The 141358-nt window shown below is 38.9% G+C and overlaps 4 protein-coding genes, 2 non-coding genes and 1 pseudogene across 7 annotated transcripts; 4 read left to right on the forward strand and 3 right to left on the reverse strand.

The window, feature by feature from the left end:
* LOC122357509 overlaps positions 1-2791 on the reverse strand; it is an 11451-nt pseudogene extending 8660 nt beyond the window's left edge.
* trnaa-agc lies at positions 1955-2027 on the forward strand. Its single transcript has one exon. It is a non-coding gene; the product is annotated as a tRNA-Ala (tRNA).
* Positions 2792-2863: 72 nt separating the features above from the next.
* On the forward strand, positions 2864-2936 carry trnaa-agc. Its single transcript has one exon. It is a non-coding gene; the product is annotated as a tRNA-Ala (tRNA).
* A 44401-nt stretch (positions 2937-47337) lies between these two features.
* Positions 47338-75720, reverse strand: gfra3 (GDNF family receptor alpha 3). Its single transcript, XM_043257360.1, has 8 exons — positions 75182-75720; positions 67669-67953; positions 63681-63773; positions 62491-62839; positions 60343-60452; positions 59800-59934; positions 57468-57598; positions 47338-53880 (listed from the first exon to the last, which is right to left on the reverse strand). The coding sequence occupies exons 1-8, from the start codon at positions 75222-75224 to the stop codon at positions 53653-53655; spliced, it is 1374 nt and encodes a 457-aa protein (XP_043113295.1). The 5' UTR covers positions 75225-75720; the 3' UTR covers positions 47338-53652.
* A 16792-nt stretch (positions 75721-92512) lies between these two features.
* dnd1 (DND microRNA-mediated repression inhibitor 1) lies at positions 92513-97740 on the forward strand. The gene is made up of 4 exons (XM_043257364.1): positions 92513-92697; positions 92878-92983; positions 95301-95762; positions 96752-97740. The coding sequence occupies exons 1-4, from the start codon at positions 92674-92676 to the stop codon at positions 97279-97281; spliced, it is 1122 nt and encodes a 373-aa protein (XP_043113299.1). The 5' UTR covers positions 92513-92673; the 3' UTR covers positions 97282-97740.
* A 228-nt stretch (positions 97741-97968) lies between these two features.
* Positions 97969-106089, reverse strand: hars (histidyl-tRNA synthetase). 2 transcript variants are annotated; one of them, XM_043257353.1, is made up of 14 exons: positions 105931-106069; positions 104698-104979; positions 103733-103822; positions 103525-103644; positions 103343-103438; positions 102867-102992; positions 101805-101912; positions 101170-101268; positions 100040-100133; positions 99800-99927; positions 99094-99366; positions 98578-98694; positions 98345-98491; positions 97969-98182 (listed from the first exon to the last, which is right to left on the reverse strand). In XM_043257353.1, the coding sequence occupies exons 2-14, from the start codon at positions 104806-104808 to the stop codon at positions 98129-98131; spliced, it is 1563 nt and encodes a 520-aa protein (XP_043113288.1). In that variant the 5' UTR covers positions 104809-104979; positions 105931-106069; the 3' UTR covers positions 97969-98128. The 2 variants fall into 2 exon arrangements, with proteins under 2 accessions (XP_043113288.1, XP_043113289.1); XM_043257354.1 differs by lacking the exon at positions 104698-104979 and having other exon boundaries at positions 105931-106089.
* Positions 106090-106707: 618 nt separating this feature from the next.
* Positions 106708-119715, forward strand: trappc11 (trafficking protein particle complex subunit 11). Its single transcript, XM_043257349.1, has 30 exons — positions 106708-106831; positions 107256-107479; positions 107612-107781; positions 108274-108344; positions 108432-108546; positions 108747-108846; positions 109133-109206; positions 109287-109383; positions 109757-109890; positions 111992-112139; positions 112229-112322; positions 112671-112750; positions 113014-113092; positions 113174-113228; positions 113334-113479; positions 113561-113622; positions 113740-113872; positions 114159-114289; positions 114381-114536; positions 114639-114826; positions 115006-115154; positions 115715-115836; positions 115925-116044; positions 116234-116299; positions 116497-116653; positions 116750-116861; positions 117052-117143; positions 117834-117967; positions 118603-118770; positions 118927-119715. The coding sequence occupies exons 2-30, from the start codon at positions 107276-107278 to the stop codon at positions 118966-118968; spliced, it is 3399 nt and encodes a 1132-aa protein (XP_043113284.1). The 5' UTR covers positions 106708-106831; positions 107256-107275; the 3' UTR covers positions 118969-119715.
* The last annotated feature ends 21643 nt before the right edge of the window (positions 119716-141358 follow it).

The following is a 141358-nucleotide window of genomic DNA, read 5'->3' on the forward strand; positions in this document are numbered from 1 at the left end:
AGATCAATAACATAAATGACAGACAAATGCAAAACCGGTACAGAATTGTCTTACAGCTCTAGATCGGCCCACAGCTCCTCCAGTTTAGGGTCCAGATGGCCTGCCTGGATCAAATCCACCTCTTTCTTCAGTTTCCTAAAGGGACAGAGCACATTTATCACATACGTGTGAAAGATACAGACAGCGAGAGGGAGATCTAGGTGAAGATGTACCTGTATTTCTCCTGTGTGTCTTTGATCAGCCTCTTGAGCTCCTCGATCCTCTCTGTTGTCAATCTACGTACGATCACATCCTCAATGGTCTCGACCACCTCCCCTTTCTCACCCCGTTTACGTCTGTAGGGAGTGCATAAGTCAAACTTACCAATAAACTTGTGAATATGCACAGAGATGGACGAATCATTCACACTTTATATTAAGTGGCCTTAACTACTATGTACTTGCATCAAAAAATAACTGCAATGTACTTATTGTTTATATATTGTATTGCAAAACACTTCTGCTGCTATTGAGGTGGGATTCAGGCGAAGTTAGGGACAGGTTTGGTGGTATGGGTCGGGTTGGTTTAAGGGATGCTAACGCGTAAGGGATGGGTCAACAGTGTAATTATAAATGTAATTACAGAAATACATTACAAATGTAATTAAACATACGTATTTAAAAAAAATATGTAAGTACAATGTAAAAACATGTATGTGCATAATAAATTAATTGTATCAAATGATTCATTTAATCGTACGTACATAGTAGTTCAGGCCACCTAATACAAAGTGGGACCAACAAAACTACTACAACAATCTAACTGGTAAAATAATACACAATGTCATAAATCATAAAATGCCTTTTCACGCATTTACTGCTTTCCGTGCACAAACATAAAGTTTCACTTCTATGCTGATTATTAGTTTTCATTGTATACACAGACTAGGTCGAAAATGTAACTCTGTTGGGTTTTGAGAGAACAACGGTAATAATAAATAAAGACGCTGAGAACAAATGTTTTGAGAATGAGAGAGATTTGCTTACTTTGGGGCCTCTGTGGTTTCCAGCAGCTCGGAATATTGGGAGGCACAATGCTGCAAGTATCATATTGACATGTTAAAACATGAATCACTAAGCAACTCACTAATACTAATAAACTCTCCTTTAAAATGACCTTCTGGGAGAACCAGTCCGGGGGTCGTCCAGGCTCTGAGAAGGGCTTGATGGCTCTGCTTACAGACACCCTGACAAAAATATACAACAGCGCGTTATACATATTTAACAGCAATTTATAAATAACGACATACACTTAAGAAAATGTAATGTAGAAACAATATTCAGTCGTAAATTGTCAGTAAACTTCACAATTATAACAATAAGACATTGAATTAAATTAGTGCTGTCAAACTATTAATCAAAGATTAAATGCATCTAAAAAATAAATCTTTCAGTTTATGTAATAAATGTGTATGTACTGTGTATATTTATTATGCATGTACAAATACACACACATGCATGTACTTATTTGAGAAAACAATTGTTTACATATTAAATATTATATACATTATTCATGTAAATATATATATAAATATTTTTTTAAATATATAGTTTATGTCTGTGTATTAACATAAATATACACCACACATTTATGTAAACAAAAGCAAAAATTAAAAATAGTGTTGTCCTGTAAAATGTACTGGAGAAGCCCTTTAATAGTTTAGACAAGCTCTCCAGAAAACAAATGAAAATTAAAAACACTTCATATTTAATGACACTTCATTATTTGATTGCATTTTTACATGATCATACTTTCAAGAAAACCTTTTTCGCACGATTTGGGTCTAAGTCTTAGCTGCACGTGCGGTTTCGGCCGGCAGGCGTCACCAGAGTGTGGTGTTCCCAGCACTTCCAAAAGGTTTGTTTGTCCCATCACTACCCCTCCTGTCACCAAATCTCACCCTACCCTTCCAGGAGGGGGATTAGCTCAAATGGTAGAGCGCTCGCTTAGCATGCGAGAGGTAGCGGGATCGATGCCCGCATCCTCCACTTTTTAATCTTTCTAATTACAGCTACTTAAGCGTAACCGCTCTCCAAACGAAGTCCGTTTTAAATCCACATTTGATTCATTAAGGGTGATTAACAACGTCCTCGTGCATCATTTAACACGCTTCAATCTTATCAGCATCATCACGAGCGTTAACGATTTATTCTTACCAGTTCTGATCTCCGCTTCTCATCACCGAGGAGGCGAGACAGAGTTTCTCCCGAACCGACCAAGGCTCAGTCGGACCCAGAGACAGCATCTTGTGTTCTAGTTAGGTGTTCAAAACATGAGTTTTATTTGAAGCTGTTCGTTGCACAAAACCGTGAAGGGAAATTACGGTGACAAAAAAAAGACTGATCATAATGTAGTATGACGTTAGGTGCTTCTTTACAACAACATTTGTTTAACACAGAACCTCGTATCAAACACAAAATTATTTATATTGCATATACAGAATGTAAACGATCAAAAATTGCTCAAGAACAGAGAGAAATTAGTGTTGACAATGTAAACATTGATCGTCTTTGTTGTCATGTAGCCTGCTAACGTTAGCGCAACAATTAAATCGCTCGCCCCGGCCTTACTAAGAGCGTTAGCTGCTTCGTTTAAACGGGATAAAATACGTCGGAATCAAATTTACAAAGTGGTTTGATTTTAGACTGTGTCGTAAATGTGTTGAAGAAACAAAATAACACTTACTTCCCACCCCGGTCGACATTTTCGTTTATCTGTAAGAGGCCGCGCGACTGGTTCTACTCACTTCCGCCGGAACTATTGTAGTGTAACACAACGCTATAATGTGTCGCACAAATATCTTTGCGACAGTTTGGATCACAGAGGGGGATTAGCTCAAATGGTAGAGCGCTCGCTTAGCATGCGAGAGGTAGCGGGATCGATGCCCGCATCCTCCACTTTTGCCACTAAATTTAGTAGTTTACTTTATTTACAACACAGAAAACGCCCAGAGGCAACTGTCGATTATTCAGATTTTACTTAATACCCATGTCGTTGCTATTCCCTTACAGTTAATAGTTTCTTAGATATTTTAACAATGAAACATTTGATATGTGCAGAAAAGAAAATTACTACGTGTGTCAATTAAAAGATATTGTCATATATTTTGCTATATCTTTTGCACGGCAGAAATAGTGAAAAGTATGTATTTTCTTCAGTTTAAACTAGAAAAAGAAAACCTTAAAAAAAGGCAAAGAAAACAACTTTTCAGCCACGAGACATGGAACAGGAACAACGAGGTAAAAACTCTGCGTTATTTAAAGTATTTAATGTCTATGTTTTCGTTTCATTTACAGTCAAGCTGTAGTTTTGTCAAATCACACAGAGCATGTGAAAGTACTTATTTGTGCGTATTTAGGATATGACACGACACACTAGTCTTGGGTAGTAGAACAATCAAACATTTTATTGGATTTTTAAATACAATATGCATAAGCATACACCACAGTGCCAAAAATGACCAAAGTAAAGAAACCCCAATGGCTCAGTGCCTTAATTTTAAGCCCTTCTCTGCTTTTCCACAGCGTCGCCGTCCATTACATTAAATATGTATTTACTTTTTGACGTGGGTGCAATGAGCCAAATACCATAAAATACGTATGACTCATGTCACTGTATATAGAGCTCAAATGAATCGTGTAGTCTCCTTCGCAGCCACCAGGGGACAACAGCACACTGCAGCATTAAGGATTTGAACGCATCCATCATTCACACTTAAGAGGGCCCTGAAGAGATGCCTGCCTCAAAACCCTATTTATGAGAAACTCATACGCATTTTATGGTTAAGATATGTATTACTGAATTATAATATACATACATATATATATATATATACATATATATATATATATATATATATATATATATATATATATATATATATATATATATATATATATATATATATATATATATATATATATATATATATATATATATATATATATATATATATAGTGTATTACATCACAGCTCCCACCTGTTTGTTCAGAGACTTTATTGTATATTTAGAAGCCCAAAAGCGAAATCTTTATAGTAATAAGTTGTGGCTATCAGAGCTACCGCTCTTCTTAAGCAGTAAGGGCATGACAGCAAACTATGCATCAAAAAATAAATCATTCTGAAATGATCAAGCCACCCAGGATCTACCAATAATTTAAGCAGGCAAACTTGTCTGAGAAAATGTGCTTATTTGTCAGGATGAGTAACTGTTAACATTACAGTACGAACATTTTGTTAGCAGATTATATTTAGAGGATCAGGATGTACCATAGTAAATGTGTCTTTGTCATGAAGAAACTACCTATATAACCCTAACACTAGGCCTAAACTGGCAGGCAGAGCAACAGTTGCAGTGGACGGTTAGTTATATTTGTGGTAACAACTGACAATCGTGTTTTCAATTGATGAAATTATTTTGCTAACTGACTATTTTTAGAAGAAACAATGGCATGAAGGTCCACCACAAATCTAGCTGTCACTGAGCTGTAAACAGATTGTAGACTGTTTAACTTAAAATGTAAATTTGCTAAAAAAATATACTCACCCTCAGGCAATCCAATCCAAGTTTGTTTCTTCGTTGGAAAAGATTTGATAAAATTTAGTACGTAATGCTACTTGTTCACCAGTGGATCCTCTGCCGTGAATGGGTGCGAGAATGAGTCAATTAGCTGATAAAACCATGAAACAGTGCTTGATGTTTGCATATTTCTTTCCTCATTCAGACAAGATGACTTTTTTTCAGCAATATTTGGGATAAAGGGCTCTAATGTTTTAGTTGGAAGAAACTATTTGAAGTTCTTTGATTCTTATAAACATGCAGCGTTTTTCGCTGCACAAAATGTTAATTGACGCAACTGGAGTCACGCGGGTTACTTGCAAATGGCATTTTAAATGTAAAAACTATTTCTGATGGCGCCCATTCACTGCAGAGGATCCACATAACTGTAAATATGTGGTTATGTAATGCTGCATTTCTCCGTTTCTTTGTCAGTGAAGAAGCAAACTCATCCTGGATTGCCTGAGGGCGAGTGAATTTTCCACAAATTTTTATTTTTCGGCGAACCATTTCTTTAACGTGAATGATCCACCAATTCTCCGACATGTAAATTGCCTTGAGTGTTGCATTCTCTAAAGCCTGGCGTGGATAATATCCTTCTAGGTTCTCTTTTTCAGGACACCTGCCAAATATGCCAATCAGACACAGCAATTGTCCAAAACAATACTGATATTCAGATCAGGCCGAATTATGACTAATTAATATAATCCCTGAATAGCTGCATTTTCACAGTTTGCGCTACTGAGCTGTAAGTTTATTCGTCAGCAGTATCAGACTAACAGATCCGTGTTGAATTTCTGAGCACTCCACCAGAGAACCCGCTCTGCCTGTGTTCTACAGCAAATATTAATGAGCGATCGGCATAATCGATGTCCTCGGGGCGTCTCCACGGTTATAACACCATTCACTTGAATCAATATCTCTGTTGCATTTAATTGATGGGCTCATCTTATTCAGCGAAGGGCTGAGAAAGGCCCGGGGCGAAAGAAGAATGTGAGGTGAATGTGTGAGGATAAGTGTCTGGGTTTCGTTGAGGAGAACCTTACTGATGTATATGCTGTAATCACATTGATGTGTCGGTCAGATGGGACCGCACAACGGTCCAGGCGCCCAGCCTTGTAGTGTGGGTTGAGTTCGATGCGTTCACTTCTCTTGCCCGTAGGGGAGTTTGAGAGCAGCTACACAACAACAGCTGTTGCTAGCGAGGGAGAGGAGGTCATATTGAGACCAAAAGAGGGGAGTGACAGATAAAGAAATAGGATGTTTGGAGACCAACAGCTCAGAGGCGTAAACACAAGACCTGTTTTCAGTCGCTAATGAAACTACGGCTGAATATTGACCCATTTTCCCCTTTCAGTGCAGCAATACAATTGAATCGGACTTTAAAAGTCTCTCGCTCGCTAAGGTGACTAGATTTCTGAAATGAAAACCAGGGACATTTGTAGTTCAGCGATCAATTTACATTTACAATTATATAAGCTATGAATTAAATAAGTCGGAGGGGAACAGTTCTGGTTTTATGCGCTTTGACTGCGAGTCACAGTATTTCCAGGATACAGGACGTTTAGTTTTTAATTCTTAATTTTTTCACCTGAGATTGTGTGAACGGTTGAAATTACACTGCTGCGGTGATAAAAAAGGTCCAATGTTTTGCATGCAATATCTGGCTCATTACATATAATTGTAACTTTTTAAGCCGTAGACACACGAGGCAGCTCCAGACGGGGACCAAACAAATGAACCCCAGAAAACTGGAATGCCTGGTCACTGTGGAAGGCTAGTGGTTAGTTAGACATGAGCCGAAATGATTTTGTTTGGTCCTGCAGTGTTATTAATACAAGCCATTAATGCATCATACTTTCAATAACTCTCTCTCTCTCTATCTCTCTCTCTGTTCATCTCCGCTGTCTTTTCTGCCCACCGAGTCCATTAAGCACAGAAAGCTGAAACGGTGTACAGGCTGATGATAGTTTCTCTCTCAGCCTCTGGCCCTCTCCACTCCATCAACCTCTTTCTCTTTTTATCTGTCCCCCCCTCTCTTTCTCTATCTCTACATTTTCTGTCTTTGCTTTCATAAACTCGACCCCTTTTTCTGTTAGCTGAGGTTAGAAACCTCAGTGAAGTATGTGTGTGTGTGTGTGTGTGTGTGTGTGTGTGTGTGCGTGTGTTCTTCATGTGTCCTCTGGGCCAAATTGTGTTGGTATTCCTGGCTGAAATCAGGGCATGCATCATGATGGCCTCAATTGGCTCATTAGGGCAGAAACCCACCTGAGCCCCAGAATTACACACACAAACAGAGTTAACTACAGAGTTAAAGCAAGATATCTTCATTAGTGGCACTTACTAAGGCACATATAACTATTACTTTTATTGCACATACTTAAAGTTAGTAACAATGCACTTTGTGCTACAGACATGAATATGATGTTGAGCAGTTTTACAGGTTTGGGAAGTAAACATGGACACTCATTTAAACGATAATTTATACTGTAAATATTTAAATTGATAGTTGGAAAATTATGGTGTCATTTATTCCATCTAATGTTGGTCCAAACCTGTATGACCGACCAAAGGAAGATACTTTGATCAATCTTGGTAATCGAATGGTCAAATTGACTTATACAGTATGGACAAAAATACAGATTTTAACGTCACTCACAATTCTTAATGAGATTCTAGTTCTTCTCCTCAATAAATCAGGGACACAATCTTGTACCTTTGTCTTTTTGTATGATTTCCAATACCTTAATGCATCAAATCGAAGTTTGTAAATTGATTCACTTTACAACTGGTTGGTTTGGTTCACAGAACCAAATAATAATTCCAGGAAATGAGGCTGCTAAAAAAAGACCCTCCTTTTTACACTCTATTATATTATAGTGACTGAACTATTATAGTGATGCTTGCCTTTCCATGCACCACAAAAAAATTATGGCAGCATCCACCTTTTCCTGACATAAAAATTTTTAAGGGTATAGCTTTAAAATAGTTTTGCTGCTTGATATAGAAAATTGGTGTCTTATCATGTTATTTTAATAACGTATTATATTAATCATGAACACACTGGTTTGTAGTGCAAACAATTTCACTGCACATTGTTGTTATCCTCCTTATTTACTTATAGCATCTAACGAACCGGAAGCCTGACCCATAGGCTTACTTCCATGTGGAGGAAAAAGATGCATATAGTGCACGGTAAGCAGCACAGCGGATGGCATTCCAGGTGGCACGTCTCTGTCCTCACCTTCCCCTCCCGCCCCTCTTCTCAGGGGGATTCTATGATGTCATGTCTCTGTGTCACCCCCCTCTGCCCCGCCTCTCTCCCTCGGGACATTAGCCAATTTGCCAAAGTGCCTGGGCCCCCCCCCCCAACACCCTCTCACTCACACTCGACCTTTGACCTCACCATTATCAGTGCGGTGTGACACCACAGCGTGACACTTCGCTGAGGCAATGGGCCCGCACGTGCTCGTAACAGCTACAAATCACCAACGCAGCCTCTTGTGTGTGTGGGAGTGGGTGTGAACGAACCAAGGGGGGGGGGTCGTGTGGGTTCGAATGTGTGTAAAATTCTGATATATGGAACACGGGCGCACTAGCAGTGTGTGTGAGTCTGACTAATGTTAGCACATATGTGTGTGGGGTGTACAAAAGATTTAACCTCAGTCAGCAGGGACTTCGCCATCTGAGAATTGTTCTCTGATGATAAGCTGTTTTGCGCGGCTGGTTTTACACACATGCGCCTGCACAAACACTCGCAGAAACTGTCCGTGCTAACTCACTGTACAGATGGACCTGACGGAGTGACACACACACACACACACACATACACACACTTCTTAGAGTGACGCCATCCTCAGCCTTCAGCTGGTGATAAATCATACTACTCTTCCACACTCCATCACGCAAGAGAGAGAGAGAGAGAGTAGAGATAGGAAAAAGGAGAGATGTCACTGGGCAGTCCATCACCTTTTTGTGAAAGAGTCCAAAGGTAGAAAGATGGTGAGGGGGAAACAGAAAAACCGCTAGAGAGACGTTCCATCAGCTCTTTCCAAGGACAGGTGTGCAATCTTGTGAATGTCATAATTGAAAGCTGTTTTTTTCTTTAAGCTGAGCCAGATCGAATTCTTTTCTACAGCCGAGCGTTTCCTGAAAATACCCACGTTGCACTGCTCTGCAGGAGCGCTGTATTATTTGAAAAATTCCCCAAGATAAATATAGGGTTATGTACGGTGTAAGTGGATAGGCAAAGTGCTCAAGAAAAGGATTGTAAAGAAACACATCATAACAAGAGCAAACTACCATGGTGACTTTTCAGTCTGTGGGTTTACCTATAGACATGCCTAGGCAGAATCGGTTTATTTCTAAAAAACAACTTTCTTTGATGCTTTTTAAGAAAAACTGCAAAATGGATTTCAACATGGTAAAATATGTTTATTAATATTTATATTACGGTAAAATTAATATTATGTTCCAGTTTATTCATTCACATGTTGTTCCAAACCTGAAGGATTTCTTTGCTGAACAAATACATTTTTTTAGCAGAATGTTCATGCTAATTGGGTGATGTTAAGCTGTAAAAACAGCTAAATTAGATAACGAAAAAGAATTCATTAAAGACAGAGTTCACTCTAAAATCAACATTTTGTCATCATTTACTCACCCACATGAGTACAACCCAGATGAGATCCAAACCTTTATGAATTTCCTGTTAGCCATCGACTTCCATAGAATTGGTAACCGTAATTGAATTAGTTAACAGGATTCTTCAAAAAATAATTTTTTTATTACTCAGTCTTCAGTGTCACACAATCCTTTAGAAATCATTTCAATAACATTTATTATTATGATCAGTCTTTACCGATCTATATTTTTGTGGAATTTTTTTTTCAGAGATTCTTTGATTAATAGAAAGTTCCAAAGACCAACATTTATTTAATCTTTTGGAACATTATAAAGGTCATTGCTGTCACTTTTTATCACATCAATACATCCTTGTTAAATAAAAGCATTCATTTAAAAAAAGATTCTTTCTGTCTCCTAATTTTGAAAGATTGTGTACATTCAAATACGGCGCGTTTGATGTATCCATGATGCCAAACATCATACGTTTCATCACTGATCACATAACCCAGTAGACGTGAATATATCCAGTGAATGAACAGAGCAGAGAAACCCTACGTTCTTATTGGCATCTGAAAGCATTATCAAATTAGCCCAAATATTTAATAAACAAAGCCTCAAGGGGAACTCTGTGAATAGCGAGCGTTCCAATTCAGATTAGTTATCTGCAGCGATTTCTCTGGATACAGATTCCATGTGGGCCAGTTCGTTGCATAAAACGAGGCATTGAGATCTGACCTCAGAATGCCTCAGAACGGGTGGCATTACCTTTGACCCCGTGCCCTCTGCCACATTGATCTCTGTGCTGATTGGAGCAGGGGTGGGGGGAGAGTTTGTGGCTAAGTGGCAGAAATGAATGGGGTTTTGTTCTGAAAAAAAAGAGAGGAAGGTTTTGGCCTGACTGAGCCTTTGTTCAAGTGCTGCGGTTGTTTTCCCTCATAATTCTATAATGACATCATAATGCTCATAACGATGTCATAATGATAAAAGCCGCCCACTTTCGAATGCGTTCAGAATGCTGCTATTCATCCCAGGTGTCAGTCATATTTCTCCGTTCCTGTTGCTATGCCTCTTCGTTCTCCGTTTTTTGTTTTTTTGCATCTCTCTTTCTCAGTCCTTCTCTGAGTCAGGTAGAAGGGACAGCGGAGAGGGACGAGTGTATGTGTGTTTGTGTGTGCGCTGACAGTTGATTGGATTAGAGAGGGATGCGTTTGTAATCGGGGGGTATTATCTCTGTTCGTCTTGTGCATTAGGGAGCATTAGCTCTCTTGGGATGGGGTGGAAGGGGGGAGGTACTGCTGCGGGGGTACTGTACACGTTACCTGCCCTCCTGCTATCTATCTCCCTCCATCCTCCCCCGGGGGACCTGCAGATAGCACCCATTACTGTCAGCCTCGCCTGCCTCTAATTGGTCCAGATAGGAGCCCGTCGCCGCTGAGGGAGGGGTTTTAGATTCGATTAAGAGTTTTGATATGCCGTTTCTAAATTTTTAATGACCAGTAACTGAAAAACAATGCAGCACATTAAATGCAGCGGGCAACCCAAGATGACCGAGCTGAAACAAAAACCTATAGACATACGAGGCTGGGACGACTGGATGTACAGGATGTTTATGGCCCCCCGGTGCAAATCAGGAGTGTTTTAACAGAAATGTTATGATCACGATGGGAGTTCGCCGAACCCGTAAACTCTTTACTGAAACTAGTGAGCTGCCTTGCTGTCTGCTGCATGCACAGACAGCTTCTTAACTGAAATTGACTGATAATAAGTGACTTGACTTCGTTTTGCATCTACACAGGCCCAAAAAGCTTTGCTGCACAGGAGATTTGAGTTTGGTGGTAGAACGTGGCTAAGCTTAAAAATAACAATAACAATATTGAGAAATATTCAGTCATAAAGTACCCTTCAGTTAGTAAGCATATTTTATTTGCTATTGTTATTATTATTTTAATTGATTTTATTATTATTATTATTATTATTTAGTATTTATTATTATAAGCAAAGCCTGGAACTCAGAACAATCGGAATAATAGTAAAACAAAGAGAATAATGATAATAAAAATAAATAAGAGCAAAAAGATACAAGAAAAATAAATGTTTTTCCAGTCTTTTTATTTTAAAATGTTTAATTTTTTTTTTTAAAGAAATTCTATATATCAGTGCTGTCAAACGATTAATTCCATATTTTGTTTACATAATTTTGGATGTGATCAATCACGATTAATTGTTTAACAGCACTAATATACAGTATATGGATTAATCAATCAGATTCAGATTTTTTTACTGGTCTTATAGCATTTCATTCTGAGATTGGCTTATCTGTGAAAGATGCATGTATTGTTTCCTTTGAACACGGACAGACTGATCTTAAAATGCTTAATTTCGCTGCCTACCATTTTTGCTGGCTGACATTAAAATGCTGTAGAAAGCAGACGGTAAAGTTGGCCTGACCGGAATATGGTTCACTAAGTTTCACACTGAGCTGTCTGTTATTCTACCTCTAACTTTGGACTTTTCCTGTACACTAAAACTCCACGACTAATACTACGGTTTACTCTGAACTCAGTCAGCAGTGTGAACTCCGTACAGTAAAGAACAGGCACAAAGCGAGAACGAGATGTGGTAACAAGGAGAGAGAGAGTCTTTTCAGAAGACGTTTTCTTTAAAGCTTTATTTGTTCCAGCCTAGAAAATGAAATAATGTTCAATCAGCGCTGCGTTCTGTTCTGCGTCTGGGGTCTTTCACTCGTTCGCATTTCCCAGTAGATTCAGACTTTATTTATTCAACAAAGCTCCGGCGCTCTCTGCGGATCGCGAAGCCAATACGCTAACAATGTGCAAAAGAGCTACAACATCTCTTAAATAATGTACAACCTTCAGAGCATCTGAAGCTAATATTCTTCATCTCACGCCTGCTCTCGAGACCCGTGTTCACTTGTCTTTCCGTCCTCATTTATGTTTGCTTTTCCCGGTGCATTTCAACCAAGTGTGTCTGTGTTTGTTTGTGTACATGTGTTTGAATGAGTCTTGCATGTGCTTGTCGGAGTGTGTGTGTGTGTGTGTGTAAATGATGAGTGTGTCAGCGTCTATGTACGGTGGCATGTCATAATACAGCTGATACTCAGGCTATTAACTTGTTGACACTTTGGGGTCAGTTTGACAGAGGCCTAATGCTCAGTGTGACAGAGTGGAACCTCTTCATTATCCCCAATGTAATGGTCTCATCGCTGAGGGCTTTCTTCTCCTCTCTCTCCGTCTCCGTCTCTCTCTCCCTCGCGTTCCCCTCATTCCTAATTTGCAGCCTGGTTCAGTTCGGCAACATTCTCCTTATTTCCTTCACCTATATCCTTCCTTTCCGCTCTCGCTCATCTCTCATTCATGTCTGGTTCTCTTGCTCAGCATCCTGTCCTGGTCCTCTGGCCTTCATTATTCACCCTCCATCTTTCATTTCTCTCCTTTGGTTCATCACTTCATCTTTTACTCTCTTTCTTCCTCATGTTCTTTCTCTCTCTCTCTCTCAGTTGTTCATACATTCACCACCGCATTTTCTCCTTCTTTGCTCATCTATTCTTCATTCCATCTGCAATATCTGAGAGAATCTCACAAAACCGTCAAGAACAAGTCAGAGTCCTATTTCACCCCAAAAAACAGAGGCGATTACAGGCCTTTTGCTAACTTCTGCTAGTTTAACCACTGAACTGCAACCACACAACCTCTCCAAAAACTCATGTGTATGATTTATTAATTAGTAAAACCTTATAAACTAGTAGTTGTCATGGAGAAGGTTCCTGTGGTTTTCGCTAAAATAAAATTTAATTGTTTGATGTTTGAAAATACTAAATAATACTAGATATTATTATTATTATTATTATTATTATTCCTAAATGCTCTATTATTTTTAAGAGATCTGTTAAAAATAGTAATGTTTAGTTGTTTTTAGTGCTGTCGAATTATTAATCGTGATTAATTGCATCCTAAATAAAAGTTTTTGCTTACATAGTATATGTGTGTACTGTGTTTATTTATTATGTATACATAAATGAAAATACTTACGTAAAATATTATATTATACATTAAATATTTGTATATGTCATGTAAATGATATGATTATAATTATAATGTATACTAGTGCTGTCAAATGATTGTGTAGATGCTGTCAGTTTCATCTAATAAAAGTTTTTGTTTTATAATATAAGTATATGTACACATACAATATAGATTTTAAAAATATTTACATGTATATATTTATATTCATATAGTTTCTATTATATTTAAATATATTTAAGATACTAACATAATTTACATCTAATTTATATTTAATCATTTATATGTGCATAATAAACACACACAAATATATTATGTGTAAAGAAAAACGTTTATTTTGGATCCGATTAATCAGTATTAACTGTTTGACAGCACTAATACAAACATATTTTCATATTCATTTACATTCTAGTGTTTGCATTTATATACAGTAAATATACACAGTAGGATATATTATGTAAATAAAGAAATATTTTAGATGTGATTAATCACGAATAATTGTTTGACAGCACTAGGTTTGGTACTATTTATTTCTAATTATTAATATTTTATTTTTAGGCAGACAGTTGGAGAGTTTTTTCTGATTGGTTTAAAAATGATGGGCGGCTCCCTATCACTTTGTTTGGGAAATATTGGTTTTACTGCTTTCAAATTATAGTGATTTGCATAAAAACATTGTATCACAGTAATGATTTATTCTAATGATATAATCTAATGGGTAACAATTTTGAGAGTTCAAAAAATCAAAAGTAAAATGTCTGTATCCATTACGGTAATGGGATTTTTGTGGGAAAATGTGTTTAATTGCCATGAAAATAATGGCTTAAAAATCTTAATGGTCCTTAAAAATCGGCTTGATTTTTCTTTATTCAAAATGTATTTTGCATTTTTTTTCTTTTGCTTTTGGGCCAAAATGTAATCTGGATATGTTTTTGTGAAATCTCCTGCTCATTTTCTCTCTCTCTGTGTGTCTGCAATTTTGACCCGCCTCCGTTTCCACCTTCTTTTCCCTTTCAATTTGTATTCCTCCTCTCCACCTCCCTCCTCTTCTCTAATTCTCTCTTCTCTCCCCTCCCTCTATTTTTTCCACTTTATTACTTTCTTCGATTATCCACTCCTATCTTCCCCACTCAATACTTTCATTTCATGCTCCTCTCCTCTAATCTTTCACCCAATTTCTCCCTCGTTTGCTCTTGTCTTCCTGTTTTCTCTGTTTTAAGAGGGTGTCCCATGCTTGCCTCACTCTGTCTGCTTCTCTTTCACAGTCTTCTCAGGTTTTCTCACCTTATTCTTATGTTTTCTCTCTCTTTGGGAGCTCCAGTCAGCTGAAAAGCTCCTCTGTGTTCACCGACTTTACAGGTGAATTTCTCACATATCTGGGTCATATTTCATCCCAATATTGAAAGAATAAAATAAGATAAAACTAATATTTTGCAAGAAGCTTAATGAAAATTAAGCCTGTTAAGCACTATTAAGTTTTTTTGATGGGGACCTGAAATAGAAATAAATAAATATATGAAAAAAAAGTTCGGATTTTGGGTGCAATTTGACCTTGATCACAATTCTACACACACACACACACACACACACACACACACAAGTATTACTGTCAAAACGATTAACCATGATTAATCACATCCAAAATAAAAGTTTTTGTTTACATAATGAATGTGTGTACTGTGTATATGATATAGTATATATTAATACAAATGCATGCTTATATTTAAGATAAATATTTTATGTTTATGTATAATGTAAAATATAGGAACATAAATATATAAATGCATCTACATGTAAATATTTTCAAGATATATAATTTATGCTTTTGTAGTTATGTATACGTAATAAATATGCAAAGAAAAACTGTTATTTTTGATGCGATGAATCATTTGACAGCACAAATAAATATATACGTTTATTTATAACTATTAATCGCATCCAAAATAATATAAGTGTGTGCACTGTGCATATTTATTATGCATACACATAAAGTATATATCTATATGTATGTACTTCTTAGTTTTGGGTAAGCATGGTATTTTTTTTTCTGAATGAATAAATTCTAAGTAAAAAGTTTAACAGAACACCATTTTTTTTATTATTTGCTTTCTAACATTATAAAGGTTTTTACTTTTTATCAGTTTAATGCTTTTGGATAAAACAAATAATTTCTTTCCTTTTTCTTCAAAACTATTAAACGACACTACTTATTTCCAAATTTGATCATAATATAATAATAATAATAATAATAATTTTAAATGTTTAATAAAATAATAATAAACAATCACGTTTCGCAGTATTACTCAAATGAATGCAGCTTTATAAGAGACATCTCTTTAAAACAATAAAAAATCTTAAAAGGCGATCACAGATTGTGCTTCATGCCGTCTTGAACAGTTTTTGTAAGATTCTCTCGACCATTTCTGCTTTACTGCAATCCCCAGTTTCCCAGGGGAAAAACTGAACCCAGTCTGCTGAACTGACCGGGAAAGGCTTTTAACTTGGGAAACCTTTTCACATGCCACAACATGCACACTTAAGAAAAAAAATGATGGCATAAACAATTGAAAACATGCTGTCTTGGCACAGCTCATACACTCACACACACACACTTGATCTCTTTTCATCTGTGCTCTATCATTCTGTCATAGCATCCCTCCATCTCTGCAGGAGTGTATTTGCTGATGCCTGCAGACGTAATTTACTACGCCTCATTCCCACATGCCGGCTGACTCACAACTTACTCACCGCAAACTTACCTTCATAAACGCTGCCCTGTGCGTGTGCGATGGCAATCACTTAAAAGGACGTTCAGTGTGAGCCCACTGGGTTCTCTGTGTTATTTTACTTTATACATGGTTATCCAAATAGTAGTGAACGTAACAATACCTGACATGCAGTAACAGTGGAGAGAAGAACGGAAAAAAATTTATTTTTTAATTTTTTTTTTACAAATATTAAAATAATATTGAATTAGGACACATCTACTAATCTAAAGAAAATTATTTAGAGGCCCAATTATTTTAAGGTCCAATTCCCTCTATTAACAAACCATTAACTATCACTTTGCCTCAGTAAACCTCTAATTGGCTGTTATTTATAGTTAATACGGTAGTTGTTAAGTTTAGGTATTGGGTAGGATTTAGGATGGTGCTTTATAAGTACTAATAAAAATTTGAATAATAGGCAATAATAAGCAACAATTTAGTAATGAGTAATAGTCCCTTTATACTAACATGTTATTGAATTGAGTTTATATATATATATATATATATATATATATATGTGTGTGTGTGTGTGTGTGTGTGTGTGTGTGTGTGTGTGTGTGTGTTTTATAGTTTTTGCACTTTAGAGCTCATAGAGATCTTGCAGTTCCATTAGTTTGAGACATTCTCTTCTGAACAAGGAGAACTAACTAAAAGTCTCTTTTTCAATTCATTTGATCTCAGTGCTGTCTAGCTGAATCAAATTAGATACAGTTTCAAAGATAACTCCTTTTTGTTTGAGTTTATTTGTGCATTTTACCACAAATAAACACGCACATATGCTCAGACATCATGTACAGCTGCACAGATGGCTACATTATCCCAATATGATCACATGACTTTGACAGACCACACCAGCGAGTTAGTAGACGATGTTTTCATTGACCAATCAGATGGCCTGACTTCCCTCCTGCTCCCCAACCTCTCTGACGCCTGTACAGCCCTGTCACCCCCTCCCCATACATCATGTGGCGGTCCGTCTGGCCGTCCTGCATGCGCGAGTCATAAATGTAAAGATCAGAATGGGTGACAGTCTCACGGCCCTGCGGTAAAAACCTTGCGGCAGTGATGGATGTGGACTCCTAAGAGAACATCAGCCAGCAGCTATCAATCAAAAGCCCAACAGGAAACAGCAGTTCTGCTTGACATGGGCTTTTGTGCTACAAGACTCTAATTATAGGATGAGAAACAGGAGAAATCAGATCACTCCCAACCAAAGATCAGCAGTTTTCTATAGGTGGTGAGTTTATATATATATATATATATATATATATATATATATATATATATATATATATATATATATATATATATACTGGGAGGAAGAAACATTTTAGTTTATCATGCATATTACAAGCATAGTAGCTGTTTATAAGTATTTATAAAACACATGAGTTTTATTGCTTTGTTCTATGACTATATTATAGATTCCTTAATCCACCCCATACCTACTTACTATTAACTATTAATGAGTAGCCAATTTGTTTAATGAGATAAAAATTGTAGTTAATAGTGAGAACTGGTTTCCAAACTCCAGTGAGACTTTTTGAAAGTAGTATTATAAGGCTGCATTTATTTGATCGAAAATGCAGTAAAACTAGTAATATTGTGAAATATTATTGTTGTTGTTGTTGTTGTTGTTATTATTATTGTTTTATTTTTTAGATATATTTTAAAATGTTTTTTCATCAGTTCTCCAGTCTTCAGTGTCACATGATCCTTCTAAATTCATTTTTATATGCTGATTTGCTGCTCAAGAAATATTTGTTATTATCTCTGATAAATTGAAAGTTCAAATGTATTTGAACTTTGTATGTAATTTAAAATTTAAAATAGAAATCTTGGTAACACTTCACAATAGGGAACACTTATTAAATATTAACTATGACTTTTCCCACAATACATTCATAATTGGCTGCTTATTAATATCAGATGTAGAATAAGGTATTAGTATGTGCTTAAGTACTACTACAAATGGCTGTAGTATTCTAGCAATATGCATGCTAATAAGCAACTACTTAAGAGACTTAAAATTTTTTATAACATTATGCATGACTTTTGAACAAATGAATGAATTGTGGCAAAAAAACCTAAATCAACAAATTAATTAATTAGTTAATAAATTAATTAAATGATCCCATATGTTTTGCAAAAAATGATATATGCGTGATTTCTGTGCCACTAGCATCAATCACCTAACAGAGTTGCATGAATAATAAAAGTTTTCTGACAGGTTTCTTCCCATTGGCTGGACAAAAAATAATAAATCTAGGTGTGCATAAAATTGTTTATGAATAATTGTCTACTTGAAGTCCTGGTCCAAAAAATGTGCAAAAAACTGCAAAAATCGGTTATATTTATGATAAAAAGGACAACTATTGCCAAAACTTTACAGAAAAAAAAATATTGTAACATTTTAGGTATTATAGATTCAGCTTACATGTACAAAAATAAATAAAAATGAATAAATAAAAATCATATATTAACCGATGTAATGATAATGCAGAGTTTGCAAGTTAAAAAAGGATATTAATTTACCCTTCCACAAATTAAGGCCAGGAAATAGTCCTACATTGGAGCAGAAAGTTATTAAATGTTGAAAAGTTATTGCCTTGTTTTGTATATATATATATATATATATATATACACACAAATATCTAATGTTTAAATCAAGATATATACCATGAGATAACATTATATAATATGAAAATTAAACAAAAAAACTAATATCTGCCAACTGGGAAAAAATAACTTAAGTAAGTTTAATTTAAGTTTTTTTTGAAAAGGTCATTTTTCTGACCTCATTGGCAGATATTTGTTTCATTTGTCCATCCTTCCATTTTTGTTACTTTGTCTCATAAAGGCTTTAAAATGTCTTGCGTTTACCATCACAAAACCCGCGGAAAGCGTGCAATGATTATGTCAGAAAAATGAGACTGTATTCACAATTCGGTATGTCCAATCCGACACAGTTTTGCTTCTCAAGTAAATATGTCTTGTTGTAAGGGTGTTCAGATGCATTACTGTAAAACAAGACAAAAATACTGATTAAGAAAATGCTGTTTCACAGCGCAAACGAACAGAGACGGCGCATTGATATGCTTCCTATGTGTGTTTATGCCCGCTGTACAGCGCCAGCCATATGTCAGCATTCTGTGGTCACATCTGTCGAAGGGGGCACTCACAGATTGGGAGTGTGTGAATGTGTGTGCATAAGAGAGAAAGAGAAATAGAGAGAGAGAGAGAGATTTCCGAGCCCTATACGCCTGCCATATCTCATATTCATGTCTCTTTCTGTCACCTGTTCATTTGTATGGCTGTGACAGATCTCATTATGGCTTTGGCACCGCTTCAGCCCGTCTTGCCAATGCAGCATTCCGGGATGGAATTTTGAACGTGTGCACTTGTTCTGCATCGCGTGCGCACGCACACACACACACTCCCGCCCGCTTCACCAATTACCGCCGTTGTCCGCTGCTACAAACATGACAGAAACAATAGCATTAATTATCTGTACACAGATAGCGCGGCTTGAGCGTGTCGACGGAGACGGCGTCAGTTGCTGAGAGTGTTTTAATTGTCGATTAGCTAACGAGGGCCTAATTAACGGGAAAGAACTATTAGTACCATCTGTCATGCGAATGTCAGGGATATTGTCATGCCGCAAGATGTTGATTAGTAACAATGTGCTTTTGACCCGCAGGCTGCAACACCTCCAGGTAGGGTTAGTCTTAATGACAAGGTTAACCTGCTAACAGAATGTCATTGTTTGGAGTGGGTTTAATGGCACTATCTAAACATAATATGGGTACAGTGATTGTAGGGCAAAGGTCATTGCAGGGGCTTGAGCAATATTCTTGTTTACGTAATGATTTTTGAACTTTACAGAATTTCCCATTGAAATGTTTGTGAATGGTGTGGGAAAATGGATAAAAACAGAAATGGATAGTTAGCACTAGGAAGTTTATTTTCATTAAGTTGCGTTTTGTAATATTTATTTAGTATTTATTTATTTAATTTTTTTCCATGAATTCATTAATTAATTCATTTCTTAATTTATTTTTCATTAACTTTATTTATTTTCATTTTTAAAATGTATTAAGTTTGTCATTAGTTAAACTTTATTTGTTTTACTAACTTAATTAATCTAATTGCTATTGTCCATTTTTCCATAGTAATTAATTCATGTTTTTCTTTATTATGTTTGCTTTTATTAATGAATATTTTTAAATGATTTTATTCTAATTTATTGTTATGAATTAATTAACATTTATTTTCTATTTTCATTATTTTTCATTCATAATTTTATCATTTTCTATTAGTTACTTTAAAGAATAGTTCACCCAAAAAATTTAAATTCTGTCATCATTTACTCTCCCTCGAGTAGTTCCAAACCAGTATGAATTTCTTTGTTCTGCCGAACACAAAGGAAGATATTTAAAAAAAAAAATTGTAAGTTTGTAACCAGACTGTTTTGAGTCAAAAAAATACTATGCAATGCACACACACACACACACACACACACACACACACAAATATGTGTGTGCATTTATTAGGTGATTAATTGAACTCCTTTTTTTTTGCTGGGTTCAAAAACTACTGTTAAGTATCCTTAAAGCTTATGTTATGCAGATCAGTGCATTAACTAAATGAAAAAGAAGTGTTGCTGTTGTTTGGTGTATTTAAGTATATGGTTAGGACCAATTATCCTTCACATACTAAAAGAATCGTTAATGGAATCATTAAGGAGCTGTAACTGTTCAGTGGATTCAGAACCAGAATCGTTAAATTCTTCACGATTTCCCATCCCTAATGGCAGCGCTGGTTAAAAATCATCTCTGACTTGCTTTTTTGGGAAATGTTGTGAAGTGCAGCGTCTGGTAATGTGTGTTAAGGTAATGGCTGTTAACGCAGCGTTCTGCATTGTGAAGAGCGCATTTGATAACGTCAGACGGATAATGTATGAAGTGTCAGGGAAGATGATTTGCTCTCTTCTCATCTCTCCGTGCTGCATATGGCCCTTATTGATTAAGATTAAACCCTCATCCTTTCTGCTTATTAAAATATTGATCAGGGAGCAAAGAGCGGCCGACGGGGGAGTCCAAAATGGAACTGTGCGTGCGTGCGTGCGTGTGTGTGTGTGTGTGTGTGTGTGTGTGTGTGTTTGTGCGCATGAGTGTGTGAGTGAGAACGAAAGAGATTTTTGAGCAAGTATCTGCATGTAATGTTGTTGTCAGCTCCTTTTTTGTTGTAGGACAATAAAATGACACTTATTAAAATGGTGTTATTAATTATACAGCGAAAGCTAAACAGATGGGGATGACAGTGATAAACAATGCAGCGTGTGTGTGTGTGTGTGTGTGTGTCTAGAGAAGTGTGAGAAAGTGTGAATGTGTTATTGTGTGTCTGAAGTGTGATTGGGTGTTTAATGTATATGTGTTTGTGTGTCAGACACTTACGAATCAGTACAGTGGTATTACCATCATTTTTAGGACCTTTGATGATATGATTTTCAGATATGCATCATCATAATTCCATAGATTTTCAGACATAAAACCATGGATATTCCTTGTTTTTTTAATTTGTTACCATAGTATTTTTTAATAGCATCATTTTTTAGATACATATCATGTTATATTAATGGTCCCTTAATTCAAAATATTACCATGTTTTTGTGCGTAATAATATATTTATCAAATATTACCCAAATATTATATTTATATATCTATAATCTATTTTTTATTCAACAAGAGCGCATTAAATTAATCAAGATGTTTATTAATTGTTTATTTCAAATAAATGCTGTTCTTTTAAACTTTCTTTTCTGGAATTCTAAAACCTTATATTCTGCCATCCCGAAAAAAGCATGTTGGAATGACACATGACAGAATGAAGGATCATGTGACACGGAAGACTCTGGAAAGTTCTGATTTGGCTCACAGAAACAAATAACATTCTAAAATAGTTTATTTAAATTGTAATCATTTTAGAATATGCCTGTATTTTTTTTTAAATCAAATGAATGCAGCCTTGGCGAACATAAGAGACTTATTTTAAGAAGTTTATAAATCTTTTGAATGCTTTTACCTTGGAGTACTATAAACACCATGGTACATGAAACAGGAAATTGCTTTACCACCTGATAGCATCCCTGTAGTGGGGTACCACCACAGCACTTATTTCTAAAGACTCTGTGACAGTGTGTTTATGGTTTATGTGTGTGTGTGTGTGTGTGGTCTGTAGGAAACATAAGGAGCTATTGTTTTGTGACCTGCGAGACCTCAGTTCTCTCTCTATAGTCCTCTAGAGACCCCACTGCTCCCTATTTACCTCTGTTGCTCTTTATCACTCTCTCTCTCTCTCTCTTACACACACACACACATTCTCGTGTTAACCTTTATCTTCCATGCATCCTGTATTTTACACACACAAACTCTTTCACAGAAGGACGTTGGTCAAAATATGTCTTTGTAGAACAAATCACAAATGCACAAACTATTCCGTCTTTCTCCTCTCTATTCATCCTTATCGACCACACAGCATCTCTGTGTCTCTCTCTCAGCCTCCACCTTTTATTCTGTCTCCAGACGTACCCAGAATGCAACAGCTCTTCTCTGCTGGATGACAGTAGAACACTGCCATTGAAGGGATTTCAGAGGGTGAAACAGTGAAAATGTCACGTCCCACACACATACACAAGCTTTCTTTTGCGCTTGTGTACCTTTGGTGATGTCATCAGCGATGTCAGTTTTCGGTCGTGTTACTCCCTTTGGGAGGTGTGTGTGGGGTAGAGACGGTTTGTGAATGTGTGTGTGTGTGTGTGTGTGTGTTTATGAGATATGTGCGGGGTTGTTGGATTTAGAGAGATGTGTTTACGCGTGATAGGGAAGGTTTTTATTTATTTGGGAAGTTTTGCGTTTGTGAGCTACTCTGTGTTAGTTTAGTGTGTTTGCTTGCGTGTGTTCCGGATAGAAAGGTGTGCTTATTTGTGAGAAGCAGGGAAATGTTTTGCATTATGCTGTACTCCCCTACAGAGGCAGTAACTGCGCATTTCATGTACTTATGTGAATTATGAATGAAAATGTGTCTCTTAGACTAGGGTTTTTCAAAATTGGGATTGCAAAAGAATGCTGTGGGTCCATTGTGAAGTTGAAGGAAATCAAATAAACGCTACTGCTGTTGCAATGATAATAATGTTAAAAATGTACTGTATATGACATTGTTACTATTTGATTCCTCTTTCTAAAGAGCAGAACCTGAGATCATCAGATTAATCACAGTTGTTTTATTCCGTGACATTATTATTTCATGTTTCCCTTCAGGTTTTTATGTAATAAGTAATTTAATGGAAAGTAGAAAAACAGCACCACTTTTATAGAAACTACATATTGAGGCATCTGAATGTTTCTAAAGCTTTTGTGTTCTGTCCTGTAATGGTCAGATTTGACTCAGATGCTCAGAATGCAAAAAAAGTGCAAATTAATATAAATTTAATCAAAAATTATGTTGTAGTGTGGCATAATTACAGTGTCCTGGCTTTTTGGGGAAAAAGTCTTATGAAACCTCACTTTGGGAACATCTTAATTAAGAAAAACAATTCATAAGTAAAGCATGTTCATATTTATATAAAAATAGCATTTTTGGTCATTTTGGGTCAGTACAATTTTTCTTTTTGTAATTAACGCTCATATTCCTCAAGGATGAATTAATTTGACAATAATAAAGACATTTACAATGTTAGAAAAGTTTAGAAAGATTAAATTCTGTTCCTTTGAGCTTCCTTTTCATCAAAGAATCTTGAAAAAATGTATCACTATTACTACACAATTATTAAGCAGCAAAAACATTTTCTGCAGTCATAATAATAAGAAATGTTCCTTGAGCAGCAAATCAGCATATTAGAATGATTTCTAAAGTCACGTGACTCTAAAAACTGTAATAATGATGCTGAAAATTTTAATCTGACAAATAATGAAATAAATAAAATGTTCAAATATATTAAAATAGTAAATATCTATATATCAGTTTCACAATATGACAATTTTTTAAGCAATGAGCATCAAAAGCATAAGAGGCTAACCTCAAGCATTCGAATGGGTGTGTAATTTAATAAATAACCTGATTATGTTTTCTTTTTAAAGCCAGCGTGTTATATTAGCTTTATATAAAAGCAAAAAAGTCTAAGTAAACATTTGTTCGCCACGCGTTTTTGTTTGAAGTAGGGATATGTGGTGCTACAGTGCTAGTGTGTGTGTGTGACTTAGGAGGGTGTTTTTGCTGACTGTGTGTGTGTGTGTGTGTGTGTTTGTGTGTGTAGTGGGGAGGTGTTTTGTGCTCAGACAGGTGTGTAATAGGTGGATGAAAGCATCATGTTACACACACCTTTACACACGATCAATGCTGACCTCAAAGAGCGAGAGCGAGAGAGAGAGAGAATACATATCACACATTGAGCAGTAGTGAAGGAGGGAGGAGCAGATGCGCTGATAGAGAGATGCTCTTAGTAGAATTGTTATTTCAGATTGATGTGTTGAATAAATAAAGTGCTTCATCCTTCCCTCTCTCGCTCGTTCCATCCAGCCGATGAGTGGTATCAATCTCTTCCCCAGCGTAATGAAATACCCTCTCCCATCATTTCACACACACACACATACACACACGTCTCTTTTGGTTCAAGTTCAATCTGATTATGGTCTGTCTAAATATTTTCCCCCCACAAAGATATTATACGAAGATGTCTGTCCTGAGGAGCCATAGAGAGAAAGAGAGAGCATGAAGAACGGAGGAGTAATGATGCTCGGTGAGTGATAAAAAGAGACTCAACGTTCCCCCTGAGGACCACACACACACACACTCACACACACATATATTGACTTTTACTATCTAACACAAAAATGTACACAAAAACATTATTGTCGCAAGCCTCACAGCAATAACAGTTCAAATTCTCACTTGCATACCCACTCTTTAGGGTGTAGTTGTTGTGGAGATGATAAGGATATGATAATGTTATTGAGCGATCGGTATAGATGGGGGCACACAGCAGGGAACCGGAAGTTAAAAAAAGCCATTCATTTTCTTTATAGAGAAATTGATTTTTGTGATAACATATAAACCTTTTCAGAAAGACCTACCATGAGCTCCAAGGTTATTAATCGATGGTGTACATCCCTGAAGAAGCCACATCAGTGTTATTTGAACTTCATTTTTCAAATAAATATGCTATTCCCAATCTCTATAGACCTAAAGAGATATCGACCAATCAGAGACATTGTTGTTGCTGTGGTAAATAAGCGTCTGACTGCAGTGACTGTTTGCTCCAACGTGGCTCAGTGAATGATATGTATTTGAATACATTTTAAGATTTATTTATTTATGACTTATAGTCAATAGTTACGTGATGTAAAAACATCACAATAATCCACAAGTAATCTCCGTGACTACAGACCATCCATCAATGAACATCTTGTGAAGTGAGATGTTTGGATGTTTGTAATAAACAAATCCATCAAGACATGTTTATCTTCAGGTTATTGATTCTGTCCAAAATACAAATATAATTCACATAATTCATGCTAACACTTCCTCCAGTAAAAGTACAAAAAACGTTTTTGCCTGAAATTGAATATTTATTGAAGATATTTTAAAACACTTACAGAGAAAATGAATGGAAAAATAGTGTGGTTGAAAATGTGGCTGGTCCCTGCTACCCTTGAGGAGACCGGTCAGTCACGTCTGTTGTTTTTAATATAAACTGATGCTCAGTTCAACTGGATCAGCACTTCTCAACTTGCTTTGCTTAAGGATGCAGATTTTATGTTAGACACAAAGAACAGGGTTGAGAACTACTAATTAGACACTAGATAATTAGACATGGCATAATGATGCCTTGGGACATGGTGCAAAATCTGTTTTTTGATGTATTTTTTTCTAATTACATTTTAATTTTAAAATTAAAAAAATTTAAACGTATTACCACCATAAATCAATATGTGAATATATGAACATACAAATAATCACGTTGAGGAAAGTTACTTTTACAATTAGTGCGTTACAAGGATAAAAGTGTTTCTTAACATAAATAATTATTGCAAATTTGTGTCATATTTGGAGTTTGTATTTCGAGGGTTACTCCACTCCAAAATGAATACTTTGAATTATGTTGTTCCAAATCTGTGAAAGCTTCGTTAATCTTTGAAACACTTAATATATTGGATATATATTGGACTTTTGGATATTTTGGATGGAAATCGGCTTGTGACTGCCCCATTGACTGCCAAAGAATGAGCACTGTCAATGCTCAGAAAAGTATGAAAGACATTGTCAAAATAGTCCATCTGCCATTAGCAGTTCAATCTGAATTTTATGAAGCATCGAGAATATCTTTTGTAGGCAAAGAAAATAAAAACAAATACTTTATTCAACAATTCGTCTCGTCCTCGTCCCATCTGCTGTGGAGGGAGTACCATGACACATACGCTTGCTTCCGCCTCATGTAAACAGAGTCATGTGAAAACGAGTGCCTTTGCATCGTTTACGTGAAGCGAAGCAAGCGAATGCATCGTGATACTCTCTCCACTGTCTATGTCTATGTAAGCGGATTTCATCAAAAATACCATAATTTGAGTTCCAAAGAGAAACAAAGGTCTTACGGTATTTGGAAGAACCTGAGAGTGAGTAATTATTGAAAAAAATTTCCATTATTGGATATACTATCCCTTTAAGGTTTTCAAATGTAACATTTCATAATTAAATGTTACTTGCCATTTCTTTGTATTTGACAAATTTGCTAGCATTTGCCAAGTAAATCCTATCCAACATTTTTTTTAGTGTGGTAGATGTTTTCCCCTTTATTGTAAGCGTTAATAAGTGCATTTATTTTCCTAAATATGCTTGGTTATATAATTTGCTATGATTATTTCGCTTACTTTTTTTATATATATATATATATATATATAAAAGTGACCTGCAAACCTTTTTTCATTTTTCTCAATTGTTCTGAGGCCGTTTTCAGAAGTTTCACGCCTACAGGAAAACCAAAAGCACACATTCGACACCGCAGGATCCTGGCATCATTAATTTCTCTCATTAAGCCTCATTGTATCTAATGAGAGTCTTGGTGTCAACATCCCTGCTGTGTTAGAATGGCCCTCTGCAGACACTTACCATATCACAACAAGCCTCTCGTTCATAATCGCATAAATGTCACCGGCATAAACAGAAACAGACTGAAGTTCGTCTTCAGAGCTCGTCAAACTCTCCGACTCGATCTGTCTGAGACGTGGCAGGATTGAGGTTGACGTTGAGCGATTGTCCAGTAACTGCCACCTGCCTGGAGCTCTGAACCTAATTCACATCTGCGTGAGTCTTTTTTTCTCTTCATGTCACCCTCTAATGAGACTGCTAATGACCAACACCTGTCTAACAGTCCATCGCGATCTGAGATCGGTTTCTTTTGCTCTGCGTCTGATCCCGTCACTAATGAAGAGCCTCCATCGGTGGATCTCAGATCAGCACTTGCTATTTTTCTCATTCGATAGCAGCATGAGCTCAGGTTCGTGTTCCAGCTGATTAAACTCTCTTTCAGACGTGTGAGAATGTGCTTTAATGGAAATGGCTTGGAATAAAAGGCGGTGTTTTGTTGCAGACAGTTGTGCTGCGGTTTGGCGTGGAGTTCACAGCGTTGACGGAGGCCCAGGGGAAGCGCTCTATTCACAGCGAAGCGAGATGGACACTGTTGTGCTGGATGAGGGAACAGCAGGAGGACTGAACTCAGAAGCTGTGTGAACGCTTGCCAGGCCAAAGTTTAGCGCTGGTGTTTTGCAGAGTGAATGTGAGTTTTGGGTGAGTATCAATGTGTTTTAGCTCTGTGTCTGAAAACCTAAAAAATGCTGTCTTTGTAGAGGTAGGAAGCAACGAGTCCAATTTTAATGTTTGCTCAACGTCCTATTTACTAAGATTCCTGCATCTGGTTGGATTCTGATATTTGCCTGTGATATCCCACAATCCTTTCTGTGTGGTTTTCAGTGATAACGGCGTTATTTTTTTCATGAGTAATGAAACAAATGACTGTTTCCCCAGTTACAACGCTGTTACCGTTACTGATAATAATATGCAACGTTACTATAAATTATTATAGGTTAATATTATTTTTCAGGTGATCTGAATGGATGCACGGTGTGACGTACTTCTATATGATGCACAGTAAACTAGTGTGAATATGCACGGATCATGCCAGATTAATACATCTGTAAACAATCTAGTCTTCAATAAACAGTAATGATATGTATTATAGGCCTATTTATAATAGTTTTTTTACAGATTGATGCAGATATGAATTCATTAACCCATCAGCATCAGCGTTATGATCAGCATCTAAAGACTGAATTATTTAAACACGTATCAGGCATAAAATTGACTTAAGTTAAGCTGATTATCTTGGCAGAATGTTGAGTAACAAAACTAATGAGCTGTTCTGGAAGTTTTGGTGATGCCACAAAATTATCCACACAGGAATCGTAACCCGGATAAAGTTGCAGTTTTTTTTTTGCCTTTCTTAGCACTGACATGATTTTCGCTCTCGTTAATTTATATTACGGTCTGTTTGTACTTTTAATGATAGAAGATACGTTCTGAATCAATTGATATGAGATTCAGTGTTTCTGCACCTGAAGTAAACTCAAAGATGATTCAAATTTTGAATTTAGGAAGCAAACCTCTAGTATTTTCTCACAAAATAATAAAATGTTGTATCAAAAAAGTTATACATTTTAGCATTTACCATGTTAAAAATTGACATTAGAGAACTGTGTCTCGGGCCCTGATATAATCAATCATTTACAGCAATAAACACAAACGTCCTATTTTCACATTTTCTTTATCTCAGAATTAGATTATTGACTTTTGCCAGGGTTTCACATGCAGGTTCACATACATCTCTGGCCACTGGATGAATGACCATATCGTTTCATCGTTTACTCATTGACAAGGTGGTATGGCAAATGGATCTGTAAGATGTATCCCACTCACTAGTATTAATTTTAACTAAAATAATGCATATTCTATAATATATATCTATTTAGTACAATATCTGTTTAATTTTCTTAATGTAAGTGCTAACTCTCCCGGGTTTTCTGCAACTTATGTATTAATATACATGAACCAAGCAGCTCATTAATCCTAGTGTGTTTTATATTGTTATTAATAGAAGAGTTCATAGAAGTTTTATCACAGATCTTCTTTTATTCCACCTTTTTAAAGAAACATTAAATGACAGTTCTTATAATCTTACAATGCTAAATTGTAAACAAAATAATACATATTATATTGCTGTAAAAACTACTATAGCGATTTTATTGCCAAGGTGTCCATAAATAGTTGATAATATTTATAATTTTGAATTTCATATTTGTCTCCCACAGAAACATAAAGTTAGAGAAATGTTATATATTTATTATTTATTCTATTTAGTGTAAACTTCAATTATTTAACATGCAATTATTTACTATATATAGTACTGTGCAAAAGTTTTAGGCAGGTCTGAAAAAATGCTGTAAACAAAGAATGCTTTCAGAAATACACATAATGATTGTTTATTTTTAATTTACAAAATGCAAAGTGAGCGAACAAAAAAAAATCTAAATCAAATCAGTATTTGATCTTACTACCTTCAAACCAGCGTCAGTTCTTATATGAACACTTGCACAAAGTCAGGGATTTTGTAGGATTATAGTCAGGTGTATGATCAACCAGTTATACCAATCAAGTGCTAATGATCATCAATGTCACACGTAGGTTGAAACCCAGTCATGAACTGAAACAGGCTTAAAACTGGATGAGGAACAGCTAAACTGTGCTACCAAGGTGAGGTTGTGAAAGACACAAGGTAGACACAAGAGCACAGCAACAAGACACAAGGGAGTTATACTGCATCAACATGTCTCTCCCAGACAAAGATTTCAGCCTTTTCACATAGTGGAGGTTTCTTGAACGTTTGGACCTGCATTTCTGCAAATGGAGTTAGGATTTGGTCAGGATCAATGGTGTTCTCAATGCTGAGAAATACAGGCATCCATCACACAATACCATCAGGGAGGTGTATGATTGGCCCCGAATTTATTCTGCAGCGGGACAATGACCCCAAACATACAGCCAAAGTCATTAGGAGCTATCTTCAGACGTACTGGAAGTGATGGCATGGCCCTCACAGAGCCCTGATCTCAACATCAGCGAGTGTGTCTGGGATTACATGAAGAGACAGAAGGATGTGAGGAAGCCTACATCCACAGAAGATCTGTGGTTAGTTCTCCAAAATGTTTGAAACAACCCACCAGACGAGTTCCTTCAAAAACTGTGTGCAAGTGTACCTTGAAGAACTGATGCTGTTTTGAAGGCACAGGCTGGTCACACCAAATATAGATTTGATTTAGATTTCTCTTTTGTTCATTCACTGCATTTTCTTCATTTATGAAAATAAATATTTAACACCAAATGTATTTATTTATTTTTATGTTTAAATTTATTTATCATTTCTGTTAACTTATGACTCCATTTATACTAAGAAATAAGCACCAAGGTCACTAAATGTTTACTTGTTTTTGATTAAAGCACACTTGAATTTGTTCTAGATCATTACACATGACATATAATGGTGTCTTGGAACCATTTTGGAACAGTCTAAAACAACTATCAGCCTAAAACTTCCTGATAGGAATGCGTTGAAAAGAGAATACCAATGTATTGCTTACTAATGTGTATGTGTGACTAAATATAAAATATGTTAAAATTATAAAAAAAATTATAATAACGTTATGCATTTTTAGTAAATATAGTAATATATAGTAAATATATATTTTGAGTAAATGTATAAACAAATATAAATAAAAAAATATATAAAAGTTCTAATAATATAATAAAAATTGATCATTGAAAATACAAACTATACATTCTAAATATATATATATATATATATATATATATATATATATATATATATATATATATATATATATATATATATATATATAAATAACATATAAATATATATAAATAGTTTAAAACTAAATCCCACTTGAGGGAATTACCTGTTACACATTCAGACAGGACACACACCTGTAGAAATGCATGCACGCGCACAAACACACACACACACACACACACACAGACACACACACATCAAGAAAGCAAACACACGGCACAGCTGTATCGTCTTCTCTTCCGTCTTCTGCCGCATTCTGAACTTCCCTCAGCCTCGGAGACAAAATGTCCTATAAAATAGAGCAATTTGTGTGTGTTAGATGCGTTTAATGTTTATTTTATCGTCCTCAGGGAAAAATTACATTTGAAGAGTAAAAAAAGAACAAAACCAAGTGATGTGCGCTAGAAATTTAATTAGGCTGAATCTGTGTTTGTGTGGCTTGTGCAGATGTGCAAGTGTGTGTGTGTGTGTGTGTGCGCGCGCGTGTGTGTGAGACACTTGTATAATGGCTAGATCAGACACAGAGACAGGGATTCAATTACTGCGGCCTGTTCTCACTCACACCCCCTGGCGATACACCAGCTCTCATTTAAACACACACACACACACACACACACATTACTCATTACACATTACTCACAGCTCTGTAATATTGCAGGAAAAGTAATATATAGCTTGCTGTACGACAGCATAAGAAAATAAAACAAACAGAGTAAGCGCACAAATAATCTTAAGAGATCAATCGTCAAACCCCGGCGGAAGAGAGTGGATGATCGGTGTATTGGAAAGCAATCTGTGAGCTTTTTGTAATTATGATTATTTATATAGGCCTTTAACTTTGGTATTGTGCCTGACATCAAATGAATATGACAATCGATCGCGTGGATTCCTCTGCAGGGTGCACATTTCTCATGGCCTACATTTCTCCTCATCCTCTTTCTCTGGCTCTTGCTCTTTCTTTAAAGAAAACACACACTCACCCACCACACACACACACACACACACACACACACACACACACACACACACACATCAGTGCAGCTGATGCTATTTTAATGGTAATGTGTATAATTTCTGTTTTACTAGCTTTGCCAAACATAATTGTATGATATTTGGGTTGCACAATATTACTGTGGATATTAGACATTTTTTAATACTGAAAATATATGCATGCTCATTTCTTTCATTTTAGTATTTAGCTGCTCACTTAAAGGTAATCTTCAATAACACTCTTAATTCTTTGAAAATTAATATAAACACTGTACATCATATGTTCTGAGGCATTTAAAATTAATCAAATAATATTTATTAATACATTTTAATATTAATATTTAATATTTGTATCAATATTAATCATATATATTTACATCTTTTATGGTTCAATGTATTTCTTTAAAAAAATTGAAATCTATCTATCTATCTATCTACATCTATCTATCATATATTTCTTGTAATTACTTATAAAATTATAATTAATGTAATTTTATTAACATTTACTTAATATTTTATTTGAACGGAGACACATTTATGTAGAATAATTTTTATTCTAAACATAAAAATGTTCTTTATTTATATTCAGTGCTAGACTTTCTTTTCTTTTTTTTATTTCTGCGATATTTGTTGTTTAATACACATTTACGTGCAGCGTGATTTTAGACCAATTGCATTTGACAGTGGGCGGAGCTTTCCAGTGCGACGCTGCACAAATATAACGGGCCGTTTGCAGCTGATTAGGATAAACTCAGATATAAGAGCACGAGAGTTTTTATTGCTTTTCCCTCTGTAGTGTAGTTCTTTTAAATTGTCACTGTTTTCCTGTCTTGTTCTTCTCACTGGCGCTGTTTTCTGTTTCTGTCTGTCTCTCTCATTTAGTTTTCACTGTGTTTCATATTTCATCCACAGGTCTCACTCGAAATCTCAGCCGCAGGGATAATCCAAAGCAACACGTATGCAAACCCTCCTGAAATCTCAGAAAAAAATCTATACGGCGGTGCAAGCTTGGTCCAAGGACATCTCTCACACACACACACACACACACGCGAGCCTTTCTTGAACCATCGGCTGCTGTTTATCAATCCTCAGTGCTGCAGGTCTGACAGCAGCTACACCTCCATCTAGAGCTGTCAGCTCTAACACACCACACCATCTGATGGAGAGAGGGAAACAGGTGAAGAAGGAGCGGGAGGAAGATAACGTAGTCAGATAGCATGCTAAAGGTCAGCATTGCTGGTGTTGCTTGACATTGTAGGTGTCTGGTATCTCAACATTATCCTATCAGCTGTTTTTGTTCATTCCTTCAGTTTTTTCGAACTAACCCAGAGGAAAATTCAGTTGCTCTGAGGTTGCTTTCGCACGGATAGCTCAGTTTATGAACTCTCTTTCCCGTTTGCTGAATATTGTTCACTTTGCCACAGCTCTTAAATCTCATTTATGTACAAATTTGACATCAACGCCAAAACATTATTGGATCTAGTGCTTCGTATAAAAGATTTAATGAGGATATAATGTTTGTTATCAACTTGGTCTCAGATCTTTCTTCAAAAATGATACACATAATAAGACACAAGTTGAATTTAAATATTGATGCATGACAAAAATGTAAAATGTTACAAATGTAATAATATATAAATATATTTTATTTTTATATATCTTAATCGAATTAAGAACCGTTATTAATCTTAATTTCGGTTCTAATTCTGCTCAGATATGTCACATGAAGATGCCATGATCAGTTTGAAATTAACAACAAAATACTATTTCTTTTCATGACATACAAATATTAGATAGCAAACGTTTTCTAGTTCTATGTATTTCTTAAAAAAATGCAAAGTAGAAGTACAGTTTTAATACTAATGTCTAAAATAAAATGGAAATTCCATTTAAATATAAAACTTTGTTTAATTATATGTATATTTTTAGATAATCTTATTTCCACTCCAATATGTCACATAAAGATACCAAAATACTATTGGTTCTCATATGACAAAATATTTAATGATGAAAAAATATTTTTGCGTGAATTAAGAATAAACTCAGATGTTTCTTATAAAATAAAAAATATAAGGATCATTTTAATATACTGTAGTTGACTGAATAAATGTTTATAAAATACCAATAATCATATAAAAGATGCAAATGTTATTGTCATGGTCGTGGTTTCGCGGGAGAGAGCACTCAAGAAAAACAAAAAACCCACGTAAAGACCTCGTATGGACATTGACGTTCGGACAAACTGAATACAAACACACAGGACTTAAATACACAAGGTAATTAACTAAATTAACAAGACACGGCTGAAGACAATAATACAATTAACATGGAGGGAAGGTTGGGCACAGAGAGCACATGGCACGACACAAAAACAATAACAAAAGAGACGTGACAGTTATTTGAATGTAATCATAAATATTAAGTCTTGTTTCTGATGAAATATGTTGCATAAAGATGTATCGTGGTCAGTTTGAAATAAACACCAAAACTCTATTGGTTCTTGTATGTCATATAAAAGTTCTGATGTTGAAATAAAAAATTTTTGCTGTGAAAAAAGGTTCTTGAGATTATAAAAATGTAAGAAAGAGATTAGATGGAATGGTTATTTGTGGAACCAAAAATGGTTCTATAGCATGGCTGTGAAGAACCTTTTAAGCACATTTATTTTTAAGAGTGTATCAACTTGACCTAAGGAGCTTCTTCACAAATTTTAATGTTGGTGGTGAAATGTTTATACAATTTTCTATATGATTAAAATTTGAATGATTAAATAATAATTGTCATGCAGTAAAATATAAAGCTGTAAACTGAACGTAGACAGTGCAGCTCAGATAATATGGTCTTGAGACAATTTGACAAGAAATATCGGAGTTCAGATTGAGATCTTTGGTTTGTGATTGCAGACTTCTGGTGTCTTAGCAAATCTGAGGGGAATCTCTAAAAGAGACCCATGTGAGATTACTGGGACCTTTTCCCCAGGAGAAATAGTCCTCATGTGCTCTCCTAATCTAACCAAGAGAAGCCACTGAGATATTAAGGCGTTTTTCATCTCAGCAAGGAGAAATCAAAGATAGAAAGAAACTAAAGCAGAAGTGATCAAATGGATTTGGTTATAGTAGAATGAAGAGGAAGGGCAGGATTCGGCAGCATTTCTGTTCAGATAAGAGCAGAAGTTTGAAGTGTAGATGAGAGAGTGATGAAGTAGAATCGTGACCTTGAGAGAGAGAGAGATGCATCAATTATTCACCTCAGTAAAAACACACAGAGAGATTTGCTGTACGTTAGCTGCTCTCAGTATCGACCTCTAACCCCTGCGGTGTGCGTCAGGACGACTTACGGGTAAACTCGTCCGGTGTGTGAGCGTGTGTGTGTGCTGTGGGAACACATGCGTTTGTGTTTGTGTCCATGAAAAAATCTCATGAATATAATCAGGTGATGCTCATTTCAAAACCTTTTTTGTACACTGAAAAAAACGATTCTCTGAATTCACTCAAATAAACGCAAAGGTAAGTGGTTGACATTTATTTTAGCTACATTTAAATAAACTAATTAAGTTGACTAACTTTCAGCATTACTTTATAGTGTATATGGACATCATTTTAAAGTTAATTGATTATGCCAAATAAATGAGTAATGTTAAATAAAAATGTTAATAATAATAATAAACAATAATATCCCTATAGTGAAAAATAAAAATACTACAATGTCTTTGAAATACAATAATTTTACATTTAATGTTAAATCTACATATTTAGGTAATATAACAATGACTTAAAAATGAACTAATTTTCTACTTAATGCACTTTAATCGGACTGAAGACCAAGTAAAGATGCACTAAAGAATATCCGACTGTGCTAGAATGGAACTACTGCAAGTACACTTTAAAAAAAAAAAATGTTATAAGATCTTACAGTCCTCACCAGTTAGTGACATTAAAACACATTTTAGGCTTAATATTAAGAAATTTGCATTGTGCACAAACTAGTAATCCCAACAAAGTTTACTTATAATTTTTATGTAGGTAAGCCTTGAGGAGCATGTCAGTAGATATGTTAATATATATACTTGTGAAACTTTTTTTGTGATATGATAGTGATATATAGTATAACATTAATGTAAAAGATTAAATATTTACAAAAATTAAAACTAATTTAAAACATAGGGTGAAATATGAGCTGGTCATTTTCTTGACGGGGTTGGTGAGATTCTGACGAGAGGAATGGTTTGCTGGGTACGTGATGTGTACGTGGCCACAAATTTTATGGTTATATAAAGTCTCATCTCCTCAATGATCAGGCTTATATGAGCAAAAGTGACGACAAGAGAGAGAGACGGAGATAGAAACTGATGGAGAATTTCCGAACATGAGAGATGGATAATGTGTTTTATTCAGAAGTCCATGATTGACAGTCCATTTACCTCTTAAAGTACTTGAGAACAGTGAACGTCTCCGTCCTGATTGTTTCTCGGGAGAGGTATCTAAGGAGAGCCGTGTTCCTCCATTTCTCTCTCAGCTTCCATCTTTTCACTTAAAGTTTCACAGAGGCCTGGAGATTGACTCCTGTTGTGTCAGAGTGAAAAGCATGTTCTCCGAAAAGCTCATCACCCCATCCGGGAATTATGTGAGTCATCCTCAGGTTCTTGAACACAGCGCTTCCGATTGCATTCACTCCTTTAAAAGATTACATCGAAAATTTCAAACTGTCCCGGATTGTGTAAAAATGGCTGGAAAAATAATTGGCTGCAGCTTGCAATGCGCTTTTCTCAGAAAAGCTAAAAATATTCCGGTTTTTATTGTATTCTAGCGAAGATCATTACACACCTTACACACCTGCTTTATAAGTTCTACGTTACTGGAATTGCTTGAAAAGTACAGTGACATGATTTTTCATCCAATCTGCAAATAGACAAAACGAAAACTTCAGACTTTCTACATTTTTTGTTTTACTTATTCAATTAATTAAATTGCATGCAGGATTTCCAACTGCATATATATAATATGCAAAATCTCCAAATGCACTTGACGTATTGCTAAAAATAGATTTGTAAGGATTTTGACCAACAAACTGCTTCTGCAAGTCAAAACAGTTCAGACGGATACTATATTTAATAGAAAGTGACAGACCACTGCGGTTATGATTTAAATACGTTGAATGTACAGATGAAAAAGCATGTCAGCAGAAATAAGGTAACTATGGTTAAAGTGCCTACATATGAAGTAAAAGCAGCATAGTTCTGTGTATGTATATATATATATATATATATATATATATATATATATATATATATTATCAAACCCCTCCAGGCTGTCCTTCCTCAGTAGAAATGTACTGTGATTTACTGCTTATATGTAAATAATAAAACTCCTCTGTCAGTGACCCTGACTTTGTCAGACTTTGTTATAAAAATGTTCTAAATATGTCATGCTGTTACTTGCATTATACAGCAGGTCTACGAATGAAAAGAAATACGAAAACGCATAATTGGGAAAATTTGAATAGTTTCGGTTTAGTTTTGTTAATCATTTGGTTGGTTTTCGGCTGGTTTTATTGGTCGCTGGGTTGGTTTCTGTTGATCATTGGGGTGTTTTTACTGCACAGATCTGGCAACCATGTTTTTTTGTAAAAGCCAAAAACAGTAGTGAACAATTACTGTGGCATATTATCTAATCGAATCTAAATAAATTAGACTTGCGGCTTGCATGCGACCACCAGCTGCGGCAAAATGACGCAGCCGCGAAAGAAAGCTCACATGTAATGATCCAAACAAATGCCTACAAGAAAAAATGAAAGAAAAGGGAGAGAAAAAAGGCGACAAAGTCGTGACAGAAGTTTTGTGTGTGTGCGTGTATGTGTGAGAACTTCTCATTGTACAGAGGAGGTTTTGAAGTTTCTCTCTCTGCTCTTTCCCCATGAGAACTGGCCTCCCTCTTTCTTCCTGTCAGCCCTCCAGATTGTTCTCTTTTCTCTGCAGCATTCTTTCCCTCTATCCTGCACAAACGAGTGTCGGGTTGCACTCAGCACCTGTTGGGGGTTGAAAGCATGTGGGATTAGACTGTTCACAGCTAACGAGTTCAAGGACTCCATTACTGCATCCACAGAACAAGCCAGACACAGCAGTAGTCGCAGGGCCAGGTGTAGATGTGTGATAGAGAGAGGAACTGCTTTCTGAAGTGTTGGCTGCTCCCTGCATACTCGGATATATCTAGAAGTTCACTAGACAATATAAAACATATGAAAACAATATATATGTGTGTGTGTGTGTGTGTGTGTGTGTGTGGATGGGTCAAAGACGAAAATGTAAAAGTTTTCTGTTTAAATTAGTGTCACGGTTGTTCTTGTTTTTCTGCATTGGCCAGAAATAAACTTCACACATTTTTCCCTGATTCAATAATAAATTTACCTACTGAAATGTCATTCAGTGTAAGTTTTCAGGCATATTTACAACCCACATCTATTTATGACACATTAAAAGATTAATTACTTTCACCCCAAATACTAATTAGTTGTCATTTTACATTTTTTAATTTGCCGCTATCCTACGTTTTACCCATTTGTCAGTAAGATTTTTTACTCATTTAAAATGAGTGTAATGAAGAGTTTGTAAAAACAGATAACTCAGTGTTTTTTTAAAATGGTCAAAAAATCATGTTTTTATTATGTCATGTTTTATTGAGTAAATTATCTGTTTTTTTTTTTGTTTCTTTGTTCTAACCCAATCAAAGTGACCCAGCTGCAGTTTGATTGAGATTAATTGGAATGTACAATGAAAAAACTTTTAAATTAACCCTTCATATATATTAATTACTATTAATAAAATGTTAATACATTTTTATTTGAAATAATATCTCGCATACAAAAAAATGTCAAATCCCCAACTGCTTTTGACATATTGCCAAAAGTACATATATTAATTATAATTTTTTAAATAAATAAAATGTAAAACTTGTGAATATCTTAAATGTGTTTCGGCATTCAGCGCCTTTTCCCCCAAGCATTAAAATTTATATGAAGTTGAGAGCATATGTGCATAAATCAGCTATTTTCATGGCAGACGGTAACCTGTTTGATTTTTCTGCCAACTAAATAGACAAAATGCCCTTTCATACTGTACTCCATGTGAACACCCTGAAAAGAGCACATGACAGGGAATGATACCGGGGCGATTGGAACGCACTCAGAGAGAGAGGTGACCCCCCTGACGGAAAAAAATAAAGAGGAGAAGAGCGAGAGGAAGTGAGAGCGATAGATCCGATGTCATCTTGAATTAATGACAAGGAAAGAGTGAGAAAAATGGATGGAAGCAGTGCACAAACAGAGTGATGGATGGAGCGACGGAGAGATAAAAAGCTCAGATACGCACAAGGTTCTGCAGATGGACGGTGGGGGTGGGAAGGGAAATAAGAGAATGGAACGAAGAGGGGAAATATTAAAAGAGGGTGAGAAAAAGGGGGGAAAAACAGCAAGACAGAATTCTAGAGCCTGAGGTGATGGCATGAGCGAGCATCAGAGAGAGAGAAAGAGAGAGAGAGAGAGAGATGAGACGCTCTGAAGAAGGAGAGAGTGGCCAGACGAGCGTGACTGTGTGGAGCAGGTGTATTAAACATGCTGATGCCTTTAAAACAGACAACAGACTATAAATTACTGCAGCGGCTGTTATTAGTGCAGCACAAGAGCAGTGAAGTATAGAAAGACTTCAGTAACCACCCTACACCCATACTAATGCACCAAGAGAGAACAAGAGTAATTAAACTACAGAAAAGAAAGAAGTGGAGTGGAGAAGTGCTGTTCAGGTGATGGAGGGATGGAGATGGAGAGAGAGAGAGAGGGTGATAAAGAAGTAATGAAGGGGACCGAATATGAGAGTGTGCAAACGGCAAGAGCTTAGTGCTCATTAAAAACACAGGCCCCATTAGAGAGCAAACTACCCGTTTGAAAACACACTCTCACACACACACTCACACACACACACACACACACACACACACACACACACTGAAAGAGTGCAAGAAGCTGAGGAGAAAAGGAGAGAAATCAGATTGCAGGACATTGTCACACTGTTTGGAAACAATGTTTTTTTTTTAACATCCGAACAAATCGTTGTCTCGTATCTGCATTAGCAGACAAGTTTCCCCACAAATGAGATTTCTTTAATATGTCCGTTTTTTTTTCCTCCAGGAAAATAAATATTTTACCCCAGAGTTATTGTTTTGTCATTATTTACACACAAAAAGACTTTCCCTGGCTGTTATTTTTAATATGATAACAGTGAATGAGTTCCAAAATTACCGAAAAGCATCATGAAAGGATCATAAAGCGATTCATATAAATGCACGTGAAAACTTTTTTCTGATAAACAGCCCCAAAAAAATGTGTGCCATATAAGTGAGTTAACCCATTCATGAGTCGCCAGATTTGTGAATGTATAATTTTGTATAAAAGTCAGTTGATTCATTTTCACTTTCGGGTGAACTATTCCTTTAATATCTTAAGACATTTCTAAAGTAAATATATCATGATTGTATGAAAGTTCAGATAATTATGCATTGCATTGTTTATAGTGACTTTGCATTCAATTTAAATCTTTAAAGCTCCTGTCTCAATTCATTACAAGTGCATGAAAAGAAAAGACCAAAGCGCACTTCAAAGTTTTGCTTATGTATCCTGCCTCTCAGAGAGCACGCTGCTACATGGATTTTGTTATTTTTTTCTTCTGATTTTAATTGGTCTACATTTGCAGTTTTTCTGTTTTATATATCAATATTTAATTGGCAGTGCTATGCACTAAGAAATTCCATTGTTCTGGCAAAGCCATTGCAGAACAGTCAAACTAGATCTGAACCCAGACTATTGATGTTGCGCTGTCTCTTAATCAGATGTAGGAAGAGCAGCAGAAACAGACGGAGCCTTCGAGAGACACAGACCGACTGCTGAGCTACTGCTGTAATGAAATAAAGATGTTCTGGAATGATGCCTGGCGCTCTGGACACCAGCGGGGATCTTCACAGAACAAGCCTCTCACAGGCTGGCCTGAGCTAAACCACAGTCTCTCTATAGCATGTCACTCCTCAGCAGCCATCTCAGCTATGCTACGCTATTGTTATGTGAGTGTATGTTTGTATGGTAAAGGCTAAGACCTCCAATCATGCCTGCCCAGCTTACCTAGATTATAATAGATCTTCAGGTCTTAAGTTTGGGAAATGTCTTTTTGCTGTCTTTAATATTTTACCATTCAAAACACACAAATGTTTTATTACACTGCAATTTGTATAATTAATAGTATGATATTATACTGCTAAACTGCTGTTAAATTACTGTTTGTTTTAAAATTGTGAAATGCACTTCTATTTTTCCTTGTTTTACAGCGATGAGTCCTCTGCACAATCTGACTTTGCTGCAGCTTGGAATTAACCTTCTGCTTCATCTGGTCAGAGGAGAACCGACTGAGCCTAGTTTCTCCCAAGTTTTTTTTTCTTCATTTCTGTCAATTTTTGGTTCCTTGCTGCTATCACGTCTGGCTGGCTTCATTGTTATCAATCTGATTGCAAAGGTAACATTTTTAACTGAACTGAATTGGGCTTTTGTATTATTAAACACAATTATTCCTGTTTAATACTGTAAAGCTGATTTAACACAATGTGTATTGTTAAAAGCATTATGTAAATAAAGGTGACGTGACACATTAAATCTGAATACACAAAAAATTGACTTATTTCTATCATATATGGATACTGTAATTCAGTTGGAATATCTATATGCAAATAGCAACCTCCAGCATCAGTCAGCATAAATGCACCTTTAAGGCACCTACAGTTTTGTCAGATCAGCTTTAAATGCTCAAGCTCTTTAAAGGAATAATTTAGTAAAAAAATGCAAATTCACTACCATGTTGTTTCAAAACCGCAAGACCTTCATTCACCTTCAGAACATAAATTAAGATATTTTTGATGAGTTTTCTGACCCTGCATAGACAGCAATGCGACTGACACATTCAAGGCCAAGAAAAATAGTAAGGACCGACACCTGAAAATTATTATAATTGCTTCATAAAAATAAGGCTGAATCACTGATTCACATGTGCAGGATCCGAAAGCTCTCAAGTTTCATCAAAATGTCTTAATTTGTGTTATGAATATGAGCGAAGGTCTTACGGGTTTGAAACAACTATGGCTTTAAAGTTGGTTGATTTCAGGTTTGTCAACGTTAGCCAGTAATAAAATGCTCCGAAAGTGATTCCAAAGATACTGTTCCTCTGTGTCACTATCACTGTCTGTGGCGTAGACTGTTCTCACAGATACAGAATGATTAAAACTTCACCGTTAACGTTAAAGTTATTGTCCTTGGTGTGAACCAACCTTTATACCGTCAATTCACACAGAGCTACAGAAACCTAACAGCCCCGGATGAACCAGGTTATAAAGAACTAAAATGACAAAAGACAAATGGATTCAGTCTGTGACTACAGGTCGATCAGTCTATGACATAGTATTTCTTTGTTCTCATTGTGTTCTGTGAAATGGCTCACTTTGACCCCTGTCAGGAGGAAAATTCTGGATCATTTTCATTGTGTGTGACTCAATTAAGGGTTTTAATACAGAAAGTACCATAAAAGAGCACATTATGACACGCTTCAGTAGACAGTATTGATAACACAACTCTATCTCTCTCTCTCTCTCTCTATCTTTCTGCAGTGCAGTGTTCTGTGTTTCCTGTGACAACCTATCAGTGTACTCAAATCTATGAGCCATGGAGATGCACGGCCGCCTCCAGCCCTGCTCTCAAAAAGCATGACTCAACAATCCCCAGCGTCCTCCCACCCCATAATCCTCTGCCCAAGAGATGGCCACCACTCCAGACCAAAGCCATGTTGCCGAAGGTAAAGCCTTGCTCGAGATAATGGGTACATTTCGCAGAGCTTTGGTTAATGTGATACCTCGCGAAAAATGCGATATGTGGACGCTAATTTCATGGGTTGGAGAAAAAATGCAATGAAAAATTTCCTCTGTAAGCACCAACATCTGAGGCCTTCACCTGAAGCAGGTAAATGGATGACTCCTGCACGAGTTTTATGAGCCTGCTTGACCTCGTGACCCTCAAGGATTCTGATAGACGTGGAACTAATCAGAGTCAATTTCTTACATAAGCCTTTGCCAATTTGTCAGCAAGTCATTTCTGTATCGGCCCCGCTGTTCCGGTTTCAGCATTTTCTAAAAATATCCATTTGTGAAGACGACGTCCTCGGGGAAAAAAATGGAATAAAATGACATATTCAAGAAGAATAATGAGATATTTTTGTGGGTTATTAAGTGGACTTGAGGGGAAAATTGACTTTTTTTCCAGAGTAACAGAAAAGTTTGTCTCGGACAAAAGCGAGTGTCGAATCTAATTGAAAACCTGATTTATTAACACATAAAGTCATATTTGCTTTGTTAAGGAAAGTGTGCTGTGATTGGTGGGTAGACTGCGGATGTGAGCAGTGATTGGTTGGATTGCTGTGAATGAGAAACGTGAGTGCATCATTCATGCAGAAAAACCACCAGCAAAGTAAATAAATTTATGATGTCGACATTTTTTTTAAACCAGAAAGATATTAAGTATTAATATTAATAAAATATTAAGAATCGGCACATTAGAATAATTTCAGAAGGATCATGTGACACTAAAGACTTTATTACTGTTATACTGTGTATTTGATCAAATAAATGCAGCACTGGTGAACGTAAAACACTTCAGCATTAAAAAGACTTACCAACCCCGTGGTGTATATTTCCTTATTTTTAATAATTTATCTTTTGTGGCCTTTAATGAACATTTCGTTTACCAAAATGAATTGCATGTGTTAAATTAATTTCAATCTAGGCATTTCCTCTTTCTGTCTTCGCAACTGAACATCCTGTGAAATCGCTTCTGAATCGAAAAAGAGAAAATATTTAATTTTAAATTTAATCCAACCCTAATGTGAGCAAGCACCGGTCAGTTTCAAAGCGAACGTGAGCAGAGATCAGTCAGTTCCTGTCAGGCCAAAGAAAATTCATTACATAACTGGTTTAATGTATGCAGGCTAACATTAAAGGGGAACTTGGCCCTTTGGGGCCCCGCATTTTGGATCTAAAACTGAATCAGTCTTCAGTCTGAAGTCAAAATTGATACAACTAATGTCAAGTTTGCACTATTGTCTTCCGCAGCATTAGCCCCATGAATGTTTAATACAAACCCAAACATTGTCTGTGCTTAAGCTATTAAATGAATCAGACCATCCCTCCATTAACAGATTAAAAGCTTTACATTGTCTCCTTGTGTTCTCCATCTCTACCTCCCTCCTCCATTTCTCCATTTCTAATTGACTGTAGATAGAGTGGAGCAGAATAAAGCTTCCCCAGGGAACCTGGCTGGTTACAGCGGGAATCTCAGTACTGAATCATCCCGATGTTTACAGGAATACTTCAGCCAAAGACGAAAACTCTGTCATCGTTTACTCACCCTCAAGTTGTTCCAAACCGTATGACTGTCATTAGTTCGTGGAAATTTTTTGATTGATGTAATCTTTGCTCTTTCGCACAATGAACGGGGACTGAATCTTTCAGGTTTCAAAATGGCAAAAGCTCCATAAAAAAAATTGTCTTGACTTGTGCACTCTGTTTCAGATCTATTGAAGCCGTACGTTTACTTTGTGTGAGGAACAAACTGAAATTACAGTCATTATTCACTAATAATCTCACCTCCGGTAAGCTATTAATGGCAATTAAGAAATGGATCAGTTCTTTTTTTGTGAACTGGATCAATCGATTCATTAAAAATGTGACTTAAAAGAATGATTCATTCACAAAAGTCTAATGACTTTCAGTGAATAATGACTGTTCCTCACACAAAGCTATCATATATATTCAATATTATTTTAAACTATTTTTTGTCAGTTTAAATAAAATGAGTGTGTGTGTGTTAATGCTGTCAAACGATTATTCGCATCAAAAATAAATGTGTTTGTTTACATAATATATGTATCTGTACTGTGCAATAATTATTTATATATAAAAACACATAGTATATGTTTTAAAAAAATGTAAACGTATATACTTTTGTATAATCGTATTCCTATATTTTATTTTATATATAAATATATTTTCTTCAATATATACGCACACACACACAGTATACATTTTGCAAAAACTTTAACAACAATATATACCATACATATATATTGTAATATTGTAAATAGAATTATTATTGGACATACCAAAAATTAAAACTTAAATCAAAATAGAACAATAAAAGCTCGTTCAAAAAACTAAAATAAAACTAATAACAGGCCTGAAAGGTTCTCGTGGACTGCTTTTATCAAAGACGTTACAATGAAATTCACTCTATGTTTTCCATGGAAGAAAGTAAGTCAGACATGAGGTTGAGTAGTTAATAACAGTGTTTTCATTTGTGGCTCTCTTTAAAGAAAAACAGAGAGAGAGAGAAAGAGAGAGAGAGAGAGTCTGACTGATGTAGTCGATTGCCTTATTAAATGATAAAACTATCAAGCCTGCCTTCTGGCCAGAGAAGGAGACGCAGCACAATTATAGAGAGAAGCAGAGGAGGGGTGCTGGATTTCTCGAGCCATCAGGCAGAGACAAATCCTCACAAACACAAAACCCAAACATTCCCCGGTGTAAAAGTTGATGTCTCTTTGGAGAGTTATGATCCGAAGTGCTCATCGGAGGGCGGTGGCTCTGGCAGGAGTGTGTTCACGTGTGCTTGTGCTAACAGAGATGTATTCTGGGAGGGGAAAGTCAGAGATCGCAGACTGTGTGATTAAACTCAGTGGGACACAGAGAAATCTGATTAATAAATAAACGCTTTCTCACCGGCTTCCATATGCCAGAGAGACTCCACCAGCACCTCGTCTGCCTTTATCAGAGGTGATGATGCTCTGATTAACCCAGATGCAATTAGAACAATGACACGGCCCAGGGGAGGTCACCGACTGCACAAACTCACTTCAGAGCTGATAATATATGCAAAACATCAAACATTAAACACACACCCATCACGATTAACAAAGAAAGTTCACTCAAAAATGAAAATTCTGTCGTCATTTACTCAAACCTGAATGGCTTGCTTTCTTCTTCATGAATGTGAAAGGAGATCTTTTGAAAGTATGTCAATGAAAGTCAATAATACAGAGACATTTAAAATGTCTTCTTTTGTGTTCCACTTATGAAAATAGGTCTTGATTGTTTATTTCAGTTAATAGCTTTATCTCTTGTTTCTCCTAAGGGCCTAATAAACTAAATGTCTATAGTTTGCCAGCACAATGTTAGAGTGGTTTCCAAGGTGTTGCTAGGTAGTTTCTAACTCAAAAGACTCCACTCATAAATTGCTTTGATGTTCTGATTGATTGCTAGATTTTAATTCAGATTAAAGTCGCTGGGATTGTTTTCAGTTATATAAAGCATCTTTGTTTGCAAGCAAAATGATTTACGATTTATTTTTATACATATAGCCTACCATATACGCCATATACGTTCAGTCGGTACATTTTTTAACTTAAAATAAAAAGATACTTCAATTCAGAAAGAATGCATTAAATAGATCAAAAGTGGCTGTAAAGACATTTATAATGTTATAAAATATTTCTACTGAAAAACCACTGCTGTTCTTTTGAACTTTCTATTCATCAAAGCATCCTGAATCATGGTTTTCAACACTGATAAACAATAATTGAATTATGTATCCTCAGTTATGTCCAAATTTTAATTTAAATTGTAATTATATTTCGCGATCATCATTTTTGAGCGTAAGTGACTTTTAGCGATTATTTAAGTGAAATTAAGAGACTTTTAAAAACTTTAAATATACCAGTATCGAGCTATAAAGTGAATTACTTATTATCAATCATCTCATTATTTATCATTTAAAATGAATGATTACTTTATTTATTTATTTTTTTTAATTAATAAATGAATTATATATTCACAATATTACTGTTTTTACTGTTTAGTTATAAAATATGTAATTTAGTTATTATCAATTATCTAATTATTTATTATTATGTCTATTATTAAAGGAATTATATTTCACAATATTACTGATTAAATAAATTTTAAGCATAACAAGTATATAGATCATTTGAACAGAGTTTAATGAGCTTGAGTTTGTATTTTGATTACAAACTTCATGCAGAGACATGTGAGATTTACTGAGGCTTTCTCTCCAGCGAAAGCCCCGAGAAGCAGCAGACTTATGCAAAAGTCTCAGTTTGAGCTCCATTTGATCTCATTTTCGCACGTTCACGCTGACACACGCGGCGTCTTACGGCTACCGCAGGCAGAGAAGATGACATCTAGACAGGCACGGTTGATTTGTTTTCTTTCTTTTATTTGAGATGGTACATTATCATGGATCACAGAAACAGTGAATTCTCATTTTTACACCTGATAGGAAACAGGGCACATTAACAGAAGATGAGCAGAGGAAAGAATCGGCACAGTAAAACAGGTCCGAAAAGTGACCCAGAGGGCAGTGGTCGAGGAAGGGTTCGGGTGCGTTTGTGTGGAGGAGGTTTATTAAAGGCAAGTCCAACATGGCACAGAGAGACATGCTCGAACCACAGCACACTCCACATCTCCACTCAACCAGTCACCGAATGGCAAGTATTTCAAGTATAATGACTATTTAAAACTTAATCTTGTGTGCTATTTAAGTGTTTTCCCACTTCAGTTCCTTAATGTTTATGAAGTGTCACATGAAGCGTTAAGCATGACTGAGCATGTGCAGTAATGAGGGAGCTCTGATTGGCCGGCTGCATGACTTTGGGTTATGATCGGGGCACAATCATCATTCAACACCAACATTGAGGCAAATAACCAGGCCCAGACGGAATCAGCACACATTTCTGCAGCGGACTGGAGGTAAAAGCGTGGTAAAATGTGTACTTCTATTCAATCCTGATTCTTTTGTTGATTAGTTGATTCAGCCGTTGATGCGGACAAAACTAGTTTTTCGGTAAAATCCGACACCGCAAATGTAGTGAAAAGATTTTTACCAAAAACGTATTGTTTTGCTTGTTTTGTATTCTTCATTTGGATAAAACCGCTTATACAACAAAATTTTCTTAATGGGTATTTTTTAATTGTTTTACGGTATAAATATCTAAATATTCTTAAATCAAGTCTTGCTTTCTGAGATTATAGAAAAAAAAAGTATGTTTATACTTGAAGCAAGAAAACAATCAGTGGGGCGAAAAAAATAAACTTAAAGTGAAGTGCTTTAGTTGCTTAATTTTCATAATTTATTCAGTAAACAATTTTTTATAATTTTACATAATCTCGATTTAAGAATGTTTAGGTATTTACTGAAAAAAACAAAAACTACTTGTTTAGAAAATATTTTTTGCCTTGTAAATCAATACATATAAAATTAAATGTAAAATTATTAGCCTCATATCTCACAATGTAAACAAGCGGTAAGTGCTATAAACTAAAACGGTGTAATAAAGAGTGCTTTTATAAAACTGGAATGTGATAAGTGACCAACGTTCAACAAATAGCTCATTCAGTTTCAATTATCGTTTCGAATCATATCAAATCTTTTAAATTGATTATATTTCAATTTCGAAAAACGTTCCAATTTCAGCTGAATACGCAGAGGCGACTACACGCCAGCAATTTGTAGATTGGCACAAAAAAAAGCCCACTGGAATCCTTCCTCTTCATGAATCCTGGGCAGGACTATCAGTTTCACCGACCAATGACAAAGTCTTCAAGCTACCTGTTTGAAAGCAATTCACGCAATCCATGTGCAAACACGACCGCGTTATAATACGCAAACGCGGTCCAATTCTCCAGAATTCAGCAGCCACCGATTCCATGAGGGCCTGCAACGTTTAAGTAGACCAGAGTGCTCATTGTTGATAGTTTCATTAAAATTAACTGCAAAACAAGACAAAATAAATCCGTCAAGCCGTTATTAAAAGTGAAAATACAGCGCTGTGAAAAAAAAAAAAAAAAAAAGACATAAGTGCACTCCATAAAAGAAGATTAAATACGGACTATTTTGGGCATCTTCATTAGAAAAACATTACCAGTGGTGATTATTTTCATGCAATTGATGGTGCATTGTGGGGTGACAAACAGTGGCACACAGTCCAGTGGGCTCACAATGCAGAGCCAGAGGAGAGAGAGAGAGAGAGAGAGAGAGAGCGAATCAACATCAGTACAACTGAAATGAGTTTCAGTACGGGTGCCTGCAGCCGCCAAATAAATCAGTGTCCGCATACTATAATAATAAAGCTATGAGCCTACAGGGTAAACTCCTCTCTCTCTCTCCTGCAATCTTCCCGCTCCTCTCTTTCTCTCTCCATCACGCTCGCAGCTCTCTCGCCGGGGTGCTTTTTTCTCTAACCCATACTCTCGCTCTCTCTCCTCCACTTTCTCCATCCCTTTATCCCTTATTGTGTGTTTATCTCTTTTCCTGTCCCTTGCTCCCTGCAATCTAGCGCTCGGCGCAGAGGATTCGCCGTGGCAGGTTTCTCTTGTGTACACAGACGCAGATGGGCGCGGAGGAAATGTTAGACTCATATTAAGCAAATCTGTGTACGGGCCAAGTCGTGGTTGTAATGCGGCACACGCAAGCAAACAGCGAAATTGTTATGGTTAATTTAGTGTGGGATCCGTCTCTCTAGCTCTGTTCCAGTTTTGAACGCTGGTTCACGACACGGGTGTTTCCAGGTGGATTAGCTAGTTTAACCAGGCAACATTGTGCTGGTTAACCAGGTTTATTAGCGAAGTCGGGCTGTAAGCACGAAAACTTGACTTGCTTTTTTGAGTTTGATGTTAGCATGTTGCTAAGCTAACAGGATGATATGCCGATACGCATAAAATAGAGTCGTTTAGCCTTGTGTGTGTATATATATATATCCTTGAAACAAGATTAAATTACCTGAGAAGCAGCACAGCATTATTTATTTCTTATTTTTTATGTTGTGAACTGGAGTGAACTAGTAGATTTTTAAGCATAAACGAGTTAAGGGAAATACAGAATACTCTAATATTACATTCACGTCTTTCTATATATGCAGTGTTGCTCAGGTACATTTTTTAAAAAGAATTTTACATATATCTGACTGAAAAACAATAAATGTGGTGGGAAATTTTTTTTCAAAGTTAAACAAAAAGTTTCAAAGTTTTTCAGTTAAAATATCTTGAGACAACAAGACAACCTGAAAAACTGCATGCTAAAAAAATATTAAGACTTTTTTTTAAAGAATACAAGTGTATTTTTACTGGCAAACAATTAAAAAAAGACTAATTAAAAATTCACATTTTACAGCATACTCACAATCATTGACTTGATTTATTTATTTGTCTAGTGCTCCAGTTTGAATTTCCAAACATCCTTGAACAAGATAACCTTACATGAGAGACAACACTGCATAAGATATTAGTATATGATTTCACATAATAATCTTTAATACTCATTAAAAATGCATTTTCTTAAGTTTTAATGTCTTATGTAGTGTTGCCGGAAGGGTTTTTAACATTTTTATGGATAAGCAAGTTAAAAAACACTAATTAAAAACGCATTAAGAAATCGTTTTTGCAGTATATGCACAATAATTAGGTGAAATAGTGATTCTTTAATTCGATTGAGCTATTCTATCAGTTTTTAAAAGTATTTAATTAAACGTATTTATAATCCACATCGTTCACCCGCATCCTGGAAAACCGTAGGGCAGCCCAAAACAAAGTATTATAAATTAGCCTTCAAACGCTGTCTAAGTAGTGAGCTCGCTAGGTCTCGGAACAGGCTAACACTTCTCTTCTGTCTACGCCTCCCAAAACTTTTCTGCAATGTGCATTTATTTAACGCATGGCTTATTTGTTTATTTTTTTGAAATATTGTAATGTGAATCACTGACACCCGTGCCTTTGCTCTCCTCCTCCGATGTCACTCATTCTCTGCCTCCCTCTGTTATGGCTGGGCGGACGACACTGGCCCCCGATAACAATTAAAAAATAACAACAGCCATCATAAAGGCTGCCCGCTATTTCGACAGGCGCATCAATCCAGAGGCGCTCTCGTTTCTTCTCTTAATTAACCCTACTGATTGAGCGGGCTCGCTGCGTGGCTCGCTGACCTTGCCACGGAGGAGAAAACGTTGAGGAGCACGACGTCTGTTCAATCAGTGCGCACCCCTCTATGTTCCTCCGCATAATAGATCAGTTCACAATCTGATTGTTAAGTCATGTCGGTGTAATCGAAGGTGCTTCTTGAGAATGCCAGATGAGATATGAGCACTTTAGCTAAGCTTTAATTTCTTCCAGAGAAGAGGAGGAGGGAGGTGAATGTGTTCAGCAGACCTCGTGCTCTAAAAACCCATCTGGAAAGAAAGCAGACGGAGGCTGCGTCTGAAGCTGCAGTTAGCAGGTAATACGCCATTCAACCGTTCGTGGTCAGTTAGGCTTTTTTTTAACAATAATATTTAAGCCGTTTTTTCCTTCTCAGTGAAAAATGGATTGGCTCACATTGCAGCTACATCCGATTTGTAATTTTAATGTGGCTATTAAAGAGTTGATTTATTTGTAAAAATTAAAAAATCTACTAGTGCAGTAAGACAAAATACATTTGTTTTTGTTTTTTTGAACAAGTCCTAATGTCTTATGCTGTGTTGTTTCATCTTGTTTCAAGGATTTTTTTGATGACGTTTTGAAAGAGGACAGTTTTTTTTATTCATGTCTTAAGTTTTTAATTAGTCTTTTTAACTTGTTTGTTAGTAATAATCCTCTATTCATCAAAGACTTCTGGCAAAAAATGGTGACACTTTAATTAAGGCCTTTTTCTGTAATACATTAGAAAAGGTTATTTAAGACTATCAAGGGTATGCAAAAGGTCATCATTATAACCAAATCTAAAAAGCATAGTGTTATAATGAATTGATAAGTGTTATAATATATCGACCGCGTTACAATTATTTAAGAGATTGCACAATGAATTGTAAGTTGCATTACAAGGCATAGTTAATGCATTTAAACTTCTTTTATAATGTATTATACATAAAGGCTTTAAGTAAGGTGTTACCAAAAGTTGTAATCACAGTAAACCTACATATATGTAGTTTACCAAAAACAATATGCATTCATATCATTTAATTGTTTTCAGACAGAATTCTTAGCAACTTAGAAGAAATTATATTATGTAAAAAACGTTTTACCTGCCATCTAAATAAAAAAAGAAAGCGCATTTTGATTACCCAGACATTGTAATCATGTGTTTTTGCACAGGCATTACAATGGCCTCTTGCGGTCTGAGGGGAATAAGATTCTGTGAGGCACCGAATCTCGTATTTACTGAACATACATCAACGGTGGAGAAGTAAGTTCTCGATTGAATCCAGTACGAGTGCACCCGTGTTCTCTCTCTCACTTCCACGGATGGACATGCACGAGAGCGAGGGAAAGAAACGAGATTGAGAAAAAAGCATCGGTGTCAGCAAAAGATTTATAACAAACAGAAAAAGCATGTGATTCTAGACTGTAGGTTTTTTTTCCCTTCGCTGGAGGGTTTGAGTCTCTCCCCGTCTCCGTCTGTTTCTTCCCTTGATCTCTTTTTTCTATTTCGTTCCCATCACGAGTAATTCGTCCCCGTGAACACACAACAAGATAAACAGTTTGTGTTGTAAGCCATTATCTCTGTGAAAGTAAAACAACAGGCACAGGGAGAGGTACCAGGCGACAGGCGGTTGGAAAATGACTTCCTGTTTCTTCCCCTCGGGTTCTAAACCCAGACCGGACTCCAACACCTGCTGTGCGGCGATATATTTATTTATTTAGCGTGTTTATTTCTTTATTTTCGGCTTTATTACTCATGTTTTTTTTCTGTTCTCGGACGTGTTTTTTTATTTATGCCCCTGGTTAGAGTGCACAGTCTGTGCTGAGTCAAAAAATGAAAGCACATCGCAGATAGAGCAATAAATGAAAAGCGCTTGCATCTGCGCGATCGGCTCTGCAGCAGGGCAGAGGCGTGTGTGTGTGATTAGGTGTGCGGCCTGATTTCAGAGACATGGAGGCGTGAGAAACGGGAAGATTCGGAAATCGTGCTCGACAGGTTTTTTTTGCTCTCGTGTCAAGCGAATCACGTACTTACAAACACATACATTTTGTCTCATTTCATACGACGACATGATCAGCGACAATAAACACGGCGGGTTTTTTCCGAACCCAAGGAAAGCCGGCGCTTTCCTGGTTTGACTCGCTTTTCTGAAGCACACTGACATTATACGATAGATACATGGCAAGACCAAATCATTCGTTCACCGTCGGCTACTTGTCAGTCCGAGGAGTCGCGAATCTTCCGTGTGATTCAAATGATTCAGGCGGAGGGAATCCCGTTGGGAAAGCGATTCCCTAATGAACAAGCAGCTATATCTATAGCAGACCCTCTTCCCGAGAAGGAGAAAAAGAATGAATGAAAGAAGGAAAGAGGGATAGAACAGTTGTCCGCTCGTTTCGCACTTCGATCTGTCGTTCTTGTCGTCCCTCGATGGTAGAGTCTGGATGTGAGCGAGTACTTCAGGAGGAAGTGTGTTTGCGTGTGTTGTGTAAGAGTGTGTTTGTGTCTGTTGGTGAGTGTGTGTGTGTGTGTGTGTGTGTGTGTGAGAAAGAATAAGGGTTTCTACCCCCAGCGGAGGGCACTGAGCAGCAGGGCCGCGAGTAGGAAGTGAGGGATGGAGAGGGTGGAGGCCGAGCTGTGGACTCTTCCGGCCTCAGAGCCCAGGTTAGTGACTGTCGCCTTGTCTGAGAACGGAGGGATGATGTTGAAGCTACCTCCTCCTCCGGTTTGGTCTTCTTCGTCCTCTTCCTCCTCCTCTTCTTCCTCCTCATCTTCTTCGCTTTCAATCACCTTTTGGAAACAGAGAAATGCCTCTTTAAAGGTTACGCAGAGCAGACTTGTGTAAAACAGGCCACGTCACTTCCAGTTCAGCTCTTTATACATATATACATACATGTATATACATATATGAAGAGTTCATTCGCAAAAATGGATTCTCGAAAAGCATGGTTTTTCATTGTGAATTCCAATTAATCTTGACCTTAAATTGCAGTCAGGTTTTTTGGACTAAAAGATCATTTTAAAAAACAGCTAGTTTTACAAGCTAGCTACAATAAAGACTTGAATACGAGTTAAAACAGTGATCTGTTTTTTGAAAAAAAAAGCTACTAAATAAAATCAAAATGGAAAATATACAAATAAATCTAATACAAATATTATTAAATGTCATTATTATTATTAGTAGTAGGTAGTTGTTGAAGTAACAGTAGAATTTATTAATACATATTAAAAACTTAAAAACTAAATACACTGTGAAAACAAACACTAATTCTCGGCTTTTGACTCAATTTCATAAAATAATTTTTGCAAAACACAATACACAGTACTCTATGTAACACAAATGTTGTGAGGTATTTTGCATTTGATGTTTGCAATTCTCGGATTTAAGGGTGAAGTTTGGAAAATGTTTTGAGGGAATGAACTACAATCTCATAAAGCATTGCCATGCTTCGTGGTTGGTGTGCACTGAACTGTACTGTTGGCACAATTTACTTGTTTGTCTTCTCTGATTGGTGGAGATTTGTTTGCAGGACCATGGGAAATGTAGTTTGCAACAATGGTGGAAATTTTAAACACCAGTGTTTAAAATCTAAATTGAAATAATGTTTGCTGATGCGCTCTATAAAAAACATACCACCTATTAACAACCTCATAGCTCACAGTTGAATTGTTTTTTCTCTATGGCATGATTTTGCGGAGTTATTTGTGGTGTACAAACATATGCAGAAAAATAGTATAATGCAATGATTGTTACATGGAGTTTTAATAGAAACATCTGAGACAAAATTAGTTGAATGGTGATACGAGAAATGAAGCACATGAGAAATAAAAACTTAAGAATTACATTTTTAGAAAAGTAGGAGCAATGCGATGGTGAGCGTCAGGGAGAGGGACAGAGAGATTGTGAGGGAGAGGGATTAGGAACGAACGATAAAAGAAAGAGAAAGAGAAAAAGAGAGCTTGAGAGACAGACAGATGGGTACGAATACATTAATATTAATGAAGTTTGACTGATGCACCGCTGCTTGCAAACACCTTTAGCTAATCCGTTCAGAGAGAGAGAGAGAGACAGGCCAAGAAAGTGAGAAGCACATCAAGAGAGACAGATCAGGAAAGACAGGGACATTTGGAGAGGAGAGATTTGCTGGAGAACACAAGTGAGAGAGAGAGTCTAGGAAAGAAATAAATGACAGCAGAAACTGAATTGAATCCTTTTTGTCTGCAGGCCCAGATTATCTCTAAGCTGAATGCTGTGGTCTGTGTGTTCTGAGAACAGAGGATGTGAACGCGGTCCAAAGCGAGGACACGCGAACACAAAGACACACAGATCAGAGCAGCGTTTCTTGATAAAGTCTGTACGCCTATGGACGCCAAGGGATTATTTGCTTTTCTTTTATGTGGGCAGCAAATATACAATCCATTTTACAATACATATCGAGTAAGTGTTGCTATCACAAACGGTGTCATTCCCCGAAGCTCTAAAAGCTGATCTGCTATCAAGAAATTACTTTAGCTGGATATTATGCTATGGCTAATGCTAATAACTTGGCCAGGGGGTCAGGCTTTAGCTGGTTAGCTTTAGTATAACACCATTTTGCTGTCAAAAAGCACCGGAATCCATTCAAAAGTAGCTAACCATATAATTTTTTTGCAAGAAATGTGCAAAACAGAAGTGACTGATTGTGTTGGATGGTGTCACTCCCTGTTGCTCTAGTAGCCTATTTGTCTATCAACAAAAATGGCTATGGCACAGATATTATACTAATGCTAATACCTTGTCTACGGGGGTCAGGGTTTAGCCGGTTAGCTTTAGTATAACACAATTATGCTATCAAAAAGACTCTTGATATCCATTCAAAAGTAGTCAAAAACATGTTTTTGCAAGAAATGTTTTATTTGGATAGTGCTACTCCCTGAAGCTTTAGTAGCTTATCAAGAAAAGACTTTCACACCGATATTATGCAAATGCTAATAGCTTGTCAGTGGGGTCATGGTTTGCTAATGTTAACGGTTATATATACATATATTATTATCAAATCCTCTTTTACCTAATATATTTTATTTGAAGTATACCTGAGATATAAATATGTTTATAATGGAGTTTTGCCTTTTCATGGTTCTCTAATGTTGGTTATTGTCACATAGCATGGAGGTAAACAAACACAACTACATTAATTGTTGTGTAATGTGGAATCAGTAAAAGATTACAGTTATATATAATCCCCATCTCTGGTTGGGATGATCACTGGTTATCGCTGTCTTTGCAAATACTATGCTAATGCTAATAACTTTTCACTGATAGCTGTTTCAAGAAATTGTGGCTCAAGCTGTGCAAAGTATACGGTCACTTTCAGATACAGCATAAAACCAAGGCAACCACAAGACTGAGGAAAATTAAAGATCTGATTCAGTGACGCTGCCTACTAAGTCTCATTGAGTCATTTAAAGTTTGGCGGCTGGCCATAATGAAAGAAAAATAAAGCTGACACCCTCATTCCAAAGCACAATATAATCTGACTAAAGGGAAGAGCAAATCGATATAGATTTAATTCCTTACCATGATTGTGTTCTTGAGGGCCTGTGGGTTGTGTGATTATTTCTGATTGAATTGAAGGTGGCAGTTCAAGCTGTTTGATTCCGACCCCACACTGATCCCTTTAGGTGCATGTGGCATTTGTTTACCATCTTTGTGTATAGACCAAAACCAAGTGAACATATCCATGAAATTACCATTTTAAAGTACGATCGGGTGTTTTAACAAGGTCATGTGCGTAGAGGTCAGAGGTCGAACCTTTAATTCAAAGCAACATGACCTATTGATTAGGTCTAAAAAATGGGTCTCTTTTAAAAGATGCTAAAGAGGCAGAATAACAAAAACTCCTCCATTGCTCTTGTTCCAAAATAAATGCGCCACGGTTGAATCAATACATTAAATTAACAGGGAATGTTAAGAAGCACCCCACGATATACAGAGGAAACCAAATGAAATGCAGAAGGTGGTTTTTCTGAACAAGCGTTTTTGTGCTTACTGTAGCGGCTGCAGGGCGACGGCGTGTGACCGTGTGTTTCTGCAGTGACACGATCAGCCGCGCATAAACGTCTCAGTTCGCTTCTCGGATCCATCAGTATGCTCAAAGCGCAAGGACTGCGGGTTTGTTGGGCCCGGAGTTTTTGCAAATCTCGTGTATCAAAGGCCAGAATCCACCACAAAGCTACGACAAGAATAAGAATCAGGTTCATCCTGATTATACAGAACTCGTACACGTGGGCGGAGCTTTATAAATGGTCCTTCTGTGTAAATTATGTTGAGTTAGCTTTGCAGCTGGAGGAGTTTGATTGTGTGTTGGTCGTTTTACGAAAATGTTCTCACTACTTACTGCATTGGGTTCGGGCAGCGTGTTGATGTTCAGCTCATCGCGCTGGACTTGAGGGGAGGGGCGAGGAGGAGGAAGGGCCGTGCCTTCTACTGGACGAGGAGTGGAGCTTCCCATGTTATCAATGGCATTACCTGTTAGGTAAAGAGACCTGGTGAGTTTTAGGCTTCACTTACTTAAGTCCTATTTGCAGAATAAGAAAAGATATTGATCCAAAGTATAAAACATTTTAATTATAAATATCAAATAAATTAAGAAATTGGAGTTTTGTGGGGTTTAGTTCATGTCTTTTATGCTTATCTATTTTGAAAAATTGACAAAATATACTTAAAGGTGCTATATGTAGGATTGACACAGAGTGGCTGAAATAAGGTATTGCAATCCAAATTCAAAATATTGGAGACTGTTTTTTTCACCTTGCCCCTTCTACTCAGACTTGATGCACACGCAGGTTGCCAGATTCCCGCTCAGACCCCTTTCATTTGCCAGCTTCCATGATCGAAATGAAATACGCTGTGTTTTACGCCAACTGGCAACCCTGGGCTCCGAAACACGATTGGGTAAACTGGCAGTGGGCGGGTTTCACAAACCAAAAAAAGAGGCCGACATTCCTGGCCGGAGAGCACATTTTCAAAGGAGAATAATTGACTGTAGCATTGTTTTTCAGATAAACAAATATGCTAACTTAGAATGTTTCTTAAATATCAGCAAAAACATTATAGTATGCTTTAGTAGAGTCAAAATCCTACATACAGCACCTTTAAAGTTAATATCCATATATAACATTTACAGTCATCTGATAAAATGGATAAAACATTGATATCATCTTCTGTTCAGGGGTGTATATAAATGCATAGCTCAGATCATTTTGTTGAATTGAGAAACGCTTCAGTTCATATTGAAATCTCGACTGCAGAGAAATACATAGCATAGTTTTAGAACATTGTTGACATACTGTATATTCTGATATTTTAGAGAAGACACAAGCTGTTGCTTAAAAGTTTGGGGTTAGTAACATTTTAAAAAGTCTTTTATGCTTAAAAAAGTAGAAACAGTAATACTGTGAAATATTATCATAATTTAAATAACTATTTTATATTTGACTATATTTTAAAATAAAGCAATAAGCCAAGTGAAGCCATGGTTTGCCGTGAATTTATAACAGCTAAAGGACATTATTAGGCATGACGCCAAGCAGAGTGCCTAAAACCCCCTTAGCTGTTATAAATTCACTGTAAACCACAGCTTCACAGGGCTTATTGCTTTCATAAAACAATTATTCCTTATACATAGTAAGGTTACACAAAATAAAGCAGAGCAAATATAGTGTAATTGTGCTAATAAAAACATTATTCTTCCGCCAACCAATGTAGTCCCTCGGAAACGGTGATGCTTCCAACCATAGATATATATATATATACATAGATGCCTTATTAGCAACTGTTTCTATGGGCTACAATATATAAGCCGTCCGCCATGTTGTATCACTCTTGACTTGACATCATTCACCATAGTAATCATTGAATATTCGAAAGATGCCACAATCCTTTACAGAACGGCTCAACAGGCTCTGTGCAAACTTACAGTATGGTGAATAACATTAAAGACTTATTATAGAATACCCAAGACGTGTCACTCCCCAGTTTTGAATGGGGAAAACTGCAACGCTTAACATGGGTGATCAATCGCTGGAAGCCCTGCCTTCTGAATAAAATAGCCAATCGCTGATCAACTAATCAAATAAAAAGCAAAAGCGTAGATGTGGCCGACATCTTGGAACGGTGAACTTGACGTAATTTACCATACTGTAGGTTCAATGGGGAATCTATACATGTCTATGATTCCAATAAAGTAGTTTCCAGTCAACGCACATGTAAATAAAAGTGTATGTTTGTAGAGCGATTTACAACAGCTTCAAACTTGGCTCAACCAATCAGAATCAAGGACCATTTTATAATGTAATTTATTCCTTTGACACAAAGCTGAATTTTCACTACTCAGATCATACTGCTCAAGAAACATTTCTTATTACTATCAATGTTAAAAACAGTTGCCGCTTGATATTTTTGTGCAAGCTGTTTGAAATATTTGCAGTTATAAACGCAGTTGTCACTTCCTTGCTTGAAAATTAACGCTGAATTAGAGCACCTCCGACAAGGACCTACGCCAACTTCCTTTTTCAATAAGAAGCATGTCATACACAAAAGAAAAGTGTGAAAGTTAAACCTTTTAAAGGGGTTTGTAAGAAACAGCAAATCTGTCAGTGCAGTTCCATATTTACACTCCTCTTGGCAAACATTAAGATGATGTGTAAATGATATTCTGGGATACTCACGTAGGCAGGTGTTGCTGTTGAACATGTGCAGGATACGCAGACAGTCCTGCCACTGATTCCCGCTGCCTTCGCAATTACACCACTGCGACACCTCTGTACTGCTGTTACTCACATAGTTTGGTGTCATGATGGTACCTGCAGAGGGAGGGAGAAAGAAAGAGGGGATGAGACACAGCCAGAGGAAAAGATCCCATGCCAATTAGCCCGAAGCCCATCTGGGAGAATCACCAAGCAGTGTAGTCTATCCACCCCCCTCCGGTTTAATTATGTTGCCTTAGGTTGTCCTGCTAATTCAATATAAGTGGCACACTGGGTTAAAGTAAGCCCACGACATGAAGTTGAACCCAAACTGCTCTGACCAGTCATTCCCGATAACGCTTCCCATTTCAGTGAACTCGCTCCAGCGGGACGCAGAAGTGCTCGTCATTAAAAATGCAATATTATTTAAGTACAGAGCGTGCAGTGACGTATCGATTTGCGCGTTTGGTAGTCTTCATTAAGCTTGCGTCCGTTTTTTCAAGGTTATCTGAGGCGGTTTCTCACCGATGAGCCCAGCGTAGGCCTTGAGGCACACGGCTCCACTTTCCCGGAGACAGCCGGAGGAAGAGAGAGGAGACGGCTGACAGTTCTGCTGGAAATCAGCCAGTCTTGACCTGACAGACCGGACAAATTTGAATACGGACACAGGATGATTAGGACATAAATGCATGTCAGATTCTGACAGAGTAAATCTATGCACAGAATGCATGATCAGATTTTTACTGATTTAAACCATGTGCTTTTGTTCTGTGGAGTGCGTACGGTTTTCGTCAGAGGCTTCAGAGCGGTTTGAAAAGTAGGGAAGGACGCGTCATGAACTTTATCTGTGTTGTTCATGAATATTGATTAGGTGATGTAATGTTTGCCTTATAGTTGTAACTGATTTACCATATTGACTGATGACCATATTAGGTTAACTGTTTACTTGCCATTAAACTGACCATGCAACTGCTTATGCTAGTTTTTAACAATTTACATACATTTAAAATGGGAGGGAAAAAAAGATGTTATTGTGTCATAAATGGGATAGCGTTACTTTAGAACTTTAGATTTGTTTTTGATATTTTTTGTTTTATTCTATATTTCTTATTTTATTTTTATATCTTTTGTACCATTCAGTGTTCAGTTGAATTTCATTTTGTAATGTTTTGTGCTTCAGATCATTTTATTACTTTGTATTTTTATCTTAGTTGCTTCCGTCTGTCACGCGTGTGGTTAGCAGGAGAGCACGCAACGAGCATAAAGGTAAATAAAGCGTTTTAATCTACTCAGAGATTAAATAAACAATATCAATACAGGCAGGCAGGCAGGCAGATAGGACAAAATCACAGGCAAATAAAGACGAGATCGGACAAACAGAACTGAAATCACAGGACTTAAATACACCAGGTAAAAAACTAAATTAACTACACACAGCTGAAGACTATAAAGACAATTAACTAAAGTGGGTTAAACGGAACACATCATGTTTAATCATTCGACAGCACTCATTTTAATATTTCAGTAATTTTAGTACATATTTGTTTAAACTATTTCATCTTATATTTAGATATTTTATTTCAGCTTTATTTCAACAATTTGTAAATACATTTATTTGACAACAGCAACGCAAAAGTAGTAGCTATAATAAATTTCTTAATGACCGCCTTTTCTGAGAAAATGCCTTCTGCTGACCAAATTTACCCATTCTGAAGTATAGTTTGCATTCTCCAAACATTTCTCATTTTTATCCTCGTTTAAATACAAGATGCATCTAATCGTATAATATGCGACCTGTTGTCCTTTCTTCCATCCAACTCAGCATGTTCTGTGCTATTAATGATGCTTAGATAAGCATTACTGCCAGAGACATCTGTTTCTAGAGGAAGATAAAAGGGAAGTCTTGTATTTCAAGAAGAAAGGTGGAAATGATCATGCTGCGCTGTTATCAAAGCTGAGGTTAGGTTTGAATGAGGGGAAGAACATCTGATGATGAGCATAATATGTCACAATCAGTTACACAAATTGCTTCTTTCAAACAGTTCTTTTCAAAGAACTAATTTAAAATATTGATTCAGCAGATCTTCACATCATATTTTTTACATAACGGGTGTTTGTTGTTATGTGTCCCAGTTCAGTTTGTTGCAGCCATGAGCTTTGTTAATGTTGAAATAACTCGTTAATGCTCATTAAGGCAACATTTATTTGATGTCAAATACAGTAAAAACTCGCATTCAGAATGCATTGGGGTTTTTTTTGTATCATTATTAGTGTTGAAAAATTGGTGTGTGCGTGTGGAATTTTTTTCTTTGATAAATGTAGAAAGGATCCTTTGAAGAACATGCACAAAAAAACACTATTCATTTAAAATAGAAATATTTTGTAGCATTATAAATGTCTATTTAATGCATTACATTTTTTTTTGTAACGATGTGGGACTTTTTTAAAATAATAGCGTGGGACATTTTCTTACAAGTGTCGGTAAACATATTCATTTATTTATACGTTACTTTTATTTGTTTATACCAAATTTTTTATGGTTTGATTCATTTGTGACTTGAACTGATTACTAAATAAAACATTCACATACGTTTTGCAATCCGGTTTAGAGATTTGAAAGCGTATCTGGATTGTGAATCGGTCATGTCCAGCCGCTAACAGACAGTATCTCACCTGCACAGGTTGTCTTTGAGGCAGTAACTCTCCAGATTGAGGCAGTTAGGCTGTCCGTCTCTCTCCTCGTAGGAACAGGAGGGCACGATGGTTTTTCTCCTTCTCTCCCCACACAGAGTATCCGAACAGGGACAAAATAAGACACCAAAGCTGTACTCCTCTGGAACGCGCTCCAGGAACCTCCGCAGAGCCCGGTGACATTTGTGCCGGTTACAGTGGTTTGTGCCAGGTATGATCTTTGTGCAAGCTAAAGCGTACTCGGAGCGCAGGGAACCGCACTTCTCATACAAGCCACAGTCCTGAGCTGCTTTCAGACACTGGTTCTGATCCGTCAGAGGAAGGGAGGACACTGAGAAAGAGCAAAACACTCTTTCAGTTAAGGGTCTAAATTCTTTTACACTTCAACCATTTGCAATTAAAGGAATAGTTAACCCAAGAATGACAATTTGCTGAAAACTAACTCACCTTAGGGCCTTCCAAGATGTAGTCGAGTTTGTTTCTTCAACGCAACAGATTTAGAGAAATTTAGCAATGCACTTGCTCACAATGGGTGCTGTCAGAAAAACACCAGAAGTAATCCACGCAACTCCGGTCCAACGCTAATGTGTTTTGAAGTGAAAAGCAGCTGTAAACTATGACTCATCATAAGGTTTTTTAACTCTAAACTGTCACTTCTGGCTAAAATGAGTCCATAATGCATAATAACGCTTAATATTACTTTAAAAGGCTGTTGTCACTTGTAAACTGATGAAATGATACGAGAAAGCAATATTATGGTTTGTTAAAAAACAAACCGGCACCCATTCACTGAAGAAGATCCATTGTTGAGCAAATGATGCAATGGTGAATTTCTCCAAATCAGTTCTGATGAACTCATCTACATCTTGGATGGACTGAGGATGGACTATTTTTTGCTTTTGGATAAACTACTCCTTTAATTGAATATGTTGCTGGCCATTTCTTTGTAACTATCTGTTATAGTTACTAGCAATTTCTGAGTGAAAACTGCTTCAAAGTAAAACCTACACCAACTTTTTTTCAGTGTAGAACTACAACTGCTGGACAAGGAAACCATATTAAGCACAAACATACGAACATGCAGCGATACACTGGCGTACATCATCACAGTGCATTCAGCTGTGGAGGAAAACACATTTTGTTCGGTCGAGTCGCTGATGTGGCTGCAGTACCTGAAACTATTGAGGCTAGTTTTGATGTTTCACTGTTTCTCACAAGTTCCAGTTCAATGTCTTCGTATGGAGACGTCTCAATGTCATCGTAACCTGCAATACAAACACACACATAATTTGAGACTAATTAAGCTCTTCAAATGGCACCATTACCTTATCATTACGCCTAATTAACAGCACAGCATATTATCAAATTTCATGTTGTATTTCTGGTAACACCTTATTCTACAGTTAAACCTATTAGCATGCACATTACAGGAATATTAGCCATTTATTAGTGATAATTAAGCAAGGAAATTTTAATGCTGTACATGATCTTATTCTACATCTCTAATAATAACCGATATCTCAACTTAACAACTGCTTTATAAGCTATTCATAAGCAGCAAATTACAAGTTTCTTGAGGGTAAAGTCGTAGTTAATAGTTAACAAGTGTTACTTATTATAAAGTGTTACCGTATTTCTTTATTTATGATGCACAGTATTACAGATTTTAATAAGAAGTCAGGGTTTGAGATATATGTATTGGTAACTGTCACTCCACAGATTGAAGGGTCTGGATCAAGACACAAGTTAAAATAGAGACTAGTCTATTTGTATCACACAACCCTGGGGACACCGCATGCCAACATGAGTGAGTATGAAACCATACACACACACACACACACACACACACACACACACACACACACACACACAAAAGCTTGTATTGTAGTGTTTTCTCATGGGGACTTTTTGTTCATATTTGTTGTATTAAAAAAAAGATCAGGTATTAAAACATCTTGTCCTATACTATTTTTGCAACAAAAACAAATGATATAGTAATTAGAAATAATTCACTTACACTTAAGGAGGGACTGGTAAAGAATTATGTTTACCTGTGCATTTATTAAATACAATGCTGCACAGTTATTAAAATAATTTTTTTTGTTACTTTTTAAGAATTTAAAATATTTTTTATTGTATTTAAGTAGAATTTTTAATAGAACTTGTAATGTCGTATTTCATTTAGATATTATTTTTCATATTATTTATTTTAGGTTTATAGAGTGAAAGATCTATAAAATGTAGATTTTTAAAAATGTATGTCTTTATTATTATCATTTTATTATTTATTTCCCTTTTATTTACTTTATGTATTTTTATTTGTTTTAATTTGCAAATTAAACTTTTATTCCTTTCTTCATTCCTCTTTATTAAATGGTGTAGAATGTGTTGTGTATATTTCTATTTTTATATGACACTATGCACTTGCGTTAATTAACACCGTGTATGAAATGTGCTAAAATATATAAATAAAGCTGCCTTGCATCATCTACTGTATATGTACAGTATGCATATCACAGAGATCAAGCGATGCTCTAGATCCTAATACTAAAGATACTAAAATATTGCCCAATACTGTAAACATAAGTCAGCGGACACCACTCATAATTTCTTCAAAAAGTCACGTTATAATTACTACACTCTTACCCTATACTCCAAAAAGCACATTTTGTCATTTTACACGCCTGTCGACATCCCCAGAAGGAGTTTTAATGTCATGTTGCAATATTCTTTTGGGGACATTTTCAGAAATTTCGGTTATCAAAACCTATGCTCGCACAGACTCTTCAAACAAATGCAAACAGGCAGAATCCCTCCTGTCATCTTGTTCGCACGGCACATTTCAATCTACGGAGGCGCCACATCAAGTGTGCTACATTCACTATTACGTGCCTCGCCGTATCCCGCCGCTGACGGTTTTCATTTGCAGCACGCAGGAGAAGAACACTTGACATTTCCAGTTGATGTGTCTTAAAAGCACTTATTTCTGAGGCTGTCGATCAGGCCGGGCCCTTCTGGCCCCTGCGGCCCCTGCGTCGCTCTCAGACGCCTGACGAGTTCGCTGCCGGAGAAGCCTGGGATTAGTCAGCATTTACAACAGCTCTTGATGAGTCGCTGTGGGAACCCATCTTCCTGTTTCATAAGGTTTAATATTAATAAGCCATATTGGGTGGGAATATGGACTCCGCATCAATTAATTTTGCAGCCGTGCTTTGACGATCCCCCGGACGTCATTCACCAGCATCTCCGTAATCTCTTCTGCTCATGAGCAAACACACGAGCGCGAGACGGAACCAGATGCGGCATATTCCGGTTCCATGTATGCATCCGTCCCGCCGAGCATAATGAACAGATGAGGGAATGGCGAGATTAATCACGATAGCACTGTCAGGGAGCCAGTCGTTTGTTTAGTGTCTGACTGGGTTTTATGCCTCCTTGCCATTTCATACACATTACTGAGCACTCATTAAATGCTATTACTGCCTAAATCTAAATCCTCTGGTAGCTCACTCAACACTCTCATTAAAGCGTTTTGGCATGTCCTGAAAGAACATAACAAACGGCATCCACTGAGATCTGTGAGTTCACTGTTTATGACCGACAGAACAAAGGCAGTCATTTTGAAATTGATTTAACTGAATTCTTTATGCATGACTTTTCTCTGGAGTTACCTACTCCCTTTTTTACTTTCTTATTCTTTTTTTTTTTTAAACCTGCACCTTTCATCATGGCATGCGGTAGTTTGGGAATCGCTGGACACGTGCGGTTCAGTCGGGGAATATGCTAGGGATTCTTATAAAAAAACATGAAACTGCATTAGCAATTTAACTTCTATAATATGATATATATTTGAGTGAACGTGCACATATATATTATATTTCCAGCCCTCAAAAGTTTTTGGTTTTTGATGTTTTTGAAAGATATTTTTTATGCTCACCCAGCCTGCTTTTATTTATTCAAAAATACAGTAAATTATAATACCGTTAAATATTATTATAGCTTAAAATAACGGTTTTATCTTTTAATATACTATGACTCAAAGGTTTTGGAAGAGAGAGATTTTTAATGTTTTTTTAAAGCTCTTTTGCTCACCAAGCCTGCCTTTATTTTATCCAAAATGCAACAAAATCAATACATTATTTTAAACATTTTTTACAATTTAATATAGCTGTTTTCTATTTTTAATATATTTGTTAATGTAATTTATTCATGTGGTTTCAAAGCTGCCTCCTTACTCTAGTCGCGTGAACCTTCAGAAATCATTCTAATATTCTGATTTGCTGCTAAAAAACATTTATCATTATGTTGAAAATAGCTGAGAAGAATGTTTTCAGGTTTCCTTGATGAATAGAAAGTTCAGAAGAACAGCATTTATATAAGAAAGGAAACTTATAAATTAAATATATCAATGATGATAATATTTTTTTTCTTGAACAGCAAATCAGAATATTAGAACGATTTCTGAGGGATGATGTGAAAGAATGACATGAGTAATGAATTCAGATTTGATCACAGGAATAAATTACATTTTCAAATATATTCAACTAGAAAGCAGCTTTTTAAAAGATAAAAAATATCTCACAATTCTACTGCTTTTGCTGTATTTTGGATCAAATAAGTGCAGGCTTTGTGTGCAGAAGAGAATTCTCTAAAATAATAAAATAATCTTATTGTTTAAAAATATAAACTGGTAGTGTATTTTAAAATGTATTTTACTTCTGTGTTGACAAATCAGAATTTTCATCATTACTCCAGAAATGTTTACTGTTTTTGTTGGGTTTTTTGCCTTAATTTTGATATGACTCTATGATAAATAGAAAATTAAAAATAGTTAATATGAAACAAAAGATTTTTTAAAAAGTGAAGCATCCATGCTGAATGAAAGCGTTATTATTATTATTATTATTATTATTATTTATAGGAACTTAAATTTGTGAATGTTAATGTGGTTATATAATGGCATTTTTGATTAGTTTATATTTCACAGTAAATATTGGTCGAAAACTAAAAGCATTTTTTTTCCACAGACTCCTTAGAACTTCCTTTGAAAGAAAACATTTGTAAATGAAACAGGATTTTTAATGTGAAAAAAATAAGACTAAAAGAGAACAGATCCAGGTGGTTGGAGAAGCCATACAAAAAGCAAAGAGTCTCTCTTACCCTGTGGAAAACGGACGGTCCAGTAAATGCTCAGGCACTGTTGTTCCAAGCGAGAGCCTCGCTGACACTTGCATTCCTGCAGGTTCTGATAATGCATGAGGTTGTTCTGAGCGTCGACGCAGGCCTGCCGTCCCTCCAGACTGAGGGGAGTCACCGCCTCCTCGTCCACGCAGTACTCCAGGTGCCGAAACTGACGCTTGCACTCCGGGTCCAGCATACATTCATTTACAGCCTCTATGCAGTCCACAGTCCCGGGGAACACCGGCACCACCGAGGGAACAGTCCCTGGAGGATTGGGAGAAAAGTTCATTTTAAAAATCAATAAACAAAGCTTTTATTATCAGTACGTTTTATCAGTGAGCTAATTGATTTAGCAGACAGCATTTGGCTCCACAGACAGGCATTTGAGCATTTGGGTTCAGATGGAATCAACCTCAACCTTGTGGTGTTTTATACCTATAAGATCTTCATTAAGCTTTCTGACCTTGCATAGAAAGCAATGCAACTGACGCATTTAAGGCCCAAAAAGGTAGTGAGGACATTGTCAAAATAGTCCATGTGACATCAGCAGTTCAACCTTAATTTTATAAGGAATATTCTACTTCCTGCCTTTGTTTTCAAATTCCAATTCAACTTCCTGTTGGGTACGGCCAGTCCAATTCATATCTGATTCACGAATTGGCTGTTGAAAACAGACATATTGGCCAAAAAATCTCAAAAGAGAACACACACACAAATGTGAAAAATGTGTAGAACTTTGTTAACGAATTTCCTGTTGAGTTCTAATTTCCTGTGGACCTGGTTTTGACAAATTGCAGTTTGTGAATATTCATCAGCTTCATTATAATATATCAGAGTTTTAATATCTGCATTCCAGATGCATAGAAAACATTCTGACAGTGACTATGTAAAAAAAACGAAGATCAAAGTCCCTTAACTTGCACTCAAGGGCAGAATTAATAATGTGTAAAATAATTTAAAAGAGACCTCTTCTCTGAAGGGAATTTCCCGGCTCGCTATTGCAGGAGGACAGATAACTCAAACGAGCAGAAAATCTTCATTCACCAACTTCATACTTCAAGAGTTTCAACCCAAGTCCTTGACAACAGACACTTTGTGCTTTGTGTCCGTTCTCGGGCTCAATCCTGACAGACGTCATCAACTCCAGAGACCCTCGCCGTCAGCCGGGTCTCAGGGTGACCTGGGGGGAAACTGTGACAGGGCTGTGTAATTTCATGGCTACGTTTGCTGTTTTTCATTAAGTAGCGACAGAAAAAGCCTTGCACTCCTGTAGAAGCATGAGACATGTGTTTCTCTTTCTTGTATTTCTCCCCCCTGCCCCCCATCCCCCTTTGTGTCTGTTTTCCTTCGCGGCGGCAGGGGCTGTAATTGCGCTAGGCCTCGTTTTAAAGCGTGTGGTGATTGAGAAGCCACGACTGTGGCCGGCAGACTAAGCGTTGGTCATGGCTTAGGACTCCGCTACCACAAAATGGCACCTCCTTCCACAGCTCACAGAGTGATGATCCATGCGTGAAAGACCATCTACTGCGGCGGCCGAAGTTAAACGGACAAGTAAACACACTTTGATCTCGCACATATTTGACAAACAGTTCAATATTGAGATGCTACGTGCTAGTTTGAATTTAAAGACAGGTGTTTGATCTGCCAATGTTTTCATTTTTCTTCTTAAAGGAGAAGCGTGTCGTTGCTGCACCTCTAGTGGCACCAAAAAGAACTGAAAAATGTATGTCTGCTTTCAAACAGGTTTTCAGTCTGCCGTCAGATAACCCCGCCCTAAACTCACGCCATTGGCTGAGTCAATGATGCTGTATTTGATGATTGTCTGATAGGTCAACAGAGCCAACGTGTACCTTTTTCAGTCAACTGCTGAATGTCTTGACACCGTATATTAAGATTAGATACAAGAAAGTGTTTCGTGATGACAGCACGATTAAAGCATTTTTTGGCTAGACAGTTTTTTATTTGTTCATTTTAGATGTATTAATAATGATTTACGTTATAATTGACGTATTAATATTTATTTAAATGAACGAATAATACATTTTAATAAATAAATAATTCATAAAAGGGATATTAATTAAAACTTAGAGTAGGAAAAAAACATAGAAAAACATATTTAACTTGAATTGAAAGTTAACAAAATGAAAATTAAATGTAAATAAAACAATAATTTAAAAAAAAAAATTCTTTGAGCTATTTATATAAAAAATACCAAATTTTTTAAAACATAAAAAAATTATATTTAAAAAAACCGAAACAATTATACTAAAATAACACTGGTTTATGTTAATGTTTATCTTGGTCACACTTTATTTTAAGGATTAATTCTCACTATTAACAAAATGTTAATTATGACTTATCTTAATAGACTCCTAATTTGCTGCTTATTAATAGTTCGTAAGGTAGTTGTTAAGTTTAGGTATTGGGTAGGATTCGGGACGTAGAATATGGTCATGCAGAATATGTGCTTTATTAGTACTAATAAACAGCCAATATAGAACAACTAGTTGATAAGGACAATTGGTGCCTATACTAAAGTGTGATACTTTGTATTAATTTTAGCTGTTACTACTTATAGACAGAACACAGTAGAATAGAACATGTTTCCAAGACATACTTGTGAAAGCTCATGGCATTAGATGCTGAAAAGCAGATAGAGCAGACACAGTGCAATATCATATCCAAACATTAAAAAAAATAGTTCCAAAATACATCCTTGGTGGAAACCCTATCAAGTCTATACCGGACACAATAACAAAAGACGATTGCAAAATTACATTCTATGATATTGATATATAACAAAGAATATATTGACTTTCTGTCTATTCAATAATTTCTCATCTTCCACTTCATGTTCTCCATATATGTGATACATACTTAATTAATCATAAATAATAAAGAAATTAATTCAACTGATCTATAATTATTTTGATTTAAATCTACATTGTACATATTACATTTTACGGACTAACAGTCCACAATAAATATGTTGCAAAAAATGTCTAAAATATCTAATATCTTTTTATAAAACAGGGAACGGTTCTGAGAACGACAAGCGCACAGAAGAGGTGAAAAGTGAGCGAAGGAGTGAGGAAGAAACAGAAAGAAGGAAAGAAAGTAAACAGAATGACAGACAGCAGACGCCTCACACAATAGGAAACCGTCTCAGTATGGAGGCTGATGGCAATCAAACACATGCTGGCCGGGTATTACGAGATATGTGTGTGTGTGTGCTCACTAAAATCACATTTAGCAAGTGACAGTGACACACACACACACACACACACACACACCTTGAGGCTTTAAGTCTCATGCACACACTGAGAGAGAACGACAGACGCGGTTTCTGCAGTGAAGCTCAGCTGTACAGGGAGTGAAAGAAATAAAGAGGTGAGTGAAATAGAGAAAGACAGCACGAGCGCGTACTGTAAATCTAAGTATCCTTGTGTGACCGTATTTATGGCCGGCGACAGCAAACCGGCTCCAGCTGTCGATATTTGCGGGTCTAACGTGATTAACTAATCAATGCGTACAGCCGTCTGAACCTCTGTGGTAAACCGAGCTCCACTATATCAAGATACATATCAAGAAAACGTCTCTTCTGTCGATCCACACAAAACTGAAGAATCCATCAGCTAAATTACAGCATGCTGCATCTCAGGGCCTAAACCAACAATTTAGACAAATTACTTGAGAAAAACGCACACAAACAAACCCTCGTATCCATTTAAAACAGCGAATGACTGTTTTTCAGCAAGGATGACAAACGTCAAGGAATAAAAAGGAAGCCATTAACACTATATTTAAGCATCTTTCTGACAGTAAATGTGCTGTATAGACTTCCAGCACACACTGTTATTTGCTGCATTGAGGGTTTTGTCAAATGTGGGTCAGAGCGCCGTATCTATTCACTATTGGTGACACGTCACATCAAAGCATGGCGGCGATATTAAAAGAACCGGGTCGGATGGGCCCGTCTGATTGACAGGGAGGAGAAACGGAAGACAATCCGAAAGCCCCGGGAGGAAGGAGTGCACTGCAGGGACGTGATGCTGAGACGGTCCTCGTCGCTAAATCACAGCGCTCAGCGCCTTTAATGAAAATTGGCTACAACATCATCATAAAAGCTCACGCACACACACACACACACACTCTCGCACGCGCTCTTTCTGATTCTGTCTCTTGGCTTGAATCTTCCAGTCGAGGCGAGAGAGTCCAACACCATCTGCCGTCACCGTGTTTGCCTTTCCAAATCCTAGTTATCAACAAAACACACACGCGACCCTGAAAAGACCCTAAACGTCCCCTCGTATGTGAAGAAAACATGCCTGGGGGGAAGATTACCTTTTTGTTAACTAGTCCCGTGTGGTTTATTGAACCCGTGTTCTTACGATTCCTCTTTGATTTGCTAAAAATGGCCGTGTAATTAGGCTGTCCGCCTGTCCCTGGGTATGTCCTTGGCTGGGATGCATCTGAGTCCATTATGGCATATTTTTCTCCATGCAATTAGTATATGCGCTGACAAAGCCTGGTTCACCTGTGTGTATTAAAGCATCCCAAAACATTTCTTAACTTGTGCAGCTCATGCTTTTCGCAGCAATCTCATTTGGGTACAAGCAGAAACGAGGAAGAAACCATTACACAACAAAAAAATATATTTTCATACTCAGTATTTTTTACTTCTTTTACAGTCCTGAAAATACATTTAGGCCACTTGAGAAGCAAATTTGCTTTAGGCATTAAGTCTGGGGTAAGAATCAAGTTTGTTTTTCTTACCCTACTGGCAGATATTTGTTCTTGTTTTAACCCTTGCGCTGTGCCGAAAACCTACTCTGGTGTTCCCGCGAAAATGACCTTGCAATTCTCTCATTTTGCGATATTATCACTAAATCTTGGATTCAGTCAGTCAAGCTGTTTGCTTTCAGTTAGCACAGGTTTTGAATTTCCTTTTGGACCTGTTAGATCATAGGCCTCACTGATCTGAGCTTATGCTCGAAAAAATGTATTTGTGGATAATTTTGGCAGTGTTCACTCAAAACCTGATGTGCAGAAGCTCAGATCAATGAACCCTACGATCAATCGGGTCTGAAAAAATATCACTTGTGCTAACTGTAAGAAAACAACATTGGATCCAATATTTGGAATATAGCAAACTAAAATATTTACAAGTGATTTATTTATTTTTTATGTAGTTCAATGTGTTTTTTTGACTGAGAAGCACCATAAGTACGCCATAAGGTGTAGGCCTGTGTACGAAGCCTGTAAGTTTTAGTCCAATGCAGTAGCATCAATAAAATCATACAACAACATGAGGGATAAGCATAAAATCTCTTTATTTTGCTAACCTTTTCTAAAAACATCTTATTTATTTTGCTTCTTAAGTCAGTGTATAATAATTTGAGATTTTTTAGTTATTCTACAAAAAAAAAACAAGATTAAAATGTTTTTTTTTTTTTTGCAGCGGATATGCCAGGCATGTTTTTTCCCAGACCTGTCAGCATCTGTCGCTGGCAAAAGACTTGAAGCTGCCAAAGTCCAGAGTTGCGCACGCGTACCTTTTCTCGAACACACCTGGGCGCGCGGCTGGCACGAGCTCGCACATGCGCGCCTGTCCGGAGGCCGTCAATCTTAGACGCCGTGTGTTTGTACACATCTTTCCACCTCAGGTCGCCTCTTAAAAACACATTCAGGCATGCGAATCTTTATGCAAATACAAAGTCTTTTTGCCACTTGATATCCATCAGGGGGTCCCTTTGCGATTCGTGCGGCTGATATACGACCCGACCCCCGGGGATACACACAGCACGAGTGAGCACATCAAATCTGCAATCATTAACACAGCTAATAAATAAACCTGTCGATCAGCGCGCGCATTACAGCGTGTTCTCGTGGCACCAGGGTGCGACAAACACCACTCATGATGATGAATGCCACTTGGGCTACAAAGACACTTGCAATATTGCACCCTGTCGTCCCAGGTGGGGAAAGAAAGTCAGATCCCTCAAATGTTGGTTGCTGTGCTACGGGAACACCGCGGAGCTGCCCTTTACCAGCCTAATCTGTCTCTGTTTATATGTGTGTGCGTTTCTGCCATCACGTAATTAGGATAATATTGACTGTGACAGATGTCTCATAACATACTGTTATTTGTTGACGGAATTATATTTTTAGACCTGGCCTGTGCGGATTATCGTTCTCCGAAGAGCTCCTGTAATGCCTGAGATATTAAAACTATTATGCTGTTGTGATTCAAATGTGTGAAGAAAATAAACACTTGGCTGTAAAGTACACATAATTGGCTGAAAATCTCAGTGTTGTTTTTAACTATTAAAAGTACTGTGTAGGAATGAAATATAATTACCTTTACTGTTCAAAGCATAAGGATGAGCTCAGAATGTTACATCCAAGAGGGGCTCTTAAAGGTCATTTTTGTTTTTGTACAGTAAGTGATAATAATGGTTAAGCTCCTTTAAGCTCTTTACGTTGGTTTTACAACATAGCAGCATATAAAGATAATCTGCTGATATTGGGGCTATTCTTAAGAGTGTACAGCGTTTGTTAAGCGTAATAAGCAAGTACACGGATACGTGAGGGATTGACAGACACATCTGTTCTGCTCAGCGTACAGCACTTTAGAAAATGAAAGCCTTTCTTTTGTTTCAGCACGAGCACATGGCACAGCAGTCACCCTAAAACACACCTGTGCGATAAGTTAACATGCAACTGTAATTTAATCACTGCTGTTTTGGCTTTTGCAAATGATCTTCATGCAATGGTATGCACTACACATGGGATGTACAATATAATGCATGCACAATGTGTATAATACCTCCAATACACAGCATACCGTATGCAACCGGTACAATTTTTGATGTGTATGATGAGCACTTGTTTATAATATCTGTCGTGCTTATTCTTCTCGCTTGGTCTGCTGCCTGTAATATATTGTATATTGTGTAAATAGTTTATAATGTAGACTTTTCTTATCCTTCTATATGTACTGTGTTATGCTCTATGTTGTACAGTGTGTCTGGCTGTTAACGCAAACCCAAAATAAAGTATCTATCTGTCTATGATTTTTTCCCCTCAGACAATCCTTCCTTTTACAATACAATGGTTTTACAGTAATACAAGTCTCTTTTACTTTAATAACACCAATACCATTCATAAAAATAATCTATCTATTTGTCTTTTACATTAGAAAATTTACAATACTGTGGTTTTACTACAATAACAGTCCATTTAGTTAGCGTTCATCTTTCACCACATAACTGTGTGGATCAATTATTCAATTATTAGTGAATCACTAACAAATTGCTTTTCCAGGCGGCTATGCAAAACAGTTACACGTTATTCTCGTTGTTCATTAACTTAGTAAATATGCAATCTGAATACTTAGTATTCATGTAAATGTACTGCATAAACACTGTCATGTAAAGTGTGACCCTAATGTGTCAAAATAAGTCACGGAGGCTGTTTCTAAGAGTCTTACCCTTAATGACGAACAGATTTAGAAGTATTCCCAGAAGGATCATGTCGACTGCTGCTGGATGCGCTCGGCTGGACGGTGATGCTGCTGGGGAATCTCGGGGAAGCGCGTCTGGAACCCCCGGATCGGTCCGACTCAGTCCGAGCCACTACATCCATACAAGAGGACCACCGTCCGACTGATAGAAATCTCCAAAACGACGTCTCCGAAAATCAATTCCAGCTACAAACTTGTGTGATAACGGAAGCTTTCTAATGCGTAAGAGGTGTCCGAAGAGCAACGATTTTACACAACATACAACAAAACAAGGGGAAATTACAAACTGTCAAACGCACTAGCAGCTGATGTCCGTTATACTCGCGATCGTTGTCTTTCTAAAATAATAATCCTCGATTCAAACGCGCATCACCAAGACAGAAGCGTAACCAAACGCGCGCGTCAGATGTGCCAGCGTGCGCATTAGTGCGCATCAGTTTAATACAGTATATGTGAGCGCGACCCCAGATGCTCGATTCCTGCTGTCCCACAGCACAATGTGCTCAATCCAGTCCTCAAACTCAGCGGCGAATTTTACATGCATCTGCCTCCCTGTGATTGGCTCGGGCATTCTCAGGCTCATCCATGCAAAATCCCTGACCAGCCTTCTGGAGAGCTGGGTCGGTGCTCCTATAGGCTAGAGAAATTCAGCCTGCTCTGCAAGTATCTAAGTTTGCAAGAGAATCTTTCAGCAATAGTGAAATGTTACGGAGATTAAAAAAGTGAGATAAAGGTAGGTCAGTCAAACTGTGCGCTCTTAAAAAAAAAAAAAAAAAAAAAAAAAAAAAAAGCGTCCTTTTAAGGATCCCATGAGTGGATTTTAAAAGGTTCAGAACCGTATTAGGATGTATGTTGTTGTTTTTAGATTAAACACCCTCACGTTCAATGCTCTTCAGATTAGCATATTTAAAATTTATGAAGATTATCCTATGGTGGCTTTTAAGAGAGAACTATAGCATCCACAGCAATGAAGGATATATTCTATTTGCTGTAAACGCTCGCTGCGGGTCCGCAGTCTGTAGCTTTAAATGCTCCATCTCTTTTGAAGCAGGATGGATTCTGATTGGCTATCAATGTTTTAGCGTTTATCAACTGGAATAAATAGCGCTAAAAGCTATGCCCTAATCATTATGGTGTGGACTCTGCCAATTCTTTAAGCTTGTGAGAATTTATAAACTATACCTATACTGTAGTTATTGACCTTGGTGTGAACAGAAGTTAAAATATTTTATAAAAAAATAAATAAAATATACTGCTAAATTCGTTGTAATATTAATGTAAAATTATATTAAACGAACCCTAATGGTTAAAAATGTTGGGATTAAAACAATATTTCACGAGTTCGCACTTACGTATAATTAATCATAGTAACGGTAAAAAGTAAGCGTGTTTGGCGAGCTGTCAGGAGAGGGCTCGGAACTAGGTGGACTACCGAGTCCAGAGTTTTTCCTCTTGTCCGTGAAAGCGGACAGGACTCGTGTCCGACCCGATCCTGAGTGCCCCCGAGAGGATAGTAGAACTAGGAGGAATGGAGATTGGGGTGGTGGAGGGATGCTCGGAAACGAGATATCGAGGTAAGAAGCTTGTGCGAATTTATAGTAGGCTTCTCTTGCTCTGGTTGGATAATTGCGTGATTAGGAAACGAGAAGCCAGCGCGTTAATTATCAGTGCGTGCTCCTCCGAAATTTGTTTATAGCTAAACATCATTTCACGAGTTCGCACTTACGTATAATTAATCATAGTAACGGTAAAAAGTAAGCGTGTTTGGCGAGCTGTCAGGAGAGGGCTCGGAACTAGGTGGACTACCGAGTCCAGAGTTTTCCTCTTGTCCGTGAAAGCGGACAGGACTCGATGTCCGACCCGATCCTGAGTGCCCCCAAAAAGCCAATTAAGACAGCAGCCGAAAACACGTGTAAGCGGCCCCCCAAAAAAGCTACTGGCTTAGCTAGAAAGGAGGAAGAGCATGGATATGTTAGTTGAAATTGGAATGGTATTAGGATGATATTATGTAGGTGTAGGAGAGTGGGCATGAAAATGTTGTGGCGTCTCTGGCGGGAGTGGTCCACGGCGGTGGGTGCAGTACTCCGGCTAGAGCGGTCCACTGTATTAGCAGCATGTGTGAACGACCGTCTCCGGGCGGAGCTGTCCACGGCGGTGGGTGCAAAGCTCCGGCTTTTGTGGTCTGCTGCTAAAGGCAGTGGGTGCAAGTGAGCGTCTCTTACAGGAGCGGTCCACGGCGGTGGGTGCAGGGCTCCGGCTTCGAGCGGTCCACTGTAATAGCAGCATATGTGAACGACCGTCTCTGGCAGGAGCTGTCCACGGCGGTGGGTGCAGAGCTCCGGCTTTTGCGGTCTGCTGCTAAAAGCAGTGGGTGCATGTGAGCGTCTCTTGCGGGAGCGGTCCACGGCGGTGGGTGCTGTGCTCCGGCTTAGAGCGGTCCACTGTAATGGCAGCATGTGTGAACGACCGTCTCTGGCGGGAGCTGTCCACGGCGGTGGGTGCAGAGCTCCGGCTTTTGCGGTCTGCTGCTAAAGCAGTGGGTGCGAATGTGAGCGTCTCTAGCGGGAGCGGTCCACGGCGGTGGGTGCAATGCTCCAGCTTAGAGCGGTCCACTGTAATAGCAGCATGTGTGAACGACCGTCGCTGGCGGGAGCTGTCCACGGCGGTGGGTGCAAAGCTCCGACTTTTGCGGTCTGCTGCTAGAAGCAGTGGGTGCGAGTGAGCGTCTCTAGCGGGAGCGGTCCACGGCGGTGGGTGCAATGCTCCGGCTTAGAGCAGTCCACTGTAATAGCAGCATGTGTGAACGACCGTCGCTGGCGGAGCTGTCCACGGCGGTGGGTGCAAAGCTCCGGCTTTGCGGTCTGCTGCTAGAAGCAGTGGGTGCGAGTGTGCGTCTCTGGCGGAGCGGTCCACGGCGGTGGGTGCAATGCTCCTGCCTGTGTTGGCCACTGCGGTGGCAAGTTTTGTATACCATCATCTACGGCGGGAGCGGTCCACGGCGGTGGGTGCAATGCTCCTGCCTGTGTTGGCCACTGCGGTGGCGGGTTTTGTATACCATCATCTACGGCGGGGAGCGGTCCACAGCGGTGGGTGCAATGCTCCTGCCTGTGTTGGCCACTGCGGTGGCAGGTTTTGTATAATGTCATTTACAGTGGGGAGCGGTCCACAGCGGTGGGTGCAATGCTCCTGCCTGTGTTGGCCACTGCGGTGGCGGGTTTGTATATTGTCGTGTACAGCGGGCGCGTCCACGGCCAGTGGGTGCAATGCTCCTACCTGTGTTGCCACCGCGGTGGCGGGTTTGTATATTGTCGATATCTGGCGGGGAGCGGTCCACGGCGGTGGGTGCAATGCTCCTGCCTGTGTTGGCCATGCGGTGGCGGGTTTGTATGTTGTCATGTACAGCGGGGAGCGGTCCACGGCGGTGGGTGCAATGCTCCTGCTTGCAGTCTGCTGCTGAAGGCAGTGGGTGCGTGTGGCGTCTCTAGTGGGAGTGGTCCACGGCGGTGGGTGCAGTACTCCGGCTAGAGCAGTCCACTGTAATAACAGCATGTGTGAACGACCGTCGCTGGCGGGAGCTGTCCACGGCGGTGGGTGCAAAGCTCCGGCTTTTGCGGTCTGCTGCTAAAAGCAGTGGAGTGCGAGTGTGCGTCTCTAGCGGGAGCGGTCCACGGCGGTGGGTGCAGAGCTCCGGCTTAGAGCAGTCCACTGTAATAGCAGCATGTGTGAACGACCGTCGCTGGCGGGAGCTGTCCACGGCGGTGGGTGCAAAGCTCCGACTTTTGCGGTCTGCTGCTAGAAGCAGTGGGTGCGAGTGTGCGTCTCTAGCGGGAGGCGGTCCACGGCGGTGGGTGCAGGGCTCCGGCTTAGAGCAGTCCACTGTAATAGCAGCTTGTGTGAATGACCGTCTCTGGCGGAGCTGCTGCCTGGCGGTGGGTGCAGAGCTCCGGCTTTGCGGTCTGCTGCTAGAAGCAGTGGGTGCAAGTGTGCGTCTCTGGCGGAGTGGACCACGGCGGTGGGTGCAATGCTCCTGCCTGCGTTGGCCACTGCGGTGGCAAGTTTGTATACCGTCATCTACGGCGGGAGGCGGTCCACGGCGGTGGGTGCAATGCTCCTGCCTGTGTTGGCCACTGCGGTGGCGGGTTTGTATACCATCATCTACGGCGGAGCGGTCCACAGCAGTGGGTGCAATGCTCCTGCCTGTGTTGGCCACTGCGGTGGCGGGGTTTTGTATGCCGTCATCTCACGGGCGGGAGCGTCCACGGCGGTGGGTGCAATGCTCCTGCCTGTGTTGGCCACTGCGGTGGCAGGTTTTGTATACCGTCATCTACAGCGGGAGCAGTCCACGGCAGTGGGTGCAATGCTCCTGCCTGTGTTGGCCACTGCGGTGGCGGGTTTGTATATTGGCGTGTACAGCGGGAGCGGTCCACGGCGGTGGGTGCAATGCTCCTGTCTGTGTTGGCCACTGTGGTGGCAGGTTTTGTGTGCTATTGTGTACGGCGGGAGCGGTCCACGGCGGTGGGTGCAATGCTCCTGCCTGTGTTGGCCACCGCGGTGGCAGGTTTGTATACCATGATCTACAGCGGGAGCGGTCCACGACGGTGGGTGCAATGCTCCAGCCTGTGTTGGCCACTGCGGTGGCAAGTTTGTATACCGTCATCTACGGCGGGAGCGGTCCACGGCGGTGGGTGCAGTGCTCCTGCTTGTGTTGGCCACTGCGGTGGCAGGTTTGTATAGGGTCATCTACGGCGGGAGTGGTCCATGGCGGTGGGTGCGATGCTCCTGCTTGAGCTGGCCACTGCAGTGGCGAATTTTGTATATGGTCATTTGCTGCGGGAGCGGTCCACGGCGGTGGATGCGATGCTCCTGCTTGGCATTGCCACTCCTGTGGCAGATTTTGTATACGAACGTCTATAGCGGGAGTGGTCCATGGCGGTGGGTGCGATGCTCCTGCTTGAGCTGGCCACTGCAGTGGCGAATTTTGTATATGGTCGTTTGCTGCGGGAGCGGTCCACGGCGGTGGATGCGATGCTCCTGCTTGGCATTGCCACTCCTGTGGCAGATTTTGTATCTGACGTCTATAGCGGAGCTGACCAGGGCGGTGGGTGCAATGTTCCTGCTTGGTATGTCCACTGTGGTGGCAGATTTTGAATATGGCTGTTTATAGCGGGAGCCGTCCAGGGCGGTGGGTGCGATGTTCCTGCTTGGTGTGGCCGCTGCGGTGGCGGATTTTGTATTTGGTCGTATACAGCGAGAGCTGGCCGTTGTAGAAGGAGTGATGACGTGCCTTGGGGTGATCCCCTGCGGGGTGGTAGGTTTGGAGTTCTGTTGGGACTGGTTAGGGTCTGGAGGGCTTTTTTGATGAGTGACTGGTCTGAGCGAATGTAGCTTTGTATGCGTTAGAAGACCAGCGGCCGAGGGTTTGGATTTGCTGTTGGGAGAGACCTTTCTCTGCTGCAGTGGTGGCTGCCCCTATTCTGAAGGAATGTGTGGAGAAATTTTTGATGGGATTCGGAGTAAGATAGGACTGATTTGAGGTGCTTTTGGAACCAGAATCGAGATACGGGGTGGTTGGAATCATCTGTGAACAGAGGGTCGAGTGGAGTTTTAGTTTGGGATTTCCTGTATTGGAGGAAAGCTAGAAGTGTTTGAAGGGAAAAGTAGGAGTTTGGAGGTTAAAAATATATATGAAATGCCCATTTTTGGTCTGGTCCGTTTTACTTTGTTTGATGAAAAAGGATACGGTTTCGTGGTCTACGATAGATAGGTCGGAAATAGTGGGGTGAATATTTGGGTCGAATCTGGAGTTGACTGTAAATTCTGAACATCTGAGGAAACCGAAAAAGGCCAGAATGAACATTGCATCGGGAGTGCGAGCAGTATGGATAGAAGAGTAGCCTCTGCGGAGGGTGGATATGCATTTTGAGAGAATTGAGGGTGATGGGCATCCTTGAGTCGGATCGGGAGAGGATGCCTTCTTTGGATGCCCTTGATTAAAAGTGAAGTCTGAGCATTGGTTATTTGAGGTGAGGCGATGCCGTGGATGAGTTTATGGAAAAACTGGATACCACTCAAGTAGCCCTTAATAGAACTGACTTGCAGGTTTTTGAGGTGTTAAGAAAGGAGATGAAAGAAGTGATGGATAGCAGGGAAAAAATCAGGGAATTGGAGGTTATACCTTGCCTGGAAAGATTTAAAGCATTTCCAAGCGGTCAGGTAAGATTGCAGGGTTCTGTGAGAAACTGCTTGTAGGATTGAGTCGAGGAGGCTTCGAGGAGGGACCTTAAAGGATGGTTCGCTGGGATATTAGTTGTGAAAAGAGAAGCACCTGGGTTGCATAGGGTTCGCTTCTGGTGCCAGCATCCTGGATTTCTGCAAGGATCTGTGCTTTGATGGAATTGGGGACGGGGTGGGGTCGGTCAAGGCGCGGCATTTGAGGGCATAGGAAGAGGGTTAGCAGTGGATACTGAGAAAGGGTGGTGGGCGATGGGAGAGTTGGCGGGGGTAACTCATGGGAGCTACTTGTGGGGGGTGGGTTGGAGCTCACGGCGGCTATGGCAGGGGATCTAGGGGAAAGAGTGGAAAAGATAGGGAGGTAAAGAAGAATAGGTGTGTGAAGATGGTGGGGGTCTTGAACCTGGGTTCAGACTGGTAGCAGAAAAATAGGGGGGGAGGAGGAATAGGAGGTGGTACGGCTGGGATCGTCAGTGGAGGCATCTGTGTGCCTGTGCTGGCACCTATGGCTGGCTGGGCTGTGGGAACAGAAATGGACGAGTTAGGTCCTGGAGGAATAGGAGAAACTTGAGGCTGGTAAATAACGGACAGTGGATTGGGGCTGGTTGCCAGGCATGGTCGGGAGAGACTTGGGCAGAGTACTGTTGGTGTGGGTTCAACTGATCCAATGAACAGAGTGGGTACAGGCTAGGCTGATGGCTTGTGGGGCTGGAGCCGTGGTGCTTGCTGCGTGGGTTGTTTGCTGGAAACTGGAGGAAGAGCTGCTGGTGTTTGGGTCCTGGGCTTTGCTAGCGGTAGCTGGGAGCCTTCTGCCGCCTCCTGGTGGGCGGAGGCTTAATACGGTGCAGATGCTGACTTCTCGGGTCTTCCCTGGGAGAATTACGGCTTCTTCTAGTTGTTTCCTTTCTTTTGGCTGGAGGAGAAATGTTTGGCGAAGCTGCGCCTGTTTGATAAGTCGAGTACAGCGAGAGAAGCTCGGCTTTGTTAGCGGCGGGAGAAGCGGAATGTTCGCGTTTGCGAGTGCTTGACGCATAAAGCGGAATTGTCCATTTTGTTGCGGATGGAGCGGAAGAAAAGGCTGCACGGTAGGGAGAAGCTGGGAAGCTTGAGGACGTCTGGCAGGTGGAGGCGAACGTGATCTTAATCGCGTTGGCGAAAGGATAGTCACTCGCGTTAGTTTTCTGCCTCTGGGCGAAGCCGCGCGCTTTCGTTTGAAGTTCGGGCGGGCGTTAGCGTGCTTGCTCAGCGGAGTCGTGGAGGGCTCGGTGTCCTCGATTTCGTAGGTTTCTGGCGATTGGTCTTGTTCGGACATGCTGGATACCATGCTCGGAAACGAGATATCGAGGTAAGAAGCTTGTGCGAATTTATAGTAGGCTTCTCTTGCTCTGGTTGGATAATTGCGTGATTAGGAAAGCGAGAAGCCAGCCGCGTTAATTATCAGTGCGTGCTCCTCCCGAAATTTGTTTATAGCTAAACATCATTTAATAGCGCGGCAAAGCATAAATATTGAGAGAGTTCACAGGGTATTCTGTTTCAGTTTGTTTACAAAACTCCATACAGAGAAATCCCATAAGGGCCGTGAGCTGTCCAGACCGTGGATACTACGAACACAACACCGTTAGAACTTTTGATTCTGAAGTTTAGTTGGCAGGACAACACAGAGACATACCAAGGCTGTATTTCTGTTCCAATTTCAGGATTTGCGAATGAAACTTTAATGAGAATTTGATTTGTCCAAGTGGTCTGACTTGGGCCAACAACTGGGTCTATAATCAGGAGGCTTATGTAGATACACATTCGGCTGATTACCGCAGTGCAACAGCCTGCACGGTCATCTGTGTGTGCGTGTGTGTGTGTGTGTGCGCGAGCGGACAATCATGGCCATTTAACTAATCAGAGTAAATGCCATACAGAGCCATTGCCCTGATGATGTCACAGCTCTGGAGTCGTCACTCTGAGTGCTTCCATCTGGTTGGGCTTTTTAGTGGCCGGAGAGCCACACTTCACTTTTTCTTTTGTCCTCTCTCTTCTTCAGGCAATCTGGCCATACTTTCTGTGCTCTTTTCAAATGCAAGATGGACTTTTATCACCCTTTTTCAAAGATCAGATGTAACTACATTTTCACACTTTCGATAAAAAAGGGCATCTACTTTGTATAATGAATCTACTTCACTTTAGCTTGTTAAGTTATAACCAAATAACAACTGTATGTTGGTGCTTCAAAGGTTCTTCACAGCGATGCCATAGAAGAACCATTTTTGGTTCCAAAAAGAACCATTCAGTGAAAGGTTCTTCTCTGAAACAGAAAGGTTCTTTAGATGTTAAAGGTTCTTTTGTGTGTTTAATGTGTCATTTTTAAATTAAAACAGTTGTGAACAGGTACATTTATACTCAGTCAAATACAGACTCTATATAACAAAGTTGAAAATACAGTCCAAAGTAAAGTGAGCTGAAATAGTTCAATTCACTAGAATCAAGAAGACTGTCTAACACAACACATGAGGAAAAAAAAGAACATTTAGAAATTAATCAGACTTTCCATCTCAACATATGAAAGACAAACATTGAGTACAAATTCAATTAATTACAACGAATCAGACTTTCCAACAATGTGTGAGATTTAAAAATATTTACTAAAATGATTCAGACAATACATGACTATATGTATGAGAGGACCATTTAGGACAAACTGATTTATTAGAATAAATCACACTAACCAGTGCAGATTCAGAGAGGAGCATTTAATATGAGACGAATCACTGGACTGAACCAGATATACTAATGCAGTGTTTCTCGACCCTAGTCCTGGGACCCCACATTTAGTTCATGAGCTCATTGGAAGAAAGTCCAGGACCTGAAATGTGTGTATCAAATAAGAGAGACATACAAACCGTGCAGTCTTGGGACCAGGGCCAGGGTTGAGATACACTGTTCTAATGCTACATATGAGAGAGAGAGTGGGTCATTTAGGACAAATTGCTTCACTTCAAAGAATCAGACTTTCCAGCACAACATATGAGATTCATTTAGCTGTGAACCGATTTACTTGAATCGGACTTTCCATTACTATTTATGAATGAGAGAACAATTTAGGACGAACCGATTCATTAGAATCAGTCGGATTTTCCAACGCCACGAGGAGGAGGACCATAGGTGATAGCGTTTTTTACTTCTCTTACACCGCAAATGTTCTAATAAAAAAGCTACACTATGACAATAATTAAAGTGTCAAGACTACTGAACAATATTCTTCGCTACTTTTAGCTAGCTGCTCATCTAAACTGTAATGGTTTGGGGTGTTGCCAGGGTTGCTACAGTTTTGTGCATGATTGCTGGTGTTCTTGCTTAATTGCCCGAGTCAAAAGAACGCGTCAAAAGCTCTTCAATGCATTGTCCGTTTCATCCATTTTACTGAACATATATTTATGCTTTACCTTCCCCCCGTTACCTTCCCTGCACCTCTTCTTTCTTGCAATTTCTTCCCTTGATCATCAACACAAAGATGTTTCCATTCGTCTGTCCTCTCTCGCTCTCTGTTTCTCCTCCTCTGCACTCATCCCTCGCTCAGCTCATCATTGCTTTACGATAGCTGTGACCTTTTCAGTGGCACTCCACTATCAGACTCTTATCTCACTGCCAGTGTAGCCGAGCGGTCATTTATGAGGTCACTTCACAGAAGTGGACATTAGCGATAATGTACTTCCAGTGACTCAGGTGTCACACTAAAGCGAAGGCAAGCGCGAGCGCGCGCACACACGCACACCCACTTTTGCCCGGCGTATAATCATCCGGCTCTGTGTACATGACAGAGATGTGGACGTCGTAACAAATTAAAATGTCCGTAGGTGGAAGGAATATTTTGCTTGATGAGAGAAGAGAGAGAAAAAAAAAAAAGAGACAATATATTTTCTTCAGAGTATTACAAACGCGCGCATACACACACGCACACACAATTTCTCGATCCCACTCGGTTTGTACGCTTGTTAGTTCCACTTGAAATGGCAAATGACAAACAATCAGAGGCAGTGAAGCAGTGGCTTACCAGCTCACAGAACCAGCCAAAACAAAACAAACAAGGCAATTACTGCAATTCACACTACACCAGTTCTCCATGTTAAACACACACACGCACACACAGATAAACACAAAGGCCTTTGCAATTATAAACATTATTCTCATCTCTTGCAATCTATTTTTGACATGCAAACTAACACTACACATATACATAAGCTGGAGCAGCGGGGATGTACACGGTATATTAAAACGACTAAATCCACTGAATAAAATATTTTCTCATCTCCAAGGTTATGAAGAGAAGGTGGAGAAAATCTCCGAACTGATTTTTTATACATCACTGGTTTTGCAGGGCTTTGATAACCTGAGGCCAAAAGAGGAAGTTGGCAGATGTGTTTAGTTTACGGCCCCTTTTGAATATCTCCCTTACAGATATAGACCAACTTTATGCCTCTGTGCTGCGCAAATACACACAAAATATGAAGCAGCGCCCAAGCAGTTTGTGCACTCTTTGCTTTAGTTCATGTCATTTGTCTAAATTTGACAGCATTCAGCAATGTTTGAAGCCTTAATGCTTACATGTTCGACAAGTTCCTTTCGTTGTTTTTTTGGGGGGTATTTCATACACGCTGGTTTTATAGACTCTTTTGTCTGTGAATGATAGGCCTACAAATTGATAAATTAGCATGACATGAACCTTACAACAAATAAACAGTTGTCAAGAGAGCACTACGCATGTTCACTGATGAGTGTGATTTCACCAAGTACACAATGTTCCTCTATCAACATTCTTGTTGATCCTGGAACAACATTCGAATCAACCAATCAGATTTGAGGGATAATTTTCAAGAAATATCTGTTTTAGGTTTATGATCAGGGTTAGATGCTTCTAGACCCTTGATAATCAGCTATCGTTTCCCATTCGTTTTAGGAATAAACGTTGGTATAGGGATGGGTTTAGGGGTAGAGATTGGGATAAGTCTATATTTTTTGGACAGACATGGTGGTCCAGGACCAACAAAAGATGCTGATCCAGGATCGTGTCTTACTTGGCAAAAATTATGGTGACTATTAGATACAAAAGTCTATTAAATACAAAAAATATATATATAAAAAATACTAACCCACCAGAATAGTATCAAATATTGAATGATTTTCTTGCTCACACTGTATTAATAATGTCTTTTTTAGTCCAGTGCTGAAGACAAATTTGAACAGAAAATGAAAACAGCTGAACTGAAAAACTCATTTTAATTAAAACAGAATCATTTATCTGTGTCCACAAATTCTGATTCACTCCCCATCACATCACTACTGTAACAATAATGAGGAAAATACAAAAGTGCAGCCATGTTTTATTAATTAATTACAGTTTTTTCCCCCGGTAGGTAAAGCATAACATATCCACCTTGTCGAATAACGTAAGAAGGAAATCAGTTTATTTAGTTATTGTGGCTATTTACATAAAAGTCCTGTTGAATCTTAATGCTAATGAGAAAACCTCATAACCCAAATATTTTGGTTTGTCACATTCAGAATAACCCAGCATATCAGGCTTTTTTTAAATTATTTCAGTGTTTGATGACAGTGCGACGTGTTATCACTGAAAGACATTCTTTGTCTAGTAGTTTTATAATGATACATTTATTTGGAAAAACTTCATAGAATGACTCATATTCATCTGGTACAGTACATGGCATTGTTTTGTTAACGATCCAGGGGCAAATATTCAAAAACGCAGTGATTTATGAAAGCAGATCAAATAAGTGCGTGTAAATGTTTGTTAGTTATGCATGAAATTATCGTTATGCGTGGTTGTGGGCCCCTGATTAAGGATCTGGATGGCTTGAGGGAAAGACGCTCCTCCTGACCCCTGCTGGCCCTAGAGCCGTGGTAGAGCTTTATCTGACCACAGCAGTGTGGATGAAATCCTTAGTGATTTTTCTATAATCTAGCTTAGAACAATAGGAGCTTGTTTTATTAGTCTATCAGGGAAAAAGTTTGATAAACTAAAGAATGAATTGCACATCTCTCCTTAACAACATGCGCATACTTTCATGTATATTTCCTAATTATCATGTGACCATTAACCAAAACTGTGAATTAGTGTTATTCGTTTTATAGTTATTATTTATATTTTAAATATTATATTAAATCATAATTTATTTAAAAAAATAACATTTTTAATTTATTGGAAATTTTAATTCTATTTTAATTATAGGTTTTTTTAATGTCCATATAGTTTGAATTTTTGGAATTTTTTTTTTGTCTTTGTATTTTTAAGTTGCATTTCAGTTAACATTTATTTTATTTCAAGTACATTTTAATGGTTTTAGTAATAACTATAATTATCCTGCGAATGTGGGGTTCAATAATTGACTCTTCAAGTAAATATTTTACAGGGTTCAGCTTAAGACAACATTTGTAGACTCTATGTTAGTATATGTAGAAATGACATTAAATACAATTAATAAACGCATTAGCATTATTAGTTAATGTCAACAAATGGAACAGTATTGTAAAGTGTTACCAAGTCCACTATCAGGGTCTTGTTCTTGCTGACGTTCACCTCTACTTCCCGTAGATAGGCTTTGTCTTGGCTGTCAGCATCAAACCCATCACAACAGAGCGAGAGAGAGAGCGAGATGGCAGAGAAAAGGAGGAGGGTGGGGTGGAGGAAGAACAAACATGTCCCTTTGAGATAGACTCTAGTACTAATATTGACCAGCACGCTTGAGAAAACACAGACGCACAACTCCGCTACAGTAATGAAAGCCCCACAAAGGACCATCGACACGTTTTATCAGCGACCTGAATTAGCTGCGTCTGTTCACCTTGATTGCTAGTGTTCATATGTTTCACTTACACACACACATACACACACACACACTCACTCACCACTGCACATGCAATCAGCCAGCAAATAAGAGCATGTGGCACAAAAAACAAACAAACACAAAACACATTTTGTGTGCTCAGCAGGTATGAGTCCAACTATTAAAACACACACAAATGCGCATGAAAACACATACACGCATCGCAAAAAGTTGTCGAGCTCATAAATTAGAAATGTCATTTCAGACTTCAGCAGAGGTTCCAGTCTGTCCGTGTAATATTTTTCTGCCTAATAGATTTGAGCTGTCATTCATATCTGTAGCACAAACTGAAAGTGATACTCCAAGCAAAAAAAAATCAAACGAGGTCACCATTATTTGGTTTTAATCCTGTATGGGTTTATTTCTACATAAAAGAAGTTATTTTGTACAGTGTCAGTAATCAAACAGCCTCCCACTGACTTTATGGGTATACTGCTAGAAAAAAGGTACAAAAGCTGTTACTTGGCTGGTGCCTTATACTGTTGGATCTTTTTTTATCCCTAAAGGGTACACACTAGTGACAGATTTTGTAGGCTACTTTTTCCTTTCCTAAAAAATACAATGGAAGTCAATAAGAATTCTCCTTTCATGTTCCACAGTAAAAAAAAATGTACCCAGGTTTTTAAAAACCCGAGCGTGAGTAGCCTCAATGATGAAAGAATTTTTTGGGTGAACATCCCTTGAATGAGTTACACATTAAGGTTTAATGCTCCCTATGTTTGATGAAACTCCTAACCTTGGGTATGAGCTATAATAATAATGACAATTGCCTTAGAAAACACCTTTTAAGTACGCACGCAGTAGTTTGCGATGAGAGAATCAGGTTTTAGTGGGGCTAGAGGGAGGAACGCACAGAAACGTGAGTCACGTTTTTCCCAGGTTAAAACATCAGGGAGCCTCTAAGCTATGAGCAAGCTGTTCTTCTCTCTGAAACAGTTACTGTTTACTATTTATTGTGGTGCTGATAGGCTTTTTAGAAATGATAGCTCTTCCTGCACTTAAGATGGAAGCTGCTTTATTACCTCCTGAATGTATAAATGAATGAATAAATAGCTAGCCGTAAAACAAATTACGAATGTGATGTTAGAGTATAAAATCAACATTAATCTGTTGAGATATGACGCATATTTACATAAATATATTTTTGCTAGATACACTAGTTAAAAAGTAAACTGCTTTAACCGATATATCAAGCGAACCGACATTTAAAATCTTTATTTAGATTAGCTATAGATGATGTTCTATGAAGATATTTAGTGATATAACTACCATAAATATATCAAAACTATTTGATGATCAATATGCATTGCTAAGAACCTAACTTGGACAACTTTAAAGGTGATTTTCTCAGTATTTAGATTTTTTTCTGTACCCTCAGATATTCTAGATTTTCAAATAGTTGTATCTGGGCCAAATATTGTCCTATCCTTACAAACCATATCAACGGAAAGTGTATTTATTCAGCTCAAACAAAACTATTTGCTTTATGGTTCAGGGGTCTGTTCCATAAAACAAGTTTTACCAAACAATCCAAGCTTGTTTCAGTTAGTCTGACCTTTTTTTTGAGCCAAATCAAATTACCTGAAATAAACTTATTTGGTAAAACTGATTTACGAAACAGGCCCCCCGGGGTCACATATGTATTTATTTAGCTTATAAAAAAGTAATACACTGGCACAGTTACACATAACTGAATACAAGAAAGCCAGTTTCACAGTAGAAATATATAAATGGCTCCCTATGTCATATCAAGCACTATTCCTAAATGTCAAAAGAAGATTAAAGTTCACTGAGACGCCCTGAAAGTTAGCGTGAGTGTGTTTACAGGGTGAGTGACGGGACTGAGGATATGAGTTTTGACATTGGACAGATTGCGTGTCCCTCGGTGAGCCCCGGGGTGGCAGAGGGGCTGGGATCAGCCTCTTCGTGAGGCGGGGCGGCTGGGGTACGAGAACGTGTGTGTGTGCATTTCAGGACAGGCTCACAGATGTGCGTGACGACCCCACGGCAAAGGAACTGCTGTCGCTACGCAGCACACATTGCATAGCAACCGGATAACATCAGTCAGATAGGCCCAATTTTAATGTTTGGATGTAAAAGGTTATAAATTAATTAGCCGAAGGCAGAGACAAGGCTCTGGATGAACAAGAAACACAGTAATATCCGAATACAACTTAATTATAAAACTCCGTAGCTATACGGTTCTTTTCATCATCTTCAAACCTGGCGCTGAATCAAACTATCAATCCACAGGTGACCTAACCAGCAGGTCACATTTTCCCGCACGTCCAATTTGTGCAAATGATACGCGCATTCTGTAAATCAAATGAAGTGTTTAATAATATTATCACAGCGACCGCGGTACATGTGACGGTGTGAGGCGGCTTTACGACCTTCGCTACATTAGCAGGTGTTGATGTGTTTATTTCCATGCAAACAAACTGTAATTGCACTACGGCTAAAAGACGAATCGCACATCTCACAGCCCGGAAAAATGGAAAGATGCAAGGGATGAAAGGTGCTGAGGGGAACAAGAAAAACATATGGCAGTTGTCTATTCCGTCTTTTTTTTTCTTTTCAAAGAATTAAAAGGCTGTGAGGCAACGGAGGGATTTTCTCCTGCTAAAAAGTCAGAGCTGGAGGCCACACTGAGAACTAAGCCAGGCTCTGCCTTTCATCTGGCACAGCATCATTTTACACTGACAAACTGTGTACCTGCACTCGCTAAGCTGGTGTTAATTCAAAAGTCGCTACATAAAATACCGTCTTTGATCATTTTCGTGTCATTTGTGCTCCAGACCTACATTTTGTCGCAACTTGGCCAGAGTCGGATGACACACTGAACTCTTTAATTCATCTGCCAACATTTTGGGGAAAAAAACCAAAAAAACTCAGATGGTGTTTATCTCAATTAGGCCTGTGCATAATCAAACACAAGGGGTCATGGTTATGTGCATTTTTGTTTAAAACATCGAGATGTGTCTGAAGAGTTTTACCACATAATAAAAACGACATGTTTTGACAAGCATGGCCTTTGAAGCGGAGTCACAGAGTTATCTTGAGATTATTATTATTATATCACACTTGACAGCTTAAAGTCAAGTGTGAAAAAAATATGTGGAATGGAACTTGTATGCACACTGTGTAGTGTACGCTGTTGCAGACGATATGTTATAAAATGTGATGATGCTTGTTTAAAATGTGTTATATTGTGCTATATGAACACAATTTGTATGTTATCATAAGCAAAAACAACAAAGGAGCGAATCGGCCCATGAATAAATGAACTGTTATGTTGCTTTTTAATCCAAAATTGTATTAGAAATTCATCATGCATAAATTTAACATCTCAAAGAAACGCATATATTGAGATTTATTCATAATTGATCAACTATTCGTAATTGTGTGGGAAAAAATGGAATAGAAACTCAGTGAGTAGCATCCATTTACCAACAAAATAGCTCATTGTTTCTTGAAAATATAATAAATTGTAATTTTCTGTAATATATATTTCTGCACTATATAGAATATAACTTTAAAAAGAACTATAAACAGCAAGCCTAAGCTATGAAAACAAAACAAAAAGTCAACAAAACAACAAATCTTGAAAAAACATCCACTGCTGTTTTGCTCAATCCAATTTTCTGTGCAAAATGTATTTTTAGTAATATATAACAATACAAGAAATAAAGAAATATTACGGTTGAAAACAAACGCATCAAATGTCTAATAAAAACAAAACACAAATCTTGAAAAAGCGTCCAGAGTTGTTTGTGTCAGTGGACAGTTTTATGGCGCAGGGGTCATGACCCCTCGTGTCCCAGCCCAGCAGGACACCCAATAACACGTTTTTCCTTGGTATAAAAACACAGGAAGCTCTCCATGCGTCCCGCTGCTTTGCACATGTAATAACTAATCGGGGGAAAACGTACCTCTCGAAAGATGCAATGAATCGTTTTTAAACCGTAACAATGTTTCCGAGGCTGACGAATGAAGTTCGTTCAAATAATCCCATGCGCAGCTGCCATCTGCTGGAGAAGAGCGGGACGTCTCCAATCATTGGCCGTCCAATTAAACCAGTTTTTAAAGGTTAAATAACAGGTTTCACGCGAACGGCAATTATAAGCGTAACAGCTGTCTTTAAGATCTTAATTGTGTGTGTCTAAGTATCAGTATCAACTTTCCTCAGGACAGAAATTGGAGCGCGCGGCGCAGAATCCGCCCCCTTTCCCCGAGCGCGTCCAATAGCGTCTCCAGACAGTCTTCAGCTTTATTTTAATAACCTTCGCCTGACTTTTCCACCAATTTACAGGTGTGCCATCTCAGGTGCGCAGCGACATGGAGGGACAGCAGCTACAGCAGGCGAGCGAGTTTATTTACTCTTAATATTTATAAACCGCGCACTTGTTTTGCCAAAACTTTGATCAGTAAGGGCTCGACGCAACGCTTTTTCGAGTTGATTCGGGGTTGTCGTTTCATTGCGCTCCGCATAACGTGCAGAGAGAGAGTTACATCTCTATAATTAGATTTTTTTTTTGGCAGGTTTTGAACCCGCAGAGACTGAAGTCACTGCAGGAGTGGATGCAGAAGAGTTCGACCACTTTAACGCAGGTCAACGGCCAGAGGAAATACGGTGGTCCTCCTCCGGGTAAATACTCTCGAACTGAACCGAGATGACCAAACTTTTACGATTAAAACGCAGCCTGTGGCGTGTAAGATTAAAGAAAGAGACCAAAGCGTGGTGTGGATGAAGACAGAGCCTTAGCACATGGCCTCTTATTGCCTTCTGAACGCTAAACAGAGCAGAATCGGGCTTTTTGCTTCTCTTTATAGAGGGTTAACGAATAAATCTTCATCATCTCGGATTTAAAACGACTTGTCATGTAGAACTGATAAGTGAAAGTTTAACCCGTGGCTCTTTTGTGCTTTGTCTTTACCTCCATTAAAACATGGACACCTGGAGCTCAATTAGGCTGCAAGTCCTCATTGCTGCTCAATTATAGCCGATTGGATGGTTTTAATTATTGCTTGATGGAAATTATTAGTTCAAGATCCTTTTAAAGCTCCGTTTGTAGATGTGAACTCAAATTCTAATGTGTTGATCATTTTAGATGTAAATAGCTTGTTTAATTCAGACACCGACAGTATTTTCTTTTAACTTAAGTAATATTATCCTTTAGTAATGAGTTACTTTTATATAATCTATGCATCACATTTTATATATATATATATATATATATATATATATATATATATATATATATATATATATATATATATATATATATCTCCAGCCATGTATAAAATATCTTTCATGTGTAACAAAAATCATAGTAGTTTTTGTTCAAAGAGTACATCTAATTTTCATCTTTGATCTGAGTCTCTGATCACTGCTTGTTATGTGATGTTTTCATCCGTTTTTTTAATAGTATAATTATACTTTTAAAAGATCATATTGTGAGGAGTTTCATTTGCCTTGATCTTTATCGTCAAAAGCTTAATGTGCTATGAAATATATGGTATGCTTTATAAAGTCAGATCTTGACAGTCTGAGCATTTCAGTGTCTGTGATGGTCGTAATTTATTACGAGTTGTTTTTAATCACAGTTTGATCGCTAGTCGACATGAATTCATGAAGCTTTGAAGTTACGGCTAACCAGGGTTTTCATTTATTTATGGGTTTTTTTTATTTATTAACCCATTTAATTCCAGTGTGTTGTTAGTAACCCATTGAAATAATTATTTATTTTTTTATTGTAAATGTTTGAAAACTTGATTTATGCTTGGTCAAAATTGTGACCAGTAGGATAAAGTGAGTACTCAGATCACATATTTCTGCAGTCATAAAAAAAAAATTATGTCTTAATTCAGATATTTGGAACCATTTGATTACATTCTAGGGTTACTATTATGCATAAAAAAGCATATTGCAACAAGTCACTGAGATAAAAATAAATAAAAAAATTAATTACCCATCACCGCATTTCAAATTAATTTTTTTGTAAAATCACATTTTCATAATTGTTAGGAGTTATACAACATTTATTATTGCAATATTTTAGAATTTAATTAATTTATATTTATTAAAAAATATATACTGTATATGTATATGTCATTGCAGTCTTTTTTGTCCAGCAACTGCAGTTGGATTTGTATTGTATACCTAGGTTCACTGTTTTCCCACGGGCCACTATTAAAACATCAACATGTTTACTCACTCTGTGACCACACTCAACAAAACTAAAGATATGTGAAGGCATTAATACAAGACACCCTAAAGGTAATGTGTACCAAAAATCTTTGTCATCATCTCTGTTGACATACTTCACTAGCCTTTTGTTCTGGAGCTTAGATGCAGTCATCATCTCAAGGTGCAAACAGGAAATAACCTGCTCTGGTCATGTGACAGTTTGCACTAATCATGTCAAACTGCACATATCTGAGACCCTTTAATTTTCCAGATTTGCAGGAAATGCATTAAAAATAGTCAAGAAGGGTTGTAAGAGCTTCATAAATGAAAACCTTTTTACGGTCACTGTTGTAAAGGTGAAATTAAACGTGTTAAAGCACTTTTTTTAAAAAAAGTGTATTTTGACAGAAGTGTGTGTGTGTGCATATAATTTTAAGTTAGAAAATGAGAATTTATCTGTGCATAACTTAATGTCAGCTTAAGTGTGTGTTTTGAATGTGTAAATTTTAACATTACGAGATGCAAACTCCTCACCTATGAGATTTGTGTAGATTCAACAAGAACGTGTTTTTGGTGGTGGTGGGACTTTTTACAGAACCATTAGTACTAATTCACATCTGTACCCACCGTCAACCACAGGATCCTGTGGATACTGGTCACCTTTTTCACCCAGCACGGGATTGCATCTTTGTAATCATGAAATATATTTTACTGTAATCTGTTTTTGAGAAAATGTAAATTATCACTCCGTTTTGACTTTCTTCTTACCCCGCAGACTGGCAAGGTCCTGTTCCCGGGCCGGGCTGTGAGGTTTTCATCAGTCAGATCCCACGCGACATCTACGAGGACCGCCTGATCCCTCTTTTCCAGAGCGTTGGCGCAATTTACGAGTTTCGTCTCATGATGAACTTCAGCGGGCAAAACCGAGGCTTCGCCTACGCAAAGTACGGCAACCCCGCCACGGCCTCCACCGCCATCATCACCCTGCATCAGTACCGTCTGCCGGAGGGGGGCTGCCTGGCGGTGCACAAGAGCACGGAGAAGCGGCAGCTGCGTCTGGGGGATCTTCCCACTAGCATGAATCAGATGGAGCTGCTTACGGTGCTGCGACTGCTGTCTGACGGCGTGGAGGATGTCATGCTCAAGAGGGCCGGATCCAAAGGGAGAGAGGTCATGGCTCTAGTGAACTACTCCTCCCATCACACCGCATCCATGGCCAAGAAAGTGCTTGTGCAAGGTATGCCGGGACACATTAACTGAATGGCTGTAATTTAGTGAGTTTGTAGCACGTTGTATATACTGTGTAGTATGTATTAAAGCGGGGTTGTCAAACTCTGTTCCTGGAGGGCCGCGGTCCTGCTGAGTTTAGCTCCAACCTTGCTACAACATGTGCAGTGTAGATTTCAAATCAGGCGTTTAATTAGGGTTGCATCGAAACTCCGCAGGGCTCCGGCCCTCCAGGAACTGAGTTGGACAGCCAAGGTCTCTTCATTTTATGTGTGTGTGTGTGTGTGTTTGTGTTCAGATTTAATACTTTTACTCCGCAAAGATGCATTAGATTGTGACAAATCTATATTTGTATTAATATTTATCAAAGAATCCTTCACTAAATCTAAGACGTTTTCCACCAAAATATGAAGCAGCTCGACCATTTTAACGTTATGAGAAATGTTTCTTGAGCAGCATATCCACATTACAATAATTTAAATAAGCTTATTAAAACGATTTCTGAAGGATCATGACACTGAAGACTGGAGTAATGCATCACAGAATAAATGTAATTTGACAATTTTATTGAAATAGACATTTTAAATTTGTAGTTGTAATGTTACATATCCTTTAAAAAATAATTTCTCCCCCAAACGATTGAATGGCAGCATATATGGTATGAAATGCACACACATTCAAAATTTAGAAGCAACGGTAAAAAAAAATTTTTTAGTATAGATAGGAAGATAGGATGACATCATGTCGGGTTTTTTTTTTGTTTTTTTTTTTATACTGCTGTTATTACTGCTGTTTTTTTTTTTTTTTTTTTTCTCTTAAAAAATAGGCCAATATATGAGGTGGAGGTGAAGTATGAGGATTGGTGCATTTCTAACATTTACGTTGTTGTTTTCTAAAATGTACAAATAATGATAAACTGTATATATGTGTGTATATAATTTATTTTTAATTTTTTTAAACTGGAGTTAGTATTGTAATTCTTTTTTTTTTTTCCTCCAGCTTTTAAGAAGCAGTACGGTATTTCCATTACTGTGAAATGGACATCCTTCTTCAAGTCGAAGCATGCGTCTGAGAACGAACAAGAAGATGGCACCTTTACCTCCCCAGGTCTGAATCCCTTCTCCAAACCCTCCATCAGCCGCCCCCACCTGCCCCCTCAGCCCTTCTTTAGTGATGTCCCGGCCCAGTCCTTCTTCCCGGCCGCGGGGGCCCCGGCTGTCCCTCTGAGAGATGAGATGAAGCCTCAAGGCCCCATGAAGTGCGACACCGTGTCTCTGCTGCAGTGGATGTGCGAGGCGTACAGACTCGGCACTCCACAGTATGATGTCCAGTACCATCACACCAGCTCCGAAGGCTTCCTCTGCTTCAGCTACAAAGTCCTGATCCCATGCTTTTTGATTCCCCTGCACGGGGTTATTCAGATCCTTCCGGGTACCAGCGCTCAGGCCACAGAAGAGGAGGTTTACCGAACCGTCGCCAAGATGGTAATCCAAACCATCTGTAAGGTCTCAAGCTTGCGACCTTTCTAATTTTGAGCTGTTAATGTAATGTAACGTTATCAGTTTGACGTTCAGTATTACGGTTTGAAGGTATGTACTGTTCCTGTTTAAAAAATGAGTGGAAATTAACCATTAAACAAGTTTTGTTTACTGTTAAAGGGAGGGGGGAAGCCGATAAGGGCAGTGGATTTATTTTAATTTTGCAAGCCCTTGAATTCAGCAAGATGAAAGAGGTTTGAAGTATTATGTTGGTTGAATGTTTTATTGTATTTTAATAATGTAATATTAATAATTTGTTATTTCAGTCAGCCTCATCACATTTGGATGATTGCATGTTTTCACAACATCTTATTTTGAGTGCTTTTCACTGTATTCGATTTTTCACGTTTGTTTGGCGTTTGTCACGTTTGACTTTGCATGGTGTGCTTGTTTCCTCGTTTGGTGGGCTGTACTGACTATAAATGACTTTTGTACAGTAAATAAGTTGTTCAAGAAATAAGTCTCGTGTCCTGTTGTTCAAGTCCTTGATTGTGACTTGCATACCGCTTTTGCTCAAACTTTTGATAAGAAATCGTAAAAAAAAAATTCTCCAATAGTGATTTTATACCAAGATTTATGGCTGTGTTAAAGAAAGTCACACGGATGTAGGCATGAAGACTATGTAAATGTAGAATGCGGCATTAGATATGCCTGAAATTTAAGACAAGACAACCAAAATATCTGTTACTCATTTATTATTAGATCTGACGTAATCCAAGCACATTTTAAAAGAGCAGGCAATGAGTTGAATATTTTCTCCTTAATGTCAATGTTTGATAACTGGCGTTTGGTGAATGGGTCCACTGTCATCCTCCGTCTATATAGTAACTCTTTAAGACTACAAGGTCCTTTTTTTGATCTCATCCACCAGATCCGCTCTGGGCACATCAACCTAGAGAAAACCCAAATATTAGTGACTTAAATTTATAAACTTTTAAAAAATGCAACAAGATTGTGTGACAATTGTAGCCTGTTTGAAACATTTAGTGTGGAATGGATAAAATGGTTTTCTAATCGGTTAAAATGGTTTTTGAATGGCATGTGTAAAACTGACTTCTTCTCGGCTGGCCACGTTGCGCAGTTTGACGACCCCGTCTTTGAGTTCTTGTTCTCCTAAAATGGCCACCAGTGGAATCCCGGTTTCCTCACAGTGCTGCAGTTGGCTCAACAGCTTTGGGTTTTTCTTATACAGAACTTCAGCCTGTAGCACATAATCAGTCAGAGGTCCACAATACAACTCCATGTTCATTGTGGTTTTCTTGAAACGAGATTCAAGCATATACAGACCTTGATTTCGGCGTTCCAAAGCTCGCTCGTCAGTTTGAGTCGCTCTTCTAGAAGGTTCTTCTGTGCTGAGGCCACCAGCACTTGAGTCTCGGTGGTGCGCACCTTCTCTGAAGATGTCTGGAGGAGAGGAGAATATTCCACTTTTCTATTTAAATACCTCATATTAAAACACAGTGGCACCATTCTTAAAAATGTAAAAATACATTAATTGCATTTAAATAGCATAAAAGAAATCTAAAAAATACACAATGTTTAAAAACCATTAAATAATTCAATATTTTAAATGAACCATTAATAATTTTAAATACCATTCATATTAAAATATAGAAGCTCTGTTCTAAAAATGTACTTATCAAATTTTATGTAATTTATTTTAATAATTAAATAAAAAATTTAAATTGACCTGTCTAAATGTTTAAAAAGCATGAAATATCTAAAACTATACTTCAAGTTTTTTTGTTGCAAATACCATTTTAGATTATATTTAAATGTATAAAAATAAAAAAAGTCACTCACCTCCGCCTTCTGCTCCATGATGGAAAAGATTCTCTCGATCCCAATGCTGACGCCAACACAGGGCACCTTCCTGCCCTTGGGGTCAAACATGCCCACCAGACCATCGTATCGCCCTCCACCGGCCACGCTACCAACGCTCACGCCAGCCTCATCCGCCCCGTTCTGCTCGGTGGGTGTGGACACCGGCGCTGGGATGCTCTGGGAGAGAATGGCTTCATAAATCACACCAGTGTAGTAATCCAGTCCTCGAGCCAGGCTCAAATCAAACACCACCTAGAGAGAGAGAGGATTTAAAAATTAATGAGGGAAAACCAAAAGAACAAGACTGCTGCTGCAGACAGTGAATGGGTGTGAAAAAAGAGATCATGAACATGAAATTATAACTGCATTTACTGAAATGAAACACCCGTGTAATAAATTTTATAGGGTGTGTAGTTCTTATATGATGGATCATAAATAAATGTAAAAATAAAAGGAAGATGCATGTGGAGCACACAAAAAATAATCAGGTGTGACCTGATACATCATTTTTTTTCGAGTTAATTTTGTTGAGCTTTTTTGTTTTAACTAGCTATGATAAGTGAGAAAAAGTTAAATGCAATTATTTTATTCAATTAGAAAAAAAATGCAGAGTATAAGCATTTTCCCAACACACCTTTTGTTTAGTATTAAGGAAATTTCTTTCGTGACATTCTTGACCTCTGACCTTATCTGTGACCTGGAAGAGCTCCAGGTAGCTGAAGAGCAGCTTCATATCTGTGAGCCCAGCGCAGGCCTGTTTGTTCTGGGACAGTTTGGGGTCCTGAAGCAGCCGCTCTGCCAGATCCTTTCCACCTGGAGGTCAAAGGGGTCAGCAGATGCAGAGAAAACACAGCTGGTCAAGTTAAAAAAACTGTAGGACTGTAGATGACTTTGTAATGTGTGTGCGTGATGAATCTCTACTCACCCTGCATGCTGACATACTCCCCGATCCTATCAGCCACATCCTCTGAAAGACCTTTCTCATTCACCATCTCCTTTTTCACATCCTCCCAGGCCATCTACAAAACACAATGAGCTCTTCAAACCTTAAACTAGGGCTGGCTTGATTGAAGAGATCAGCTGATCATTTAGGAGATCACAATAAAAACTTAGGAAAGCCACTGTTCAAATGTTTATTTCAGCAACAAACTGAAATTATAATAATTATAATTAAAATGTTTTAATGAAACAAATGATTAGAAAAAACGCTATAGTGCTATTTTAAATGTTTATACAAAGCTTTTTTTTTTTTTGAAAGCTGATTGAAATTAAAGATTGTGTTTATTAAGAATAATTGAAATGCACTGCATTGAATCGCAATCAAGTTAAATGAGAAACTTGAATAGAATTGATTCTTAAAATTATGCGTGTGCATGAATAGTCGAACATTTTAATATTCGGTCTGCAACTATAATAAAACACTATTCAAATTATGTGTTGACTTGCTGGCCATAATGCCAAGTTAATAATATTTAATCACAGAATGTCATGATCTTTTACTAAAAGATCTGACAAAATCAAATTACTTCTGATCAAATTAATTAGTGAAACTGATTCATCATAAAAGTACCACCGCAATGAGAAATATATATGAAATTCAAGGTCGACTGAGGAAAGGCAGCTGTCCATCACTGCAACTAAACTCTGCTGTAAGACTGAGTCAAAAACAGAGTTTCTGGTAGCGAAATAAACTTGATGCATATATAAAGTTTCCGCAAGGGAGAGTGTTTTTTTAAATCTGTATGAATACCCAGTTCTACCTCACATGCTGTGTATTATTTCAATTACCAGGTTACTTTGCTCACCACTGACTTCCATTTTTCAGGCTCTAAACGTCAATAGTGACCAAAACAGCCTTGTTACAAACTTGCTTCAAAATATCTTCCTTTGTGTTGGCAAGAACAAAGATATTCATACAGGTTTGGAACTACTTGGGTGAGTAAATGATGACAGAATTTTTTAACTATTGCTTTACGACTAAAATCCAGGCGTTCTCTTGTATCAGAAAGCCTTCCTCCAGTCACCTAATGCTAATGCTCAGGTTTGGTTCCTCACCTTGTCCAGTTTGTCCACTGTGGAGCAGATTGTGCGGAACTTCTCATCAGGAACGCCGCACACGGCAAACATCCCATCTAGAATGCGTCGGTCATTCACCTGAAACACCACAACAGTGACTGCTCCACCTCGAACTGACAAATACACAACGACAGGCTCTACAAAGACTAATGACCACAGCCGCTCCTGAAATTTTAGGCTTTCCTATCAGACAATGACTCTGCAGGAACGATTTAGGACAGGCTTATGAAGGAGGCATAACAGTTTAACGATCTATAACAAAACAGAGAGATCTTTGGATTACAACTAAGAGAATAATGAATTACTACAATACTAATTTCTCACTAGAAAGCGTACAAAGATGGTCAAGTTGGTTCGACCATGCAAATTTTGGATGCCATCTTTATAATTTTAAGATCCACTGTCACTGAATGAAATGTACACGATAGTGGGATTATCATAAGTATAAATACTTCTATGCTGCCTTTAAAAATCAATCAAAAGCATCTCAGCAAACAGGATGTGACATGCTCAAAGGAGTAGGACGTGGCATGCTGCCTTGGGGAAGCAGCTTTTTTCAGCTTTCAGACACACAGCCCATAAAAACTGCAATTTTCTGTTGACCAGCAACCAACCTTGATACGAAAATCTCCAAGATCTAATTCATTCAGGATCTCGTAGACAATTTTCAGACATTCTGCATCAGGGATCATGGCATCATATTGACCTGCAATATCGAAATCCTGCAACCACAAAGTTTCAAAATTATTCACATACATGTTAATAATAATTACTACTAGTACTACAAGTAATAATATGAATAATAGCAGTAACATTTTATAATAACTGAATCTTCAGGTAAACATCAGTACATTTTCAGTACATCCTTTATAAAGCATTGTCCCAACATTAATAGTCATTCATAAGCAGTTACTAGTTATCTTACTAACAGAAAAAATAAACAACAAGATACAGAGAAAACTGTTTAAAACTGGGAATATTAATGTAAAGGTTTTTTTTTTTATATGTACTGCTTTTAAACATTTACAATGTTACATGGTTTATTTTTACTATTTATTTTAATAATTGTATGCCATTTAAAATCATTTGTTGAATTTTTGATAGGTTTTTTTTTTTCATCTTGAAAAAATATATATTTCTGTGTTCTTTATCCCTCTCTGTTGTGTTTAACGTTTCTGTTTAGAAGATAAATGAGCCTTTAAAGCTTCTTTGTAAATGGCCCTTACTTTACACAAGCTCACAAAAAACAGACGGCTGGCAACTACTAAATGTTTTGTAACTACCTGTCTTAATCACGAATTACAGCGTTTATTAACACACCGAGCAACTATTATCATGTTTCTAAATAATAAGAGTTACATTTAAATAGTTTATTATTCAGTTATGTTTTCTAAATGATCTCATGAACCATTGACAAGTCACAAAATAATTGGTTCGTAAATAACGTAATGTGATTAATAATTTGATAACCTAATAAATGAAAAATTCATTATTAATAAAGTATGAAAATACAATTACATTTATAGGTGTACGTATAAACTGCTTACTAATGCCTATTAATGTTGGAGCAATGATTTATAAAAGGATAAATTGGCTATTTACTAATGCTTAACTGCTGATTACTTTAAAGTGTTACCATGATAGCTTATATATTTATTTTAGAGCGAGGTACTCACACATTGGTAGAACTCCCTGTATCTGCCCCGGGTCATGGCCGGGTTGTCTCTGCGGTACACTTTAGCAATATGGTAGCGTTTAATGTTGGTGATTTTATTCATTGCGAGATAGCGAGCAAATGGGACCTGAGGAGAAACAAAGTCAAGGAGCCAAATGCTGACAGCACTGTTGAGTCTTCAAAAGAAAATGCTACGCAGTTACGGAAAGATTGCACACGTACATTTGGCCGATCTAAAACAGCTTTTCCAGCAATAATAAAATCGTTCAGATTTTAGAATCACAAATAATACGCAGTGATTTGTTTGTCTGCTGATGCTTTTTCCGGCTTTCAGAAAAATGTCCCTTGGAGAAAAATGGTAATTTAAGTCTAAATCAAACAAGCTAAGAGATGAAAATCAATCTGACTTTGCCCACCAGCTACGTGCCATCTGCAAAAAGATTGAATATTTGATCAATAAACATGTCTGATAGATACAGTGAGGTCGTATCTCAGAGACAGTAGCTCTCCTCCCTGGTCCTTCAGATCGTAGATGAGTTTGGAGTCTTCTCCGTACTTCCCCGTCAGTGTTTCCTAAAGAAACAAATAAACGGGTTCGTTATGGTGAACTGATGGGTAATTATGAGATGCACAAATTAACGTGAAAATGCAAAAGAGACCTTCAGCTCAAAGACAGGGGTATCGATGGTTTCAGCACCATGACGTTTAAAGCAGGTGATGATAATGTTGAAAACCTTTTCTCTGATAGCCATTTGCTTGGGGTTATAGTCCCTGGTCCCCTACAGAGAAGAAATATAAAAAAAACCGGCTCACTGCCAAACAGCTCACTTCAAACAAACCCGTCTAAAACGTCAGTTGTTTATATACCTTGGCTGTCTTGAGAACAAAGACATGTTTTCCCTCATCTCCTCCCAGCTGGGCTTTGAGCTGCAACAGCTTGGCTACTTCTTCATCAATCTGAAAAACAAACAGTACAGAGTTTTTACCTTCAGAACAGTAAAAAAAAAAAAAAAAAAAAAAAAAAAAAAAAAAAAAAAAAAAGCAGAAACTGCTTCTGGGCGATTCATAAAATTTGAAATGCTTTCAAAATGAAAAAGGACCCCATTTTTGTGGATGTATTATGCCCAATGCGATTTTTTTTCTTCCTGAAAATAAAACATATTTTTACCCTGATTGTATGTCTTTAATGCAAAATATCTGAATACATCACAGTGGTATTTGTCGTTTTTAAATTAAATGACATCTAAAAGCTGTGTTCTTATTATTTATCATTTATTATGCTGTCCAAATAAGAGGATTTTAATTTTTTTCTGCCTAAAGGAAATCAAAATTATTAGGAGTGGAAAAAACTGATTTCAATTCACCTGTTATTTTCTCAGCTTTTCAATACAATTTAAAATAACCATTTTCTATTTTGATATAGGATAAAATGTAATTTATTCCTGTGATGCAGCAGCTGAACTTAGCACATTAGAAAGATTTCTGATTTGTTTATTGCTATTAATGCTAAAAAAAAAAAAACTTAATTTCTTGCTATTATCAATGCTGTCAACATCTCTGCTGCTTAATATTTTGTAAAAACCAAGATCAATATTTTCTTTTGATCAAAAATAAATTATTTGTAACATTACATATGCCTGCACTGTTACTTTTTAACAATTTAATGCAAAATATTATATTGAAAATATATATTTTTTTTTATAATATTTTTTTGTCATTTAATTACAAACCCCTTATAGAATTTTATAAACACTAAGAAATGACATACATATTAGTCTTAACTTTGAAGTGAAATGTGACCTGCTACACTTTTAGTACACTGTTGAATGTACCTGTGATGGAGTCAATCCAGAGGAGAAGCGTAGAAATGGCCGGTTTGCAGCACACCGACGGCCCATGAGTCCAGCACACAGCCGCATGGAGACCAGCCCGAGAGCATTCATTATGCATAGTCCAAACACACGCCAAAAATCACAATACCGTAGAGTCCAAAAGCAGTCAAACCATCCGATCACGCAAACAGCGAGGATAATCCAGGTGTGCGGCGATGGCGATGGTGGTATCCGCGTCAACAAGCAGGAAGAACAGGAGAAAAGTGGTGAGCAACCCTGTCACTAGGGGCATCACGGCAACGAGGAAGCAAAACATGAGAGGAGGCCGTCAAAAACAACCTGCATCCCCAAACTGAGCTAGAATCATGCCAAACCTCTTAGATGAGCACATAAACCGTACTACGGCATTTTTAGCTCCCCATGAAATACATCTGTAAATACATTATGAAATGCATTCAGTTATAGTTTATAGTATATATTTTTTATTTTTGCTGTTTTGCACATTTTATATTTTGTATTTTGTATATTTTATACAATTTTCTTTATTATCTGTCTTGTCATCGTGTTGCACTGTAGAGTTTCTGTCACTAAAACAAATTTCTCGTATGTGTAAACATACCTGGCAATAAAGTGATTCTGATACTGATTGCTGTAGATTTAGACTGAAAATGACTATTGAGTGTCCAGTGAACTCATTATTATACTTCAGTATGTACAATATGTAAAAGATATATTCAGCATGTAAAGACCCATAAACAGTGGCACTCTTTTACATACACTTATTATGGGTCTTTACATTTTCATTGCCCTGTGATATAAATATGAACCATACATACTGAAGTACAATAACTTCAATCACGTGATTTGTCACTGGAGTCATTTTCAGTCTAAATCTACAGCAATCAGTATAACTGAATGCATTTCATAATATAATTACAGATGTATTCATTCATCCATCCACATACAGAAATTATGTCCACCATGACTGACAGATTGCATCAGCTGGCTAACATTTAACGTTAGCATCATGCCGCATGTCTACACAGCATAGAATCCATTATTGAATTACGACAATGGAGTAAAAACAACAAAACAGATCATAACCGGTCATGCAGACGAGACGTAAACAATTATGATGTCCCATTTAGGTGCATGAAAGATACAGCAGGCAGCCATTGATCACACCATGTGTTCCGTCATTACGCTCTGAAACGCTTCACATCTCATACTGACCTGATCTTTACTCGCTTTCTCTGATTTCAGTTTCCTGACGACCTCTCCTTGTGTTTTAATCGCCTCCTGTAGCTGTGCTTTATCGGCCATGGTGCTCCAGACAACCGACGGTGAACCAGGGACGGAACTGCAGCTGCCGCGGCGCACACGTTAAGCGTCACTGCGCATGCGCAGATCAACAGGGCCGCTAATAGAAAACAGGGAACGATTCAACCTTTTTTTTTCAATGAAGAGGATAATAACTGTTGTTATTATTGTTTTATTGTTGTTATTTAAAAGGTAATGAAATTATGTTAATGCTTGAGCAAATTTTAAAAAATATTTATAATATACGCCTATTCTTAACCTTTTGTTTGACGAAAGAAATAACATATATTATTGTTAATAATAAAAATAATATCATTATTATCCTTGTTGTTGTTTAAAAAATGTATACACTAGTTCTGGCACTGTGATGTTATGGTGGTTGTCATTAATTAATATTTTTCTGGATTTGGGATAAGAAATGAATGTGTAACAGTGAATTTATAGGCATGACAACAACTATTACAATAACTCTCAATTACTCCATCCAGTCTTAAATACTTGTTGTTTAAAACGGTATGTGTACATGTGCTTAATAGAACCTCATTAAACAAACACACTTTCAAAATATTATTCCTCGTCGAGAAGTGTCACCGGTGTAGTTTTAAAATGAGTCTGTGAAGTGGCTGTAAGCGCAGCGCGCGTCCAGCAGGTGGCGGTAAAGAGACGCGTCTGCTGTGCGCGAAAAGCCGGCAAAAGAAGAAGCAGTCATATGTCATGAAGAAGGTGGGGTTCAAATTATAAACAAGAGCTGTACATAAATGTAACGTCAGGCCAACCTGCTGGAAACCGATCAAAACACTACTTGAAACTAAAGGTAAACACCTCCCAGCTTATATAGACTAATATTTGCTTTAATTTGTGACATCGCTGCGCGTAATAATATTGTTTAGAAGGCTGTTACAGAGCGTTAGCTTTAGCATTGACAGAGTAGCATCAGCTGTCACGGGTGACAATTGAATAAGTCAGATGATTTGAGGTTTATCCTTTGACGGTTTGCAAACTTGATTATATGTTTTACAAAAAGATTCATACGTGTATTTGTACGTGTGTCGTTTATTTCCTGTCTCGATATGCCGAGGTTTCTGTTGTTCAAGCCGTGGTCTGCAGGATTATTGAACATGAACCTTCTGTGAATCCAATGAACAACCCATATCAAATGAGTCTTAGACCAGCATATTGTATTTGCCTCTCAATGCAGTCCATCCTGACTTGATTTGTGTTTATTTTGTGCTGGTCAGGTGGTCTGTTCGCCGGCGTCATGAGTCCGGCTCAATGGGATCTTCCTCCAGAGCTGTGCTGCAGGCCCATGGCCTTTGTGGCTCTGACAGGACTGGATGTGGTCTATAATGCCATCCACAGAGCCATATGGGATGCCTTCTGTGCTAACCGGCGTGCAGACAGAGTGCCCATCTCTTTTAAAGTTCTACCCGGAGACCACGAGTATCCAAAGTGCAGAACCAAGGTGAGACAAAGGAGCTTCTAAACATATAAAAAAATGCTTTATGCTTAAAAATAATTCTTTTAATTTTGGAAAGTCAACTGTGTTGAATTAGTTTGCACATTTCGTAGCTAACACATTTCTTTTTCATGTTAGAGAACGTCATATGAGTGGTACATTCCTAAAGGGATCCTGAAGACGGGCTGGATGAATAAACATCTGAACCTGGTGCCTGCGCTGGTCGTGCTGTTTTATGAGCTGGACTGGGATGATCCACAATGGAAGGAAAAGCAATCTGAATGTGCAACCAAAGTGGAAATTGTCAGGTATAATTTTATTAAGAGGTCACAACGCTTCATTTGGTGTTATTATTAAACTATTTAATAGTTCTTGGTTACTGAAGTAAAGCTGATTTAATAAATATGGATATTTTATATGTCAAATAATTTGCAGAATAACTAAAACTAAATAAAAAAATATTTTGATAAATAATATATATAAATAAATGTATTTTATAAATAAATACAAATAATAATAAAATGGCAAACACATAAAAGTTAACAAACCAAAAATAAAATTAAAAATAATTCAAAGCTAAATAGTAATATTTAAAAAAGACAAACAAATAAAACCACATCAAAGACACATTTTAACATTTGCTAAAACTGAAATATAAAATAGGAAGATAAATATGCATTGTTTAATTTTTTAACAGAATCCAAAACCCTTGGTTGAATAGACATTGAAATAAAAATCAAAGTGTTTTTTTTTTTCATTTTGTTGTTTGCTGGTGTGTGAGTTATATCTGTTTCTCACAGGACAAGTTTACAAGGAAGAAACACAAAGGTCGCTGTTGTTTTGATTCAGAAGAAAACTCCTCTCCCACCAGGTATCACAAAACTGAAAAGAATGTTCCAGGAACTTTAGTATTTATCTTGAAAAGATGTTGATCTGTGATAATGTGTTTGGGTCTCAGGTGAAGATCTGGTGGCATCTGAGAGGGCATCTGCTCTATGTGGTGCCTGTGACCTGTCTGGGAAGTCCCTGTTTGTCCTTCCTCATACTGACCACCTGGTGGGATACATCATTAGGTCAGAGTCTCTCCAGATATAGAGTGTGTTCATTATGCCTGATGCACCCATCCAGATCTGTCTTTGTATGTGATGAGGTCAAAAACAACTGGCTGGGTTGCTAGAAGAGATCAAATGTTTGTTTGTTTTTAAACAATATAATAGTCAATACTAATTATTTTTGTATTTGAGTGTCCAATAACAAATATTAATGCCTGCAGGTTGGAAAATGCGTTCTACGAACATGCACAAACCTACTATTATAATGAGATCAGGAGAGTGAAATCTCATAAGGAGTTCCTCAATAAAACTACACACCAGGTAACCAGGAGCCTGACTGCAAAAATAAAACCTGAATTTCTTTAAAACGCACTTTGTAATGAAGTTCCAAACACTCAAAAGAGGCATTGTGCAAAAAGCAAGAAATTATTCCTCAGTTTCTTTTGAATGCATAGCTTTCATGAAGATTATGGCATGCAGTTGCCTCTTTCTAAATAAGTAATTAACAGCTGTTACTTGTAATGTGGTTCTTGGCTTATTAGTCATCTGTTAAGTGTGGTACAGCTCAACTTGCTCTATAATAACCTATGAATGCTGTGAAATCTAGTTGCTGTTTGTCAGGCACCAGTTTAAAATGGGCTTCTTCAGTGAACTTAAGCAGGACACTCAAAACGCTCTCAAGTAAGTGCTGTTAACAGCAATTTTTTCACTGCCACATTAATTTGTAATAACCTGTACACATTCCATGTGCTGTCTTACAGATATTACAGGACTGCTTATAGCCTCGTTCATGAACTCAGAGCTCATGAAACCAACATGCTTGAGATCAAAACCATGGCTGGATTCATTAACTACAAGGTGAACTTGATTGAAGAAAGTGTGAATGATGCATGTTTATTGTTTTGAGCAGTTTATATATATTGTCAATAGTTAAAAAAAAACACACATTTTTTTTACTATTTAAATTTTTGTCGTTTTATATCTATATAATTTGCATTAGGTTTTAATGTTTTTTTTGCTTAGTTATTTTAGAATTTAAATGAAATTAAAAAGAAAATGAGAAATGTTGACACTGACAGTATGAGGTGTCATCTAAACAGCTTTAAACGTCACACAGGAAACTGGTCAGAGTAAATTTCCTGTTCTCATGCTTTTCTAAATAGCATTGTCACATTCAGTTGTTCAGAGTGTACCTCTTTATTGAGTGTCTACCGGTTGTCTTCTCTCACAGATCTGCAGGCTCTGCTTTCAGCACAACACCCCCCTGGATGCCATCGCTCAGTTTCGCAAACACATCGACCTGTGCAAGAAGAAGATCGGAAGTGCTGAGCTGGCATTTGAACACACAGCCTGGATGTCCAAACAGTAAGATTCAACCCTGTCGTATGCATACATTTTATTATTTCATGCTTTTGGACAAATCAGGATTTTAACTGTTTCAGTGGTTTTAAAGGGTTTGAAAATGTTGTCGCTCTCATGTTAATGCCATGTGGTTCAAATTAGATGATGTTCTGCCCGTTCTATAAATGTGAATTACTTTGTATTATTTTTTTTTATTGAATATTATGCATTAAAATAATTTTTATTTATTATTGTCAGTAATTTATTATTATTAGTAGTAGTGGTAAATAAACCATAGTCGTCTACTGAAAAATAATGAGAGATCTTTGGATCAGAACATTCAAGGCAGTTGTCAATTTTTATTTAGAATACAGATTCTTTAAAATCACACTGGCAGCTATCTAGCCATGCCCTAGAAAAATTTTCATCAGGAAATGTGCATGTTGAGTAAGTAATGTTATTAATGTTAACAAATATTGTTATTTAAAATGCAACTGACATTATGAGTATATAATGATGTAAGAACAAAACAAGCGCACCAACTGACTCATTGCACAATGTTTTTTGGGCATGTTGCTCAACAAACCTGATACTTAGTGAGAAAAGTGTAGAGAAGTGTAGAGACCCACAAAGGCCTTTGTGACCCATTCCCCGGAGACATGGAATGTCATCTCTCTGGGTGGGGAAGGAGCCCGAGTTAGTGCGGGAGGTTGAGAGGAACCGACTAGAGATAGTCGGGCTCACCTCCACGCACAGCTTGGGCTCTGGAACCCATCTCCTCGAAAGGGGCTAGACTTTCCACTACTCTGGTGTTGCCCACAGTGAGAGGCAGCGGGGTGGTGTGGGCTCGCTCATAGCCCCCCAGCTTAGCCACCATGTGTTGGAATTCACCTTCTAGTAACTGTCATTTGTGCCTATTGGCCGAATGGCAGTGCAGAGTAACCGGCCTTCTTGGGGTCTCTGGAAGGGGTGCTGGAAAGTGCTCCAAACGTGGATAGTGGCATGATTGGGAAGAACCTGATCTGAACCCTAGTGGTGTTCTGTTGTTGGACTTCTGTGCTAGTCACGGTTTGCCTATAATGAACAGCATGTTCAAGCATATGGGTGTCCATCAGTACACGTGGCACCAGAACACCCTAGGACAGAGGTCGATAATCGACTTGGTGGGTGTTTCATCTGACCTCCAGCCATATATCTTGTACACTCGGGTGAAGAGATGGGCGGTACTGTCAACTGATCACCACCTGGTGGTGAGTTGGATCCGTTGGCGGGGGAGGAAGCTAGACAGACTCGGCAGGCCCAAATATCTTCAACTCCCACCTCCGGCAGAGCTTTGACTGTATCCCAAGGGAGGTTGGAGACATTGAGTCTGAGTGGATCTTCGATCATACAGGGCTGCCCGGTCCCTGTATGATCGTAGCAGGAGCTTGGTTCACATTGCCGGCAGTAAGTCAGACTTTTTCCCAGTGCATGTTGGACTCCAGCAGGGCTGCCCTTTGTCACCGGTCCTGTTCATTATCTTTATGGACAGTATTTCTAGGCACAGCCGGGTGCCGGAGGGGGATTGGTTTGGTGACCACAGGATCTCGTCTCTGCTTTTTGCAGATGATGTTGTCCTGTTGGCTGCATCTAGCCAGAACCTACTATGTGCACTGGGGTGGTTTGCAGCGAAGTGTGAAGTGGCTAGGGTGAGAATCAGCACCTCCAAGTCTGAAGCCATGGTTCTTAGTCGGACAAGGGTGGCTTTGGTCACCTTCAGGTTGGCAGGGAGTTCTTGCTTCAGGTGGAGGAGTTTAAGTATGAGTGATAGCAGAACGCTGCCAATGAGGGGGAGGAGAAAAGTGATTGAGATTTTTGATTGGTTGGTGAACTAATAGTGTTTTGTTGTTGTGTGAGTGTGATCAGTAACGCGTGAATGCAGCATGATCTGAATGCATAGAAATACATGGAAGTGAATCGCCGTCATTTAGAAATGAGAATGCAATTATGTATGATTCAAGATCATTTTTTTGGTTTTTTAGAATTATCTATTTTATAATTAACTTGCAAGGTGATTCCACTGATTGGTGACCTCTAGTCTTGTTTTAAACATGCGCTCATTTACTTGTTTCTTCTGTCTCTGTAGGTTCCAGTCATTTGGTGATCTCTTCGATGAGGCCATTAAACTGGGCCTCACCGCTATTCAGACCCAGAACCCAGGGTTCTACTATCAACAGGCTGCTTATTATGCACAGGAGCGCAAGCAGCAAGCGGGGCAGCTCTGTAGTCATGAGGTACTGCTACCCACAATGCATTGCATCATTAACGTCATCTGAGATTATTTCAGTTTGTGATGCAAAATCTCCCATTCTAACTGTTACAGCCAGGTGTGGGCTACCCTGCCTCCGACCCATTAGAGACCACCTCCGGAGCTCTAGACTTTTACGGACAGAGACCTTGGAGACAGGGACATCAGAGTGAGTAATGGCCTAAGAGGATCTAGAATTCTGAATCATATGAATCCTGTCCAGAGCATGTCATGTTTCATTCCAAAATCCAAAGAAACACACATTCTATAACATTACATTAATTCACATTATTGTAATGTAACAAAAAGTCAGATTTTTACTTGACCTTTCAGTATCACGGTGGAACACAAAATAATGTTATTTTAGAACCATTTTTGAGAAAAATAATCGTTTTTGAGATTAAAAATACAGTATAATTTTGTTGTCAGAGTTGTTTCAGTCGTGTATAAATATGAAGCTTGCCTTATCCAGGTGCTATGAAGTCTTATTTCTGACCCAGTGAACTTTAATCCTCAGGCATTGATCCTCCAGATTCCGAGAAGGAGAAACAAGGCATCCAAGCTCTTCAAGTTAAAGAGAGAGATGTCCCTCATTCGGTGGGATATTCTTAAAAATGTTTTTGGTTATCTGTGAATTTGAATTCAGTCTCATGTTTTAAAGTGCAGATGTAAAGGTTAAGAAAGTATTGCATTCTAAATATTGAAAGTGAATCAATCATGAGTAGAGCACAATAAATCATTCTAAGAATTTTGTTTAGGGCCCAAAATGTTGTATGTTTCTGAAGGAAGTAAAGCATTTTACAGATAAGAAAAAAAACTGTATTTTTTTTCTAATGATTGTATGTGTGCGTTTCTGTCAGGAGCTGATCATTGCTCTCCTCAGCAATGCTGTCGCTCAGTTTAAGAAGTACAAGTGTCCTCGAATGAAGAGCCATCTCAGTTAGTCCAAAAACACACATATTCATATGCCAGATTTTCTGTATTTAATTGCAAAGTAAATCATTAATTTTCCCTCCGCAGTGGTTCAGATGGGAGAGGAATATTATCATGCAAAAGACTACACCAAAGCTTTAAAGTGAGTTAAATTCAGTATACTGCAAACTTGAAGTATATAAATTGAACTCTGCTTGTGTCAGTGACTTGCAGCTGTACATATAACTGCTGTATTCTGACTCCCCAGACTATTAGATTATGTGATGTGTGACTACCGTACAGAGCGCTGGTGGTCTCTGCTTACGTCTATATTGTGCACGGCTTTGAAGTGCTCCTATCTCATGGGTCAAGTGAAAGACTACATCACCTACTCCATGGAGCTCGTGGGCAGAGGTACGCGAACACCATATTTTCACTCTCAGCTCACCTCAATCGAAAGTTACTGCATAAACAGGTGTATATGTCTGTGTTTAGCTTCTATCCTCCCTGAAGAGCAGAAGTCCAGGATTGAGAAGAATCTGATTAAAGTGCTTATGGTATGATTGGAAACATAGCTCACAGGGCTGACTGAAAAGAATCATATTTACATCTGAAATAAAGTTTAATAAAGATGTAGTGTTTATGATGCTGACATTTGATTTTGTGATTGTCAGAATGAAGTCCCAGAGCCTGAACCAGACTGTGACCCGGTGTCTGTGAAGACAGCCCAGTCTCTGTGGAGTGACCGCATCTCTCTGGCCGGCAATAATGAGTTCACCATTGAAGTCCAGGACTATGTGCCCTTTGGTAAGCTCTCCAAGAATATTCAGTTTCCAGCCTTTTGGGCTTATCGATCATAATCATCGATTTGAGACCTAAATAATTGCATTCCTTTTCAGAATCATTTTCAGTTTTTTTTGTAACAAATATTTTAAGTATCCTTACTGACTAAAAATATGAATTTCTTTGGAAAAGATATCTCACTGACCCTGAACTTTTCAAAGGGTAGCATATATATTATAGATGTATGTATGTTGTTGCTGTGCTGGATTATTTAATGCAACTAAAAAATATTTTCCTGTTGTCCTTTCAGTTCAGTGCAAAGCCAAGTTCCTGTCCCCTAGTTTCCACATCGATGAGCCTGTCCAGCTACACGTCTATGTGAGAGCTGACTGCCCACATCCTGTGCGCTTCTCAAAACTATGTGTCAGCCTCAGTAACCAGGTACAGCACACCTAACAGACACAGACACACACGCACGCACGCACGCTCGCGCGCACAACTCCATTGAACACTGGCTATGTTTGAATTGCAGGAGTATAACCAGTACTGTTTGCTGGAGGATGCCTCTAAAGGGAAGGATATTCTCGAACCTTCCACCCAGGAGAACATGTGTCTTGTCCCCGGCAAAACCCGCAAATACTGCTTCAAATTTGTAGCCAAAACAGAAGACGTTGGAAAGAAGATTGAGGTGAAACATATTTTTTTAGTTCATTTTAATTAAACAGATTTATTGGTGTAACTAATCACATAATATGTTTTATTTTTGTTTTGGTCTGTATTTGTCTTTTAGATCACAAGTGTGGGACTCATGTTAGGCAGAGAGACAGCACGATACGTCTATCTGAACTGGCGGGGTGGTTGGGGGGATGCCGCCTCTTCCCATGAGACTTTGCAGGCGTCCCGCTCCTTTAAGAGGAGGACACGCTTCCCAGAGCAGCAGGTGGATTGGGACACAGTTACTGTACAGTCCAGCACTATGTAAGTAAAACAAAAATATATATTAAAAATCAGGAAATCTTACATCATTGTCAATACAGAAATATTTAGACAACATGAGATCAAAATTAACCTTATTTAATTTTTTAATACATGTTACAATAAACATTTCATTTGGATACAGTTTCGAAAATACTAACTGTCCCATCATGCCCTTTTAGGATCATCTCCAGAGTGCCCAAAATCTCTGTGCAGCTCACTCATGAGCCTCCAGCACTGACCAATGAGATGTACTGTATGATTGTTACGATCCAATCAGAAGAGGACACTGTGGCCAAAGACATCAAACTTACTGCAGGCCTTAAACCAGGTACATACTGTGCTATCTGGAACAAAAATCACACTATGTTCTAGTAAACAGTTTTTACATTTAAAGAAAAAGTGTTTACAAAAGTAATAGTAAAAGACATGATTTGAGGACATGATATATTGTACACTGGGCAGAGGTACTTTAAAATCCTACCATTCAAATGTTTGAGGTTGGTCTTTAATGCTTAGCAGGGCTGCATTTATTTGATAGAAGTAATGTGTAAAATATTATTTCAATTTAAAATAACTGTTTTGTTTCAAAATGTAATTTATTCCCATCGTGAACTTTAGCATCCTTACTCAAGTCTTCAGTGTCACATGATCCTCAGAAATCATACTGATTTGCTGCTTAAGAGACACTTCTATTATGAATGTGCTGCACAGTCTTTCAGTGCAAATCATGATAACATGTTTTTATGATCATTTGATGAATAAAAAGAAAATGTATCTATTAAAGAGATAAATCTGGTCTCGACTGTCAATTTTGATAGTTTTAATTGCATCATTGTTCAATAAAAATACTTCTTCTGTATCTGTGTTTATTTCTATTGTTTCAATTAGGTCAGGATGCCAATCTCACACAGTCAACCCAAATCACACAAAACGGCACTGAGGTGTGTGATGATTCTCATCCAGCCCTGCTTCCTGACATTCCTCTCGGAGATCTGCAACCTGGACAGAAGGTACTGCTTTATGGTCACAGAATAAATCCGATCTTCAACTGATCTTGACTTAAGTGTAATGTTGTGTACATGTCTTCTTGTGTATCAGATTGTGAAGCCTCTGTATATCCGCTGCGTGAGCACCGGACCCAGAATATTACTGTTTCACGTGGCTTATTCTGTGAGTGCCACGGTCGAGGGCAAGGACATCACCTGCAAGTGTCACAAAGTACGCAGAATCCTAACACCCTGTCTTCAAAACCCATGCAATTGCTTGTTGAATGCTACGGAAAGATTTTATAAAGATTATGTCAGAGCCAGACATAAATGTCACCCCAACCTATTTTTTTGACGCATAATCGATGCACCAGTGTTCAGTTGCATTCAGAGATGTATTATGTTTGTTCTTCACCTGCAGGATGAAACGGTTACATTAGAAACAGTTGTTCCTTTTGAAGTGGCTATGAAATTTGTGTCCAGCAAGGTAAGAGCTGCCCTCCCTGTACACTTGAGTAATATATTAACACTTGAGTCATGAAAATTACTTTTTCATTCATGGAACACAAAAGGATGAATACGTACGTGAGGATTAATAAATGATCGTTAAAAAATAAATGGTCTTTTTAAAAACACATAATTGTAAGGTTGGTACAGTTTTATGTGTGTGTATGTGTGTGTCAGTTTGAGCATTTGGAGCGTGTGTATGTGGACATCCCCTTCTTGTTGATGATGGATATTTTGAGCGCGTCTCCGTGGCCGATCGAGCTGGTGAACAGTGAAGTGCAGCTGGCCTCCAGTATGACTGCCATCGATCAGCCCCAGAGTCAAGTAGAAGGAGGTGAGAGAACTTCATTTCTGATCATGGTGGGATTTTTTTTTTAGAAAATACATTTATTTAAGGGCTGACCGTGATTCATTTCTGCTGTGTGTCCAGTCACGCTTCAGACCAGCGAATGTGCCAGTGAGTGTTTCCTGCTCAAATGTCCTCCTGTTCAGAACGGCACCAGTACTGTGGCATCTGGACAGTACATCATTTCCTGGAAGAGGTGAAGGCACTCTATGTACTCTCACTTTTACCCCGTATATTACATGCGAGTTCTGACTTTCCTTTCCTCATGCTATTGTCTTTAAGCCATTTTAAATGTGTATGTTCATAACATAAGCTTAAATAAATGCTCATAACAAATTGTAAAACCACACAGTTTTGAATTTCCTGTATTACATTTTTTAATCCAGAAAGTCGGCGTTTGCTGAGACCTCGGTGGTGCGAACGGTCATTACTCTGCCACATGTGATGGTGGAGAATATTCCACTTTATGTCCACGCAGGTCAGTCTGTTTCTATGTTAAAATCAGTAGTATAGATTGAACCATCTGAGACAGTCTTACGTGCTTTCTCAGTCTTGTAATTGAATCAGTCTATCCTCACTTAAGGTCCATTCATGCTACGAATGATAACAATAATTACAACTATAAAGATATAAAAAGTATACAATTTTAAGGGTTCTCACATTTAAAACAGCAGAAGACGTTGCATTGAAGCTCTGCATAGTACGTGTTGTGAAATAAAATTACCTCACTTTTCCAGTGCTAGTTTCGACAACATCATCTTGCCTCCTTTGTTGCAGTGTAAAAGACTCTTGTTGGGTTTTTTTTCCCTACTACATTGACCATGTTAGCTAAATTGACTGTTAGATCCGATTACACTAGCTAGTTTCACTGTTTAGATGCACTCAAAACATGGCATGCTGACACCTGCTGGTTAAAGTTGAAATTAATCCCGACTCATGCAGGTACGAATACAATTTCTTTCCCCAATAGCCAAACTCTTTAAGCACAATGACAGATTCTTTTGTCTAATATACCCAAACACCAAAATTATCTGTTGGAATTTTGTAAAATGAAAATAGGCAGCAGGTGGAGACCATTTTCATTACTTCGAAAAATGCAGCGCACATGCTCGGAATAATGTATTTATAATTGTTATCGTAAACGGACCTTTGCTCTCTCGTGTTCTAGAGCTGCCATCATTTGGTCGCGTGCGTGAGTCGTTACCTGTTCGATACCATCTGGAGAATCGAACCGGGCTGGTTCAGGATGTCGAGATCAGCGTGGAGCCCAGCGATGCATTTATGTTTAGTGGACTCAAACAGGTCAGGGCAGAAGGTGGCTTCTTGTTTCATTCACATTCCGATCATGAATGAATAAATATTTATACATCATAAATAATGCATTTATGAATAAATGAGCTTTCAGTTCAAATCTGAGGGTGCAAAAAATTATTGAGAAAATCACCTTTCAAGTTCAAATGAAGTTCTTAGCAATGCATATTACTAATCAATAATTACTTTTGACATATTTAATGTAGGAACTTTAGAAAATATCTTCATGGAAAATGATATTTACTTATTATTCTAATGATTTTTAGCATAAAAGAAAAAAATCTATAATTTTGCCCCTTACAATGTATTTTTGGCTTTAACTACAAATATAACCATGCTACTTATTGATTTTGTGGTCCAGCATCACTTTTACAACATCTGGATGTATTTTTCCCTTTTCACATTTATTTCAATAATAAAGAAACTTGATCCAGAGTAAATTCACTCACAACTAATCTAAAGGTTTTTGAAAGCTAAATAGAGATTGAAGCAAAATTGTCTAAAGCAATTTTACACGCTCCTTATCAACAAATCAACATATTTCTTTCTACTACCCTACAACGTCTGTTCCACCTGCCGCTCATTCACTCAGGAGGTCTCGTTCTCATCCTGTGTCTTGCGTTCAGGTGCGAATGAGGATTTTGCCCGGTGCAGAACAGGAGATGTTGTATAACTTCTACCCTCTGATGGCGGGATATCAAATCCTTCCTCAGCTCAACATCAACCTGCTGCGCTTTCCGAACATCTCCAACCAGCTGCTGCGTCGCTTCCTGCCTTCACGCATCTTTGTGAAGGTAATATTTTTAAAAACTCCTCAAAGAATTTCGTCTATCATCCGAATCTTGATAACGTTGTGTACAGACCAGCTCAGTTCGAATTAAAAAAAAAAAAAAAGTTTGTGTGTGAGAATGTTTTAAGTGTGTAATGGTCGCTGTATTGTGATTTCTCAGCCTCAGGGCAGAAATGGAGACATTTCCATAGAAGCAGCGTGAGGAAGAAAGGAGCACATCTCCCAACTCGGAAGCGTTGTCATGGATACTGTTGCAGGATGAAGGCTGAACATTCCTCGGAGAACACGTGTTTACAGCTTTATGATTTGAACTTGTGAATGAAATATTATGGATTTCAGTTGATTTTGTTGCGCCTACATTGTTGTTAAACAAGACTGAATAGATGTTCGCATAAAATTTGTTTTTTAAATAAGAGATTCCATCTACAGTACTCCTGTTCTTTAAAATCCTAATGAGAATAACTTTATAACTAAAACGAAATAACTGCTAAATAATGTTAGAAATCATTAAACTGACTTGTTTTGCCTCATTGTCATGAAGCTGTTGGTTGTTGTGGCCCTTAAGAGGTGCTCTGTGATTGGACAGAAATATAGATAATCTCACCGTTTAGATACAACAGACGTTTGTGCAGTACTTCTCATCAGCCTTATCATTTCGAATTTTACTTTTGAGGAGAACTATTCCTTTAAACTCAATTTATTATGTATGCTACCTGACATTTAAGTAAGAAAAATACATTGCAGGTGCTATACAAACCTGTCGGGTTCCTATAAGGCAAAACAGGTATCAGAGTTTGATTTTGTTTCCTAGGTGATAAGTCTCTTTGTTCTCGTATCCTCTTTTACGGCTCACAGACTTGGAAACAAACCAGGCTCCGTGAGGTTATGGCTACTTGCTTTTTCAGTCACCCGACACTCTTTGGCTTCCATTAAACATATTACCTTACAATGCTGTGTACGCGTGTGAGAGTTTGTTTGACAGGAGGAGGAAATGACTGACTGAAAATTGTCAGAAGAAAGCCCAGATTCCTTCAAATCTGTCTAAATTTGTAAAACCATTGTTATAAGATATACAAAGCTCTATTGGCATGAAAATAGATGAACATCGCCAGAGAATTAATGATATACACTGACAATGTGTCTGTTTGCAGGGCCTCACAATGACACTTGGGATTTGATTTCTGTTTGGGTGAATGTCACAAATCATGTCAAGCTATCAGGGTCATTTTTCACCCTAACACTAAGGGAAAAAAGAAACAGTATTTTAGAGAAATGAAGTATATTTTAAGCAACGCTTGCCACAGAATTCTCATGAGAATAATGGAAAACTATTTCAATTGTTATTTCTAACTATATATCATCATAGTACTCGTTTTATATTTATGCTGATTTAAATGAAAATTATACTTCTTAGTATTAAGTTAACATCTAGAAGCATTATGGTATTGAGAATTTCAGGGCTTAATTGTTTTGATTAAAAAAATGTCTCAATTTTACAACCCTAAATCTTAATTCTATGGAGGTTGCCCTACACCGACCCTACAACTAAACCTACCCCTTACAGGAAGCTTTACATTTTCAAAATTACACCATTTAGTATTTTTCAAGCCTTTTGAATTAAAGGGACATAAGCAGTGTCCTCACAAACCACCTTCAAATTGTAATACCTCTGTTATACCCATCTCATTAAACAAATTTGTGTCCCCATAAACCACAAAAACCAGTTCATTGTATTGGATTTGCACTTTTCCTTTAATTAATAAAACAAGATATGCGCAGGATGTTTGTGTGATTGTGGCTTGAGCTAAGATTTCAATGATAACCGCCTCCACGTTTACCGAAACAAAGGGAAACTGTTGTGGAGTCAGCAGGCAAGTTTACCATCCTCTTGCAGGTTAGCGACATGCTCGCCGTCTTCATACTAAAGCATTAAATTACACACCACCTGTGGCTATTATGAAACAGGAGAAGCAAATAGCACAGCGGAGACATGTTTACATGTCTGAGCCTGAGTAAAAAAAAAGACAAAAAACCCCCCCAAACTGTCATCCCTCTCTTCTTGCTGTAATAGATATCCCTTGGTAGTAACATAGTGTGACTTTCATTAGTCTGCATGGTGTAATTTCCTTGAAAACTGTGTCAGGATTTATATTTGTGAGTGGGGCCAATATAATGTTGCTGTAACAAAGTTGAAAGCTTTTGTCTTTTTTCTGTTGCATATGGATATCGCATCGGGCATTAGTTAGCTATGAATATTGTGCTGTATTATATTGCACAATAAAGTGATGAATGGCGGTGACAGTATCGGTTTCTGCATAATGGTACACTGTATAGCCAACCGTGAACATCCACATAAAGGTTAACCACAAGAGACAAAAAAAAATAACTGTTCATCTTTCAGAAAAATAGATTTGATCGTTTTGTTGAAATTTGAGTGAAAGTGAGCATCGATGTATTCACAGATAAAGTGGGGAACGAAATTACCCATAAACCAGTGCGCTCAGGCCTCGGCGAAAGCGGTACGGCAGCTTCGGCTTTGGGAAGCTGAACTCGTTTTGTCAAACGCTGTGTACTTCAAAATAACTTTACATAATCATTTTACAGAGCCATTAACAAGACACGCGTGGAGCCGGTGAATCATTTAGTTTCGAGTTTTAATTACTGACAGCTGACAGTCAATAACGGCCATCTGAAACTTTCAAGCAAAACTATGACTTGGAATACGTCGCAATTATCGAGTAAATCACGTATATGGTGCTTTCAGGCTGCATCTCAAAGACTGCTCATTGCCACTGCATTGAAAACGCGCTCTGTGCGCGTAGTTATTTTGTGTTTCGCTAAAAATAAAATAAAAAAAAGTTATAACGGTTCTGGAACGGTATGAATGTGAATAAATAAAGAGGATCTTTATTTTTGAGTGGGAATCGCGCCTGCAGTACCTCGCCTCCGCCGTTAGAGGGCGTCACCACGCGAGCTGCGGGAGCTTGAAGGTAATAACCTGCTTTACACACCGTAAACCACACAGGCATCGTCACGCACCGGCCTGCAGGGATCCACCGCATCTCGACGAGCGAAAAAATAAGACGAGGAATCCGATTTTTCCCTTCGACGCCAACCCGTTTTCCATCCAGGGACGTCAAGATAATGCTTTCCTCCATCCCGCATCCCCGCTGGAAGAGGATGTCATTATTTTCACGCCGTTGTCTCTGATCAAGGTGAGGAATGGATAATATGCGGCGATTTCAGCGGAGAATAACATGATCGCCTGCGCATTTTACCCTTAAAATGACATTCCGCATCCGCCCAAGCCTTTGTTTGGAATAATAATGATCGCGCCGTTTCTGTACGACCACGATGCTCTTTTATTACAATAATTGCATCACCTTATACAGGCAGGTCAAATGAACTAACGCGCAAACGCGCTCTTTGTCTGGTTGCGGGCGCGCGCTCAAATCAGTCAATCAATCAATCCGTGCGTCGCCTTATTTGCGCTTCCACGCGCGTGGAATGCGTCGAGCCTAACGAGACGTCTTCGAGGGGATCGATGGAGCCTTTCCTGCAGATCGCGCCGCACTCGCTGGCCATCGTCCTGTCGCGCGTCGTGGCGGAGGACGCGCCCGGAGTGACGGAGAGCGAGGAGCCGCCGCACCACCACACCGGCTACGAGATATTCGCCGACTTCAAGTCACTGAACATGAAATATTTCTGGAATAAGATGGTGGCCGATGCCATAGCCGAGACCTTCTTCCTGGGCTGGATAGACGAGCATGTGCTGCTGATCCAGGGGAAGGAGGATCACCTGGAGGTGCTGAGGGAGGCTTGGATGAGGAGGTCCCTCAAACCACCGCAGGGCTTCGACATCAAATACCTCGGTAAGCATCGTCTGCTCATGCCATGTTTATGCGGCCGTGAGGACTTCACCGGTGGCCGGTCCTTCTCGAGATCTTCCATTGAGAAAGTGCACGGGCATTGCCATGGCAGTAGGGTAGGGCCACTGGGCTTTGGACACCATGTCATGCACTGTTTTGGCCTGTCTTGTTGTTTGCATGTGTTATTCTTCCAGTGCCGTGTTGTATCGTCCATTGAGAAAGTGGTATCACCATGGTTTTGAACACGGTAGTAGGGTAGGGCCACTGGTTTTTGGACACGTTCTATTATAATGTCATGCACCGTTTTGGCGTTTGAACGTGTTATTCTTCCAGTGCCGTGTTATATATCGAGTGTCCTTGTATTATCAGGCTGTGTTGTGGTATTATTAGGGTTTTTGGACCAGCATCACGCCGGTGTCGTGGTTCGTGGATGCGTGGCATGGTCATTTTATGGAGCGCCTTGCAAATCTAACGGCCTCTGAATCTTACGGTGGTTTACCACGGTGTATATGTAAAAGCACCTTCGGATCACCACAGTGTTTTTGAGACGGTGTCATGGTTTTTGGAAACAGACCGTGACGTTGGCACGGTTTTTGGATATACGTGTCACGCTTATTTTAAATGGTTTTCTTTGCACTTCCTCACAGCTCCATGCAAAAACTACGGTAATCGAAAAAGACAATCGTTCGTTACCGTGGCATTATTACCATCGTTATAACTTCATAGTATTCATTGCTGATGATTTCGAACGCTGTGCAAATAATAATAAAATGTCTAAATATTTTTGTAGGGAATGAATGCATTTCAGTGTTGTAAGTTGTCTTTCTGGTTGGGATCGAAACTTTTCAGGACCTCCTGAAATATGTTTATATTGAAGTAAACCTTTGAGGATGCAGCCGTTGTGCTCTTCAGAACAAATATTTAATTGTTTCGGAAAACAGCATCTGCTTGTGCTTTGGTGGGCAGCGTACAGATCGATATTCTATCATTTTTATATTTTCTTAAAATAAAATTTCTTTTAATGTCAAGTCCAGCGATCTCCGACACATTCAAGCGACTCTGTAGAAATGGTTATCGATTCGTTTGCTCGAAAAAGCGAATGGGGCGCCTTCGTAGATAGACGGGATCTTACAAAAACATTCAGATGTGAATTGACGGTCTCACACAGGTTTTCGAACGCAGCCTTTGTCTTCAGCTGCGAGATATTGAGGAATTCGATCACCTGTAACCTGAAACCTTCTTGTGATGTTTAAGGCAGAGGATGCACGTGTTGGCTCTCTTAAAGGAACGGGCCTTCCTTTCCGTGCTGGGTTTGCGCTGTTTGCGCGTTGTGAGAACCGTAGTAGCTGCGCGTCTCAAAAAGGTCTCGGTTGTCTGCTTAAAGATAGTCAAGAGTTTTGAATTTGTGAATGAAGCAGATACACTCGCGTCCTCATCAAGACCCGTGACGTTCGGCTCCATTATTCAGACTAATTAGTGCAGAAAACTGCTGTCCCACATTCAGCCCCATGGACACACGCTGAGGAGAGCAGCACTCTTTATCTCTGGCCATTACTGTTACTGCAGCTCTGGAGATTGTAGGACAGGTCTGTGTATTGTGACATGTTCTTAGGGAAGAGGAAGGAGCCGTGGTCCTTGACAAACAGCAGGTTTTTGAGGAGTGTCGCTGTAGGCGTCGGGGTTTTCTTTCTTCTGTCCTACTCTACTTGCATATCTCTCTCTCTCTCTCTCTCTATCCCTGATCTCCCGCCCCTATTTTTGCTTGAGAAAAAGCTATGCTGTATCCGTCTCTTTGTGTTTGACATGTCTTGCGGAACAGCTGAGTTGTAGAGGAAAAACCCTTTATTGATGGACAGAGACATTCTTTGCATGTTTACTTCGCACAAAACAGTTCATTTTGATATTACGTTACAGAGGTAAAAAAAAAAGTTCAGAAAGTGATCGGGAGTGAGTTTTCAAGAGAAGAGAAAGCTCGTAGGTTTATTTTGCGCTTTGTTGAATGGAATTTCTTTTAGCTTAATTTAAAGTAATTTTTTTTGTAACATAGAAATCTTCAATTTATAAAATTTTCTACCTCTGTGAGCGGTTGTATGATGAATGCATTTGAAACATTTTGGTGGGTAGAAATTGTGAATAAAAATAAAAAGGAAATGCGTCAAACATTGATTTTAAAGTCACTTTGTCAGTTTCGTGAATGTACAGTACAGATGAAAATTATGGATTAGAAACCGAAAATTATGGATGTGCTCGGCCGAAAACCAAAACTGAAAATGCTTTGTAATAGTGATTTATTTTATTAAATAATACAATTTAATTTAAGATACTGAATAAAAAAAACGTCAATAAAATATTAAAAATAACAAAATGTGTTTGTTTACTGTGTATATTTATGTATGAATACACATGTGCATTTAGTAAGAAAAAAAATGTTTTTAATAATATTTATAATATTTACATGCGATATATATTGTACACATGCGTAGTATGTAAACATAAAGTTTTATTTTAAATAAAAGTCATTTAAAATCATTTTGCAGCCATATAGAGAGGGTATAGCATCATTTTGCATACTTTGGGCTTGAATATGTTCTGATCTTTCATGTAATATAAAAAGAGAATGAGAATGGTCTTCTTGTTCTGTTTAACTTGCAGCATCGAGATACATTTTTAGCATGAATGGTGTAAGCTAGGTTGAGGACATTGAAAGCTGTGGTGCTCTTAAGTCACACCGAAAATCGGAGTGAAACAGATTCTTAAAAAATATAGGGCATAAACTTAATAAACACACGCTTACGGCTGATTGTAAGAAAGTGGTAAGGTGTAAGTTGAAATGAGTTTAATTGTGGAATCTGATGTTTGTATTTGGACATGGGTTACAAAAAGTGTTACTGGTACCGGCTTTCCATATTTAGGGCTATCTATGTAGATAGAAAGATTCAACCATCTATTTATCTTGTCTTTTTTTTTTCCCACACTCACTTTTCTAAATTCTTGTAAACATCTAGAACATCATGTGTGAAGGAGAGATATGCTTTACTTATTTTGCTTTTTAGAATTTTTTTGTCAACTGGCTAACGATGAAACCTGAGAGACTTTTACAATTTAGGAAGAGACATTAAAATATATCACATCAACTTAGACTGGTAATCTTCTAGACCTGTAATCGTCCTCGAAGCACCCTGACAACCGTTCCTTTGCACTACGCTTTGAGTCTGAAGTGTTGAAAACAGGTGGCTGTTAGTGTTCTTTGTTCTCTCATGAAGTGAAAGCCAGTGTTAAATGATGTGATAACATAAGCTCAGATAATATTAGGTTGTGCAGTGCAGTTATGCAGATTATGTACTTTCTAAGCGGCAGCTTTTAAATTACAAAACTTACTTTTGGCAAATTATACCGTGACTCAGGCAAGCGTGCCTTAACAACATTGATTGAGTCTACGTGTGTGTGTGTGTTTGAGAAGTGTGTGTAGGAATGAGCCATTTCTCATTTGCCCATGGCTGAATGAGGGTTGTGTGGTCTCACCTGTGTGCATTGTTTCCAGTCAGCTCTCTCTGAGTGTGTGTGTGTGTGTGTGTGTGTGTGTGTCTGTATAGGCTGATTCCGGGGAGGGAAGAGAAGGCCATGCCCTCAACTGACTATACTGCTCGTAAATCTCACTTCGGTTTGAGACTTTCCCGTGCAATGATCCAAGACCTTTTTATTGCAGTGAAATCCTGAGCTCAGTAATTATAAGAGAAACCAGAAACCCACTCAGAACAGTATGGAAGCAACATTTAGCTCCATACATTTGTTGCTACGCAATGCTTTTAACACTTAGAGCAAACTCAAGCAAATTTTTCCTAGCCTGTTTTAAAAAATGTATTTTTAAATGCTGCTACATAACAACTTTAATGTAACCTTAATATAATATAACTTTTGTTTAGAGACGTCAGAAATGTTCCCATTGCCCTGCAATTTCCTTATTGATGCAGTGTGTGAGCAAAGCCATAAGATTAATGTTTTAAAAGCATGTGCGAGGTTAGGACTCTGACGCAAGCGGTCTGCTGTCAAAGAGTTTGAGCCAATCACAGAGTAATTAGGCAGCTGATGCAACTACCTCATGCATTTAGTTGTAAATTTACCAACATAGTTATTTTCCCCAAAAATATTGTGTGTATATATATATATATATATCAAATTTTATTTTGAAAAACCACAGGATTGCAATCCATCGCTAACTTTTTTAATTTTTTGTTTTTTTACATTTTATACAGGCAATTTTAAATATAAGGTCTAAATATTACATTTGGATTCGTAATTCTTATCCTTTGATTACTCAGTTTGTCATTTCAGATTGTCCGAACCAAAATAAAATGTATATATAGTAAGTTATGTAATAATTAAGTATATCTATAAAATTGCTCTTAGTAGTAGTTGTAGTATTAGTTAGTATTTAGTTTTATATAGGTGCATAAGAAACACATTTATTTATTTTTTTACTGTCATGCATTATCAGTCTAAAATCTGGACTCAGAAATTACATTTTATTTAAAAATAACATTATGACTATTATTCATAACTTGTATTCAAGGTCATTTAAAAATCATGTTTTTTATTTAAATGTTCTTATATTTTAGTTTTGTGAATAAAGTCTTTGGACTGAAAAATTTGGGAAAAACATAAACATAATGTTAGAATCTTAAATATAAATGCTGTAAAAGTTTATCTTTAAACAAAATGTAGCTTCTTATTTCTTTTCTGTTTGGCTCGTGTTGACATGGCAACTGTTGTTGATTGGCGTCTTTTCAGATGCGGTCTAGATGCGGGCTGCGGTAGCTATACCAGTATGCCTTCTAGTTGGTGATTTATGGATGACTAACTCCAGTCGGACGCATTCCAAAGTGCCTGGTTTGTCGGGGGTGGATATTACCACGTTTTCACAAGTAAAGAGTCATAAATTCATGGAGAGAACATGTTTGGCAATGCTTGCACTCTTGACTCTTGACTGTGTTTTTGTTGGTCAGATTGCTTATAGCCTACCTGGTTTCATGGCATAAACATACCTTGGGTGCCCTTTTTACATAAAATATGTACCGATAAGTACATATGACTGCGGTTTCCAAAAGAAACGAACACTAGAGGCAGTAAAACACCTTTTGTTCACACAAATTTACAGAGTTTTGAATAATAAAGTGTAGTTGTTGCTCAATTACTTAAAGAATATGGTGTTATGACATCAGAACAGTATTAATATACTGGGAGATTTGAAAACTGATGCTTTTTGGTGTTAGCATCATGCATATTAAGTTTCCACAGACGGTAGGTTTAGGGCATATTTCCAACATGATAGAGAATTAGCTTTTAGATAATACAGATATTTGAATTCTGAACCACTGGAATACATGTATCAACAAAATAAAAACGTGCCAGGGCTCACATATTAAACCTGTGTTTTAGCGCCACTCGGTGGAACAGAAGATCAGTGCACAAAAAGTGCACAGAGGTACATATTTTTATGAGACCAGGTTGCCTATAAATCTTGATTAAAGCAAATAACTGTGGATTAGGCTGTAAATCCATAAGTGAATGAATACCAGCAAATGCTGTTATACTAGCTCCTCACTGGAGAAGTGAAAGGTGACGTGACATGCTGGAGAGGTAGCGCCGGTGGTGACTCAAAGGGCCGCCGTGAAGCTGAGAAATACCAGAGCGGTGTGCTGTGGTGTCTGTGGTAGTCCCAGCGGTGAGGTCATCCTCGTCTCATCCACTTAAGATGGATCAAAAGCAGGCGGGCCCAGCGGAGCTCTGAGGAGCATTGTGACCGGCTCCCCCTGCTGGCGCAGTACTGATAAGATTCATCAAGTGCTTTGCACGCTAATCTAAATCCGCCTTACTCATGGCAATCTAACACATCCTGTGATTGCATACATTGTAATGCCTGGAGATTTACCTAAGAGGCTTCATGTATGGGTGAAATCATTCCTCTTGCTGCTGGATTGCAATTGTGAGCATATATTCAGACAATATTGGAACATCGTCCAGCTCTAAATCTCATGCAGCCATGCTCGTGAAATTAAGTTTTCAGGTAATTTAATCCTAGTGAGCAGTGAGGTCAATATGACATCATTATTGTGTCCATCTTCATTATTCTAAAGAAATTATAACCATTATTGTTATATTAAATAAATATATATATATATAATGTTGTCATGCAGGTTGTCTTGCATTGCTGGCTCATACCATGCCCCTATTATATGAACTATATGTCATTTATGTTAAAAATGTTAAATCATTTTAAATTATATTTTATCATGTGATTATATCACAATTAAGCAAACATAGGGTTGAATCTAAATAATTCCTTTACTCTGGTTTGAGCAGGTATTTCTCAAATTCTTAATAATAAATAAATATACACACACACACACACACACACACACACACACACATATATATATACATTGAACATTGTAGTAGTATTAATATATTTTTTGGACATTCTGAAATGACAAACTATGAAATTCTAAAATAATCAGTATAAAATGTAAAATAAGTAAATAAAAAAATTAAATACAAGCTAACATAAAACTAATTTATTTATTTATTTTAGGAAAATAGTGGTTATTGATGAATTTGATGATGTTGTACTGCTTCTCCCCACCAGAGGGCAGAGTCAGATTGCAATTGAATATTAGTGGTAGGTCTAAAGGGAATCTTTCTTGATTGTGCAGCGTTTGAAAGAAATAATAGTTGTTGTTTTTTGTTGGTGTCATTCTTTCCACAGTTTTCACACTTTAATGCCAAGAGTGACACATCAATACCAGTAAGCGTTTGCTTTTGTACGCTGCTGTCACAACGCTCCTAATTGGTCCTTTAACAGTCATGCGGATGCCAATGTTGTATATCTAAATTTTTTTTATTTCAGTTTTCTTTAATTGTCTCATTTCTTCTCCCATTTGCAAAATCATACCGTGGCATTGACATAGTACGCATCAGAACATATATTCATTCCACTTTAGAAGTTCAGTAGTTGCAAATGGTTGTCCCAGAAACCCCCGCGTGTTCATTCCTCAACGTTTGTGCATACATAATCGCTTTCCACATTCGCTGACTCTGCCTCTCGTCTGAATAATAGTATAGATAATCAATAACTATCCAGTGTGACCCGATTCCAGATGTGCTGGCGGACGGATCAGCTGTGTGAATGTCGGTCGTCCTGTTATGTTCATCAGTGCTCTGCTGTAGTTTGGTATTTTTGTAACTGATATTCAGGCAGATTATCTGGAGAACATGTGTAGGGAACATCAAAACCTCTCAGACACCAAAGGACAATGTGTTTTGAATGAACTTGATTAGAAAATGCCACTTAAGACATTCACAAAGACAGACTGACAGGCCTGTTTTTAGTTTTTAGGAGTCTTTAGAAATACATTTAGTTCCAGTCAAAGAATGAAAGCAGAGTTTAATACAATTGCTAACTTCAAAGATTCAGGAAGGCAAGGAAAAACATGATGTTTATGAGTCATTGTGCGCTGTCAGATCTTGTATGATATACATTATTAAAGGCTAACACATTACATATTGATGGTTTGTTCTCTTCACTTAATCTGCCTTGATGGACGTGTGACAGCGAAGTACTGCTTCGGATTTATTCTGCGTTTCAACGCTTGAATTGAATTGAATTTGTCTGTAGCATGTGTCGAAGATCAGCCTGTTATTTGCATTTGTGATTTCTATTTGTTTCAATGTTATTTCAATTCTCAATGCTGTAGACTCTATAAAAGCATCCGTAGGGAGCTTATACTGTCTTTTACCAGAAAGACTCATTGTGTGGTCTTTTTGATTATTATTATTATTATTATTATTATAAAAAACAAAGAGAATTAAAACTTAATTAAAACGTCATAAAAATGTGATTCTCCGTTATCAACATCATGAAATGCATTAAACAGGACATTATTCCAGTGCTTCCCAAACCTGGGTAAGTGAGTGAACTGCAGAAGGTTTATGAGTTCATTATAAAAAAAATCTAATTATAATTTTTTTAAATTGAAATTAATACGTTAAATTACATTTTAAATATTTTATTTGTTTGCCTGCATGTCAGTGTGTCCTTTAGCTCACATCAGAGAGAACTGTGAACATGCGAATAGTGTTAAATTATTAAAATATTAACACGGTATGATTAACAGAGAGGTGCTTTTGTCCTCAGATTCAGAGGCGTGGGTCACAAATTCATTTACACGGTCAGTCTATATTGTGTATATTCAAAGCTAAGAAAAACTTTCTTTTAGAAAGGAAGGAGAAAAAATGTAAATTAGGAATAATCTATAAATTATAAATCATTTACTGCCAATGCGTGAGAAATTTGTAATCATGTAATTCATAAAATGGTAACTAATCTAATTATAAGCACTTTAAGATGGAAAATAATGTAATTACAAGTGCAAAATTTCTGGAATCTGATTATTACTGTAATTTGAATCAGTTACTAACCAGCAAAGTGACCCAGTCGCAGTTGTGTTGTTAACTTTTTAATGTCAGACGTTAATGTTGAAATACTAACTTTTGAATATTATTTTATCATAATGAACTTTAGCATGTGGCTTTAACACGTTTGCTCTGAATTGCGTGAATAGGTTTACAATTGCCTAAAACGTTTTCCAGCTATATATAAGTAAAAATATTTTAACTAGTTATTAACGCACACTACCTTTTACGTTCAGAAGTTGCTCAGAAGTTATTTACCGTGGACTATTTGATCAAATTCACATTAATGTAACAATTCTTTTGAGGCAAGAACGTTTGGTATCGTTTCACTAGTCTAATTTCATCCAAGAGCCTTTAGAAAAACAAATCCAGTATAAAGCAGCCCAATTTATTTCACCACCGAAATCACCACTTCGTGAATATTTTCTATATGACCTAGTCCTTCAACACACATGCCTTTCATTGCAGCGTCGCTCCAGCGGGTTCCATTGGGTTCTTATGTCATCTGGAAGACATCCCGTGAGCGCTATGGCAACTGTGGAACAGGGGACACTGGCCAAATGATTCCGGAACTCAATCCCAGGTCTTCTCTCACAGAAGAAAAACAAAGCTTTGAATTCTTGGCTCAGATTTCTTTGTTTTCTTTTGCCTTGTGACCTGGAGTTATGAATGGGCTGCTCAGGCGGGTCCAGATGACATTCACTCACACATTGGCTTTCACTCACGTTCGAATGTCCTCACTTCTCGTTCTTTCCTGGACGTTCAGGGTGGTCTCTTGACCAGAAAAGGGGCTCCGCATAGCATTTAGAACTAGGGGTACATTCTGTGTGCAAGGGCCACGGGAGAGATGGGCGGTTGCTAAGGAGTTGCTAGGTGTTCGCTCACCGGCCCTAGATATAGCTGCCAGCTGCAAGTCGAAAATCATTAGTGGTCTTTTTTTACTGTAGGCAAAATTCGATTTCATAACATTTCGTCGTTTAAACGTCGTTTCACGAGTTCGCACTTACGTATAATTAATCATAGTAACGGTAAAAAGTAAGCGTGTTTGGCGAGCTGTCAGGAGAGGGCTCGGAACTAGGTGGACTACCGAGTCCAGAGTTTTTCCTCTTGTCCGTGAAAGCGGACAGGACTCGTGTCCGACCCGATCCCTGAGTGCCCCCGAGAGGGGATAGTAGAACTAGGAGGAATGGAGATTGGGGTGGTGGAGGGATGCTCGGGAAACGAGATATCGAGGTAAGAAGCTTGTGCGAATTTATAGTAGGCTTCTCTTGCTCTGGTTGGATAATTGCGTGATTAGGAAACGAGAAGCCAGCGCGTTAATTATCAGTGCGTGCTCCTCCCGAAATTTGTTTATAGCTAAACATCATTTCACGAGTTCGCACTTACGTATAATTAATCATAGTAACGGTAAAAAGTAAGCGTGTTTGGCGAGCTGTCAGGAGAGGGCTCGAACTAGGTGGACTACCGAGTCCAGAGTTTTTCCTCTTGTCCGTGAAAGCGGACAGGACTCGTGTCCGACCCGATCCCTGAGTGCCCCAAAAAGCCAATTAAGACAGCAGCCGAAAACACGTGTAAGTGGCCCCCAAAAAAGCTACTGGCTTAGCTAGAAAGGAGGAAGAGCATGGATATGTTAGTTGAAATTGGAATGGTATTAGGATGATATTATGTAGGTGTAGGAGAGTGGGCATGAAAATGTTGTGAGCGTCTCTAGCGGGAGTGGTCCACGGCGGTGGGTGCAGTACTCCGGCTAGAGCGGTCCACTGTATTAGCAGCATGTGTGAACGACCGTCTCCGGGCGGAGCTGTCCACGGCGGTGGGTGCAAAGCTCCGGCTTTTGTGGTCTGCTGCTAAAGGCAGTGGGTGCGAGTGAGCGTCTCTTACAGGAGCGGTCCACGGCGGTGGGTGCAGGGCTCCGCCGAGCGGTCCACTGTAACAGCAGCATATGTGAACGACCGTCTCTGGCGGGAGCTGTCCACGGCGGTGGGTGCAGAGCTCCGGCTTTTGCGGTCTGCTGCTAAAAGCAGTGGGTGCATGTGAGCGCTCTCTTGCGGAGCGGTCCACGGCGGTGGGTGCAGTGCTCCGGCTTAGAGCGGTCCACTGTAATGGCAGCATGTGTGAACGACCGTCTCTGGCGGAGCTGTCCACGGCGGTGGGTGCAGAGCTCCGGCTTTTTGCGGTCTGCTGCTAAAGCAGTGGGTGCGAATGTGTGAGCGTCTCTAGCGGAGCGGTCCACGGCGGTGGGTGCAATGCTCCAGCTTAGAGCGGTCCACTGTAATAGCAGCATGTGTGAACGACCGCCGCTGGCGGAGCTGTCCACGGCGGTGGGTGCAAAGCTCCGACTTTTGCGGTCTGCTGCTAGAAGCAGTGGGTGCGAGTGAGCGTCTCTAGCGGAGCGGTCCACGGCGGTGGGTGCAATGCTCGGCTTAGAGCAGTCCACTGTAATAGCAGCATGTGTGAACGACCGTCGCTGGCGGAGCTGTCCACGGCGGTGGGTGCAAAGCTCCGGCTTTTGCGGTCTGCTGCTAGAAGCAGTGGGTGCGAGTGTGCGTCTCTGGCGGAGCGGTCCACGGCGGTGGGTGCAATGCTCCTGCCTGTGTTGGCCACCGCGGTGGCTAGTTTTGTATACCATCATCTACGGCGGGAGCGGTCCACGGCGGTGGGTGCAATGCTCCTGCCTGTGTTGGCCACTGCGGTGGCGTGGTTTTGTATACCATCATCTCACGGCGGGAGCGTCCACGGCGGTGGGTGCAATGCTCCTGCCTGTGTTGGCCACCGCGGTGGCAGGTTTTGTATAATGTCATTTACAGTGGGAAGCGTCCACAGCGGTGGGTGCAATGCTCCTGCCTGTGTTGGCCACCGCGGTGGCGGGTTTGTATATTGTCGCGTGTACAGCGGAGCGGTCCACGGCGGTGGGTGCAATGCTCCTACCTGTGTTGGCCACCGCGGTGGCGGGTTTGTATATTGTCGATACGGCGGAGCGGTCCACGGCGGTGGGTGCAATGCTCCTGCCTGTGCTGGCTACAGCGGTGGCGGGTTTGTATGTTGTCATGTACAGCGGAGCGGTCCACGGCGGTGGGTGCAATGCTCCTGCTTGCAGTCTGCTGCTGAAGGCAGTGGGTGCGTGTGAGCGTCTCTAGCGGGAGTGGTCCACGGCGGTGGGTGCAGTACTCCGGCTAGAGCAGTCCACTGTAATAACAGCATGTGTGAACGACCGTCGCTGGCGGAGCTGTCCACGGCGGTGGGTGCAAAGCTCCGGCTTTTGCGGGTCTGCTGCTAAAAGCAGTGGGTGCGAGTGCGCGTCTCTAGCGGAGCGGTCCACGGCGGTGGGTGCAGAGCTCCGGCTTAGAGCAGTCCACTGTAATAGCAGCATGTGTGAACGACCGTCGCTGGCGGAGCTGTCCACGGCGGTGGGTGCAAAGCTCCGACTTTTTGCGGTCTGCTGCTAGAAGCAGTGGGTGCGAAAGTGTGCGTCTCTAGCGGAGCGGTCCACGGCGGTGGGTGCAGGGCTCCGGCTTAGAGCAGTCCACTGTAATAGCAGCTTGTGTGAATGACCGTCTCTGGCGGAGCTGCCCACGGCGGTGGGTGCAGAGCCCGGCTTTGCGGTCTGCTGCTAGAAGCAGTGGGTGCAAGTGTGCGTCTCTGGCGGGAGTGGACCACGGCGGTGGGTGCAATGCTCCTGCCTGCGCTGGCCACTGCGTGGCAAGTTTGTATACCGTCATCTCACGGGCGGAGCGGTCCACAGCGGTGGGTGCAATGCTCCTGCCTGTGTTGGCCACCGCGGTGGCGGGTTTGTATACCATCATCTACGGCGGAGCGGTCCACAGCGGTGGGTGCAATGCTCCTGCCTGTGTTGGCCACTCGCGGTGGCGGGTTTTGTATGCCGTCATCCACGGCGGAGCGGTCCACGGCGGTGGGTGCAATGCTCCTGCCTGTGTTGGCCACTGTGGTGGCAGGTTTTGTATACCGTCATCTACAGCGGGAGCGGTCCACGGCGGTGGGTGCAATGCTCCTGCCTGTGTTGGCCACTGTGGTGGCAGGTTTTGTGTGCTATTGTGCACGGGAGCGGTCCACAGCGGTGGGTGCAATGCTCCTGCCTGTGTTGGCCACCGCGGTGGCAGGTTTGTATACCATGATCTACAGCGGAGCGGTCCACGACGGTGGGTGCAATGCTCCAGCCTGTGTTGGCCACCGCGGTGGCAGGTTTTGTATACTGTCGTGAACAGCGGAGCGGTCCATGGCGGTGGGTGCAGTACTCTAGCTAGAGTGGTCCGCTGTTAAGGCGGTGGGAGTGTATTAGCATCTACGGCGGGAGCGGTCCACGGCGGTGGGTGCAGTGCTCCTGCTTGTGTTGGCCACCGCGGTGGCAGGTTTGTATAGGGTCGTCTCACGGCGGAGTGGTCCATGGCGGTGGGTGCGATGCTCCTGCTTGAGCTGGCCACTGCAGTGGCGAATTTTGTATATGGTTGTTTGCGCGGAGCGTCCACGGCGGTGGATGCGATGCTCTGCTTGGCATTGCCACTCCTGTGGCAGATTTTGTATACGAACGCCTATAGCGGAGTGGTCCATGGCGGTGGGGTGCGATGCTCCTGCTTGAGCTGGCCACTGCAGTGGCGAATTTTGTATATGGTCGTTTGCTGCGGAGCGGTCCACGGCGGTGGATGCGATGTTCTGCTTGGCATTGCCACTCCTGTGGCAGATTTTGTATACGAACGCCTATAGCGGAGCTGACCAGGGCGGTGGGTGCAATGTTCCTGCTTGGTATGTCCACTGTGGTGGCAGATTTTGAATATGGCTGTTTATAGCGGGAGCCGCCCAGGGCGGTGGGTGCGATGTTCCTGCTTGGTGTGGCCGCTGCGGTGGCGGATTTTGTATTTGGTCGATATAGCAGCGAGCTGGCCGTTGTAGAAGGAGTGATGACGTGCCTTGGGTGATTCTCTGCGGGGTGGTAGGTTTGGAGTTCTGTTGGGACTGGTTAGGGTCTGGAGGGCTTTTTGATGAGTGACTGGTCTGAACGAATGTAGCTTTGTATGCGTTAGAAGACCAGCGGCCGAGGGTTTGGATTTGCTGTTGGGAGAGACCTTTCTCTGCTGCAGTGGTGGCTGCCCCTATTCTGAAGGAATGTGTGGAGAAATTTTTGATGGGATTCGGAGTAAGATAGGACTGATTTGAGGTGCTTTTGGAACCAGAATCGAGATACGGGTGGTTGGGATCATCTGTGAACAGAGGGTCGAGTGGAGTTTTAGTTTGGGATTTCCTGTATTGGAGGAAAGCTAGAAGTGTTTGAAGGGGAAAAGTAGGAGTTTGGAGGTTAAAAATATATATGAAATGCCCATTTTTGGTCTGGTCCGTTTTACTTTGTTTGATGAAAAAGGATACGGTTTCGTGGTCTACGATAGATAGGTCGGAAATAGTGGGGTGAATATTTGGGTCGAATCTGGAGTTGACTGTAAATTCTGAACATCTGAGGAAACCGAAAAGGCCAGAATGAACATTGCATCGAGAGTGCGAGCAGTATGGATAGAAGAGTAGCCTCTGCGGAGGGTGGATATGCATTTTGAGAGAATTTCGAGGTGATGGGCATCCTTGAGTCGGATCGGGAGGATGCCTTCTTTGGATGCCCTTGATTAAAAGTGAAGTCTGAGCATTGGTTATTTGAGGTGAGGCGATGCCGTGGATGAGTTTATGGAAAACTGGATACCACTCAAGTAGCCCTTAATAGAACTGACTTGCAGGTTTTTTGAGGTGTTAAGAAAGGGGATGAAAGAAGTGATGGATAGCAGGGAAAAATCAGGGAATTGGAGGTTATACCTTGCCTGGAAAGATTTAAAGCATTTCCAAGCGGTCAGGTAAGATTGCAGGGTTCTGTGAGAAACTGCTTGTAGGATTGAGTCGAGGAGGCTTCGAGGAGGGACCTTAAAGGATGGTTCGCTGGGATATTAGTTGTGAAAAGAGAAGCACCTGGGTTGCATAGGGTTCCGCTTCTGGTGCCAGCATCCTGGATTTCTGCAAGGATCTGTGCTTTGATGGAATTGGGGACGGGGTGGGGTCGGTGGCGGCATTTGAGGGCATAGGAAGAGGGTTAGCAGTGGATACTGAGAAAGGGTGGTGGGCGATGGGAGAGTTGGCGGGGGTAACTCATGGGAGCTACTTGTGGGGTGGGTTGGAGCTCGCGGCGGCTATGGCAGGGGATCTAGGGGAAAAGAGTGGAAAAGATAGGGAGGTAAAGAAGAATAGGTGTGTGAAGATGGTGGGGGTCTTGAACCTGGGTTCAGACTGGTAGCAGAAAAATAGGGAGGGGAGGAGGAATAGGAGGTGGTACGGCTGGGATCGTCAGTGGAGGCATCTGTGTGCCTGTGCTGGCACCTATGGCTGGCTGGGCTGTGGGAACAGAAATGGACGAGTTAGGTCCTGGAGGAATAGGAGAAACTTGAGGCTGGTAAATAACGGACAGTGGATTGGGGGCTGGTTGCCAGGCATGGTCGGGAGAGACTTGGGCAGAGTACTGTTGGTGTGGGTTCAACTGATCCAATGAACAGAGTGGGTACAGGCTAGGCTGATGGCTTGTGGGGCTGGAGCCGTGGTGCTTGCTGCGTGGGTTGTTTGCTGGAAACTGGAGGAAGAGCTGCTGGTGTTTGGGTCCTGGGCTTTGCTAGCAGTAGCTGGGAGCCTTCTGCCGCCTCCTGGTGGGCGGAGGCTTAACACGGGTGCAGATGCTGACTTCTCGGGTCTTCCCTGGGAGAATTACGGCTTCTTCTAGTTGTTTCCTTTCTTTTGGCTGGAGGAGAAATGTTTGGCGAAGCTGCGCCTGTTTGATAAGTCGAGTACAGCGAGAGAAGCTCGGCTTTGTTAGCGCGGCGGGAAGAACGGAATGTTCGCGTTTGCAGTGCTTGACGCAAAGCCGAATTGTCCATTTTGTTGCGGATGGAGCGGAAGAAAAGGCTGCACGGTAGGGAGAAGCTGGGAAGCTTGAGGACGCCTGGCAGGTGGAGGCTAACGTGATCTTAATCGCGTTGGCGAAAGGATAGTCACTCGCGTTAGTTTTCTGCCTCTGGCGAAGCCGCGCTCGCTTGAAGTTCCGGCGGGCGTTAGCGTGCTTGCTCAGCGGAGTCGTGGAGGGCTCGGTGTCCTCGATTTCGTAGGTTTCTGGCGATTGGTCTTGTTCGGACATGCTGGATACCATGCTCGGAAACGAGATATCGAGGTAAGAAGCTTTGTGCGAATTTATAGTAGGCTTCTCTTGCTCTGGTTGGATAATTGCGTGATTAGGAAACGAGAAGCCAGCCGCGTTAATTATCAGTGCGTGTTCCTCCGAAATTTGTTTATAGCTAAACATCATATTTCAAACATTTCGAATGCTACTTGTTTCTGCAGTCTGTCTTGGGCATTTAAATGTCTGGATACAGCATTTAGCAGTTTCCAAGAAAATATCCGCCATGCCTCATAAAATTCATAGACTAACATAATTCAGCCGGTTAGACGACGGAGTATTGAATCACTTCTCCAGCGATTGAAAACAAAATCATCAGGTTTTCATTATTCCTGCAATTTTGTGCCTGAATAAGGAGCAGACTGTCTTTTTATAATGATGATTATGCACTAATGACTATCACAACAATGATAGAATCTGTAGCCTGGATTCATGCCCTCATTAAATAAAATAATGTATATAAAAAGCTTTCCAGCTTGTTGGAACACACCCTAGCCATACACACCGTGTGTGAGAGAAAGATGTCTTGTTATTCTTGCTGATTAAAGCATTGATTGCAACTATTTTTAAATGTTCAGGTTGCCAGTTTGCTGCAGGGTGTTGGCAAATCTCTCACCATCCATCACCTGGATAAGAAACAATGCAGCAAATGAGTGGCTCACTTGAAATAATGCACATTTTGTCTTTTCTTTTCTCCTTCTTGTCGTTCAAACTCTAAACGATTGTCTTTCTGTAGAGAATTGCAAAGGGAGACGATAGGCAGCTTGTTTAAGCTGCTCTTTTCCACAAAAAGAGCGAAGATGATACATAAAAAAAGCATGACAGTTGTCCGTATGACTTGTGAGCTATATGGAAAATATTTTTGCATACAAATGTACGCCACCATTCAATATGTTTTGGGTCAATATGTTCTTATATCTTAATATTATCTATCAGTTGAATCCTGAATCATGATTTCCACCAAAATATGAAGCGGCACAACTTTGTTTAACACTGATAATAAGAAGAAATGTTTATTCGAGCAGCAAATCAGCATGTTAGTATAGTTTCTGAAGGACCGTGTGACACTGAAGACTGGAGTAATGTTCAGCATAACAGGACTAAATTAACAAGATTTCACAATATTACTGTTTTTGTGACCAAATAAATGCATCTTTGGTGAGCTCAAGCACTTTTCAATAGTGTTAAATGATAATCTCACAAATCTCAGTCGCGACCATGCAGATTTTTTATCTGCAGCAATGTGAAGGAAAACTAATTCTGCAATTTCTAAACTCTGTGTAACACATTTTTTGTGTTTCTTTGAAGAAAGAAAATAATACATGGTCAAAACAACACGAGGGTAAGTAAATGATGATAAAATGTTCATTTTAGGGTGACCTATTCCTTTAATTCCTTAAATACCCCGTCAAGTCTATCACGTAATGAAGATATGTATGCCTCTGCTATTGCTTACTGAAGCCCATTTTAGGCAATATAAAACATTTTCTCACTTTTTAAGCATTTGCACATGTCTAAACTGTATTTTTATGAAACTGAGCCGTGTTGTTTTAAATCGGAGCCTAAAAAAGGCTTTATTTTCTTTAATTTTATTCTATTCTGCCATGATAGTGTGTTTCCAAACTACACACAGCTGAGCTGAAATTGCTCTATTCCAGAATGTCTGCCGTGAGTTACAACAAAGCAGGGACTCCTAAATCAACCCTGGATGCGAATCTGGCCCTGGACCCCGGGAATAAATTACTCAAATATTATATTGCTCAAATCACGATGAAGTTTCCTCTCCGGGCTACGAGCCAATGCCCATGTGCTTCACCGCTGTGGAAACAGAGAGCTGAATGAAAGAAGTAGAGATTTCAAAGTATCAGTCACCGTATCTCAGACGATTCTGACTGTTGATGAACAATACGAGAGAAAGGCAGGACTCTCGTTTAAGTTTGTTGGACGTGACTCGGTTTGGCCTCGCCGAACGTATGGTGCTCTCATTAAGACTTCTACGATAAAACTTTCGCCGCTGCGCTCATTGCTAAACCATGATTAGCCTTGGCGAGAAGCGCTACGGGGCCCTCAGAGAGACATGGCATATATTAATGCCAGCCAAGTGCTTAACTTAACGCCACGGTGCCATGGAGAGGGTTTGGACCAAATCGCTTTACAATCAGACCATGAAAGTAGGGCTCTGTATGTTTGAAGCCAGAATACATCGATTCTATGGTGTTGATTATGAGCGTGCAACTCAAACAAAGAAGTTGCGGTCATCTCGCGGCTGCGAAATGGCAGGAGGGCAATAGAGATATCTGTTCCCGCTCGTTCCCGGTGCCTTTGAAGAGCAGAGGGGTTTCCCTTTAATTGCTTGGATTTCAATCTACTTCACATGATGGATTCTGTTTGAAACGGCTGCGTCGAGCTCCCTAATGAAGCAGCGAGCGGCGCTCAGTGGCAGGCTGCCTGACTGAAGCTGTCGTTCGTGCGCGGGCGACCTAGTTGCATAAATTCAGTGCCGCCTCTGAGCAAGAGTTCGAACGGAGTTCACCGCCACTTTCACAGCTATTGATCTCGCAGGATGATCGATGTCCCATTTATTTGTCATGTTGTGCGTGTGTATATATATATTTTTTAACCAGGCTTCAAGTATTCTCTGAAACATACTTGGAAATTATAGTTCTGTTTTGGGTTTAGCAACACTGAAATGTTTTTAAGAAGGATGTGATGTTTGTACTAACATGTAAAAATGGCAAAAAAGGAAGATGCCTCACAAAAGCTGTGGAGCAAATGCCAAATATCTGTCTATTTCTGGTCCTATTGTAGTACCGTTATGACTTTTTTTGCATTATGACATTATTTTTGAGAATTAAAAGGATAGTCCACCCAAAAAATTTAACTTCTGTTGCCTTTAATTCACTCAATTTGTTCCAAACCTGCATGAGTTGCTTTCCTCTGTGTTTACTTCTGTATATTAAAAAATACAGTGAAAGTCAGTTTGACTATGAATATTCTTCAATATATCATCTATTGTGTAGAAACATGATAGGACAAGTGATGACAGA

The sequence above is a fragment of the Puntigrus tetrazona genome, chromosome 14 (assembly GCF_018831695.1).
Source record: "Puntigrus tetrazona isolate hp1 chromosome 14, ASM1883169v1, whole genome shotgun sequence".
Lineage (NCBI taxonomy): Eukaryota > Metazoa > Chordata > Actinopteri > Cypriniformes > Cyprinidae > Puntigrus > Puntigrus tetrazona.

Bases quoted from the DNA above. Each gene is read 5' to 3' on its own strand.
- gfra3 (XM_043257360.1), bottom strand. From the start codon at position 75,224: ATGATCCTTCTGGGAATACTTCTAAATCTGTTCGTCATTAAGG. The intron at 60,453-62,490 runs GTGAGATACTGT...CCGGTCTGTCAG, and splicing joins CTCAAAGACAACCTGTGCAG to GTCAAGACTGGCTGATTTCC. The intron at 53,881-57,467 runs GTAAGTAGTGAG...TGTTTCCAAAAG, and splicing joins CGCTGCCCGAACCCAATGCA to GTGATTGAAAGCGAAGAAGA.
- dnd1 (XM_043257364.1), top strand. From the start codon at position 92,674: ATGGAGGGACAGCAGCTACAGCAG. The intron at 92,984-95,300 runs GTAAATACTCTC...CTTACCCCGCAG, and splicing joins ATACGGTGGTCCTCCTCCGG to ACTGGCAAGGTCCTGTTCCC. The intron at 95,763-96,751 runs GTATGCCGGGAC...TTTTTCCTCCAG, and splicing joins CAAGAAAGTGCTTGTGCAAG to CTTTTAAGAAGCAGTACGGT.
- hars (XM_043257353.1), bottom strand. From the start codon at position 104,808: ATGAATGCTCTCGGGCTGGTCTCCATGCGGCTGTGTGCTGGACTCATG. The intron at 102,993-103,342 runs GTATCTATCAGA...GTTTCTCCTCAG, and splicing joins CTCTGAGATACGACCTCACT to GTCCCATTTGCTCGCTATCT. The intron at 98,492-98,577 runs GTCTGTATATGC...TATGTGCTACAG, and splicing joins TTTGGAACGCCGAAATCAAG to GCTGAAGTTCTGTATAAGAA.
- trappc11 (XM_043257349.1), top strand. From the start codon at position 107,276: ATGAGTCCGGCTCAATGGGATCTTCCTCCAGAGCTGTGCTGCAGGCCC. The intron at 107,480-107,611 runs GTGAGACAAAGG...TTTTCATGTTAG, and splicing joins ATCCAAAGTGCAGAACCAAG to AGAACGTCATATGAGTGGTA. The intron at 113,093-113,173 runs GTTAGTCCAAAA...TTCCCTCCGCAG, and splicing joins TCGAATGAAGAGCCATCTCA to TGGTTCAGATGGGAGAGGAA.